The 144,179-nt window shown below is 40.4% G+C and overlaps 2 protein-coding genes and 1 long non-coding RNA gene across 7 annotated transcripts in view; 2 read left to right on the top strand and 1 right to left on the bottom strand.

The window, feature by feature from the left end:
- Positions 1–15,951, bottom strand: part of CTXND1 (cortexin domain containing 1) — a 31,021-nt gene extending 15,070 nt beyond the window's left edge. For both annotated transcript variants that reach the window (XM_027688724.1, XM_027688725.1), the window contains exon 1: positions 15,465–15,951. The gene's annotated coding sequence lies outside the window, so the exon portion shown is untranslated. The remainder of the gene's footprint in view (positions 1–15,464) is intronic.
- A 15,232-nt stretch (positions 15,952–31,183) lies between these two features.
- LOC113969938 lies at positions 31,184–34,631 on the top strand. The gene is made up of 3 exons (XR_003534980.1): positions 31,184–31,293; positions 32,941–33,030; positions 34,528–34,631. It is a non-coding gene; the product is annotated as an uncharacterized LOC113969938 (long non-coding RNA).
- Positions 34,632–43,870: 9,239 nt separating this feature from the next.
- Positions 43,871–143,319, top strand: ARNT2 (aryl hydrocarbon receptor nuclear translocator 2). Of its 4 annotated transcripts, none has more exons than XM_027688295.1 (20): positions 43,871–44,071; positions 69,003–69,114; positions 74,791–74,838; positions 77,917–77,961; positions 80,553–80,766; positions 82,199–82,412; positions 100,859–100,961; positions 102,904–102,969; positions 103,446–103,531; positions 110,638–110,714; positions 112,731–112,865; positions 113,707–113,781; positions 117,865–118,016; positions 123,817–123,889; positions 124,039–124,162; positions 128,175–128,271; positions 130,786–130,924; positions 133,414–133,579; positions 136,129–136,265; positions 138,675–143,319. In XM_027688295.1, the coding sequence occupies exons 1-20, from the start codon at positions 44,041–44,043 to the stop codon at positions 138,771–138,773; spliced, it is 2,193 nt and encodes a 730-aa protein (XP_027544096.1). In that variant the 5' UTR covers positions 43,871–44,040; the 3' UTR covers positions 138,774–143,319. The 4 variants fall into 4 exon arrangements, with proteins under 4 accessions (XP_027544096.1, XP_027544095.1, XP_027544098.1 ...); XM_027688294.1 differs by having other exon boundaries at positions 43,872–44,071; positions 128,172–128,271; XM_027688296.1 differs by lacking the exon at positions 43,871–44,071 and adding an exon at positions 62,816–62,956 and having other exon boundaries at positions 128,172–128,271.
- The last annotated feature ends 860 nt before the right edge of the window (positions 143,320–144,179 follow it).

The following is a 144,179-nucleotide window of genomic DNA, read 5'->3' as shown; positions in this document are numbered from 1 at the left end:
TGGTTTTCCACAACTCAGATAGTATCACTTGGTACTGTCACCTGCCTTTGCCCCACTGACCTCAATTGAGGGCCAATTGCAATATCAGCACCAAAATCCTGCTGTCTCCCATGTGAGCTGGAGGAATCTTTTCCAGTGGTTAATGTAAAGTTCAGCTGCTAGAAAGAAGCAGAGGTTAGTGGTTAGACATGACGAGCTGGGAGTATTGTGCCCAGCTGCTCTTTGTATTTCTTTACCCCAATGCCAAATCTCTGGTATAAAAATCTGTGTTGTTTCACCTCAGTCAAAAGCATTAAGAAACTTCCCCCTTGACAACCCAGAGCAGGTCTGGGAGTAACACAGGGAGACACTTTGAGTGACACTCTGAGACAGCACAGAGTCAGCCACACCAGCAAACTGCAGGGGCTCTGCCAGGAAGGGGAGAGTGATGGATGGTTTGGGATGGAGAGGTGGAAATAATCATTTATCCCAGGTCATCAGGGTGAGGGTAACCATGTCTGGCTCTGTCTTGGTAAATAGTGCATTGAGTTACAGAAGCATGGGGAGATGGGAATTGAGGTTTTCCTCTGTGGGCTCTTCAGGCCTGGGACTCCATCTGTTCTGGGCTTACATTTCGTGTCTCAGAGATGGGGAAAAAATAGGTATTTTCTTTGTAAGATGAGATAGGAAAATCAAGTCTGTTTTCTCTGTCTGTGCATGGAAGATACATAGACAGATGCTCCTAGTATTGGAAAAGTAGTTTTCTGTAGGGTCCTAGAATGAAAACATTATTTATCCTACCCTTGTCTAGAATGAAGGCTTTTGTTCTCCAGCCAGAGAATGAGTGCACTTCTGAAGTGTCTTGAAGTTGGCTGCAGTACAGGTTGCTCAATATTAATTAAAAAAAAATAATAACACCATAATCACCACGGCAATACCAGCCCAGTGTTTTATCCCACCTTTTTAAACGGACTAAATAAATCACTGACTTGATAATTTTCCATGAAGTAGCGTGGCAACCGCTTCAGTTCGCTGGCACTCACGCAGACAGCAGGGTCCTGGCGGAACTTGAACACCCACATTTGAAAAGGCAGCATCTCTGCATTTTGTCTTTTAATTGCAGAGCCTTAAATCACACAGCCCATCTAGCTCTAGGCTCTCTGTCTCAGCTGTATCTTATGTTAACCTGTTGTCAAAGCAAATTTGATTTGCAAATATACAAGAGCCGGGGTGATATTTTAATTTTAGATCACTTATCTGGATGCAATTTTCACATAAGGATTTAAGCACATGCCTGACTTTACATAGGTCCTCGGGGTGGCCCTGAGAATAAAGCACTAGGGACAAGATATATAATTGCATTCAGGTTCCTGAATTCTTGTAGACTTGAATAAGAACAGGGATTCCTAGGAAGGATTCAAGAACCAAACTATTCCTATGCCTCTGACTTTTAACCTAAGTCCAACTAATACTGTCAGATTTAAATTCGTGCCCCAAGTCTGTGCTTGGTTTGCTGGATGGCACCTAGAACAGACTGTACATTGCAGTCTCTGGACTGGATATGGTGCTTCTCCTCCCAGTCTCCACCTCTGTTTTTGAATATCAAGGCAGAAAATTGAAGCATTGCTAATTACAAGTTGGAAGGAACTTTTAAACTCTGAAAATTAATGTGTTTATCTGAAATCCTCCTTGGAATTCAGATTATTTCCTCATATCTCAAGAAAGACTAACCATCTCTTTCCTGTAGGTCAATGTGTATGAATTAATCTAAATCCATGTGACAAATTGTATGAGACTGAGCTGAACAAAAAAATCGTAAATCTATGCTGACCAGGCATATTTTCAAAAAAAAAAGGCTTAAAATAACCTGCTTAGTAAATGAATACAAAGCCTTTGACATCGTAGGTGCTTCAGACTAACATCCACAGAGCTGGTAAAATGGGAGTTTGTCATCCTGACTATTAAATGGAAGAAAGGTCAGAGAAATTAATTAAGCAAATATATAGCAAGCCTGACCTAGCAGTCATTAGAAACTCAAATCAATGGGTATTTGTCTTGCAGAACAAAACCATTACTGCTTACAGTAACATTAAAGAACTGCGGACTTGGATCAAGTAGATAGAAATCTATTTTGGAAGGTTTTTCTTCCTAGCACAGGACCTTTTCAAGAGCATTTAACTGGACTTTTCCATTTTGGAACTGAATGGTGAATTCTATCCCACAATGACCGAGACCACAGCCTCATATAACCCCTTCAGTAGCATTTTCCCTAAACAAGAGCCAGTTTGTCAGCCTCTGACCTTATTACTATGAAAGCCAGAGTTCACATACCAAAAAGAGAACTCCCCAGGATAAACCTTTGGTCAGAGTTGCAACAAGTTCTGTTTTAAGTTTCAAACTCCAGTGATATTAGTAAATGACAAAACCAGCCTTAGCTCCTGAGATGTGCTGAAGTTCATGAATGGCAGCTCTTTCACTGCCAGAACTCAGAAGCTGGAGTTCCACATTCTTATTTGGGAGACATGCAATAAATAATATCAATACCAATGGACTTGCATATGCATTTTCAGCCTTATTTTGCATCTTGGTGAGATGTTGCTGCCAGTTTTGATCATGTAGGATCGTGTCTATGGTGTCTCTGAACCCTTTTCAAGAATGGCAGTCATCTCCAGGCTCCTGAAAGAGCAGAGTATCCTGCTTTTATTGCTCATTCTATCTCAGGCTGCTCTTAGGTCAGTGAATGATTTCTCTGTGTATTTAACAGGACACAACATTGGTAACTGCCATTAGATGTTTGAAGTGCTAATCTTTTAAGAAGAAAAACTATTTAGCTTTCAGATTCATTTGCTTATACCCTAAATGTTGCAGGACTCTAACTGTAGATATAGTTCACCAAATGCTGGATTTGGTGACAATAATGCAATCTGGGAGTGTTTCACTGGAAGCACTGAGCAGTAACTGGGAACAAAACTTCTCCCTGGTTGATGTGGTTCAGCTGTAGATAGATAAGCACTATGTGCTTTGGACATTCCCTTTGCATTCTGCTTCAGTGGTTCCCTTCCTGTTATTTTGATTTATTTTTTTTTTCTGGCATAAACTTAACATAAGACAGTGCTGTGCAAACTTGATAACCTCAAGGAATTATTTGGGACACAGTGATCTAGGCATAATTCTGTCCTCATCTATCCCCATAAACAACAAAGTCCATAAATCACCTTCCATCTGCTTTGGCATGCAGTGGCACTCAGGAAAATGCAATGCAGAGCTCTCCATCATGTAAATGTAGGCTGGGACCCTGTGGCCAGTTAAGTCAGCAACATGAAGGCTTGCTTCCAAACAGCAAGCAGAGAAAACCACAAGAGGAAATCTTGATTCCTCCTTCATTTCTTATTATTATTTTCGTGTATATAAAAAAACCCCAAACAAATCAAATCACACATAACAGTGCACGCACATACTAGAGCATCTATCTATTGATCTGCCTCTACCTTAAAACCATCCTTTTCCTCTTTTGACACCCTCTGAGGCTGGTGAATTTTATGAATCCCAGCTTTTTTGGGGGGGGAGGGTGGAGAGGGGGTGGTGGTGGTGTGGGGTTTTTAAGAGAAAAATCTTTTTAAGGGTTTGACTCTGGATACCTAAGCGATTCTCCATTCTGTCCAGAAAGTTTAAAGTTAAAACTATAATATTTGGCTGTTAATGCAGCAAATTAGGTGAGCAGGGTGTTGTACTGCTGCGATTTGAGCACTTTGGAACCGCTGAGGCATGTTAAAATACTTTGATATCATTTGATGAATAATAAATGTATTTATTATTGCTATGCCACTCAAGCAGGGAAAACAACATCAGCTTGCATGGAAATACATCAGCAACTGCTATGCAGCAAAGAGAAGTTGATTATATACAAATCTTTCCTGTGGCTGGCTTAGAAGTGTTTTCTTGAGTGCCTTTTGCTCATCATTTCTTCCTCTTTGCAAAGGAGAATTGTGGTTTTCCCTCTTTGCATGCACTTGCACTTCCTTGCCTTTTTTACTTCCAGCAACTGGAAACTATTCCTTCATCCTTCTTTTCTGTAACCTGGTGAAAAAGTGCTTTTATTCCTTCACAATTTCCTTTTCTAAACAGCAGTCAGTAAGGACTTTATGGAGCAGCGATTTTCGCAGCACCCTTTCAGTGTCCCTGTAGTTGTTCTGCTGTACAAGCAAATGCAGCGTATTTTGAGAAGGATCAAAATTACTCCAGGTTTTCTGCTCTGTGCTTATGCTAGTGTTTTAAACGTAGCTTCTCAGAAAGTTACTGAGATCTAAAAGTACATAAAAAAGAGATATATGGAATTATCTTCTCCATTTTGATGTGATTGTTATTCATTCAAACATATTCTCACCTGCTAAACGTGTTTTTTTACAAGACCTTTACTAGTTATTTAACACCCTGCTTGCCAATCTGTTTATGGGCTCAATAAGTGACATGTTAATCAAATACAAGTTTATATTAGCCAGAGCTGTGGAGGGAAATAAAGGAAAGTGCTAATACAACCAGAAGAAACTATAAGAATAGAAATCAAAATTTTTGCCAAGAAAGTCTGTTCAGAACTAGAATTCATCCGTTGTACTTAGTTCTTTAAATCAGGGGCAAACTCATTAAGATAATCTTACAAGGAGATTAAATGAAAAAAGAAAAGCAATAGCCCATGTTATATCAGAAAAGTAAAAAAAAATTGTAGTAACTTGATGGTCTTCCTCCTTTTTCCTCTGATATGAGCTGTAGTTAGAACACTGATTTTTTTTATTTCATGATAGTACAAATATGGGAGATCCTGGTTAAGAAAGCTTAATTCTGATTTCACTTATGTTAGTAAGTAGTGGATCAGACCTTGCTTTCCTCATGTTTGGTCTTCTAATATTATTCCTTATTTTAAAATTCTCTTTGATTTGGCTTTCAAGGTAAAGAATATGCTCAACAGCAGCAGTGACATGGCACTAACATGCACTCTGGAGGACTGGCATAGGCATTTGAAGCCTTGTTTGCAGCTGCTCCTGTTTTTTCATCTCTCTTACAGCAGCATTCAGCAAAAATCCATTCTTGTAGACAGAAATGCTTTAATAATGGAGGAAAAACAAAAGTTTAGAATAGAAAGCTGTTGTTTGCTGCTATGAAGTAAGGTGGGAGATTAAATAATAGATCATGCACAGGAAAGGTTGAAAATTAATCTAATCACTCAAAAATGCTGAAGGAACAGCCGGTCTTATTTTCCCCTGCTGGTTACTACTCTGTTTTATGGCTTAAACTGCTCTAAAAAATGCTGACTTTCTCTATGCCATAGAACCTCCAAATATTTCAGAAAAGTGCTATTGGGCAGTTGTGTAATAAAATTAATGTCAGCTTGCAATCATATATCCTGCTGTTGTCCAAAATCCTCTTCTCTCAGGACACCCAATGAATTTAATAGAGCTGGGGAAGAAATTTTTCTTTTCCTGATCAATCTTATCACATTTTCCAGATATTCAATGGGTGGGACACTTTGTTGGATCATATGATGAAGAGAGGAAAGAACAAGGAAAATGTTGTGGTCAAAGAGCTGGGACTCTGGTGGTTTAGAAGAATTCCCTCCAACACAGCACTTTTCTCCCTGAGGAATAGGACACCTTGGTGGTACTGCTCTAACTCCAGAGTAAAGCAATCCTGGTTTTCTTGCAGAAAACAGATTTGAAATAACATATCAACTGTATTTGGTTATTGCCCATGATCTTTGCCCAGAGAAACAGAGATGGCAAAGTCCTTTGAGAGGTTCCCAGGGCTTCTCTGCCTCTTCCTCCCCATTTCTGAGAAGGAGTTACCTGGAGTTATCACCTGTTGTGTGATTTTTCAGCTGAGGTTCTGTAACACCATCTACCTTGCAGTTGAAAAGATGCTTTCAGCTGATGCTGAGCCATTTGAGGAGCTCTATGTGCCTCCAAACAAGGCCACTTGGCCCATCTCAAATCTGGCCACTTCACTAACCCGGACATGCACAGACTCTGTGTCCTCCAGACGTGCCGTTCCTGTGCTTGCCACTGATTAATGTCCAGGATCTCCTTAGAACAGACCTAACCATGGTGTAAACTATTTACTAGTATGAGCAGATGTGACTTGCAAGTGGAGGAAGAAAGAAAGTGTTGAAAGTAACAGGGTTTTTTTTAAAGGAATAAAAAACAGTAGGTGAGGCAGCACAAATTCCCGTAGTTTATTGTTTTTTCTCTCTTTGCAGGGTGACTTGCTCCATTGCCTCCTATTATGTTTACTAATGGGTAGCTTAAATTGTCAGTTAAGCTACCTCTCAATATAGCCAGAGGTTTTAAAGTAGGAACATAAGGAGATTACAGGAACAAATTGTCAGGAGAAAAGAAAGCTAAAGACAACGGTTCTGATCCTTACGCAAATAAGGAAACAAGACTTTCTTTACACAGAGTATCCCATTCTTAGCAAATCCAACAGATAAAATTCTGCTAAAGTGCCAGTGTTATTTCCTCCTCTGATATTAATTTTAAAAAACTGCTGCAGGCATGGATGTTTTGCAGATGCTTGCTTAAGATACAAACATGTAAATAAGAAAATACAATATTTTCCTTGCTGGGAGATGGAAAATCACTTGGAAAATTCTTCTGCGCTGTGTCCAAAATATCAGCAAAGCATTTGTGTACTTCAGTGTCCCAAGGCAATGTTCTGAGTATGATGCCAACCATCATTGATTTTCATTTCGGAATGATTCCTTAGAAAAACTATTTTGGTTTGAACAACCAAAAGAAGGCATGAATTATTCCCTTTCTCAACATTTCCATGTGCTCCTTCTCTGACAACTACCCACATAAAAGCTTTATCTTTGGGGGGTGAGTACTAGGGCATGCAGAAAATCACAGGTTAGTACAAAAATGGTGGAGTGGATTTTTTGGCATGTGTGTGTTTTCTGACAGCCTCTAACACTTCCCCCACCCACACTGGTGGTCACTTAATCCCTACACCTGAGAAGGGTGGGCTTCAAGACCACCACAAGTTCAGCTGGCTCAGTTAGACCTGGGATTACCCCTTTGTGACATTAAAATGTCAATAATGTATGCACCAACCTTGCCAAATCTCTCTCTGTCCTCTGCTTAGAAAGCGTTGACTCCACAAAACCTCCTTTTAGATGCCAAATTCATTTATTTCAACTCCTGTTCTGGAATCGGCTTCCAAACAGACTCCACAGCAGTTTGCTACAGCACTTGTTTCCAGTTGGCCAAGTTTGAAGTGCACTGGGAAGGCTCATGTTTCCTGAAGATGAAAAAGTTTCTCTTTACTTCATTCACCTGAAAAAGTGGCTTTCAAAGCTGTGTTAGAGCTATTTCTAGCAAAGTTCATGTTGATGTGTTTCAGTTATTGCTATCACATAACACATAACTGCAGTGGCCATAACTGCAGATGGGGTAGGGAACTTTTTATTAGCAAATTACTTCCAATATAGTAGGGTTATATTGCCAACACAGCAAGCAACCAAGGTCATGTATCTTTAGAATTTACCTCTTGTCGTCTGAGGCAGAGTAATAGACTGCTTATGAGCTCTCAGTCCATCTCAGAAAACCAAATAAGTTTAAATCACTAAATCCCAGAGTTCATAAAAAAAGCTCAGCCTAGGTTGGTTGCAAATGTGGGTCCCTTACACAGCCAGTCTGTCACATTCAGTTTTAAACTAAATCCTGTGATTTTAACTAAGAAGAAATCAGTGTGGTTCTCTGTTGCCAAACTGCCCAGTGAAGTCTCTGGAGCACATAGAAATGATTTTGAGGGTGGCATGTTTACATACTTTAAATTTGAATCCCTGGGGCCAGGTTGCTATGATAACAATGGTACCTGTGGTGTAGATAAATGGTGAGTCTGATCCTTCATATTTGCAAGTGATGGGAAGGCTGATAAGTTCCACCTACACACGTACAGCATGTCCAGATGTTTGAAACCCAGGGAAGTATCATGGAACAATTTGTTCCATGCCCAGTACATGGATACTTCAGCATTAACCACAAGGAAAAACAAAAAAAAAGAAGCCTAACAGACAGTTGAGGTGTTTTCTTATGAACAGTGTCTGCTTGATTAAATATCACCTGAAAACATAACATCACTTTTAAAGCTAGATCCCAGCGGCAGGGGAAGCAGAAGAAAGCTGTTCTGTTGAGTCAGACAGCAGGTTTTGGTGCAATCTCTGCTGTATTTAATCTGTACTTCCCTTGCCCACGGGCTGGGGCAGAGAGCAGTGCTCCTAAGGTACTATTGCTTCAGGTGTACAAGCTCCAGGAGGGAAGTTCAGAGTATTGAAAACAAAAGAGGAATAGAAAAGCTCTGAGTGTTCTTTGTTTCATGAGAAACTTAGTCTATTCTTTTCATAATGTGGACAAATGCTACAAAAAAATGGTGTTGTTTGTGGGCTCCAGTGGCTCTCAAATCCTTCTCAGTTGCCTGTTTAGTGGGCAGCTGGTGGAAACCCCAAAGATGAACCCTAAGGTTTGTGTACACAACTATATATTAAATGCCCTCTCTGTATTTTACTTTTATTCAACCCCTTACTCTTACAGCCAGTGATGGTTTCTGTATGAATTGTGCTTCTTAACAGCCAGACAGTGTCCTTTTGAATCAGTCATGGTGTCATGGGGTAGTTTTGGAGACAAATACTGATATCAGCCATTCCCTGACTCATTGCTGTGCAAGTCTGCCCAGAAAGCTTGAAATGAAGTGGTGTGTGAATATTCCCCTTCCTGTGGCTGCTGCTGAAATGCTCAGCTGCTTCGTCAAGACAGACAGGTGTATTCAGCTGGGACCCATTCAGGTGACACGCTGCTTTTTCTCTTAGATTAAAGACAATAAATGCTTTAGCACTAAATACAGTTTAAGGAAGCTTCATGTGGATATATGCTTCTTGCATTTTCCTTCCAAATCGTGACTTACTGGGGTTTTTTGGGGGTTTTGCTTCTTTTAGAGAACCTGTTTCATTTGTATGCACTTAGTATTTCTTACCAAAATCTCAGGTTTACAGGGATTATATAAAGTAAATGCTTAAAAAAAACCAAACCCACATACATTCCCTTGCTGCTTTTCTCTACATTTTGAGATCTAAGGATGTCTAAAGGGCTTTTTAAATCAAATCCCAGGCTATAGAGTACTATACAAAACACCCTCCGTAAGCACAGTATTTCTTCATAAGAAAAGTTATTCCATCTACTTAAATTCCATCTGTAACCAGATTTTATTTGTGCCTGTATTATGCTTTCATTTGTCTTCTAACATATTATTTCCTTTGCTCTACACATAATTTAAATCAGAACACTATTAGGAAACAACAGGATGGTACATAAGTTAATTGTCTACAACAATCCCATTATGAATCTTTAATGTATGTGCAAGGACTTGAGCAAATAAAGGCCCTGAGGAGAGCTGGGTGTTTGCACAGTGGGAGCTGCTCACCATGGACAGGGTTTGCAAGGTCACGACCTCCTGCACTTCTTTTTTCCTGCAGCAGAACTTTTGCAAATGCCAAGTGGCTGTAGATTACCAAAAATACTGTCAACATACCTTCCATAGAAGTCTCTTAGGTTCTGATGCAAAGTCAGTGGGAGTCTCCTCATTGCCTTCCACAGATTTGGCATCAACACCCAAAGCAGAAGGCAACTGGAGAAAAACTCCTTTACAGGTGCAATTATGGGTTCTTTTTTTTGTTGTTTTGTTTTTTAACTTCCTATTAGCAACCTGTTCCCCATTCTCCAGGCAATTCTTAAAAGAGTTCATTACTAAGATCTGACAGGAAGCGAAAGCAGGTGTTTTCAAACAGGAGAATCTGCTTCTTCCCAGAAAATACCCATGGTGAACATGGAGATGAGAACTGTAAAGGCTGTAACGGTGTGACAGAGTCTGAATGGGAGAGAATAAAATGCGAGTCATCTTCAGTGTGCTGACCAAATACAGCACATGAAAAGAGCAAGGAGAGATCTTTCTGAATACTTTTGCAGCTGAACAAGGATCGGATCAGCTTTATTTGTGTATTTTCTTTCTGACTGCCTTTTGTTTGCAACTTGCAAAACTGCAGTGATGATATCGTGAACTCAGAGGCAGAATATAATCCAGAAAACACTATTTTCTGGTGGTTTGCTGATGCAGACAGTAGAAAATCTCTCAATTTGTCTTCCTAGGAAACATTTCCACTGGCTGTAAGACACAAAGATGGGCATGTAAAATTGTAAACAAACAACAAAAAAGAAAGCAATGTTTTGTAAAATTGTGATTCTCTATATAGGGGTTATCTAACTTTTAGCCATGTGTGATTTTCATATGCAGTGATGCTTTTGAAGCTCTGGTGAGATTACTGTGCAAGGATATAAAATTCCTTTTTCCAAAATGCTCTTATATGCTTCTAGATGAAATTTTTGAAGCATAAATCCTAAAGAGTCCCCCAAAATAGAAGACAAAATGAATGCAAGGTTTATTTTTTTCACAGTTCAGTCTTTTTGATTTGGTTTATTTGAGCTTCATGACTTTGAGTAGTTATGATTTGTTATTATTTGGACTTCTAATAATGGGAGATGCTTTCCTGACAAATCTTGCTGACAAAAATTGGCTCCTTCTGTGTTGAGAGCTAAGATTTCCTCTTCTTTTCAGTGCCGCTGTTTTTTGAAGTCTTTGATGTGGCTTCTGGTTCTCACCAGGATTTCCAAAAATCACTTCTCTGGAAGTGTTCAAAGCCAGGTTGGATGGAGCTTTGAGCAACCTGGTCTAGTGGAAGGTGACCCTGCATGTGGCAGGAAGGGGCATTAAGGCCCCTTTCATCCCAAACCATTCTGTGATTCTAGGATGGATCTCCTCCTAGCTGAGCGATGTTCAGACTGAGGGTGAATTCTAAACTAAACTGGTGAAAATCCAGAAAAATTCTGCAACATGTGGTGTGTTATGGTTATTTGGTAAGAAGTCATAGATATATTGGTGATGCTGACAAAGGGAGTGGGAACTTGAATTTGAATATGGAAACAAAATCGGATGGTGACATCAGCTACTTTAGACTGGTTTATAATACAAACTGAATGTGTGATGCAGCACATTTTCCAGTAATCATGAAATCAATCAGACAGGGTAGGGAGAGAAATGGGAGGCTTCTCCACCAGATAATTTAAATTTGCTTGAGCGTGGGGTTCTTTACAGCCATCAGCACTGATTGAAAGTCTAAAGTAAAGCTTTGAAGGAAAACCTGTGATTTATGATAAAAAGAAATACGTAATTCTGTGTTTCTAGCAGAAGAAATGTGAGCATCTGTGTTTTCAACAACTTTCTGTCTCATTTCCTCATCTTTCCCTCTGAACAAAGTACCGACTGACACTGGGGATGTGATGTTCTTCCTGTCTAGGAATCCCTCTGGCTGACTACTATGAATTCAGAGTATCCATGGATAGGACCCCCAGGGGTTTTGTCTGCCCAGAGCTGGACAAAATAGATTTGAAACTCAAATGCCAAAATAATGCTGAGAAAAGGTGTGTGTCTCTGCAGCCATTGTTTAAGTACACTCTTGTTTAGTTCACGTTGTTTCCTTTGTATTTGCATTCAAAACGAACGAAAACATTAATAAATGTTCTGTGAACTAACTCCTGAAGATTCAGAGCTGAGCAAATGGCATTTGGAGTTTCTTCTAGATGTTTCAGTGAAAATCAGATATCTGATTTATAGTTTGTTACTGATGATCAAGTTTGTTAGAATACATATTTTCATAGCCTTATTTTAAAGTTCAATGCATTGAATTATTCTCCAAAAAGCCAGATGCCAGAATTCTTGCCTAAAGCTTTAAGAAACAGATACAGGAGGTGGTGGAATTACAAAGCAGTTCTTCTGTGTCTTCTGGAGGTCGACTGCCTTACCAGGTGCACTTTGAAGGTTCCTTGCAAACCATAGAGTGTGATCTTTCTGATTCTGCTCAGTTTTTGGGTGCATATCTACACCTTTCAAGCAACACTTGAAAAAGGCAGGTACGTTGTTTTTTGCTCCTGTTTAAAACAACAGCTCAGGCAGCAGGCTTTAGGAAGTTCTCAATCTTAGTCCTTTAATCCTCCTTGAATACTATCGCACTGCTGCTTTACTCACAGTGGGTTCTGGGGTTTGTGTGGGTGTGGAAAGTGAAGTGAGTCATTGTGGCAAAAGAAATATCCTGAATTGTAGCTATTACAGAGTATTAAGCAATTGCCCTTGGTAAGAAGTGATAGTAGAAAATAATAGCATATTCATTTTGTTGTTAAAAATGGACTGTCTAACCATATATCTGAAAATCTCAATTAAAGTCAATCTTGATGCTCACAGCAGATAAGTATAATGAAGATTCTAAGAGATCTGCTTTCATACATATGAATAAAATAATTACTATGCAGCATATCTAAGTAGTTGGCGCCATCAGAAAGTCTACCCTTGAACAACAAGAAAGGAAGAAAATGTCCTTTATTTTGTAGTCAGAAAGAAAGTCTTGACTATGTATGTGGCACATTTTGCACGTCACTAGCTGTAAGATATATTTCTTTATAAACATGACAGCTCTACTAAGGATGGTACAAATATTCCCTGCTCTTGTACAAACACAGCTAAACTTATCTCTTTGAGAATGTGCCGAATGTCGTATCTTTTAATGTAACACCGTCTGCGCCGCTGGTTCCTGGTGCAACTATGACACACGTTTTCACTGTGCTTTGAAATTATGCAGCGTGTTTATCCACCCACTGTATATTCTTTTATGCAGTTTTGTACGGGAAGTTTTGTCTCTTGTACTTGAATGACACGATGGTGCAGTCGTGTTTCATACTGTCAGGGAATGTTGTCAGTGCTTCTACGCGTCAAAAACTGGTAGAAATACAGTGATGCAAATTAAAGTAGTTGAGGTGACTACAAATGTTAAGCAACTGCTCTTCATTAATTAAATTGACTTGCCACTCATTACTGGCAATGTAGGAAAAAATTAGTAAACTTCCCTCTGTGTGTATCTCTCCGAGGTTGCAATGCAATAAAATGAACTTGACTTCTAAGGAAAAGCTCCTGCCAGTGTTACTTACAGACAAGATGAAGAAGTGAAAATGTTTGTTTACCAATATACTTACTCTAGACTGGGAAATTAGATTTTATTCCTAATGTGCTCCATTTTACATTTGACATGAACAATAATATTTAGCAAATAATTCTGAGGTTCCAGTTCAGGAAACACATTCTGATTAGAGACTCAGAATTGCATGAAGGCATAAAACCAGCCATAATCTTTCTTTTTGTCTGGTGATTCTCATTATAAATCCAATGTTTTTCCAACATCCAACTCTTATTTGCATTTCTTTTCCTCCCCCGCTTTTTTTCCTCAGAGAAAATAATTTGAAAACAGTAGCTTGTCAAATTACTGGAATTAGTTTACCTGAAAATATCTGATGATAATGTCATCAAAACTGTGTGTTCTGAGCATATTCTAGTTACAGGTAAAATCCCTGCTCTTTCCTCATGGCAGATAAACCAACACTAGGTTAATAATGCTCAGTCAGAGATATCTTATAATAAATCCTCCTATGTTCTAAATTCATTACTGGCTTTGCTGGATATCTAGATGGAGAAAACAGGAACAGATGAGACACACCCAGATTGTGAATCTGTGACTGGAAAAACTGCACTAATCCTAGGTTCAGGTCCTTGAAGGAGAGCAACTGTAACACCTACTAAATGCCCATAAACAGTCAGGGAGAAGTTGGGATTGGAGAAAAAAGGAAGAGGGGAGCAGATCAGATTGAGATGTGATTCTCCCTCCTTGTAGATTTGTCCATCTTCAAAGTTGTACAGCTAATGAAGAATAATTATCGCTTATTAATTGCTCATTAGCTTAACAATTGCAACTCAATAGCACTATATGTCACAAGGCTTCTCTTAGGCAAAAAGAAGAAAATTCTCTTGACCGCAGCATCAGAGGAAACAGCTCTTAGCAGCACCTGAGCATCAGTCCCGAGGAGAAAAGACTCCAAGACATGCATGTTGCACAGGAGTGAAAGGGTGCCAGAACTTCCAGGGTACCTCTTGGTATCATTATCTGTGCCTGGGACTCAACACTACACACATCTTCAGCAGCATGTCTGCAAAAACTCTTCCAGCAGAAACTGAACTTCATTTGTCTAATTGCTGAGAATTACCCCTTCAAATATAGTGACACCACAAATTTTGCTCAAAGCTAAAATGACAGATGTATCAGAGGAATTTTTTTTCTTCATTATGTTAAGACTTTCTATAAGTTTCCCAATAGTTTACAATAACTGAATAAACCCCAACTTTTAAACAAGAATTGAGTTGGAAAATCAAAGACTACTTTCATTAGTGCTCCTTTACAGGAGACTGATGGCTATTTTATGTTGACATTTGACTGAACAGCAAGAAAAGGATCCCTAACTTTTGGCAGTTGCATGTTCTGCTCTCTTAAAAATTTAGCATACATTGCCTTAAAGAGTTAAACATGCTTGAAGCCCAAAATGGCAGTGAGGCTCAAGGCAGGCAGTTATCCTAAAGCCAGAGCCTCATAAGTCACCGAGGAAGCTGTATCAAGAAACCAGAGGAGTGAAGCTTGGTATTAGTCCCTAAACAACAGAACAAAAACTCCATGGTTAAATTTGCTTTAAATGCTGCAGTTTCTTCCAAAGGCCTGCAATTACTGCTCAAATGCTAATTTTGCAAACACTTTCAAACTATGTAAAAATCCCTCTTCATATAAACCAAACTTTAAATCATGCTTTCCCTCTCCTACTCAGTACAAACAGAAAGCTGCTGCTGCAGAGTACAGAAACAGAACATCTGAATCTGAAGAAAGCCACAGCTATGCTATGATAAAGTACTGCTTACAAACATTTCTCTACCAAAAAAGCATCTGCAATTTCAGACCACAGTGAACAATTTACCACAAACTAGAAATTAGCCATATGTGCTGAAGTGAAATAAAAGTATTATCCATCACTGAGGCACTCGTGCACATAGTTTCAATGTACAATTTATCATTATCCAAAGGCACAGCCCCTGTAAATCCAGCATTAGAGTACCAGTACAGAAAATAGTTTGCACCCAAGCACAGGAAGCATGCTGCATGATTCAGAGGGAGAACACAAATGTCCGCTGACATTAAGTTATTAAGCACCATCTCTGATCAAACACTGTCAAACATGACTATAGAAAAAACCTACAAAGAGAGCAGTATTAGTTCAGCACAGGACACACAAGCAAGTGCTCCCCTGCAACACCCACACATGCACACAAAGCAAACCATACAGTCCCTGCCACTGCATATTGACTCGATCCCTTCACTTCATTTAAAAACAACAACAACAAAAAATCATGCAGCCCTGACACTGCTCCCGGACTGGAGGTTGTCTCTCTCCCAGCAGAAGCTGCAAGGTTTCAGCTCCTGATTAGCCCAGGGAACCGGTGCCTGCTGCAATATCCCAGTCACTTACTGCATTGCTTTTCAGCGGAGCGAAAGTGGCTGCTCTTCCCGGGCACACATGGCTCGCTCAGCCGGAGGGTTCTCTATTCAGCACAATTCAGCTCCAAAGTCTCTGCATGTGGAGGGGAATTGCCTGTGCTCTGTACTGGGGGTTTCTGGCTGCAGTGGCTGCTCACCCTATCCATTGCCTCTGGTGTATGCTAAGTAAGCAATCCCCTGGGTCTTCATAACGAAAGGATGAAGAGTCACAGCTTTCGAGAGCAGATAAGGTGTTCTGCCGAGAGCCTCTGTGCTTCCATGGCATTTTAAAGGCAAAGGGGCTGGGGATGCTTCATCTTGCTTTACAGTTCTTTATCGAGCAAGTTGTCGTATTCTGTAACTTACAGTCAAATTTGCAGCTGAACTCTAATTTTTTTGTTTCAGAAAGAGCTCAAGTTAGCATTACAAATTCAAGCCAATGCATTTTTTAAATGCTGAGGAGCACTCTTTCAAATGAACTAAATCTTCTGTTTTTCAGAAGTACAAGTGAAGGGGAGGGGTTTCCTAGCTCTGAAACGGACTGTACCAGCCCTGCTGGATACAGTCAAAAAGTAGTAGCCTAAAACTTCACAGATTTAACATCCCAGATTTAACAGGCTCAAAGCATTGCTCTAGTCTTGAAGGAGGGACTGTCACCCTTGTCCACTGTCTGCAGAGTGTCTGACACTGTATGGGGGGTCCTGCCTGCAGACAAGGTAGAAATAATGAGCAGCAATAATAAGGAGGCAGAATGAGCAAGAGTCACAGTGAATAATTTCTCATTAGGGATCCTAATCTTTCACTGCACGGAGGTGTTTGACTCTGTGCCTTTGGGAAGCAGTGGGGGAATTGCACTTGCTTTCCCTGTAACCGGCTGGAGTGAGGTGTAGGACGGGCAGATTTGTGAAGCTGAACTGCCGCCCTCTACCACCCTGACCTTCAAAGGGACTCACAGGAGAAAAGCCCCATTCTGGGGCTGTGCTTACCTGTTCCCCAGGCCTGCTAATGCTGATTGTGCCTAACCATGCATGGCAAGCCTGTGAAAACAAATACATTGCAGTCCTGCGGGCAAAAGTGAGATACTTTCTCCACTTAGGCACCCCCAATGGGTAACACAGCAGTCATTACTAAACATTTCTGAAGAATTAGGTGCTGTGTAAGGTGTCGATTAGGGCCCCCAGGGTTCTTGGGCAGGGGAAATTTTCTCTGCCACTGAAGGTAGCTTTAGACATCATGAGAACAGCAGCAGCCTCGAGTTGGTGAGAGAAGGTTTTACCCCTTTAGCAATGGCTTTGAGCTTCCCCAGTGGCTGATTATCCTTTCAGATAGCACGGGGAAATCCCAGCCACCAAAACAGTGTGGATAATAAATTTTGCAGGACTATTAATTGGATCCTTTAGAAAAAGGGCAGTCAAGGACAGACATCTAGAAAGAGGCCATCATGTCTTTTTTCCTTTGGAAAGTGTTTTATTACCTGGAATTTCTGTACAAATGCAGCTTTCTACAACACCCCTCAGCGTCGTTTGTCCTGTACCTATTGTTTACTGTGCTGTAACTTCTCCCTGTGAAAATGCCAAAGATGCTTAGTCTTCCTGCCTGACAGATGTTACTGGAAAGGTGCTGCTTTGCACTTTCCCAAAAATAACACCTCAGAAGAGAGGGGAAACCAGCACATATTGGTGTCAGTGCCCATGGGTTCCGAAGATTTGTGAAGACATTCCCGTAGTAGAAAAACTGACCTTTTTTTTCTCACCCTTGTGCTCACAACAGTGTTTAGCACCTCAAGGTAACAAATTTGTTGAGTCATAGAAAGTAAGAACCAACAAAGCTGTCTTGAATTTCAAGTTTCTTTTATATAGTAATTATGTATTATGTGCGCATCTTAACTTTTAAAATGCAGACAAGGCACAGTCCCTGTCCCAAGGAGTATCCAGTGAAGTCAGGCAAAATGATGCAGGCATGTAACAACCAGGATTGCCAGGGGATAGCCTTGCTGCAAGCAAAGCAGGAAAACCTGGATGAATTTGGGAGCCGCTGCACTGGTAGCAGAAACAATTAACTCACACTGAAAGATCTCAGCTTTTATAGGACCCTGTAGAAAGGAACTCCAATTCTTCTCTTTATTCCTCCCTCACCCTTTTGGAGTATATTGATCCTTCGAGTAAGTCCATTTACTTTCCTTGGTTGGGGGATAAGCTATAATGGATTTCTTTGAAGTATGAGTTGGACAAAAATAATCAAGTCAACAGCGTAATTAGGTGTGGACCTTTTTAACATTCCAGGAGACACCAGCCCTGGCCATGGGCAGATAAGTAGTTATTCTAACAAGCATAATAATCTCATGTTCTGGAGCTGTGGTGAGGGAAGGATTATAGGTTGCAATGGATCATTTTCCTCTGGTTTTCTGGGCTCCTTGCCTCAGTTCAATAACACAGAAACTCTGCTATGCTAACATATCACTTTACTTTCTGCTGGTTAACAGTATTTTAAACCCTGAAAACAAAGAACCAAGCAACTGATTTACTGGGGAGGAGGCACAAAGGACAACAGCATTGACTCAAAGCCTCTAGGAGACATTTAAAATTTAAAAGCACAGTTGTGCCCTCACCCAAAACCCCCACAAGACCAAAAGAAACCCCAAACTGTCTATGTGGTCATTTCAATAAAAAAATAAATATATTGTAAAATAACTGTCACATTTAAGGAACAGACCAATAAATAGTCTGGGAGTGTGGGGTTGTCAGTTTGTTGTCGTGTGGGGAGGTAACAGTGACTAAGAAATAGTATTGCACAAGATGATTTAACTGAGGAGATTTTCCAAGCCAGCCACAGAGTATATTGTATTCACAAACTGCAATAAAGGAGAATTGAATTTTAACCTTCCTGTTAGAGAAATATAAAGAATTTATAATTGATTCTGGAGGTGTAATATTGAGGAGAGCCATATAGTGCAGAGTGCTTGCCTGTGAGAAAAGTAAACTAGTTCATGTATGAATTTATGTTTATTGTAAATTTATGTATTTATTTGTCATGAATACATAAAGATTTACATAGTAACAATACATCTGTGTCAAGAACAGATTCCATACCCTTAAAAGAATTTGGGAGCATCCTGGGTATGCCTTTACTGAGTTAGTGTCACAGGTTAATTGTGGTTGCATTTAATATTCCTAGAAATAGCCTGGGATAACTTTTGTACAGCAAGATCAAGAGCATGGCCTGCACAGTGGGAAGCTGAGCTGGAGGCCAATGTCTGCAGGAAGATCATGTTGTCACTCCTTTTTCAGGTGGGGAAGAGAAAAATGGGGAGAAAGACACTGAGCAAACGCTTATCATGTCACTCGAGTCATCAGAGGACTCAGAGAGTACAACTTAAGGTTACAAGCCAAGAGTGCTTTGTGCCTCCTTCCAAAGTTAGGCAAAAGATCATCCTTTTTCCTTACTTATTTAAATAAATTATGCAATTCAAATTTGAATTATTCTCTTGCTTCGTCATCTTTCAGCTGACTCTATGGTCAGCTGCTCGCTGCAACTTATAGAAATCAAGGACTAGAAGAAGGACTTCCTTGCTGCACATCATCTCGTGGTGGTAATTAGAGGAAAATAACTATAAAAAATAGACATTTGCACACTGAGTTAGGACAATAATAGTTTGCTTGATGTGTAAGATCATATTTGCATACACACTGAATTAAACTTGTCACAGTTGAACTGTGTTTAATATGTGAGATGGACAGCAATTCATAGCGATACCACTAATGATCTGTATGCTGCTATTCCAGAATAATTTGACCTAAGTTGAATGACAAATGCCTTAATTTTCACCATAAGCATATAACTACAGATGAATAATTTAGGACTCTACTTTAAACACATCTTTACTTATTTCAGATGAATTTTCCTGAATATGCCTACGTAGTCAGACAAAAGTATGGGAGTAATGTTTGTCTCCTCTAGGAGGACATTCTCAAATCTTTCTTAAACTGATTTCATTCTATTCCATTTGAGATATTACAGTTTGTGAAGATGAGGAGAAAAAGGAACTGAGTATTTAGTCAGCAAAGCATCTAATTTGAATTAGAGACGTGCTTTCTAATTTAATGGGACGCTTAACTATGGGGATCAATATCTGAATTAGCTTATGTTTTTCTCTTAAATTAGCAGATTGCATAGTCTTCTATAATCTGTTTCATCTTTTTTTCTTGAGTTTCTCTTGGTGCTCTTACTTTTATTGACATGCTACAAATAAAATGTGTTATTTAATTCACAACTTTTCATCCATAATATTTTCCAGTTTATGAGTTCAACTTTACTTTCCTTACCCTTTCCAAATGGTTGTTATGTCTCAGATCAAGAATGAAAGGAAATCCTCCTGTCACAGGGGAAAATCCAGGTATGTCCCCACTTTAAAACTGAAAGTGGGATCATGGAATTTGAACTTGGTCTAACAGAATATTTAAGATCAATTTACAAAAATTGTAGTCCCTGTGCCCAAAAATGCATTAGACCCTTCAGAGTTGATGAGAAGGCAAGCCCAGCCCTAAAAAAACCCTTGAGTTTGGCAAAGGCATGTGCTCTGAGGGGATGTGGGAAGCTACAGTTTTGTATTTCAGGATGAGGGGAAGAAGAGCAAAGTGTTCCTGAGGAAAGCAGATGATGTGAAGGGAAAGGCATGCAGACAGCCCCGACTGTCCATGAGATCAGAGAATGTCTTTTCTCCAAACACATTTTGCATTTGGATCATGCCAATGAAATTTTTGGGCAACTGACTGATATTAAATTCTGGCTTTTGTGTTCATTTTGGAGGTGGTTTTGACTTGAAAAGAGATAATCATAGGCTGAAGGGTAGTTTATGTGGGGCAGTTTTGACTTTGACGACATGGGGGTGAGAACTTGAGGTGGTCGTGGCAAGAGACTGGAGCTACTGAGAGCCCTGAACAGCAGCTGAGGAGAGGGGTGTGGGAAGACAGTGGTTTAGCTGCCTCTTGGACATACTGAAGAAAAAGCAAAGTGAGACCTGGAGACTACGAACAAACCCCAGTCCCAGCTATCCCAGACTGTACCGGGAGAGAGGCTGGGAATTCACAGCCCTGATACAGGTTATGAGATGAAGCCAGGACAGGCGACTGGTCTCTTAGTGCTCTTCTGTGATGGTTATTTATTGAGCAGCAGTGAGAGATAATGAAGTTCCTTTCCCATTTGAACATTGTTAATTCTACCCATCAAACCTCCTTTGGTATTGAAAATTTAGAGGAATAAAACAAATTATTTTTATGTAGCCAGTTCCCAAAAGCCTCCAAGAGAATGAAAGTTGAACGAGATCTTCTGAGAAATATTTTTTTCTCTTTCTCCTGTGTCTTTGGGGAAATGTGTGATCTGACGAGCTTCTTATCTGTGCATCTTTATTCTTATTCTCTTCAGGGCTAAAGTCAAACACTCAAAAGGCTGGGTCAAAAGAATTGCAGTAGTGGAGAAAGCGATCTGGCTGAAAATGAAGGATTTAGCAAAATGGGTCTTTTATGCAGCCAGTTTCTACAAAGAGAAAGGCAAGTGCTGTGCCTGTGCTGTCCCATTACTGTTCTCCTGACTTAATTTAGTCGGGAGCTGGGATGAGAAAGGAATTTGGCTCTGTGGGTCCATAATGCTCTCCAAGGCTGTCTGACATGGGTAGCTGTGGTCTTGTTCAAGTAATGCTTTAAAGAATCTACTAAGAAATGTTTAGAAGCGACACCTGTGAGTTATTTTTGTAGCCCAGAGTTGCTCCAGGAAAGAAATGGATTGGTCCCTGTCTTTATGGTTTGCCTGTGATGGGGCTGTGAGACTGAGCAGAGAGTTAACAAGCCCTCCTGACAGCAGGGAGATCTTGTTACTTCTCAGAAACTGTGCTCAGTCTCTCGGTGGAACTGAGTCAAAATGAGTGTGGTTCCTACTCTTGGAGGTTGGTGACCTGGGACTTACGCGAAGTTACAGTGATGGAAAGGACTCGTCTGTCATTTCAGATGATGTCTGAGGGCAGACCCAGACTATTAGAATTTCTTTCAACACATGAATTTTAGCTTATTAGCTAATGTCTGGATACCTCAGGTGGTTAATAGTTGGGTGTGAATCTGCTCTTAATGCTTTGTATTAAGCAACAACTTAAAACTTGTGAATTAAGATGTCTAGGGGACAAAACTAAATCAAAAAATAATTACAGCAAGTTAGGCCTTCTTAAGAGATGGGAACACTCTCCAACAAAAAATAGGTTATTAAAGGATGGATCGTAAGACTCTGGGTAATAGGATCATACATTACAGCAGGGTCCCTTCAAGTGTTTGCCATTGTGCATGGCATGTATCCCTTGGAACAGCATGCAGGTAAAATATGCATCATATCTGGAATGTGTAAGTAATAAATGAGGAATAACAGCTATGAACGATCTCATTCAGCTGGGTGTAATTTTCAGATTATGTTGTTGTTACTCAGCATCACAAGACATTTATGACTGGGAGAACCGAAATGAAAATATGGACTTGGAACAAAAAACGGTTCATCATGCCAAATTAAAGTAATTGGGTTTTTTTTGTTTTGTTTTGGTTTTGTTTTTTTTATTAGAGAGCAAGTCATGCATTCCTGCCGTGGATGCTTTGGGGTTTCTGTGCAGGAAATAGGCATCTTGCTGCAGTTCAGAGAGCTGCAGGGAAAATATCTTCAAAGAACATAAACCTTCCAGTGTGTCCTGTTGCCAAAGGGAATATATATAGGCATGTTGAGTTGAGAAATGGTCTGAAAACATCTCAAAACCCCCCCTAAAAGTCAGACTGTTGCTCCCTTTATCTCAGCATGAAGTGGGGAAGAAAAGAATTATTTGCTAGGGTATGGATTAAGAAAAGGTTGAAAATGTGTGAGAGATGTTACGATTCCCTTTTGTACATAGATAACATTCCTTCAGAAGTGGTGAGAATGTGACATTAGTCATATAAATTGATGTCTATTGGAAAATGTTCTTCTGTCTCCATTCAAAACTACCCTCAAAAAAGATTTGTGTTCATGTTTTTTACACACCTGGTCTTCATCACAAGGGAGAAGAAATTCCCACCTGCACACAGTCCCCTCCTGAGGTTTGATTGATGTTTAGGAGCAAACACTGTATAAATGATAACCAGTCCTCAAGACCCCAGATTTCCTTTGCTGATGTAAAAAGCATACCTAGGTTTCAAATGGAGAAATCATAACCCCCAAACTGACTGGTTGTTTTGGAATTGCCCTTTCTGGAGGGGCAACGAAGCCAGGAACTGGCCTTGAGTCAGTGAGCTGAGAGGTGAAGGGCCTTGGGTGGGACATGTCTGTTTTGCTGTCATAGTCCCGTTCCTTCTGTAGAGCACATTTTGGCCCTATGAAAGGCAGCTCTTGCATGCTTAAAATTTTTTTCATGAGACAAAATAATTTTCCAGGCTTACCCTCTGTGATTTCCAAGGAGTGCTGTAAAAGAGTATGCCAAGCCCAATTTAGACAAGAACTATGATCTCTGAGGTTTTCTAGCTGATGTGCTTGGTAAGATGATAGTTAAATTGCACCTGTGGGCTTATTATCCAGCCACACCACAGACCTCACTGTGAGCCTGAGATGAAGCTGCATGAGTAGGATTTTTATTTCACTCTTGTACCTGTTATATATTAGTCCATTCTATAAGTCAGTGCTTGATTTGGCACAGATGATCAGCTCTGATTAGAGCTGCAGATGTAGAGGGAAGAGCAAAGTTACCCCTAGATCTTGATTTATCTACTACATGTATCTTCTTATAAAACATTATGGCCTTAAAAATTACCAGGCAGTGTAGGGAAAAGCTGCATTAAGATATGAGTTTTCTGAGAGATGCAGCTCATGCTTTAGGACTTCACTCATTGCACTGTCATAGCAAACGATGCAAGAAAACTTTCAGTTACTAGTTCAAATAAAATCAGCTCAGCTTGGTGACAAAATAAATCAACCTCAGGCCTCGGGCATATGATGAACAACAATTCCAGTTGAGACCTCCATTTCTTTCTGATGAGACTGTCAAACATTATTAAAAAATCATGAACACAATTTTTTTCTGTAAACAAAGAACACTTCATTATAATATCTGCCAGCTGATCTTCTATGCCCAGCATATATCAGCAATGAAAATTAAATGCCTTTCCTTGAAAAATAAAATAGAAGGTGGAAGTAACTGAATGTAGGGGGTTTTTTACATACACGGAAGGTCCTGGTTACATAGCCTGTACATTTATTCTGCTGCAAGCATCTTTTTTAATCAAAATAAATCTCTATTTCTCAGCTGTTAAGGCAAAAAGCTCTACTCCAGTAAAACTGAGCTCAATTATAACAGTTCATTACAGCAAACAAAAAGCTCAGTTCCCTAGAGAAGTATAACATTAAGAATGACGAGTTGTTTGCTGTTTTATTACCAAGTGTCTGTGAATGGCTCAGTACTGAACAAATTTCTTTTAATTTTTGCTCATATTAGGATTATCTGTCCTTTACTAAAATAGATTTTAGATCTCTGCCACAAATTGAAAGACCAGCAAACAATCCTTCTAGATCTCAGCCTTGTTATTGTAACACAGTGTCTTCTAGGGTTTTGAGCTTTTGGGTTTTTTCGTGACCTGCAACTTCTTTTGACATTTGAAAATATAATCAGCATTTGTTATTTATTTAGTGCTGCTAAATATTTCAATATAAGGAAAATAGAGGAAAAACACTGAGCCCTATCTCAGTTGAGTGTGAGAGTGTAGCCAACCCAATGCGACTGACGGAAATTTTCATGGAAATCCCTTTGCAGACTTTCTCATTCACTATTCAGCTAAAAAGGGAATCAGTTTGTTCTGACATTTTCTGAAGAGCCTTTCACACCAATAATAACAACTTTTCTTTCTTTCTGTTACTCATCCCACATTGATGGATTTTTTTCATCAACTGCCAGGGGAAAAGGGAATTAATTCCTCTCAATGAGTCCCACTGTCTGGGATAATCCGAAGACATAGGACTGACTTTTCCTCAAGGGTATCCCAAAATCTGTTTCCACATCCTATCCCAAATGTTGCTCAAGGGAAAGCCTTCAAAGGCTGGAAGAAGACTTTTCCCTGCCATAGCATCAGTGCACAAATATGGTCCTGAAGCTCTGTAAGTGCTGTAGTTCTCATCCACATCTTTTGTATCAAGAGAGCCACATTTCATTCCTTCTGCCACAGGACAGCCACACTTCATTCCTCCTACTGCTGCCGTGCTCACACGTTCACACCGTCTCTCGCACTCACCCACTCACTCTTCAGTGGATTAACAATGACATTCTTCTTGGAAAGAATGTGTTCTCCAGAAGCTCATAACTGCAATGTGTGGCTGTTTATAAATACCAGCATGTTGAATGGTTTTCCTGCACTGCAAAGGAACATTTCCTAATTCTGCAATGGGATACTGCGTTTTATCCAGCAGTTGGATGTTTTGTCTGGGTGGATTTTGTAGTGGCTCCAAAAGTTTCTTACAAAGTACCACAAAAACTCCTGCTGTTGCAATTCCATCTCAATGCTAAATCAGAAGAAAACAAACAGTTTTCTGCTCACACCCTTGCACCAAGTATGAGGAGAGCCCCAGACATTAGTGGAAGTTGACTCCAGATGGATCCAGGCTACTTTAGGAGGGCCTTCTCTCAGTGTGTCACCTTCTTAGCAGCAACTGGGGACACAGGCATATTCAAGGTTGCAAAAGACATAAAAGATTTTAATACAGTGTTATGTGGACCTGAACAGAATAGAATTGATGACAGTTGTTCTAGCCCTATCTCCCCCTTTGTTCCCACTGCAGCTTTCTGTAGCTCTGTGTCCTAAGTGTTCAACATCCAACTTTGCTGTTGGTACATGACAGCTGCTAAATCTGACATGCACACTGATAAAAGCTAAATTTTCCCAGAAAACTGGAAATGCATTTGTGAGTTATTTTTCCTCTTCCAGGTACTTACGCTTATTTTCTTAGGTTTTAAGTGTATGTCATTTTAACTGTAAGTAGCAGAAGTGTGGAATTAGGCAAAGAAGTAAGATGCGGTGTTTTCTGTTTTCAGTGCATTGCTCTACCCACAAATAGTATATTTTAGGAAGTCTTGAAAAATATTTTTCCATTTTTTTGCTAGAAGGGTTTTCTTTTATTCAGTTCCCACCATTTTTTAAAAGGAATCAAAAAAAGTAAGAAACCTCGGGCTATAGTGGAAAAATATTCTTAGTGCAAAATGGTTTATAAAAAGAAATGGTATGAAAATATGAGTTGGAGGGGACAAGAAAAGAAAGGTAACTAGAAAATATTAAACAAAGGGACAATTTTAGCAAGTGAATATACCAGGCATGAAAGCTCTGGCTGCTAGGAATTTTTGGAAGGAAGATACTTGTTTATACAATACCTCAGGACAACTCACCTACTCCCTCACCTCTCTATTCATATGAATAGCTGAGAAGACCTATGAAGGAAAGCAAATTCAAGAGCTGGACACACTGTGGCACAGAAGCCTTTACCACCACTGATCTAACCCATAAATTTGGGAATTGTTAGTATAATGTTCTAGATAACTGATCTTAACTCCTGTGGTTTGGAGAACCAGGGGAATTAAGTGTACTGCTTTCATGAAGAGTTTATATGCTTCAGCCTGTGCATGTGAAGATTATTTATAGAGTTAAGTCCAAGTAAGCTGTTTAGTCTGGGAGAAGATGGAAACCAATGGGCAACAGAACAGTGATCAAGACATGATACCTGGGGTAAACAACTTCAAGGGAGTTAAAATAACAATAACTCAATAATCAGTTGGGAAAATGTTATTTTCCAGGCCCCGGGCAGTTACACAGCTGACTTGCCAAGTCTGAGAGCCTGGAGATCAAAAAGAATATGAATCTTAAAAGGACTGCGTTGGAACAAGAAAGGAGGGAGTGGGCTGTGAGCAACTGCCTGGGGATGAGAGGAAGACTCTGAAAAAGGAAGGGAATGCAGCCGAGCCCAAAGATGGAGATAACTGAACAGACTGGGAAAATGTGGGTTGAAACTCAGCCCTGCACAGGGCTTATTTCAGCAGCAGGTGGAAGTAAGTCCTGGTGCACCTGAGCATATTGTAACTAGAAATATCTGATTACCATAAGGATTTGCACTGATAATCAGTCTTCTGATAGACTTGGGTTTTCAGTGGATGAGGAAGAGGGCAAACTAAAACTGCATTTTGGAGCTGATATTCTCTTATAGTTTGGAATTCACCCTTTTCTGTGCTAATATTTCCCTGCATTAGCCAGACTGTACTTTCTACGCAGTGGAGGAATTTCTTGTCAGCTCTACTTAAAAGGATCTGCAGAGTACTAATATCTTTGTTCAGCAAGTAATGTTCATCACGTGCTTACCAGCTGCAGTAATAGCTGGTGTTTCTGTCCATTATTGGCTGGTGGAAAAAGAAAAGTCTTCAAGATATGCTTAAATTCTAAATGAAATAATATATTTCATTCAAATTGTCTGGTAAGTAAGTGCCTTTAGGTTAAACTTGCCTGAAAAACACATTATGTTTGAACATGATTGTGACATACTTTGTTTTCCCTTCCATTTTTTCCTCTTTTTCTTTCTTTCTTTCCTCTAACACTGCTTCTGAGCCATACAGGCTAAGACAAGCCATACTCAGCCCTTTGGTAAATTGTGATCATCCACATGCAGCACTTCTCTGCAGTCAACATCACGTCTCCAAACTCATCTCCTGGCAATTATATTCAAAACCAGGAAGGTTTTATACTGAAAACAGAAGCTTGTTGAGACAACAGCATGTAAGTACAAGCACTGTCTATGTGGGATGAGAGTTTATGTTTGGAATGACTCTTTTCTCTTTGAAGCCTTGAAAACCTTAATAAATATTTTGGAAGCTGTTTCTCTGACTGGGGTTTGTTTGAGATTTTTTTGAAATCTCATCATGCCTGCCTCCCACCCCATCCCACAGATCTGTGTTGTCTATCTGCTATGGCTCGTCAGCTGAAGGCTCCACGGAGCAAGGACTGTCATTATCTTTGTGTTTCAGTGAGCTGGCCACCACATGCTACAGAAATATTTGCTATAAAACAATAACAGCAGCTCATCCAAGTGGCATTCACCTAAGTACTGAATTATTGCTTTTGAATTTGGAATTTCTTGTTCAGATCTTCAGGAAAATACTACTTTTTCTGAGAGGAAATCCCTCTGCAGTACCAGAGCCATAGCCCACAGCAGAACAGGGACCATTAGATAGTGATTTCCATGTTGGAGTATGTGCAGTTGGAAAACAAAACCCTAAATATGTTTCTATCCAGTTTGCTGTGCAGCAGCCCACAGACCTTATGGTGTAGCTGGGTCCATTCCCTCTCTCCTCAATAAAATGGATGTTGTGTTACAGGCACACACCTGCCCCAGTTTGTGCCAACGTGGGCTCAATGTCCAGGTCCACCCACGGACTAATGTTAGCACAGAGCATTGAGCAATGCAGGAGCTTGGGTTTTTCCATCTCTGCAGAGAACTAGCTTAATGTACCCATTGAAGATAAAGCTGTGCTGCTCAGGGCAGCAGGGGATTATAAAGTCTATCAGAAATACTATGCCACAGAGTTTTCAGAGTGATGTATTATCCTTGTTCATCTGCCTCCTCGAAATTAACATCCACCTGAGCAACTCTCTGCATCTTGGCTAAAGGCCAACCATGTTCTCAGCCCAAGGCAGGGAAAAGGAAGGCTCAGGACTGCTCCCAAGAAACTGCCATCACAATGGAGGCACTGACAGCCTCCTGAAACCCATGGGAAGGCCAGGTCTTAAATCGTCACAGATTTACAGCTTTGATTTGTTACTCACCAGGATCCTTGCTGGAAGAAACATGTGGACCTGGAAAAAGTGAGTCTTGAAGGGTGACTTAAAAAAAAGATGATGTTAGTGGTTCTGGCTCTGCATGGTACTCAGAGAGAGCCTACTCTGACCCCCTGCCCAGTGTGCTCAGTGAGTGGGTAGGGCTGGGAGTCGCTCATGAGTGTGGGATTTTAATATTCAAATGCCCTGAACCAGCCATAAACCTCAGTGACTTTTCCTCACGAATAAAGACATTTGTGTAGGGGCTGCAGACATGGAAACAGTGTCTTTTGCAGCACCAGTGGATGTCAGTTCAGGGGTGTGAGAACTGGGAGCAGCATGTCTGTTTTCAGGGAAGTTCACTGTGTTCTATGAATAGTTATTTTCAGGCTTTCTGCTGCAATTTTGCTTTGTCTCCATCTACAGCTCTTGACTGTTTCCCATGAATTCCGTTGCTTTTTTCCTACTCTTATTCAGCATAACAGGAGCAAGCATTGTGTTTGGTTTTCAAATGTAACGAATTGTTTGAACTCACCACCTTCTCCCTTGGGAAAAAAGGGATTACAAATAAATAAAGAAACATTTTGAATTATCAAAAGTCCTCAGCATCTCTGACTGATGTCATTTGGAGTCTTCCCATTGACACTGATGTCAGTTATAGCTGGATAAAGGACAGGAAGTTATGAATAATGGTTAAATATTTTTTTTTAAATCTGTGCCTTGTTGAAAAGTGACATAGAACATGGGAGACAGAGATAAGGGTTAAATAAATATCTGAATAGATAAATCAATGGTAATATGCTTAAATAGGAAGGATGAGTTATCAGGAACTTCATAACAGCTTGCTGAAAGTATTTAAGACTCTCAATCCACTTGTAAATGTAATTTCAAATTTTGACAAGAGGAACAATGTTGTCTATTGCCAAGAGACAGTACAGGAGTAGGATCAGGATGTTTCTTTCACAGTACCTCACTGAACATAGCACCTTGATAGGTATGAAACAAAAATCTCTTCATTTTGATCTATAATTTTACTGCAGGATAGAGGGAAGGTTATCCTAGCTCCAATAAAATTCTAAAATACCTTTTTACACAGCTATCCAATACTACTCACACTCACTGAACATTAGGGTAAAATTGTATTTGCTCTGTCTTCTGACAGCCACTCTCAAAGAACGTACTCACAGAAAGAAATCATTTTTATCCACTTACACCATTTTGACAATCTGGTTCCCTGTTTTATCCCCAAATTGTTCTAATGTGATCCATAGGATACAAATGCAGTGTCTCTGTCTCTGTCCTTGCATTTTCTTCTTCCAGCACATATTCCAGTAATCTTGTGTCATAAATAAATAAATCCAACAATGTATATTATTACCTCTCACTGTTCTGTGTCTGCTATCCAACATTACTTCATAACCCACTGAGTTTATTAGGGGATTTTTAGAAGGCATTTCTGGAAATGCTGGTCAAATGTAATTCTACTGAACTAAAGAAAATATTTTTTGACTTTGTGCTGTTCTGTGTCACAGCCAAATTCATGTCTGGGTACACATTATTTCTTACTTTTGCCAGATAAGATAGTGATACAACAATACCACTGTCTCTGCATTCCTCATATTTAGGGACCACTGGTTCAGCAAGCTCTTACTAACATGCTATTAGTTGTCTCTAAGAAACATATCAGAAGTGAGATAACCATTGCCAGGATTCGCTTTTGTGGATCTTAAACTCTTTTTCATTACAAATATGATTAGTGATTAGTCAGAAATCTTTATTACTGTATTTACCTTCGCATCTTAGGGGGTTCATCTGCCTCTCAGATTTCCTATTTCCATCCAAGTGATGGTTTCCCTCATATGAATTGGTTTTGAGATGTTCTGTAGATCCAAAGTTAAGATTCTTATTTGTCTAGATGGTATTAAATAATTTTTTTTCTGCAGAGAAACTGGATTCATGGACTGCAGTTACTGAAAAATTATTATTGACAATAAACTAATCTAGATCTTATTTCTTACATCAGTCTGTTACTCATAAATGGAGCAGACTCAGAGGAAAATTAATTACATTGTCCTAAGCTCTGCAACTACGTTGACAGACATGGTCTTCCTTCGTTAACTTAGAGGTAAGAGGGGCAACTCCATCCCTCTCTGCTGCTCTGCCTCTGTGACCTGGACTCTGTGAAGCTGAAGGTTACTTGTATCAGTCAGACTTTGAAGCCCAAATGTCTTCCTAGCTGCAAGCAGTGTCTTTAATGGAAATGAAGAATACAAAATGCAAGTCTTGATAGGTAGAATGCAGCACATTTAGCAGCCAAATATACTGTGGGTGTTAATGGTGTCAGAACAGAGATGCAAAATTATTGAAGCAAATAAGCTTAATAGTTAAGGTACATTATGCTTTTTTAAATGTTTTGTTCAGTTTTGGTGCTTTTTCTGTGGCTCATTCAGCACAAGTCTTGTGCACTATCTAGAGTTGCTCTCTTGGTGATTTAAATGATATTCAGTGCCTCTCATTTTACTGCTCATTAATACTCATTCCTTGCAATGAGAAGGTCTCACATCTGCACACTTCTTTACACCTCTCCCACTAATGAGCACTTGCTCATTATGCAAGAACTGCAGAATTCCATTCAATACTAACATGAGGTAGAGAAGATGCTTTAAGATGTGCAATGTGAGATCTTCATAGTTGTAAAACTTTTTTAATAAGAGTAATCTTAAATGGCAAGGTTTTTTACATGGTGCGTCAGTTCCGTATCTTGCCTGTTCTTTGCTTCCTCTTGACTTAAAGCTTTGCAAGTACTCAAGCACCATGTTGACAGTAAAAAACTGATGTCATAGGTATCTGTGAGACAATTTGGTTCTCTCAGAACTCCTGGAGGTCCAAAGCAACTGATCCTGCAGACCTACTTGTTCACATGACTGAGGGATTTGGAGCTTAGTGCTTCTAGGAACTCCATTTCCATCCTGCTGCTGTCCACAGGTGAGTGTGAACTCTGGGAGAGCCATACCCCAGCCTGTCATGCTGCAGCTTGGCATTTCATCCTTACATTTTATTTTTAATGAAAATATTTCAGGGCATGTGATCCTGCAAGCACTTGCATTAACCTGCTTTAAAACTGGTCTATGAAGTCTTCTTAATAAGTCCTTTAAAATGACCAATCTAAGCAATTTTCTGCATCCCATTTCTTCTACTTCAGCACTTACACCTCGTATTCAGAGTAATACCTCGAGTCCAGTGCTCAGCTGACAGTCCAACCCACACAATGAAAGCAGAATCTGGGCATTCATCTACATCTGTGTGACATCTGTATAATTTAAATAACCTCCCACGACCCTTGTGTGAATGCCAGTGTTCATGTAATTACTGGCAAAAATTATCTTGCCCATAAACCGGGTGAACTGTGTATAAATCCTTGATGCCAGGGAGTAGGATTCTGAAATGTGAGTTATATACAGAAGGAATATAAAATGCAGAAGAAATTACTCTTGCCAGAAAAAAGATTGATTCACTGAGTTCTATTTAGCTTTTAATTTATAACAAACTTGCCTAATCTCAGTTTCTGTAGCTTCTGTTAAAATATTAAATAACATTATATCAAGTACATCCCCTGTGACATTAAAGGGAATGGAAAGCTTAGGCACACATTAATTGCATTCCAAAATGTGGCCTAGACCTTAATAAACCTAATTTAAAGAACCTTAGAACAATGACATTTATGCTTTAATTAGAGAAAAGAAAAGCTGGGCCACACACTTTTAAACAAACAATTTTTCTTGTGGGACTCGGCCTTTCTGACAAGGTGCACATTTCCCCGCACTGTGCCACACATCAGTCTTCTTCCACAGGCAAAATTGGCTTCCTGGAGATGTAAATTTCCAAACCAAAACACAAGAATGAAAAGCATTATGAGAACCAAGCAGACAGTATAGGCAGCCTTAAAACAAGGCTTTCTCAAAAACCAACTGGACTTTCCCAGGAAAATGAAGTAATTTATTTCTCTTTAAGGAGAACACATTAAAATAACCAGATACGTTCCAAACCCAACAACAACAGTTTAAGATGAAAAATGTTATTTTAATGATCCCTATCACTCTGGTATTCTAATCACAGCACATACGTTTAAAATGGAAAACATCCAAATCTGCAAAGAAACAATTGACATGAGATAAAAACCCCTTTCAAAATCAGATAGATTAATAGGTCTAATTTATTTTAAAGGTATTCACAAACTGTTATAAAAAACAGATTGGTCATAAGACTCTAAGTTGTTACCATATGCATCTCACAGATTCTGTGTTATGTTCCTTATGCTGGCAAACTGACTAATGATTTCAAGACTGTTCCCCAGACAAGAACATGACAATTTGTGTGCTCTGCATTAAAGCACTTTGTGCTCTGCAGCAGAATGAAACATAAATTTTTGTGGAAGAATTTAGATGTTCTTTCACAATCTGGTCTGGTAAAAAGGAAATTGTGTAGCAGCTTAATATATATTTAAAACTGACAATCTCACTGCATGCAGATGAATGATGTAATATGTAAATACTGCACTTGTATTTACTTTCATTTTGCTTTTTTAATCTTTTAATGCTGTAGTCACAATCTCGGTATTTCATTATCTTGCAGGTTTTCATAGAAGACCGTTTGGCTGTTGTTTTTCTGCAATTTGACAGAGTTTGGAGGCACTTGGGACCATCAGATAAGCAGAGCAGCCAGGTAGACTTGTTGAAAATATCAGCAATTTAATTATTTACTCTGAAACCTAGTGACACTAATTAAAAATGTCAGTATTGTCAACAGTTCAATAACATTTTCAATGAAAAGCATGGGTATTTGGAAATACAGCAAAAATATTATTTTTAAAAAGCTAGTAATAAAATAAGTTTGCAGTTTCTTAGGGAATTCTAATATCTCTAGGACTTTCTTCGGTATCAGTTTAAAACCCCTAACTTTTGGGTGGAGGGCTGGTGTGGCAACAATGCATTGAAGCCCAGAAAGCTGTGATGACTTGCTTCATTTAATAGGACAGAAGTATTATATTCTGACTTTTGCAATTTATCCTATTTTGATTTCTGTACTAAAGTATTATTATAATATATTGCAAAAGGCTAAGCCAGATACATGAGGATGGTTGACAAAACTCGATTTTTTTTCTGGTTGAAATTAATGATTTTGATATGCCTGAAACAAAATTTGTAAGTAAATAATGCTTCCAGCTTTTTTTCCAAAATCATTTTTTGGGAAAAACCCAACCAACCAACCAAACAAAAAAAAACCCCAAAACCCCACAGTCCAAACTCTGATGAAACTGCAGATTCTGGAAAAAGTTGTTTCATTCGAGAAATGTCATCAACCTCTATCTCGGGGCTCATTCAGGCAATTTAATGCACCCAAAGCTAACACTTGCAATCAAGAAGGACTAGCGATACATTTTTAAAAGGGAAATTCATTTTGGAAAACACTAGAATTGTAACACTGCAGGAAGTCTGTGGCATCAGGCCAAGTACTTGATATTAGCTGTTAATTGGAACTCAAATTCTTACTCCTTTTTGTGGATGAAAAGTGATGAACCCAGGGCAGCTCTAAGCAGGACTGGATGCTACAGGAATCCCTTAAAACCGTTGCTATAAATGGTTACACCTCATTAGCAAGAGGCTCATGTCTAATGTCCAAATCCTGGTAGAACAGAAAGTCAGAGTTCATTTATCTTAGACTTTAACAGCCCCGAGCATTAGCAGAAAGTCCAGGTGGGTAGAGGACATGTTCCTGTGCTCCTCTGAACAAAAATGATGATGCTGATGAGCTTTGCAATGGACGTCAGGTGATCTGGGAGTGAATCTCCAGCCCCATGTGATCCCGTGATGAGGCAAAGACATGAATTCACTGAGTATCATTTCTTCTTCCTGGCAGTGAAGACAGGAATAAATGAGCAGTTACCGCTGAGTTCTTCTCCTCTATTTAAATCTTGAGACTTGCCCCGCAGCATCACACTTGAGAATTTAAAAACACTGAATCACACCATTTAATTGTGGGTACTTAAACCTCCATTTGACTGCGGCAGAGTTTTGGTTTTGAAGATACAATACAGAAAACCAGAAAATTCAGAGTTAATCTGTACATAAAAATATGGGGTAAATATAGCATGAGCACCAGAGAAATCATTGGTATTTTAAGAAATTCTTTTTCTTCCCTGTTACCACTATGCTGTCGTAGCACAACTCAGCAGAGTTGGCCTGGCATGTGCGGCTGTGTGTTCCAAGTGATGGTTAGATGATTAGTAATTCAACATGACCTTGAATTCCATCACCCTCAGACTGGTAATCACACAGCTTATGTCTATTTTGCTATTGCTTTGGGCAGGAGAAGATAGAAGGATTTGCCTTCTTTGTGAATAGTTGAGCAGCAGGGGCTAATCTGACTCCATATGGTATTAATAGAACTTCACCTTTTTTATTTTATTTTTTTTTATACTATTCGAATAATGTCCAAGAACAGCACTTGATATTAGTCATGGTAGTATGAAAACATTGTGTCAATATTTTTTCCACGAAAAATACTGTGAGAGAAGATGCATTTTGCAGCTGCTACTCTTTGGGATACATTCCTACTATTCACTCACCTGTGCTTAGGGGTAAGGCAGCAAGAAGTAAAACAAATACCTCAAACACATACTGAAGAATATGTTCAATGGGAATAAGAATAATAAACTGTTCTAACTTGGGAAAGCACAGAGTACTCAATCCTATTTTTCATGACTGTTGGTCATTTCAAGATGAGATTCTCAATGGCCTGGTTTGCTCAGGCCTTTTGAAGATCCTAAATTTAGTGGGGTGGCTGAGGGTAAATAGGGGGATGCAGAACTTACCCAATCCACATTTTGGCACTGGAGAGTGTCAAAACTGTGTACACATTTCTCATTTCCAGACCGTGACCGTTCCAGAGGTGACTCTACCCACATGATCCAGCTTTCAGGCAGCTGGATCATGACGAGGAAAACTTGCTGTTCTCTATGGAAATCATCTGTTTCAGGCAACAGAAGCAGCAGAGGAAACATTAGACTGATGCTGAGCATGATTAAAGGCAAATTTAGACAAGGATCAGCTGTGTCCAGCACCACTGCAGGAAGCACTGCTGGAAGTAGTTTCCTGTGATCCCATATTGTTACTTATGCTCTGACTTAACCACATTTCATGCAGCTCCTGACTGTACTTGCTCAGTGCTCTGGTCTGTCTCCATCACGCACAGTCACTGCCATAGACAGTTGGGATGTAATTGTAACATGGGGGAAAACGTGTAGCCTTGTCCAGACAGATACAACTGCACAGCCTTGACATCCTCCCTCCTTGGGGTTGGGAATCAGCATAATCTCTGTGGTCCTCTATAGCCTCAGAGCACCAAGGGCATTTCTCAAAAATCCTGTTCTCAGATTTTGCCTCCCATCACCGTTCAATACTCTAATTGATAGATGGTAACTTTGAGGTGAAGCACAACGTGCTCAGAATGGGAAATACCTGACAAAACCTGTAAACATCACATTACAAAAAGATAACTCAGGCTCTGAAGAATCAGTCACCAACCCACATTTCTCCTTTAGGTCTCTCTGGCTTTGTTTGTCTTTCTGCCTCACACAGAATAAAATACAGCACAAAAGAAGCAGTATGAAAAGACAGTGTCCTGCTTACACCCCACCAACAAAGCTTTTAAGGTATTTACTTTCCGAGTCAGCTGTGAGTATGTTGTCCTGGAGTGAATTCCATGGACTCAGGAAAAAAAGTTGCTCTGGAGTGGCAGTCAGTAAGTGGCTCTTCCAGAAGTGCAAACTGGTGCACAAGACAAACAGCAGAAGCCCAACATATCATCCCAGCCCTCATCAAATTCCATTTTGCAATATGGTGACAATTGTGAAACAGCTAACTCCTTTTTGTTCATGTTTTCTTAGACAAAGATGAGTAGGAAAAGGAAGATGGTGGTTTTCCAGCTTCCAAACCCCCACAATTCATTTGCCTAATATTGTCTGGGAGTCTTATCTTCAACAAAACTGTGCATGTGAAACATTCAGACACAGTGAACTGAGATTAGATGAGCAGAGTAAAAATGCATTTCAGTCTCTGGATATCCAGGATATTTTGTAACAAATTTCCAAATCACACACTGTAGGCATTGCTATTCCACAGTCTTTTTTTGTAAGCATTCATCTCAGCTGCCTTGCAGTGCTATTTGCACTATACCATTACCTCCTACCCCAAAAGATGCAACTACCAAACAGGAATCTGTGTGCCAGCTCCATCACTCCACTATTTAAAATCCTGACACTCAGCCTTCTGTTTGAGGGGATCAATACATGATCTGGCCTGGATGGATAGAAATTAATTGATGTGACATTTCACAATTAATTCAGAACACTGGGCTAATGCTAAGAGTGGTTTAAATGATGCAGATGAAATGTTCTACTGCATGAATTCCCCCAGCAGCAGTTTGCTGGAAGCTGCAAGAGTACACCAGAGGGAAGTATAACTCAGTATTTGCCTTGTCTTTACCTTCCTTCCTCAATCATTGCAGAGTTAGTGGACATTGTCAGACACAAAATGCTCAGCCAGGTGGATCTTTGGACTGATTAGTTGTTATGTGTTGGCAACTGTTTTTAATATAAGTATACTACTACACTTTTTTATATGTTAGCAGATATGGTAAAAGAATTTTATTATATTTGAGGTGATCTGGAAGAATGGATAAGAAAGAAAAATTATCTATGGCTATATATTAATCTGTTCAAGATGGTTGTTCCTTCTTTGTTAATACAAATGTGAGAACCATAAAGCATATGGTAAGGGATGGTCCATCAATTTTAAAGCACACTTTTGCTAATGTAGAAATAAATTATGATGCATTCCATAATTCAGGGATTAGATTTCTGAACATAATTAAGCATGTACTGCTTGGTCTTTGAGACACGGGTACATGTGTTCAGTTTGTCTATTTCAGAAATAAAATCAAGTAGGAATATTTTGTGCAAGCTCTTTAAATAAAAGGGTCTGCTGAGAATTTGCATAACATCTTACTCGTGAAACGTAAAATGTCTCATAAATCATAATTCAATTTATAAGACAATTAAATGCATGTGTTTCTGTTCTCTTTTATGGTTCTTGGAAATTGTTATCTGGCATAGCTGGAGAAAGAGAGGCTAAAGAAAGCAGAGAAGAATTAGAATAGAATTAGCATTAGAACAGAGGGCAAATATCAGACAGTGACTTCCTTACATATTTGTTTTTTCTAGCTGTCCTGTGCTCAACTGAAATAGCACAGCATATTTCAAATTCCTCATAATTTCTTATTTTCCTTAGGACACAGATTGCCTCCTATGTCTCATGGGATTCAGATGGTTTTGTTGCAATTAACTGTGAGACATTTTCTGCCATTTTAGTCTCTGTAGCTTACGATACTCAGTAAATCTCTCTGATAAGATAAAGAAAACTCTGTAAAGGGGAGAGAATGTTGTTTATGAAACTTATCAAAGTACTCCTCGTAAATTCCCACTGCAAACAAGGCAAAGGCCTCCCTCAAGTTGGCAGCAGTATTTTTATAATATGCCATGTTCTTAAAGTATGTTTTTCAAACTGCATTGCCATAAATGTAAACGTGTCCTGGTCCTATTCTATGTTTTATTGGGCGCCCGAACATATCAATCTTTTGTTGATTATGAATAGATCAATTCTAGAAATATTGTAAAACTAGAAATCATGAACCGAGAAATTAAATACTTTTGTCAAGATGTGAGGGGTGGATGTTGTATTACTTGAATCTTTATATTTTATTACATTCATAGACTTTGTAATAGAGCAGATGGGGCAGCAGGAATCTGGGAAATCAGCAGTTTGGTCTCACGCTGAGCAGTGAGTGGAAAAGGCCCTTTTCCCTGCAAAAGACGAGCTTGGGTTTTACTGTTCATTTTTACTAAACTGACTAATCTTTTACTCCAGCTACTATTATAGGACTAGTGAGTTGTGGGGATGCCACACAGTGGCAAGATTTTAACAAAAAGTCTTCACCTTGCTGGAGCTACTTGTGATGTGCATGTTTGTTTCAGCAGAATTTAGCTCAGGACCTTATTTCTGAAGGTGGAAAGGGATAAATATGTTCAGGACTCTCTACTGACTTGGAACTCCATTCCTACTTCTTCAACCCAACAGGTCTCATTCGCTTCATGCTTTAAATAATAATATTCTGACCAAAATAGACCACAAACACATCCCTTCAAAAGAAAAAGCTCTTGGTTAAAAATAAGATATATTGCATTTGGGAAAAAAAAGACTTGACTTGCATAGTTCTTGGTGTCAGTTTGCTGATTCAGGCCCCAGTGCTATTTCTGGGATCTGTCTTTTTTTTCATGTCTTGGGTTTGTGTAAGTAGACCAGTATTGTTTATAGCGTTTCGGTTTTTTACCCATTTGCTTCACGGAATGATTTCAGGGATATAATTAGGTATGCACTGTGAAAACTATATTCCCAGATGCCCTGTGGTCAGTTCTACCTGAGATAACCACCAACAGCCTCTATCAGCTTAATGATGTCTACTGTTGGCAGTACTTCTGTCAGAGAGCGAGGTTAATATCAGGAAATAAAATAAAATCTGCTTAGTAAACATTGTGAAGAAAACAGGTTATGTGTTAATGTGCTTGCACTAGCTATTCCTCTCTTAGGCTTTATAATCAAGTTTCAATGTTTAAATTTTGGTTGTTAATACGTGGTTAAATTTATACAAACTTTGAAGCAGCTTGAAATGTTAGAGCTGAAGTTAAGAGATAAAAGGTGTCTGTCAGGTGTTTGGCTCCCAGTCCAGACTTCTGCTAGCATAGGAACACTTGTCTGATCTCGGTTACATTTCTTAGGTAACAGACATCTGCCACAGACATTTCACCTTTAGAAGGGTTTCTGTAACACTCAATGTCATTTTCCCTACAGGAAAACCACTACAGAATTTAACAGCAGTAGCTATAGAGAACATCATAGAAATTACATTTCTATACCTCCAGGACCGAATAGAGATTAATATAACTTACACATTCCTATGAAGGTCTTTTATAGCATTTTATAGGAAGAATACAATTTTCTCTTAAATTATATGGGATAGTTTAAAGAACAAGGTTGTAATTTCCTTAACAAATGCTTTTAAGACCTTCCTATGATAGTTCACGTTTTAAATTTTATCATTTTCTCTATAGCTTATTTAGGCAAGTGTGGTCACCCATATGTGACGAAACAAATTAAAAAGGGCACATAATGTTCCAGTTCCAAGTACTTGGGTGGATGGGGTTGCTTAATATACATATATCATATTCTTCCAAAGTATCAAAGACTTTTGGATGAATTGAATGCAATATATTAACTCAATTACAATGGAAACACAGATCAAAGAATGTAGCTGGGAGGTCTTATTAAAGTATGAGACTTTATTAAAATGTCACTGGTTTTGATTATACTGTATTAAAGTGTCTGAAATTTCACTTCATATCCCCAGAAAAGAAAATTATACTGTAGGGGAACTGTAGGTTCAAGGTTTCAAAACTTGTTTTTCAATGTTGCTATTAGACTTGTATTGGTAAAAAACACCAAAGATCTTTTTTAACCATTTTTGACACTGAAGATATGATCTCATTTGCTTCAATTTATTGCCCTTTTCTTTTGTGATTTTTGTTTCTGGACTTTACTCATTCACATCCATCTTGGAAAGACTTCAGTTTTTCAAAGGAAAAAATAACACCTCTCTCTATGCTTCCTCTATTAAAAAATATTAGAAATTATTCATTCATGGCATGGGATGAACACATGGAAAGGTACCATGTCCAAGTTTTCCAACTGGCAGGGCAGTGCTGAGCTTTCAAAGGAAAGGCATTAATGGAGAGCATTTTCAGTGAGCTGCAGTGCTCAACTGATCTATTTGTGCTTCTGAAGCAAACACGCAGAATACACATGTATGCTGAGCACTGCTATCAGTGGTAATAGCCCTCTAAATTGGAAACAATCATTGTAAAGACATCTAACAGACGTTCTCTGGTACATAATAACAAGATTGAGATAAAAATCACTTTTCTTAATTCGTTTACTTTCCTGTTGCTACACATCATGTCAACACTTGTTTGTAATTATATTAAAATGGTGACGCACCTCCTGTTGTGAGGCAGGAACAGTGTAAAGTTTGCATATTGCTGTCTTGCATATCCATCCTATTTTGTGCTTGGTATTGATACAGCACTGTTCAGTCTCTCTGCAAGCACAAAGGTAAAGTCCAGCACTGTCCCTGCTTTTGTTGTGAGGAGCCCCATTCCACAGGAATTAGGCTTTACACGTACATAGCTTGGCATGAACTTGGAGAAACATGAATTCAGCAACTAAACTGATTTCCTGCTTTACTCTGCACATGTTCTTTGCATTACACTGAAAGTAAAACACAGAGCATGCATTTCCACCATGATTAGAACATGATTTTAAGAGCAGTGATGGTTTCTCTCTCCAGTGACCGACGTTACAGATCTCACCAGAGGTATGGAGAGGCTCGGGACGAGATAACAAGGAAGCAGTTTATTACAGATAAACAGAGAATAATTCCATTACATTTATGGATTGTTTCAGGGATTCTGAAAGACTCTGCTAATACTGCCTATTAAGATAGAGAAGATGGGGAGGAGAAAAAATCAATTTGTTTCTTAATCTATTTAAGTGAACAAAGAATTGCGAGTGAAACTGAACAGAGAGAGTCAACAAAGCTCACAGCAAACAAAAAAGAAAAGAAGCTTTATTTTTGCATAATTATGTCTGAACCACAGTAGATTTGACAGAACCTGTTCCATGCTAAGCCCTAAGGTCTTATTTAGGCGGAGCACATCATCAAATACCCTGGCTGTAATGTGCTCTTTCTGGGGTAATCTAATATCTCATGGGATATCACGCATGGGGACAGCACAGGCAGTTGAATGGTTTTGTTGGTTTATATTCAGTCATTGTAGGACTTATCCCATATGTTTGTTGAAAGCTATGATAGCACACTGTCAGATCTGGTTTTTTTTGGGGGGGGGATGGCTTCCTTATCTCTAAAAGAGAAATGAAATAAGAAATATTAGTGCTTTTCTGGCAAGAGAGAGATAAGGTTTAACCCCTGAATACTTGTAAATGCCTTCAGAGGACACTTCAGAAGTGCCTAATGCTATAAGTTATGGTTTTATAAGGTCTTTTACTATCATTATAGTGTTAGGGGTTTGATCCTTTAACCTTTATGCATGTATGTAACTTGACATAATGGAGGCTCATTGAAAAGCTTTCATGAGCAGCACTAGCCATGCAATCTGAACACCAGATTTGATAGGAACCTAAAGGAATTGAGCTCTGACCCTGCACCAGGGTAAGTCACTCCAAATGTTGCTTTGTTCAAATCACAAGGTTTTATCTGAATGGAAATAGCTGTATTTACAAAATTGCTGATATTAACACAGTCTTCCTGTATTAGCAGGGCAAATGCCTTAAGATAAGAATTAAGATTGCCTGCTGAGCATCCAAAACTCTACAGCATCAGGAGGCACTAAAGCAGTAAGTTGCTCAGAAAAACAGCTCCACATCTGATAGACAAAAGCACAATAAATCAAAGATAAAGTAAACTTTCTAGATAACCAGGAGCATTTAACGCTGTTCTGATTAAACTCCTCTACAGGAAATCAGTAAACACAGCCTCCATGCTTTCCCCATTTTTCTGCCAATTTGCATCTTAATGGATAAACTGGTTCAGGTTACTCATTCAGCAAAGCAAGGGATTGATTTGCAACTTTTCATTTTGAGTGCTCCCATCAACTACTGCAGGGCTGTTCAGGGCAACTGAGCACAGCCATGGGCAGGCATTTAAAGATTAACAGGCCTTTGTGGCATTCCGGGGAGATGACAAAGCCATCAAAATTCATTAATTTTTTTCCAGTATTGAACACACGCTGCACGTGACCGCTACAGTTATTACACCAGTGGCTTTTCAGAAATCTTGTGGTTTAAATCTGTGATACTGATTTTTTTTTCCCCTTAAAGACCTGAGTTATGAGATTATGAGAAAAATCTCTAATTCCATTGGAAGTGTATTTTTTGTCCTTGTGTTTGCAATGGAAAGGCTTGAAACATGAGCCGAGTTACAAAGGCTCAGTTGTTCAGTCGTGCTACTTAGCATGAATGTGAGTGCAGTGTGAGGCAAACTAAGGTTTTTAGAGGAATATGATACAATTCATATGCTCCACCTGGAGGGGCATAGAAGGTCTCTGAACTCCTGGATATTTTTTCAAAGAACTCCAAGAGTTATTACACTTTCCTCTGTAATTCCAGGAAATTAGTATTATTAAGAAAGAACTAAGATGCTTCTGTACAACACTGTCCATTTGAAGCACCAAGTCCTCCACCTCAAAGTCAGAGGTACTGTAACATGTAGATAACACCAGAGCTACTCTTTTCCCCCAAAAGATCTTTATCTAGGGCTTGACCAAGCTGCACACCATGTCAGCACATGTGATCCTGAGGAACCACAGAAATGGCTCTCCTGAAACCCAAGTGGTCAGTGTTGGAAGCGTATGGACTCATAGGGCTCTGTTCCCCTTCCACCTCTCAGAGAACATTGCCACCTCAGGGGTGAAGGGATGTCATTGGGGACAGCAGGGATGGCAGTAACATTGTCCAACAGCTTCCCTTCTTCACCCCTTAAGTGGGTAAGCTCTACCACAATCACTACCCCTCAGTTTTGGGGGCAGCAGGTACAGCCCAAGATTCCCCCTTGGTTTTGGGGGTGGTGGACAGCACCCCTACCTTCTACCTGTTCAGAGGGTGATGGACAGCACCTCACAGCTTGCCTTGGGTTTGGGGGCAGCAGGCAGCACCTCAACCTTTCCCCTCAGTTTTGGAGGTGATGGACAGCCCCTCAAACACTTCCCCTTGGTTTTGGGCGCAGTAGGCAGCACCCCAACCTTCCACCTCTGCTTAGAGGGTGATGGGCAGCACTCACAGCTCGCCTTGGTTTCGGGGTGGCGGGCAGCACCCCAGCCTTCCCCTTCAGTTTCAGAAGTGATGGACAGCACTCCAAGCACCCTCCTTGGTTTTAGAGGTTATGGGCAGTACCCCGACCTTCACTCTCAGTTTCAGAGGTGATGGAGAGCACACCAACCTTTCCCCTCAGTTTCAGAGGTGATGGACAGCACCCCACAGCCCCCCCTGCTTTCGGGGGCGTTGGGCACCCCCCCGCCCTTCCCTTCACTTTAGGGTGGTGGGCAGCTTTCCCCGCCCCGCGCCCTCACCGCCGCCACCGGCGGCCCCTCCCTCGCGGGAGTTCGCGCCCCGGGGGACGCGGGTTCGAGCCCCGCCGGGGCTGGGGCTGTTGCGGGGCCGGGGCCGGGTCGCTCTGGCCGGTTCTCGCGGGGGGTCCCGGGCGGGCACCCGCGGCCCGCGGGCCCAGCGCACATGTGCGGCCGCCCGGCACATGCTCACTGAGCGCGGCGCATGAGCAGAGGCGGCGCGGGGCCATCGGACATCTTGGGCCGCCCCGCTCGGAGCGCGGAGCGGGACCCGGGGCGGGAGGAGCAGCCGCCGCCCCCGCGCCGCCCGGCCCGCCCGCCCCGCCGCCTTCCCCCTCCCGCGCCTCCCCCCCGCCCCCCCGGGCTGCTCAGAGCATCCCTCCGCCCCTCTTGCATTTGTGTTAATTCTTCTCAGAGACAAGATGGCAACGCCGGCGGCGGTAAACCCTCCCGGTGAGTAGCTGCCGCCTCGCCCCCCAAGTGGCACAACACGCCCCCGCCGCAGGCTCCCACCCGCCCGGCTCGGCGCGGCCCCGCAGCCCTCGGGCCGGGCGGTCCCCGCCGCTCCTCCCGCCGCCCCCGCTGCGGAAGAGCCGGGCCAGGAGCCCCCCGGAGCCGGGAGCCCTGGGCGGGTTCCTCGGGAATGAACAGTTTCGCATAAGCATCGCGGGCACAGGGGAGCAGAGGAGCGGGGTCGGGCAGCGGGGGCACCGCGCAGACCTGCGCCTGCCCCGGTACGAGGGACAGGTTTATTGTCGGGCGTGCGAAGCCAAAACAGGGTGTTGAAACTGACCAAGGGCACCTCGGCGTGTGCCATGTGTTTATTTGTTTCCCAAAGGATCCAGTAAATATTTTGTCTTGGTACTACAGTTACTAAGAGAAGAAACTTACAAAAAATTTTCCCTTCTATTTTTTGCGTGAGGGAAGACGTTCCCTGGCGTTTCGTTACGTGTCTGTGAGATGCAACATCTATTTTGTTGGGTACTTGATGAAATAAAGTGAGTTTGGATGAAATTACATATTTGGATGAAACGACATATTTTGGAGATGTACCTGGGTCAACTTAGTGTGAATCAACAGGTGTCTGACACGAAAAATAAGTGAGACAAGGGATCCTGCACTGGGCTCAGTACTAATGAGAAGTGTTATCAAAGGTCGATTCCTGTTTTACTTGTTTTAGTACGTGCTTGCATTGTGTCACTTTTTGGAGAGCCAGGTTCAGTTCTGACAATTAAGGGCTTGCTTGAGTAAATGCCAACTAATGTGTAAAGCCTGTTCATTAGATTAAATCCTTCTGTAGTTGGTAGTGTAGCTGTCATGCTGAAAGTAAATATTGTGATATAAACAATTAATTTGGTTCAGTAAGTGCCAATAAAGCAGGAACTGATATTTGTCAATCAGATTAAGTTTTAATGTCAGAATTCTTCATATTAAATAAAAATCAATATTTAATGGAAGGTTATTAAATTAATATTATTTAGTTTCCAGGATACCATGTTGCACATGATAACGGAGAGTTTCACAGGGTGCACTCGCAGCTACAATTCAGTGAGTGGTGTTGCAGACATAGGAGGATACAAACAGCCTTTTTTGACATGGGTTTGGTTTGCCATTCTCCCATCTGCTCCTCTGAGCTACACACTGAAGGAACAGCCCTGACTGCTTAGAGGTCAGTGCTGAAACTGCTGAATTATAGCAGAGCCCGGTGCCCCTTTTGCACCAGCCCTCTCCTCTTTCTGTTTCTACCTGCCTGCAGCTAAAGCCACAGAAAGATGTGGTTGCAGGAGGTACAGTGTGCATGGATTGCTTAGGGTCGGAGTAGGGCTTTACCATTGTTGTCCTGTGACCACTTTGGGAAATGAGAGAGCATTATGGGATTATGGAAGAGACTTTAAAAAAAAAAAAAGGGAAAAGAACAGCCAAGTGTGTTGTCTGTGTGCATCTCTGTGCATCTGATATGTGGAAAGTTGACTTGCAGTGTGGTCCTCAAACTCTCTGAAGCACAGATTGATGGTCTGCCGGAAGGATAAGGAAATGTGTTGGTTTCCTGAAGTGAACCAACATCTTCTGCAAGGCTGAGGTTACAGAGCATCATTTCACTCCTCGTCTGGGTGTTGGAATAGATCTGAGCTGAAAGACAAACTCGCTGGCTGTTAATGATCCTCCCACCGTTTCTGTGTGTGAGCGTTGTCAGACGCAGCTGTGCATGGACAAAGTCAAAATGAGGGGTTTTTGGGCTGTGAGGAGAGGAGACCTTTGATCTGTAGCGTAGTGCTGCATTTGCTCTACCACGGACAGCAGAAGACAGAGCTGTGTGAAATACCTTGATTTGTGCTGTGATTTTTTTAAGTCATAATTTGTTGCTTCTGCTATTTTTTTGGCTTAACTGCAAAGTGGTGCAGAGAAACAGTCAAAATCTGTAGTGAAATTATTTTAATCCTGCTATTTTCTCTTGGGGACAGATTCTCAGCTGAAGAACCATGAAAGTAGCCCTGTTAGTGGTAGTGAAGCTGTGCTGCCTTGTGCCAGTTGACTTTCTGATCCGCAGTGTTAGGGGAGCACAATAGAGAGATTAACTTGTTAAGCATCTTTAATGATGATTAGAAATTACAATATGATTAAATTTTTATTAAGCAATTGTCTGGGGTTCTAATAACAGTGATAATTTAGGCAGGACATTAACTTGCAGCTACCACAATACAAATACATGTGATTTTAGTCATATTCTAGGCAGTGGAATGGGGATTAGCCGAGACAGAAAAGCTGGGTGTTCTGTAACTCTGGGGCATCTTTCAGTGTGGGATCTCTTGGTTCAGAACTGTGCACTGCTCTGCAATAGCATCTTCTCTCACACATTAGATGCAGATTTATCCATTTTCCCACTGTTCTTTTTTTCAATGGCGAGTTTGAGTTGGAGAAGTTCATGGGAGTGGGGGCAGTTGGCAGCCTCTCCAGGCTGGGGCTCATGGGAACTGCAGTGTCAGGGACTGAAGTGTGGTGGAGGTCACACCACCTCTCTGGACTTCCTGGGCTGTGTTACATCTAAACTTTTTTGGTGAAGGTGTTTGTCCATAGCTGCAGCTGGACATTGCACTGACAAAAGTGGGGGCTCTGCGAGATAGGCTTCTTCCTCTTCCTGCATGCTTAGCTTTGGGAACAGATCTGGTTAGAAGTATTTTGTTCGTTTGTCGTAATCTGGATGACTAACTGGAGTGTGAAACACAATACAGGTGTGTGGGAAGCTCATCTGCATTGGCACAAAGCATCAGAGTTAATTTATTTCCTCCTGAAATAAGATTGGCATATTAAATGAGATTTAAGAACAAAAAAATTGTGGAGGTGTAACAAGCATTTCATAAATTATTGCTTGCAGCAAAGTAACTTAGTGCCATGTCTGTTTTAAATGTGTGTATTTTTGGAATGCAACCTTTGTCCATAACTGTTGCTACTTTGGGGTCAAACTTTGGTTAACTTGTGTGCAGTACGTGATGAGGTGGTTCATGTATTAGCTAAGTTGGGTTGAAAACATAAAACTCTTAATGAATGTAGGATTTTCTTTTCCTGAGACATTGCTTGGTCTTGGGTAATGAGTTCCAGTCTGGCTCAGTCCAATGTGTGAGCAGCAACTTTCTGCTGTGGTCAGGTGATGTGAAATGAACTGTTTGTATCCTTTCAGTTCTTCCTGGTGAGGTATCCCTCTGGATTGCCAAAATGCCACAAATTCAAAAGTCAAGTTAGGAGAAATCATGAGATTTTTGAGTTGATCTATAGTTACCTTAGAGGGAAGATCCCTTAGGATGCATTTTTGGCTATGTTTTAAGATTTTGTGAATCCTTAGGGGTATATTCTTATATTTAATTGAAAAAAACCCCAAACCTGGGTTGTTCACATAATATCTAAAGCTCCTTTTAACGGTTTCTTTTTAAGCAGAGAGCCCAGAATCCAAAGGGTGTGGAGAACAACGTGTCCTCAAAAAGGCATCTACTAGAGATTGTCTTGAGGTGGTGAGACATGAGAAAAAAGAGTTGCTGGGGCTTAAGAGATGATTATTACAACCACAGCAGCTCACGAGGGGTACTTCTAGCCAATGGCTAATTCAAGAGATGAAAAAATTGGGGTTGTAACTTGAAGAAAGATGATTAAATAAGCTCCCTTTACTTTGAGTTTGTAATTTTATGTCATATCAGTGAAAGCTTGTAACTCAGCCCTGCATCTGAGCTCTTGTTCTAGGCAAGTGCACTGGGTTCTGGGAGTTGGTTTTGGTTTGTATGTATTTGTTCGACTTGGGAGTTTAGTGGAGATAAATCATTCTCCTGTTTCAGCTGAACATTCTGAGAACCAAATAATTTGTTACCCAGTTTTACATTTGCACTCAAGTTACTGAGATATTAAGTGCTGTGGATGAATTTTCTTGATGCTGCCCATTCCATATTCCCATAAGGAAGTGGCTTTCTGAAGCTGACAATCTGGCCATTCTCCAGCTTTCACTCAGCTTTGAAATTCATCCTTAAAAAAAAAGGATCTGCTTCAGTGTATTAGATTTTGAATTGTCTGTTCAACTCATAGCCCAAAAGTTCTTGTGTTTTATTGTTGCAGTTCTGCCCTTCATTCCAATGCAGCCTATCAGTAAACCAGGAAATCATTTTCACAGCATCCTGGGAAGTAAATGGAGTGTTCTAGTGATGGAGGTTATAATGAGTTCTGATGTTTCTGGGATGCAAAAAAGCAGTCTTCATTCTAAGATAAAGTTGAAAAAAAAGGTCTCAAAAATAGAACACTCAGTAGCTAATGGGAGGTTTACATTGCAGATCTTTTTGTTCTCTTGTTTTCATAGGTTTTTTTTGCTGCAGAATTGGTCCATAATTCAGTCAAACTATGAGGTGCTAGGGCCTCTTGAATTGTTCTATGATAATGTTTTGTCCTTCAGGACTGTGTACTGAACATAAACTGGCACTGATAAAACCTCTTTTTTTAATAATTCTAATATATAGGTATAACAAAAGATTTCATTATGGGATATCTCTTCTGTCACAGAGTAGTTATTTAAAATTTGCATAAGTAGCTTGTGGTTAGTTCCAAATGTTTTTTCCAAGTAGAATAATGTTTCCCCATGCCTCTAATAAAAACGCAAAATAAAAGAGATATTGCTGATTTCTGTAATACCATATGGTGTTGCTGATTTTTCTTACCAGTAAGGAAAATTGCAACAGAGATTAGGTAGCAAAGGGGGAAAAAAAAAGGCTTTTCAAAGCAGGCAAAATAACTCTGTTGATGTAGTGATTATTGTTATTAAGAGGACAGAAATGGGGCTGTCATTATGAAGATGTATTCAGAGATTATGCTTAAATGGTTGTGAAGATCAGATATGTGTGTCGTTTAGAGCAATTTTGGGGGGCTTACTGCTTCATAACTGACAAGCAAGAATGGAAAGTGCGTTAATTCAGTGCTACCTGCAGAAATTATAATGTTATTAAAACATGCAGTAGAAAAGGGAAAGAGGGGTCTTTGAGTTTAAGAGATGGGAATTTAGATCTTGGGTCTTGTTGTAGATCTGTGGCAGATTTTCCAGTCTATCTATAGCAAAGTGTGTTTGGCTGGCCAGCAGTGTCTAGAGATGGATGAATCAGCTCAGGATGAGCTGTTCTGTCTGGCCAGCTCTGTGGAGTGCAGAGATGCTGCCTTGGATGCAGAAGTGTGCACACACCAACACAAGCTACAGTCTTTTCTGACTGTAAGAGTGTTCTCAGTAAAGGGTATGTGGGAAAGAAATCTGGAAAGACAGAGGTGCCTCTTTTCTATTCTGCAACATAATTTGTGCAAAAACTTAGATTTGCTGGACGACACAGGCAAAAAAATTGACATTCCAGAAATCGTGGGTGGGCGCTTGCTGTACAAACCATTGGTACAGTTTACTTCTTGCTAACAGTATTTTCTTTGTTCAGCTGTAAAGCATTTCCTGTCACCCCATCTGTATCAATCATTCTGTCAAGTGAGGAAAAGAAAAATTTTGTGAGGCTGCCTTTGTACATTTTAGTTACCTTCTGATTATAATCCGAATAAGATAGATGCACATTGTTAGCAAAGCAAAAACTTAAAAAAAATAATAATTCTTTGCCTTCCACTGTTTAAAAAAAAAATACATGTGAAAATAATGGATTGAATAAAGCCACATGGACCAAATATCCACTTTTTGGCTGCTCCAGAAAGAACTACTTTGTCACAAAATGTTACAGGATTCCAGCAAAATCTGGCCTTTAAAGTGCAGATATTACGTGGTTTGAAACTGCAAGGAGAAACAGAATTTTTTAATGAGGGCTGGTTCAAACTTTAGTTTGGGTAGTCAGAATTTCAAATGGATCTCAGTTTTATTGTTTACATGGATTAATGTCTGTAGTCATGCGATCAGCAATGAATTAGAAGCTGTTTTCAAGATAGATGTAATTTCCATTTTTTTGTACCCAAAGCACGCTGGTCTTCCTTGAGCAAAGCCATCTGCGCAGGGAGAAAGAGAAATCCTTTGTTTTGGATACTCTACATATCGATGAATGTTTCTAAACTTTCTGCATCCTCTCCTTTTTGTCAGCTTTTTTTCCCATTTTGCCTGTCTTTAGTATTTCTGTCCTACAGTTTCAACACTTAGGTGCCTCTACCTTTTTCACAGCTCCTGTAAGTACCATATTTTCTCTGTGGAGCTGTGCTGAGCTTTGTATTGACTTCTCAGTTAGCGTTGTTTAAATGTAAATGAATCCTGGCATTCTACTGGTGCTACTCCCAAGTCTTTCAACAGCTTATAAATTCAGATTCCATTCTGTAGGGAGCATCTGAAGTTCCCCTCAGAGAAAAGTGGTACTTTTCTGTTGTAAGTAGCAACTGTGCTGCCTTCTGTGTAACCCAGCAGGTACTGTAAGGTATAATCAGTTGGCTCAAATTAAGAGCCTCTATTAGCTTGCATCTGCCCTAGATGTGTATGTGTTGCTGTTTTGTTCAAGGACAGCTCATAATATTAATTTCAAATGCTTAGATTTGAGCTGCTGCAGGTTTTTCTCATCTGAATGTCAACTGCGTGTGACAAATAGAATAATATAAAATAATTATAATTTTTTTCACTAATCAACCAAAAGGGGTGTTGAATTGTTTAATTACTGGCTTTGCCAGCATGCAGATGGAAAGGCTTTTCAGGTAAGTTGCTCCTACAAAATGCCTGAAATGGATAGTAATTAACAACTGGCTCTTCATTGGTATGTTAATTATGCTGCCATTTGTCCTGGTGCCTGTCGTTCTTTAAATGTTCAGTTACACTGAACTGAAGCGTTCACTTCCTGGCAAACACAGAATGTATCAGAACAGTTTGACTCTCAGATATATGCAAATATTTTATGGGAAGAGGCATGCCAGTAAATCACTGAGCTGCGAAGAACAAAAACACTGCATATTTGTATTCTTCGGAGGTAAAAGCAAAACCTGTTTCTGAGGAACATGCAGGCCTGATTTTGAAAAATGGTATCTAGTACTTTCCCAATAACAATCCAGAACACAATTCCATGCAAGTAGGTCATTTTAGGGGCTTGTTACTGCTGGCTCTTTCTATTAGTAAAGGTAGGTGGACAGCTGGGTGCTGTTAAATGCCCTCGAAATGCATATACTTTAAAACTGCAATATCTGGAATGAAAAATCAAACTGGAATAGAAATACTTTTAAGACTTGGAATAAAACTGATTATTTTGAATGCAAGGAGAATTAAAGTAACTTCTTGTAAATAGATCACAGTCTCAAATGTTATTTAACTTAGAGTTTAATTCTTTAGAGAATGCAGATTGTCTTCTGTTTTGGACAGTACTTTGCAAAGTGCATCCCCAATCTCCATGTACTACTGCAATAAATAACAGGCTGCGTCTGATATGCCTCCAAGTCATTCAGTAATGTCCTGGAGAGGGGCAGGCTGCTGAAGTTATGTGGCTGACCAGCATGTGAGTATGAGTCTAGTTAGTATTTTAATTTGCTAAGCTGCCAGATGCAAAGTGGTTAATCTGCCCAAGGCACGGTGACCCTCAGCAGGTGACAGAAGTCAACCCCTGAAATGAGGTGCTGATTGTAACAGTAGCTGTGGGAAGTGGATTATAGTAATAAAATTAGCTATAAAAATGGCACTAGCTACTGTGTGTCACTGCCCTCTGAGTCATGCTTCATCTTTTAAATGGACAAAAAATGTTGCTGTTGGTTCTGCAGAGCCAACATGGGCATGGGTGAGCTGGATTTCCATTGTGTTGCGTCCAGTGGAGTTGCTAGCAAAGTTCCCAGCTCAGTTTTGAGTTCAGCTTTAAAGACGTAAAGTGCTGTTAGCTAGAAAAGCTTGGTTTGAAATGCTAAATTCTGATGTTTGCAGCCACTGAGAGGCAGCTCATTTAGCATCAGTCTGTGGAGGCTTCCCTGTGAGAGAATTTGGGCAAAGAGAGGCCAGTCTGATGACTACTCCCGTGAGTCATGTTCATGTAATAGTGTTTGGGGACACCAATGGTTTCCTCAGATTTAATTTTATTTTTTTAAAGCATTTTTAAGAGATCCCCTGGCCTTCTGCATATCACTGGCTCACCCTGAAAATGCTCTGCACCTTCTGTAATGTATAGTGATTTGACCAGTAAAAAACAAGGCTCTATAATGAAATCTTCCCTTTATTTTAATGAGATTTTCAGTGGCCTTAGAAATACAATGTCAAATTATTGGAACTATGTAAAGAATTAAGGATTTTTGGGGATAAAGTTTCCTCTGCTAATTTTTTTTTGTTTTCATAGGCAATGTTTCTGGTTTATGGGAAAAAAAGAAAAGAAAAAATAAGTGTAATTTGCTGTGCAATCAGGTTTGTGGGAACAGCAATTGCATCTTAGTTGCAGTGTATTTTTGCTTACTAGTGAAAGTTTGAAGTATGCATTTTCATTGTTGAAATTAAAGTAAACGAACCATTGCTAAGAAAAATACAGGAGTATTTTCAAACTCTTTTGTGAGGACTGGAAAGTAAGAATCCTTCCTGACTGCATGAGGATGTTAAAAAGGTGCACTCAAGTCCTAATAATAATTCATCAGGTCCTTTCTTGCAGACAACTTAGCAGACCAGAGTTTCAGTGAAAATAACTTTGGGAGTATTCAGCCCTTCACTGGCTGTGAAGCACAGTTCATGTGGCAGAGGTATCTGTCTGTTTGCACTGCAGGAGGATTGATGCCTCCTGCCCCCACTGGGTGCTGACCATCCATGATCCTGAGCAGGCGTGAGGTGTTGAGGGCGTGTTCTGTTCTGGCTCTGCAATCATAGCAGGGATCTCCAGGGAAGGGGACAGGGGACTGCTGGAATTAAGAATCTCTTAACTGAACGTTAACCATCTTTCCTGAGTGCCACGTGTTGAGGCCTACAGAGTCCAAACTTCCCAGTTCCAAAACACCTTAAAATGTGTAATGTCTCTGGCATCTCTGAGTTAAGGTTGGTCCAAGTGGAGCTATTGTGCTGGAACTGGATTCTCATTAAGAACAAAACATTCTAGATCAGACTTGTGCTACATGGAACTGCTGTCCAAAAATATCCCATTACAGACATTTTAGAGTTAAGTATAAAATTTCCATTATGGATACTAACAGAATAAAACAACAATGGAGAATTTTCTTCCCTCTTTGTTGATGGTAGTCACTGTGAAGTACTTGGGTATATACGAGTCTTTGGGTTCCTTGTAGTTTATTCAAGCTTGAGACTTGGATACTGAATGATCACAGCTGTTGGGTTGTTTTTCTTCTAAGTTAAATCTGAGTGTTTCTGGACTTTCTGTACTCTCTGATGTCTTCTCAATAAACCAAATAAACCTCTGCCTTTCTGAGATACAGTAGTCTTGCTTAAATATATGTTGATACTCTTTCATCTTCAGACAAGCTAACATCATACGTTTCCTGACTCAAGACTTAATCTTACTTTTTTTAATGGTCCTCCTTTCTGCTCCAGAACCCTTTGGTTCTGAACTGTAAATGGGACTGAGGCTTATAATGGCCTTTAACATTTTAGTGTAAGCTGCCAGTGCCAGTATCTTTGCTCTTCCCTTTTGTTACTTGTATTTCTCTCTCCAGGTTCCATGCATGTTTTAAAAAAAGAAGGCATGTAGATATATAAATAATGTTTGAGGTTAGGCAGCTGTAAGATGGCACTGTAAATGAAATCTTAGCACTGGTGTACAAGAGCTCAATTAAAAGATGGGTGTTTTACTTGTTGGCATTTTGGTTGAGTAGAATCAGTTGGAGATGTGTGAGTGGGTGGAAAGAACATTAACGTGAAGTTCATGCTGAATTATGTTTTGCTTGAGGAAAACTATTCATTAGTCTCATAGCTGGCACATGCCTCTTTATTCCTTCTCTAAAGTAGTATCTGACGGCTTTGATGAAAAGGTTGATATGACATTGAGGAATTGGTTCTGCCTCATCTACTGATGATGTGCGAAAGCCTTTCTGCCCTTGGCAGAACTGAACAAGCCACAGGCACGGTGCCAGTCCTCACTTTGCTCTAGGAAGGGCATACATGTGGTAAATGGTTCAGGGTGTGAGGAGTCTTGGCTCTCTCTCTTACCTGTGGAGGTTAATGACATTGTATCCGAGTTCAGCTCCAGAGCTTGTTGTGTCCCCACCTAAGCCCCTCCATTGCTACTGGTTTTTCAAGATGGTCTTAAGGACAAAATATTCTTTCATCATTGCTAAATTTAAAATGAAATTATTATGAATAAGAATTTCAAAGACCAGTAAATTGTTGCTGTGCAGGGAAATTCTTGGCTGTTACAAACTGGCTGCATGTCTCCTGTGTGTCACTGGCTGTCCCGTGTCTGAGAACTGAGCAGGGAAAGAAGGCAGGCTGGTGGTACAGGCACAGGACAGGGCTCAGGTTTACTACAGATTTCCTCCTGAACCTCTGACAAGTAACATTTACATACCACAGTTAAGTCATGTGATTTTTGCTTCCATTTCTCTTACCTCCAGTTTGCATGTTCTGTTTATAAGACTCTGTATTCTGGGATGCTTTTTTCATTTGTGTCCGTTATAAAATGACATATTTGCGGGAGAGTGTGAAGTGCCCATCCTGGAGCAAGCAGAGAATATTTTCTTTTTTATTGTGATGTCCTAATTGATAATGTTGTAATAATAGACTTTTATTGCAACCACATTTATGTTGGATTAGCAGAATTTTTTTCTCCCTTTGGGAAGGAGCAGAGGTAAAAAAACAGAATATGTAGCTTCTTTCTCACTGGAAACAGCAGTTATTATTTATTCCAGGCACATGAATAACCATCAATTTGTATTTTCTTTACAGAGTAGATGTGATATTTGGATAGTGTGGTTCTTAAGTGCCTTAGCAGAATATACACATGATGGATAGTTATTTCAGTAACTAGCAACGATCCACCTGGCTTTAAAGTATTAATACAGGTTTTACAACTTATTTCTTGTTGTCTTGACTTATGGTTGTTTTTGACACTTAATTTGCCTTTGAAAACGCATTAGTTTGTTCTCATTCAGTTACTGTTTGTATTAAGATTGAGAGCAAAATGTACATTGCTTCATACACCAAAGAAAGGATCAAACTATATGAAAAATACAGTTGCACTGAGTTCAAATTCTGATATAGTTTTCGAGTCTTTATTGTGTGTTTGCAAGTTGAATTTGAAAGTAGGAAAATGCATTATATGGGGGTATTTGGTTAGTGGGTTAACTCAAACTGCTCTTTAATTCAAGTCAATGAGCTGTCACTGGAAGTAAATACATTTCCAGAAATCAAATCATGATTCTTTCTAATGTTGAAATATAAATCATAAAGTATTTGTAGTGATTTCTTGGTAAGCGCATTTGGCTGCCACTGGTTGTTTGCTTTGTTGTGCAGGGTCCCCTGTAGTAGCTGGAACCTGCTCGCCCAGTTTGGAATTCAGACTAATCTTGTGTGTCCTGTGTACTTGTCTGGGCTGCTCTTCAGTCAGCAAATAGCAAAGCAAAAACCTTAGTTTGGTCAATATTTACAGACAAATAATAAGCTTGTTTTTTAACAAACATCCAGTTTGTTTACAGTGAGGCTTTTTTCAGTATCATTCTTCACTTCTGTATTTGATATATCCACAGAACTGTCTGTATACTTTTGGGAGCAAGTGGCTTGTAATGGATGTCAAATCATGTTTAATATGGGTATGGTGACATGGAAAAATAATGCTTTGTTGTTTTATGCTTTCTTTGTTTAGTAGTTCACTGGTAGAACATCCAGTGAATTCTTGTATTCTGTAATTCTGAAAAAGCAGTAAGAACCTGGCTATTACTGATTGCTTATTGGAAGTCTAGCAGAGCCTACCTGGAAACAGCATTTTCTCTCTTATTTTAAGATTGGTAATTTTAGAAAGCAAAGTATAAAATTCAGTATTGTAAAAGCTATTCAGGAAATAGCTCTATGAAGAAGTTAATCATTAAAAACATTTCGAAAATTCATGAGAGATTTTTGGGTGTGTAGTAATCCTGAAGTAACACTAAGAAATCTTAGAGTTATGCAGCAGAGCATAGCATTTTGTATTTTCTATATGTCATAACGATGAACTGTGCTATTTGGAGCATTTTTGTGGGAATAAAAAATTCTAGAATTTAATGGGGAAAAAGAAGGCGAATACAGCTACATTTGAGTATTCAAAAGCCTGTGAGATTTTGTTTTTTGTTGTTGTTGTTGTTTGTTTGTTTGTTTTGGTTTGGTTTTTGTTGTTGTTGTTGTTATTTGCAGATATGGAAGATATAATTATGTGAAATGACCCAAAAGGCAAAATGTTCTAAAAAGCATTTAGTGAAGGGGCAGTGAAAGGCAGGAAAATCACTAAGACTTCAATTGTAATTTTGTTTGTTTGCAGAAAAATTCACAGTTTGGGAATCTCATCTGCAAAGATGAAGGTAGCTGCTAATATGGGTTGGGATATCAGTTAAGACTTCAGAAGAAGTTCTGAAGGTTGTCCTTGGCAGGAGGTTAAACTGAACACATCCAGATCACTGAGAGGTGCCAGATGAGCATTATGGGAAGACTGGGCTACTCCTTTCGAGGTTCAGTTTGATTTGAATTGAAATTTTCTTATCCACAGCCTTTTTCCCAGGGTCTGAAAGCTGGACTATAGTGTTTCATAAACTGGGCCTGGGATTTGGAGAAGTGATGGCTTGGAGTAATAGATTACACAAACAGCCTGTTCACTTGTACATCTTATTTGAGTCATATAAGGTTTTTGAACCTTGTTGCTACTATGGGAAAGTGAGGTTGGCTGTTTTCTCCCATCTTTAGGGAAAAAAAAAATAAAAGAAATGTTAATCAGAAAATCTCCTTTGACCTACTGGAAGTTCAGTCAGGGATAAAATGAACTGAATATTTACTATGTTCAGGCTGGGTTTTTGAAATGGAATTAAGTGTGAGTTTTTTTCCCCTGCAATTTTTAGACAAAGAATGCTACCTTAGAAAGTGTGAGGAAAGGAAAAAAATGCTAAACCACACCCTATTTTTAGAATGTGTTTTGTGATGGATAGTTATTTTCTTTTTAAGGTATTTCACATAAATATTCTTATTCTTAGTAATAAATTGGGATATGGAAACACCTAAAAGGCCCATTAATTATTGTAACATCAAATAAGCATCATTTGCTTGTTGATCAAGCAGAACTGAAGTCATTAGTGCTATCAATAGAATGCTGTTTAATGAAAACAATAGCATTCTGATTACCTAACAGTGCCCAAGGACACTGTAAATATACTGATAATTAAGTATTTGGTGATGCAAGTTGCTGTTCTGAATGAAATTTAAAATTAACATACCCTTCTGAGGCACTCTTAAAAATCTTTGTAACAAATAACGAAGGCATTTGAAGGACATGAGTAAGTAATTTTCAATGAGTAATTTAAATCAGAGTGGTTTGCATTTTACGTCTTTGCTGTTTGGCCATATTTTTCCTGAGCTTTCTGGAGCTGATGGAGAGTGAATGTCTTGGTTTCTGTGGGTGAACCACAAAGGCCTCAGGTCTTTGACCCCAGCTTGGTCAGTGGCTTGCAGGGCAGCTGGTGGGTCACCACCACAGCAGTGGTGGTGGGTTTGGTGTGATGCAGTTTGACAGTCACCACTTCCTCAGAAATAGGATGTGCAGATCTTTCATGGTCTTCCTTAACAGCCCCTCCATGACTTGGCTCACTAAGGTGACAACCAGAGAAGATTCCTCCTGCTCTGTTGTATTAAGCAGGTCAGGTGCGACCACTTCTGTCTCGGTCTGGCCTCTTGGATTTTCAGATTTTTAAATTTAGGATAAATTTTATGAATACTTGGAGCTGTGAACTAAGACAATGTTTTCTCAATGAAAATCGATTGAGCCAAGTCATGGAATGAATTCATTCACAAAAACATCTCTGCTCATTGTTTCAGAAATATCTTGTCAAAGTTCTTCCAGTGTGAACCAAAAGTTATAAATACTGCCTTGAATGCTCATGAAATCCCCTCACTTCTACTGTAGTTAACAGAAAATATGGACAAGTGATGTTGGCAATGACTTTCACGCGAATTTTGTGCATTTCTGGGTAGAGAGAAAAAGTAAAATTGTTGAGAGAAGACATTGGATTCTTTGGAAGGTTAGGCTGCCCCTGATCTGCATTTGGTTAAGATCTGCTTTGGTCAGTGTTGTAGACAGATTTATTACCAATTAGCTTTATTTCTGTGCATATTTATAGCTATTAAGTTTTATGTAGTTATTAGGACTTTAAAGCACTGTCGTCTTGTTATGATGTAAACTAGAGAACTACAATATTGATCTTGGTGGTTTTTCTCTTGTGTAAGTATTTTAATAGCAGTTTCAAAACAATTTCCATAAATTAGTAGTGGAACTTGTACATGAACAAAATAGATTTGTGATCAAGCACTGATACTGTTTGAAATCCAAACCAGCTTCTATTGCTGGAAAATAGTTGCTAGATAGATAGTAAAAAGCCAGACTTCTTGATAGAAAATCTTAGAAATGTTATTTTAAAGTAAATAGTTTGAATATGAATGAATAAAAATGAAAGCTTTAATGATGTTGTAGTGCAGATAAACTATCAAGCAGTTACTATTATTTTTATTTATTTATCATAAAACAGTTGCATTAAACTTTATAAAAGGAAATTCGCTTGCAAACATTTTTGACTTATATTTTGAATTATATAATGGAGAGGAAAAAAGATGAGTTTGGAGAAGGACAGATAGTGATGGTATAAAACAAATAATAAGTGATCTAGAGCAAGGGCATACTATGGAAAAATGCTTGATTTGATTGCTAATAAAATAAATTATAGGGGTAATTGGCTAATTTCTTATATTTGTAGAAGAAACACACTTAAGAAATATTCATATCCACTGCTCATGATGTAAAAATGTGCTGTCCTGTGCTAAAAGTAAAAATTTTCAAGCCCAGCTTGTCTTTTCCAGCGCTGGCCAAAAGCAGGTGCTTGAAGGAGTGTAAAATCAGAAGCAGCATGTGTGGTGTTTCCCTTGGGTACCATCCCACCCTCCAGCCATGTGTGACTCAGAGGCTTCTTGAGACAGGCATGACATTTGATTTGTAGAGCTCAGTGAATTCCCTTTCCACAATTTTGGACAGGCTCTACTAAAACCCATATAATTTTCTAGCATCCTCAAGTTCCCATTGCAAGGAGTTTGGGGCATCCAAAGATAGTCATGGCTGGTCAGGAAGGCTTGGCAAAAATAGTAAGGGTGTGGAAGATATAAAAGGTGACAAGGGAGAAGTTGTGGGACAGTCTCACAGTAGCTGAAACAGTTTTATGTTGCCCTTGAGGAGTGGACTGGGTTGGGGTGACTCCAAAGAGGGGACAAGCAATGCAGTGGGAGAAGGAATCTAGGTTTACTCTTCTGTTTTATCTGTGTAGTCATGAGGGTGGCCAACAAGGGATGTGACATTGTGCAAGGCAGGAAATGAGGAGTGGTTGGATGAGAGGGTTTATCTCTCTGTATAGACAGAAGTCCAATCTCAGTAAATCTTAGGAATGCAGAGGCAGATGTGACAGAACATGCCCATAACTGAAATCAAAATAAAGCTGATGGTACAGTGGTGTGGGTTATTTTTTTTTAACTTGCACTTGAACAACTTGAGAGTTATCCAGTACACTCTTTGTGTGTTTACTGAGCAGCACGCATTTTACCAGGACCTTTTAACAACTAGTGATAATCTTGTGGGGCAGGGCCATGGTGCAAGTGTTTTGCCTAATTCAGTATTATTATGCCTGGCTTTAGTGTAGCTTCAGCTGGTCTTGCAGCTTCCACTTTACCTCCTGAAGTTTTACTGGATGAAATACAGCAAGTGTTTGTTTCAAAAAGGGAAAAAATTGTCCTGTACATGAATTTCTAATTGAATGCCAACTAAAACAATCTAAATGAAACAGACTTGTTAAATTAAGAATTAATGGACTGAGTGTGATCTGTCTCTGAGAAACTTGAAAGAAAGTCACTGCAGTTTATTATTTTTTCCTGGTGTTTGTTTGCTCAGGCTGGGCGTGTGCTTTCACAGTTTGTGTGAGTTCATTAATGGGTCAGCTTTGGGCACTTCTGCATAACAGAACAGCCATATATGCTGTTTGCTTGGTCTGATGCTAAGTAAAAAGTATGGAAAATAACATTGAATGTTACCTTCTGTTTCTTGCACACAACTTATAATTATGCAGTTATTTTTGGCAAATACAAAATGTCAGAGAAGGAGAGAGAATCACCATTCATTTCAAATGGAAATGATGCATAGTTTAGGGAGCTTTGTTTTTTGGTAATTTACTTACTACTTTTGCCATGTGTCAGTAATATCAACCAAAATAATGTCAATGAAACCAGGGCAAATTAATGGAGAAGACAATTAAGTGTAGAATTATGTTTTATCAGTGCATGATCATGTGTATAATGGCCGAAGACTGTCAGGTTCACATTCAGACACCTCAAATGGTCTGGCTGCTGTTGACTACAGTTTTATTGTGACCCTTCATGTAAGGACCTGCCTCCCTTCTTTTAATAATGTTTCCATCAATCCTGAAACAGCCTTTCAAATCCAGATTTTCATCCTCTCTGCAAACCGGCCTTTTAAAGTTGCTGCCCTACTTCCCTGCGCAATTTGCATGTTCAGTTTCCCACTTGTGACTATTTATACCTGAGACACTTGCCAAGTGCTGGAGGCTCAGGTTGTGTTTTCAATGTGAGTCTACCCCAGGTCCTTGGAGTTGTTTCTAGCTCACTCTTCTCTCATGCATTTCCAGACCTTGGTTGTAGAAGTGCTTTTCTTCTAATGCATCGGCCCATTGTAATCGCGGTCCAGACCTGGGCACTGTTCTGTTTGTCACTTCTGCAGTGAGAAAGATTGTCAAATTTTAGAGGCAGGCCAGGTGCTTAAGTTCAGGTGCATCTTCGAGTTCCTTCTGCAGTGAAGGTACAAGCCTTGTTTTAATTCTGAGAGGGCTTATTGTTTTCCAAGACTAGAGACATGCTTTCAGGACAGGAGCCATTTAAGCCTCTTCTTTAACCTTTCCTCCTTGTTTTGAATTCCAGCAACCTCTTTTGAGGGCGATGGTCACAATTTGGCAGGACTTGTCAGCAGTTGGATGTATTGGCTTATTAGAGGGAGTACAAGGAATAGTTCACCTCAGTCAGAGGCTGAATAGGTCAAGAAGAGATAACAAGGAATTATGAATAAGAAGTGGAAAATTAGCCAGGGAAAAATTCAGGGTCATAGGTGCCATGCCATATGTCAGGAAGATAGGAGGAATGACAAAGCAGCTACCCTTTCCCTTCTTCCCAACCTAACTTTAGGTAGCAAAGTGCATTTTCTGTCTGTGCCTCAAGTTTAATTTTTAGTCTATAACATTCCCTGCAGTAGGGGCAGAAGTGGGACTCCAGGTCTTCTTCTGGATCATGCTAAAGGCCATCCTGAGTTTATTCAGTTGCATATGGGTTGTTGTTGGTCATGCAGGCAGTGAGCATGGATGTGGTCCCCACCCTTTTCTTATGCCCTGATATCTGTGGAAATTGTTGTGCCTTGACCACAGGATAGATATTAGATATGGATGGATGGAATTACCAGACATGACTGGAATAAACAGGGTGATTAACATGAAAATAGGAAATAAGAATATTTTCGAAGTAGCATTCAAAATCACATTGTACTGTATGAAATAATTTTTTTGTTTAAAGAATCATAAGATTAACATTTTTACAACTGGGTTTTTGGGTACCATGGTTTCTGCATGTCTAGTTTTGAATTCTTCAGAGGACTCTGATTTTCAGTGTCAGCTGCTCATCCTGCAGAGATCTGTCTTGCATTGTCCCTCAAGATGAACACTTGAAGCAAGAATCCCTCTAAAGCAGACCAAATCCCTCTTAGTCAAGGTCTATTTCTAATTCTGTGTCTGCATCCCACCTCCTTTTGCACATCCTTGTGGTGGTGTTGAACTACAGGGCACGCAAAAATGTCTGGATTGTACTGAGATCCCAGGGCTCCACGAATGGGTTGTGTGAATACAGCAGTTGGGTATGGAGGCACCATAGAGTATTTTGCCTCTTTGGCTTCTAATCCTGCTCTCCCGGTCTACTGATCGGGCATATGGTAAATATCTCTTAGATTTGTCACTAACTCTGACATCTCCTCCAGAGTCACAGCAGAAAAGGCAGTGAGCAAAGATGACTGGATTTGGCATCTGGAACACCAGTTAGATCACTCTCTTGAATTGCTGGTCCCTGTCTCTGCTGAACAGCCCCTCAACTGAACAGCTTCATTGCATCATCTCTCCCCCTGCACGTATGCTTAACATTCACCTGTGATGCAGACGGATGATAAAGCTCTGATTTTAATTTTAAAAAAGGGAACGTTTCTCTAGTAACGTTCTAGTAACTAACCATATGCCCTAGTTTTTCTTCAAGATCAGGGGTGAGCCCCCACACGGACCCCAAAATGCAGGACATCGTGGTGGAGGGGGAAGTTTTTAATTAATTAGGGTTTATATATTATTCATAAAAGCCCTTCCTATCTTAGTAGCTGTTTCCAGAACCTAAATGGTTAAAGTAGAAAATGTTAGTAATTTTGCTGCAAATAAATTGATCAGTATGCAAGACGGTTGTCACCGGCTGAATCATGGTCCACAGTTAAGGTAAACAGATCTGTGATGACATTTTCTGAGCAGAATACCAATGCTGCTACATTTCTTCCCAGAGGTTTCTGACTCTTCTTATATGCGGATAAAATTTCTCTCCTAGAAGGTTTTGTTCACGGGAGAGAAATAGCATCTTTGTAAGAATCTTCCTTAAAGGTGGGATTTCTTATATTTTGTGATTTATTTGTAATCGTGATTCTGTTGAGAGCATGGAAAGGAATGTTTTTGCTTTTCTGCATATCCTGTCTGTACAGTAGATCTTTTTGATGTGGAGTCTATTTTAAGTGTCTGGCAATGGAATGCAAGTAAAACAGTATTTAACGGAGTTATCAGGAACAATGAAAATGTTTTATTTTTTATATTCTTTGAGAGTGAGCTCTGTTTTATAATCTCTATAGTTAACACATAAAAGCAATGACTAAATATACAGCTAGATTTCTAGCATTAGTGTTTCTGTGAAATATTTTTCACTACATGATGGCTTCGTATTTTAATTGGCATATTCTAAAGTAAGAGATACGATAAATTTTATTCTTAAATGTCTCTGTGCTAGGCAGAAAATCCCCTTTGCAATTGACTGCAATCAAAACCTTTTAGCTGAGATGCATCCAACTCCCGTATGACTTCAGGGTAATGAAAAATACAGTTTCCAAAGAAGTTTTTGAAATCTGCTTTCTCAGAATATTTAAAAGAATATTTTAAAATCTCTGTGTACGATGCTGTTGATGGGAGAGGGCATGTTCATAATTCTGTGTTTAGGCTTAGATCCACATTTACTTGGAGGTGATTGACATCTCAGTCATTCTATGGATTAGTGGCTGGAAATCTGTCGCATTTGTATTGATAAAAGCAGAATCTCCTTCGTTCAGTCAGATGCTGGTATCTGACTTTAATCCCATTTATTACAGTAGATGCTGAAGGATAAAAGAGCCCTGTGGAGAGCATGCTCAGTAATAGCAAACCTGGAACTGGTCGTTAAAGTCAATGTCAGGGATTCAAAGTCTCTTGGAGTTGGCAGAACCATTTCTCCAGTAGACTTTGGATTTAAACCCGGCCCTGTCCGTGTCCGGTGTTTGTAGGCAAGGAGAGTATAGCTTGGGTGCTCAAGTTGCTGAAAATAGTGTAGTTAATAGGACCTTTTGTAAGATGGACTTAGAAAGTCTTGTCATGCACAGCGTCTGGTTGTATTTCAAAGCTGCACAGCAAGATGCATGGCCGTGATTTCTGGAGAGAAGCAGAGCAGGGACCATCGGCCCTGGAGCTCTGTGGTGCAGACTGTGAAGACACCTGGCCAAGGAGCTGAACTTCTCTGGGGGATGTCTCAGCACGTCACAACATTTGTGTCAGAGACAAGTTAAGGCTGCATTTCAGGTGGTGGATCTGGAGTGGGGTTCAAGATTTAAAGTTTGGCCTTAAGAGCCATGGTTTAATAGTTCTCTGCCTGAGAACTCCAGGTTCATCCTGGCGTATTGGACTGTCCAGTAATTCTTGCTGTGATTGTGGTTCTCGTGCACTTTCACAGTATCCTTGTGCAGCATTTAGCTTGCTCTTTGTGTTTTGCTTTGTGAAGAGCACAGTAGCTGTTTCTTTTGCAGATTTGTATAACAGAGTTTGAGATGAACATGGATTTTATTGGGAATAAACCCCTATGTTTTATCCCTGTATTTTTAATGTGCATCTGCAGATTGTTTTTCATTTCAAAAAAATCCCTGATTATTTTGGAGGTGACTTACATGTGGCACTGGAGAAAAGTGTAATATCCAAACTTGGAGTGTTCAGCAGTGAAATTAATTCTGGACAGAAATGGAGGGACTAATTCTGCTGCTTTTACATTGAGCACTGACATTGTCCCTGGATTAATGAGGCCCCTCAGGGATCCCCAAGATGAACATAAGTATTAGGGGCAGGATCAGACCTGCTTCCAGACATGACAGTGGTAAGACAAGAGGTGTAAGATGTCATCTAACTGGAAGAATTGTGAGTGAAGATCACTGAAGATTGTGAATGTTGTGTTGGGTTTTGTTTTAATAGCATTTCTTTGGCAGATCTCTAGGTAACTCTGTAACCTTCAGAATTAAATATTGTATACATTTTTTTCAGCAAAAAAGTAACTTTTATTTGATGCTAAGGAACATCTTTTAAGTAAATTTATTCAGAACACTGCCTTGATGCTTGCAGATGATTTTCATGAATGTTCAGCTTGACCTTGTTTTACTTTCTGAGAATTATATCCTTATGCTCATGTTTTAATTTTGAGTAAAGTAAGCAACACTTGCTTTATTTCTATTGGAAGAAAGAAGGTCCACTCTTGGAACGTTCAATCTCAAAAAGAGAACAGCTTGTTTCATAACTTTTGTTGCAGCTGAAACATTTCTGTGAACATCAGTGTTAACATGTGTCTGGATGTGGGTTTGCTTATATGAGCCTGGATTGTTGACCAAGCATGTCCTTTTATATATATATATATATATATATCAATAACCAACTTGACACCCTTCTGCAGTGCTGTACTTTTATACTAGTTTATGCTCCAACAGAGTAACTGGGACTGCCCTCAGTTTATGTTGATGTAACTTCACACAATTGCAGGTTACTCTTATGATTTTTTATGTTGGGTTTTTTTTAGCTCTGTGTCCAATGCACACACTACACCTTTTCTTTGTTTTGTTTATGGTAATAGGCTCCCTGGAATGCCTCTCTACTACAGTATTTCTGTCTGAGACTCCCATTTATGGGTGTCTTTTTAATCTCTCTTGTTTTCTTTCCTGAGCATCCACAGACAGGTAACTTCTCAGGTGCTTGGTCAGAGAAGCAGCTGATGGTTCCATCAGATTTTGCATCTGGCCCTGCCTTCCCAGGTTGACCCTCATTTCTGAGATAATATGTCAAAGTTTCTACTTTTCTCACCAACTGTACTTTATAAATGTAAAAATACCATCTTGTCTTATTTATATGCTTGTGAACGAGTAGACATGAAAGTAATTTTGGAAGCAGTTCATATCCATTCCTTTGTCTCCCCAGTTCTTGCAGCCTTCAGCAGAGAACTGGTCCTTTTGTGAGCCAAGTTTTTACAGCCAGAATCGATTGCTTACATTTCTGCGCAACCACCCAACTTCAGTAGGGCTTCCAACACCCTGTTGGCTGCAGCTGAGCACTTGGTCATGTTGTCATCTGTGTTCCTGAAGTCCTCCTGTGGTGCTCTGGTGTCACTGTACGCCAAGCCTGTGTGTGAGGTGCTTCACTGCTGCTCTGGCTGCCCTCGCTGGGGCAGGTCAGGTTCAGGTTGTTCCCTGCTCTGTGCTGCTGTTGCTCTTGGAGTTGCTTTCTTTGCTGTGTTTGCTGCCTGGCTTGAAAGAGACCCAGCCCTCTTGGTTTCTCCATCTGCAGAGCTCTGATTCTGTTGTATAAGGGAAGAAATTTTGGAAAGTGACTGCATTTCTTAGCAGTGTATGTCCATCCTCGATGGTCTCAGGAAAGCTGCAATAGATGACAGAAGGGCTGGTGTCTCTTTGACATGGAAACTCTAAAAGTGTCTTACAAACTGATGTATGTGCAGGTTTGTCATACCTTCAGACTGTTGTATAATGGAAAGTCTTGTGATTTGAAGGGCCTGAACCTTTCCTTCCTCTTATCTGAGCTTTCGTGTGGATTAGTGAGAGTGGATCCCCTGTTTAATTTTTTTTCTCATGCTTATATTTGGGAAATGGAAGTTTTTGAAGACCTCTTTTTAGAGCAGTCAGCACTATGAGCTTGGTTTCATTCTCTTGGGACTGTGAAGATGTACGTGAAGGCTCTTTGGTGTAAAGAAGTTACTTTTGGTATTGTACTGTTTTCGATGTGCCATTCTATAGACTCAAGATACTTATATAGTAACTCTTTGGCTTATACCCTTTTACACAGATGATCTGTTTGTTGCAGAGTTTTCTTGCAGGTGTTTTTGGACAGTGACATAACTGAGCCTCTGGTTTGGTCGTTTGACCATTCCTTTAACCTTTTGTTTTTTCTTTTTCCTTATACGCAGTTTCCGTTTGTCCTTCCTACTTGAAACCTGCTAGCTACCCTTGCCTCTTTTATCTTCATACATGAAAGGCTGAATGTAAGAGCAGAAAAGCGACTCATTCTGCCTATCCCCAACTACTCAAACTGCACAATGATCAAAACGTGTCTGTCTGAGTCTCCCCAAGTTGTCAGTGGTGAGAACAAGTGCCCTATAGAAAGAGGTTTGCTCAACCTGTTTTGGATGTACCTCCAAGCATGGGATGTGTATGGGAGTGCAAGGGGGCTTTGTTTCCTTTTTAGTGATCTGTAAAGTTGCCTTAAATAATTAACTTTGGCTTTCGGACTTTTAAGAGTAGATTAATCCAACCCTTGGCCTGTTTTTTCATCATCTTTGTTTTAGATTGAGGAAGATGAGGTTACAAGAATTTCTCATCACAGTAACAAAAACAATATTGTTTTTACTCTCTAAAAATACTGCTCAGAGATGATGTGAAATTGTTTTACAACTACTGCTTTAAAAAAATCTGATCTCCTTGATTATCTATACTGAAATGTGTTTCTGAGTGACAGGGACACTTTGTAGGTAGATTTATTATGGTTTTTACCATCTGCTTTAATAAATGAGCAAGCAGAGCATTTCAAAATGACCTTCATTCTGTCCATGAAATGTGAGTTTGAATGTTCTGAATGAATTATGGGCATTAGACTGCTAAGGGTACTTATTCTGGAAATAGTGATTTACTGTTGTTTGGATGCTCATGCTTTTATTTGTATGGAAATATGCTAATGTCCATTAATGTTGTGTTTCCACATAGCTGCAGCTTTAGCCACAGTGGGACTTTCTGTGGTGTGGGGTTGTAGGCAGAGATCTCATTGTTTGGCCTTGTAGACTTTGTTAAAAAATATTGGTCTGTTGCTTTTTAGTTGAAGAGGAGTTAATAAAAGTAAATGTACTAGAAGAAATTCATGAAATCAGTGAACAGATAAAATGTTATTATTTGAAATGCATAATATTGCATAATGGATGTATATAAAGTATGGCAGAGATGGAAGTGCTCTCCAGACATAATGAAAGAACATGGATTCCTGTTTCCATAATTGAAGTTATTTTGTACTTATCTGTTGGGAAAAAAAATAGCAGGATTTTTTAACAGATTTGCTTTCCATTAGTAATTATATTTAGCTGTAGCTCCAGATAACTTGCCAAGATTTTTTAAAAAGAAAAGTTGGAAGGAAGATGCATTTTCTTTCAAGATAATTAAATGTTTTGACTGTAGATTTTACCTCCAGAGTGAATAAAGTATATCTGCATTTAAAAGTTATAATTGCTCATATAGTTTATAAGAGTTACACAGAGGAAAAACATGCATAATCCATGGGATAGAAGGAAAGGTCATAAATGTGTTATATTCCACTTTTCTTTTTTGAAGTGTAATGATCTGTTATTAATAGGTTTTATAAATACTTGCCATTAGTGGTATGAAAACCGTTGCATAAGGTGAGCTCTTGCTGTTTCTCAGATCAAAGTTTAGAGTTTTGAGGAGCCCATTAACCTGTGGCTATACCTTGAGCACTGTCAGAGGGATGAATATCAGCCTGGATTTTGGGCTCGGTTTTGCTCTGCAGGACACCACACAGAAGTGCAGGAAACCTTCAAGCTCTGCTAAGTTCAGTCTGGTCCTCTAATGCCTCCAGAACATAAATAATAAAAAACAGTGTCATCTGATAATTCATCTCTACTCTAAACTCTTGACCTCTCTGGCAAACTGAGAAGGTGGGTTTTTTTATTTTTCTTGAGACCCTGGTACCACAATCTACAGCTTTATTTGTCTTGGGAATTCAGCTCTGCATTTCTGTACAGGGCACTTTAACTGTTGCAAAAAGGTTGTTGGCCTTTATCTGACAGCCCCTTGGAGACATAAAATGAGAACCAGTAGGTCACTTGAAATATAGAGGTACCTACCTGTGATTGTCTCCCAGGCACTGGTAATGGCTATTGACACAACTGGGCTTCTTGTAAGGGAGCTGTAAATCTGCTGGGTTTTGGGTAGGAGAGCTTTATTTTTCCTTTAGAAATAAAAAGGAAAACTTCCTCTGTTTATTTTGGAAAGGACCTTTATCTAATGTTGTCACAACAGGTTTCTCCTTGAAGGTAATGGATTAAAGGATTTCCCCCACCTCTTTCCCTACCTCTGCTTTACAGAAATGGCATCAGATATTCCTGGCTCGGTGGCCTTGCCAGTGGCTCCAATGGCAAGTGGACAAGTGAGGATGGCAGGATCCATGCCTTCCAGAGGGGGAAAGCGTCGCTCTGGGTAAGCCATTTCTTTTTTTTTTTTGAGGTCTGGAACTGGAAATTACTGGTATTGTAAAACTCAAAATGTACCTGTATGTATGTGTACATTTAGTATGTAATGTTTTATGTATCTAATTACATTATGACATTAGTCACTGATGTTTTGTTTTTCTCTTCGATATATCTGCTCCTCCTGCAAGATCAAACATGCTGCTGTGTGGCTTCTTGTTTTGCTTGTTTCAAAAGACTTTCAGGTTTGGCAAAGCATCCAGAAATGGAGCTTAGATCCTGTGACTCTTGTAGATGTAATGAATGCATATTGCCTACATCTGCTTAATCCCAAAATGATTTATCATGTGAATAAAAGCAGCAAGATTGCACATGCAGACTTATCCAACTTCACCTGAAGGTTGCACTTGGAGTCTCTTAAATGGAGGCCTGTTTAAAGATGTTTTCTTTATAGTTCCAGGTACAGAAATACCATGAACAGTCCCCCTTCACAAATCGTGGATTATGATAATCTGGGTCTCTCTGGAAGTGCAGCACAGTCTGCTGCTGGGAGAAGGGCCTGAAGCAAATTCAGCCCTTACACAAGCGTGGGGGCTCTGCTAAAGAAGAAGGAGAACCTGGGGAACTTCAGACATTGATGTGATACAGGGATGGTTTTTCCACATCAGATTGCTCTGTGGCAACTCACAGTAATCCCATGTGTTAGAAGAAAAGTGTAGCAAGAGCTTCAGAAGAGTGGAAAACTCCTCTCTAGTATTACAGTAAACCCCCATTTTTATCAGTGGTTGATCACATATAATAATGGTCTTTAGGTGATGCTTTCTCAGAGATCCCTGATCTGAGACTGCCTTCAGAAGAGATTGATTAGTCTTATATTTGGTCCTGAATAAGACAATGGTAGGGCTTAACAGGGTTGATAGTGTGAGTAAAACCTTCAATGAAGGGCACCTAAGGAAAAGACATTATTCCTTGTGAGGCTGCTCTAGGGATTGTTTGCCAAGGTACGTTGCCAGTTTTAGGCGTCTGCTCAAGTAACAGTGCTGGAGTCTCAATCTTGGAGTGAATTAACAAGGGAGAAGGTGGACTGTGCCTCCAAAGGGGAGCCAGGTTGGTGTGACATGAACACTCTGGCTGTTGTTCCGAGGCAGATTCCTTTGAACAGAACAATTTAGAGATGTGCTGGCACTGAGTGTCCTTCTTTTGCTGAGCTAGCTGTATGAAACTGGTCTGAGAGACTCCTGAATCTGTCTTTGACAGGCATCACATTTTTATTTTCAAGCTGCTGAACGGAAAAACCTTTTTAAACTTGCACTCAAAAGAGAAAACAAAGCATTAACATATTTTCATTGCTACCTAACATAGATAAGCTTTTGTACTTTTGAGTTGCAGGATATTTGATCTCTTTTTTGATCATAAACCATGTCAACTGTGAGTACCAGTTTGCAATTTACTGTTGCCAAGGATTGGTGCTGCTGACTGTGAAATATTCTGATTATATTAAGTACTGACTTGATATTAATTAAAATGCTTTAACCGTTGTGTTTTAAGTATTGTCATCTATTTGTGAGAAGGTGGAGTGAGGGGAGGGTGAGAGGAACATAAAATCAAATTATTTTAAATGTATTTAACATGCAAATTCAGTGAGTCAGTATAGATTTGCTTTTATACCCAGATGGTGGTATTTCATCTGTGCACCACAGCTCTGAACTAATAGCCCTTCTCCAAGCCTGAGCTGAGGGTGCATTTTTTTTTTCTTTATGCTCAGTGTGTGTGTATTCAGACCTTGAGGGAAAGAATGCCTGCTGTGTCTGATTCCTCCAAGCCTGTCTTTGAACAAAGTTGCAACTAACACTTGGTCCTTTCATTACTGTCCTGGCGATACATCTTTGTACACCTAAATCCTTGGGCATTTTAGAAATGAATGCTTTGTGTCAGACATAAAGGAACGGAGCTGGTGTACACAGCCAGCTTTCCCAGTTTTGGTTATCTCTGAAAATTGTTTCTTTTCTCATAATTGCTGAGGCAAGCTGGCAGAATAATTGCTGTATGGACTTGAATGTAGATCAGTTTAAACTCATTGGCTACCCAGAAGGTTTCTCTGCCGTGTAGACATTTGGCTTCATTGACAGCTTGGAAAAATATTTTTCCTTTCTATAAATTACACCAACTGCTTTATGGAAAAGAGTGACAGCATAAGATAATGCATTGCAGTGGTCAATGACTACCTTAGATTAATGCATCCTCAGTTCTTTATTTAATGTGTTTTTAATTTAGGCTTTGCTGTATTAAAGAATAAGGGGCTCTTTCACCTTCCTGGCTTGTCTGTACTTGGGCAGGGAGGGTTAGGGGTTTTTTTGATTATTTGGTTTCAGTTGCATTGGTTTTGTTCTGGTCTTTTCTTTGACCCAGAACTATTAAGATCTGGGGAGGAAGAGACCTCAGCCCACCATTGTAACCCCACAATAGTTTACTGAACAAAAGGCTGTAGTACAGATCCCCATCTGCCTCTGAGCTGCATCTGCTCCTGGCCATTCCTGCCTGTCCCCTTCCTACACTGTATAATCATGGCAAGCATCTTTTGATGTTTCCTGGGAATTTTACATAGTAATTTTGTTGCAGTCTTGAAATTCTCTTCTATCTCAATTTTTTAACCTGTGCAGGTCTACCTTGTTGTAGAGTTTTAGGGTTTTTTTGTATGAAAATAATTGAGAATAATTACATTTTTAAAAATGTTTTTATCACTGTATTTATGGTACCCACACCTTTTAAGGAAAATACATTTTAATAAGTACCTCATACATCAGGCCTTTTCACGATTGATGTGAACAGTATGAAAGAGGAAAACAAGATTTATGCCGTCTCTTCAAAACAAAAGAGCATAGTGCAGCTCTTTTTAAAGCCTCTTTTTAATGGGAATTTTAAATGAAGATAAAAGATAGTCTTTCTGAATCTTCTGAAATGATGTCATTTGTCTTCTGGGAGGCTGCTTCTACTGTTTTGCTAATGTGCAGTATATCCTATCTAAACAGAAGATCTTATCTGTCAGGGTATGAGGAGGTTGATGGAATATTATTTTTACGTGTTCTGCTGTGTTCTGCTAAAGGTTACAACTGATTCACTGTCTTCCCCTCTGCCTCACTGTAAACCAGACACGGTGGATCAAGCAGGACATTGGAATCAATGACTTTATACCTGAGATTTTTTTTTTTAATGTTTCAAAAGGGTTTTTTCATTTTGCACAGTGAAATGTGAAATTAGGAAATGTGTTTATTAACAAAGACGAGACAAAGATACATTTTGCTGTTGCATTTTTACAAGTATTGATAATTTTAATGAACTTTATGTTCAATATCTGGAGTTTTTTTATAATATTGCATTTGGAATAAAGTCAAGGGTTTTGAGTAGTTTAACAGGGCAAAGGCATTATTTAAAGATTTAGGGTACAGACTGATAGTACACCCTAAGCACTCAGGTTATGCCATGATGAGCCCATTGTCAATGTGGGAGTTGTTACCTATGATATTAACCCATCTAAGGTGAGAAGCTGATATCCAACCATCTTGATAAATAGGTGTGTTAGTCCCCCTTACTCCTTCAGAGGTGGGGACACAGTGTGGGCAGCAGGATCAAGCCTTTAACTGTCATCAGCTTCTCTGTAGTTCTCTGCATTGTATTCCAGAAATCATAATCAAGACTAAATGCAGTAGAGCTAATTTCTGATTTTGGGGGGAAATCCACTCAGCTGGAGTATTTGGCTGGAAGCTTAGAAAATCATAGAATCATATCTACCAAGGCATGAGATCTCAGTGTACTGGAGAGGAAGCAAAAGAGTTAAAAAATTCATCTGTCCCATATTAAAGCAGTGTCTTATAAAATCCCTGAAGAAAGGCTTTCCCCCATAGGTGTATATTTTTTCTGCAGCCCTTTCCCCCTGGTTTGAAACTGGAGGTTTCTCTCAGTTGTGTTTCAGTGAAGGACGTGCTGGATGTGATGCTTTTGTGAGAGGTTTTGGGTGGAGCCAGCCCAGTGCTGGTCAGATGTGCCCTCCACTTCTGGACCAGCAGTTCTCCTGTAACACTGACTTTCACATTTTCAGTGTGGGTAGAAACACTGCAATTAGAATAACTTAGAAGTTTGTTCTGGAGTGTCACCTGCAGGCACATTATTATATGTGGGGAAGAAGCAGGTAGGTAAGAGGAGACTTTTGGCTAGACAATAATATGTAAATGTTAAATTGCTGGGAGTATTGTCTGTGGTCAAAGGGGAATTCAGGCTGCTGGTGTCAGCACTGAAGGGCACGTTTGGGGTGACAGCAGCAGCTGGGTCCTGGCTTAGCTGCAGCCCCATGACATGGGCGAGGGCACTGGCCACTGGAGGTTGGTGGCGTTCTGCACAAGGCAGCTGAAAGGTCACGGACTTTGGGACTGGATTTGGTGGCAATTAGGTGAGCAGAGATGTAATTTATAATGAAAATGATGATTGCATCAAAGTTAAGCAAGTTAAATACACAGCTTTTCTTAAGACTCTTTGGGGAAAATGGTTTTCCCTCTGCTTCCTCCAGAAATGAATAATCACTGTAACCATCTGGAAAATATTATTGTGACTTTCCTAATATTGTGTCCAATTCCTGTGATGATTTGCTGCCCTTGTCCCAGTTGTATGGAGGTTGCTGTGACTCAGACACATCTTTTATGGGCCAGTCTGTCTTGGTTATCAGAGTTAGGAAATGAGGCAGTACTGCCTAACTGGCACTTGTACTTCTCTATGCTGATGTAGTTCTAGAGAGTGTTTTTACATCATTGTTACCGCACCCTAAACATAGAAATCTCAACTTGTAATTGGTAGAAATTCTTTTAATACCGAGATAAATGTCATTGTCACTTTGCAGGGATTTTGCCTTTAATAGGACTTATATGTGTTGTTAATATGAGGAGTGTTACATATGTAATCTGTAATTGTATGAAGTTTTATTACAATGAAATGTTAGAAAGCCTACAGTGTCAAAGAAATCTGACAAAGTTGTTTGCAAAACAGATCTATGATTTTCTATCTACACAAATTAAAGTGACTAATCAAGATCTGTATATCATACTAATGTATTTTCTTACTAAAATAAATACACTAATACAATAATTGTATGTGGTAATTTTATATCAGCTTGGTTCTTACTCTAAATTAGTGGCAGAGTCACCACATTGTAAGTGGGATATATGTATTTGACCATCTCCTTTTAAAGTATTAAAATGTATAAAATGCTTTGGAAATTATACTATTGCTTAGCTTTGTAGTGGCTTAATATCAGTGGGAAGGAAACAATCACACTGCCTAACATAGGAAACTAATTTAGATGTCTAATTTAGGAAGTTAATCTTCCCAGTCATTCTGCGTGAGAAGTGAAGAAAGAGGTTCCTGCTTTTTGTGGCTCCTTGGAGAAGCCAAACTGGAGGACTGGGATTTGGCCCAAGGAAGAGCTCGTCTCTTCTGCTGACTTAAGGAGGAGGTCTGGGACATAAGTCAGCACATGAGCTACTTCTAGGTCTGGAGAATATGAGCAAGACTGGAATCTGCAGTTGTTAACACCTCTAGTCAAAACAGAAAGCAAACAAGTTTGAGAACCACTGGCTTGAATGTTCATGGCCCCATTGCCTACATCTTGATTACTGATTTGGAAATCTTGCTTTCACAGAATGGACTTCGATGATGAAGATGGGGAGGGGCCCAGCAAATTTTCAAGGTGAGCATTTACGAAGAGTCAGCCAAATCCCTGACTTCTCTCAGTGAAGAAAGACAACTGTCTCACTACTGATGTTTTAAAGTCAATATGAATATGGCTGAAGAACTTGCCAACAACTTGACCCAAATTCTAGTTACTGTTTTTATCAGCTTCCTCTGCAAATTAGGCATCTTGGTAGAAATCTACCTAATGTAGTTATTGGCTTATAAAGCTGACAGTGTGTGTGTCATAATTTCACTCTGCAGCTATGTCAAATGAAAAAATTTGTGATTTTTAGCTTATTATTTCAACTGCTGTAGATATACTTTGGCTGTTTGACATTGCTGAAGTTGTCTTTCTGCCACTGAAAGTGGAATTCTATTTCTAATTTATTTCAGATGTTAACTGCTTGTTAAGACAATTTGACAGATCCTAGAGGTGGATTGAGTTTTTTTAAGATTAGTGAGCTTTACATAATGTACCATTAGGCGTAACTGAATAGTAAAAATTGACAAAATAAATGTTAATTAACGTGGAATATTCGAAGCTAGAAATAAACAGTAAAGCATCATTGTCATTTTCTCACTTTTCCTTTTCATTTCTGGTCACACTGTTTGCGTTTTTTCATCAGAAACCAAGCAGCTGCAGCGAGGGGTGTAGACACTTTGAGGCTTGTGGGTGACTGCTGATTATCCAAATTGTAATTGCAGCTCTCTAGCAGCAGCCATGTTGAAACACAACTGTCACTGTAGAGTTTAACAGATCTTCCTAGTCAGTCTGAAAGATAAGTGTGCTGAAGATACTGTATCAGAATTTACTGGACAAGACCAGCAGCACCCATGTTGAGCTGATGTCATTTACAGAAAGGCTACTCCAGTCCTTGCTGTTAAAACTGGTGATGTGAGGGCTTAGTCCTAATATTTGCCAGAAGACACATGTTGAGGGAACAAGATTTTTGATGAATGGGACCTGATTTGTGCCTGCATAAGCTTCGGGGTTTCTAGGCACACTGGTACACGTGTTGGTCTTTCTCCATCCTGGCTTCAGGTTTTCAAAGTTTGCTGGTGGGTTGAGCCAATAGTTCCACTAGTTTTATTGGAGAGGTATGCTGTGATGTGCTTAGACTCAGTTGATTTTAGATGTCAGATCAAAATCTGGTATTTAAATCTGAACTGCTCTACAGACCTCAGATTGTCTCTTTTTAGAGAGTACAGAAAAACAATGCAGAGACAACCCACAGCTATGTTCAGACATCCTCTTCTAGCTGTGCTCTCTCTCTCTTTATGACTTTTCCCTTCTCCAGGGTGCTCACATGACTGATTCCTAGCTTATCTCAGTCAAAACTATTTGGTCAGCAAAGAACTACTGTTTAAATGTTTAAGCTAACCCAGCTGGCTTTGACTGAAGTGCCTGAAGGAGCATGTGTGCAGAAAGGTCAGCTGGGAGACTGGAAGTAAAAAAGCAGTAGTTGGAGGCAATAACATCTTCAGCCCAGTTAGGCAGAGAAGGATGAGCAGAAAAGCCTCAGGCTTGTAGGAGCACAGGAGTAGTGGTGTAGTACAGTACTCCACCTGAGTTAACACACTTTGCTTCTCAGGGACTGCCAGGTCAGCTCAGGTATCTCTGCATGGCATCTCATCCTCACATGGAGCTGTGTGCATGTGCTTCCCACATAGTGGCATGTAGCCATTCCTCATGGAATCTGTCTTTTTGTTGGAAATTTTTAGTCTCAGTCTGTTCTCTGGCCACAGTCAAGGGGAATAAAGTGGCATTTTCACTTGAATGTTTTGAGGGTGCTGGTGTTAAACACAACATAAAGACAGCTCAAGTCTTGCTTAAGCTTTGTCTTTAGTGTTTGAGTCTTAATGAGGAAGGAAAATATGAAACTTCATGAGGAACTTTGTTTTAATTTGAGAAGAAAAAAAGAAAAAGTTCGTTATTAGTTTTTTAGACGAGAAAAACATGCTTATTTAGTCTGTATTTCTTTTTTTAGCTAATACATGGGACCTTCATATGCTGTCTGTTGTAATAAATTACATCATTTTGGAAAGGTGTAATTCTAATACAAAATCTCACTTAAATATTCTTGAGCAGTAATACCCTTACTTTTAGAAAAGACATTACCTTATTTTTGTATTTTCCAAAACCTAAATTTTCTGTTTTGGAACAAGCAATTTGGTTTCTTCAAATGTAAGAGCTTTTTCAAACAGATGTGTCTTTTTGTAACTGTGCTAACAAAATCTAATTTCAAATGATTGGAATGTTTTTTAGGAAAGGGAAAGAGGAGCAGTATGTAATTTTTTGCTGAAATGTCACATTGCTGCCTGTCTTTGGGACAATGGTTCAGAAACAGTGAAGCTTTGGTCTCACAGGGCAAAAGTCCCATTGGTTTGGATTTCCTCCATAAAAGTGCTGCCAATACACTGCACATACCTGGCTGGGCATCCAACTTCTGTTGATTTGTGTAGGAACGAAGTACCTGTTTACTTCTAGGGATTTAAGCCAGTTTAAATTTCACTTCTATTTACCCAGCAGTTTCACCTGCCTGCCTAACTTTTGCTGGTCTCCACAACAGCCAGTACAGTGTCTGTACCTCCAAAACTTTTTCCTGAAGGCGTCCTTACATAACACATCGCACTTCAGCCGAGTCTCTGCCCTCCCGTGTTATCTGTAGACCATCAGTGCCCTCTGCTGAATGGAGTGAGCTGTGGTTGCAAGCAGGAACAGAGACAGCTCGTTCACTTCCAACACAGCAATGAATATTTCATGGGCTGCTGTCGATAAAAGCTCACTGGTGTTTTCTGTAATGGTGCTGGTTGTCAAGTTTCCCAAGCAATCAGTGTATGTCAAAGTGTTTGCATAAATCCACTGAAACATGTCTTCTACTTTTTTAAATATACAAGTGAAGCTTTTTAATCGGCATGGCTTGGAAGTATCATCAGGCTCTGTGTTTTCTTTGCTGTATCATTCTCATTCCCTTGTTTTTCTTGCTGTTATTTGTAATAGTTTGCAGTTGTGAACCTCTTTGCTTTCTGCTGTGTGTTGACTATAATGCAACGTGTGACCCTTGTTGACTGACGTACTATTTCTTGTTTCTAGGTATGATGGTGATCAAATCTCTGGTGATAAGGAAAAGTTTGCAAGGTAGGCGTGTCCCGTAGAGCTCTTCTGCTGAGAGAAAAGAGGGGGATGTTCGTGTCCAAAAAATGTCAGTATGTGTCCCTTAGCTTAGAGAGCTGGTTATTTTGTTTTAGGTGGGACGATGATCAAAGGACTGCTGACACAGGTAGGAAAAAGGGAAGTCAAATACGGTTTGCCCCCATTTTTACTTTATATGATGCCATTCTGACTGATCAAAAGTCAGAATGGATGGCAGATCTAAAAGTGCTTGAAATCAGAAATACAAACCCTAAGTGGTTTTGAATCACCTCCTCAGTATCCCAGAATTTAACGTCTCTCCAGAATTTCCATATAAAAACAAAGGTAGAAATGACAGAATTAGGACATCATTCTGTATACATGTTTATGAATGCCAGGGTTCCTAGGACACACACTTTCGGAAGAGGACCACAGCTCCTCTTTTTCTTTTAAGGATTTAAATTTTAACAAGTTTCAGGAAAGTGTTGAGGTTTTTGTTTGCTTGAACATTTTCACGGCCAGTAGATTAACATGCTATTACTTTTTAGCTTTTATGATCATAAATGAAATGGACTGTTGGGATATTCTTTTCTTCTCGGGAAGTTTTGCAGTCTCTTTGTTTACTCTGTGTAATGGTTGTTTTCATAGTTCAGGAGTATTAAAATACTTTAGTGGCAGACAATGTCATATGTATTTACAAATGTAAAATGTATGTTGAATATGTCTGTTCTTTGTCTCTCTTTCTTGATCACCGCTTCTGCGAAAATGCTGAACTTAGAGCAAGCTTTCATCATGTAAAAATGCTTTTTTTCTTCCCCTTGTCCACATTTACCTGCATGTATAAGCTGACATGTACACAGGTGTGCTGTATGTACATGTGCACTGTCACACAAGCTACTCTGCTCATGTGTGTGTATATGATCCAACTTCAACATCTGTGCAGGCCCACACAAAGGCTGTTTATCAGCCAGGTGAAATGAAAGGTTCACAATCACAGTGTAATAGATAGTGACCTCAGGCAAGGCTTGGCTGTGATTGACTGAGCAGCCAGGGGCTGTCATTGCAGGCACCCACAGCTGGGTCTCCCGAGTATCAGACAGTAAGCACGGGCATCAGTAGGAGTGATAACTCTGCATGTAGCCCCAACAAGGGGTATTTCTGGAGACAGTGCCTCATGCATGTAACACCTGTATGCAGGGGCAGGATACACATTGTAAAGCAGGCCAAGCCCATGCATTCCTCTGTTTCAGAAAGCAGCATGCAACAACTCAGATTATTTCCTGCATTTTAAGAAAAGGCTTCATTCTTCAAAGAAGCCAAAAAGTGTGCCAAGCCTGTCTTCTGCTTTCATGATCAGTCTTCATAGCAGTCAGCTCTAAAGAACGTTCCAGGTTTTTTTAATGTTGTGTTATCACATCAGTCAGTGCTGGTTGGACTCTCCAAGTGATCACCTCTCACGTCTTGTTGGATCAGCCAGCGATCCCACAAGAATATGCCATGCTCAGCTCATTGAAATGAGTGGAAGATGCTGCTTTGACAACTGAAGCATCATCTACCTGTTGTGTACTTGTATTTAGCTGCCACCTGACAGGTACAGTATAAGAAGAATAAGTGCAAGGCACTGAAGCATTCTAGGTCCACTTGGACCATTTCAGATATATTGGTGTGATTCCTTAAGAGTGATCAAACTATGGTGATTTCCAGAAGGGGAAAACTGAACTCCCAGGTCTTTGTTTCTGAAAGATTTTGGTGGCTGTCCATTTTGAGAATTCTCAAATTTGACTCACCACCTCAGTCATATGTTCCCTCTAAAGGATGAGAACACTGGAGCTCAGCCCAATCTGGGCAGCATCAAGTACTGTCATTGTTATTTCCCTGCTGTGCTGGATTGTTTTTGAACATAAATTCCAGTCTATGTCTGACAAGCCAGATGTTTACTTGCTGTCTTTCATACTCATTTTATTTATTTATTGGGATTTTTTTTCATGTGTACTGTTATGCCGTATATAGTCCCAGTGCTGCAGTCTGATCCTGCAGTCATGTAGTTACTCCCTGCAGGGATGTGGGATGTTCCAAAGAGCATTTCAGGACTAGAGATCTGTGTATCATTGAATGGTTTTTTTTTTTATAAGTCAGCACTGACACTGCTGACCCGATCCAGCTGTTAGTGAGAGGTTTCCTCTAAAAGACACCTTTTATAAGCAGATCCAACATCTTGAGCAAGGACTGGAAGCTGAGAGATGCATCTCAGCAAATTTGGGAGTTTGGCTGATGTCAGTTCCTCATATCTTTCTACTTCATTTTTGTCTTTAAGCCAAAGGAGATTAAGCTGGTTAAGAGATTAAGGTCACAAGCCAATAATTAGAAATATGGGTTCTTTTCACAGCTATGAACAAATCATATTTGTCTGTCTGTGGCCTGGATTTTCTGTCTGTAAACTGGGGGGATAATAGTGGTTTGCTTTGTAAAGGACTTTGCTCTCCTGGGGTGCAAACAGCAAAAGAAGTACCAAGAATCATGATTAGTTACCTCCAATTTGAATTCTTACACTGCTCATGTCTCCTTTCTGTTGGTTTGGTGTTTCTTTAAATGTTCAGGGAGAATCATAGTGAAATCGAGAGGCGCAGGAGAAATAAGATGACCCAGTACATCACCGAGCTGTCTGATATGGTGCCCACCTGCAGCGCCTTGGCTCGTAAGCCCGACAAGCTGACAATTCTTCGGATGGCTGTTTCACACATGAAATCAATGAGGGGCACTGGAAACAAATCTACTGATGGAGCTTACAAGCCTTCATTTCTTACAGAACAGGTAGAATTTCTACAAATGTCTGTTTTCTCTGGTGTGAATACAGTCAGTTTTTTGTGACCGTTTGGACTTGATCTTAACTCTGTGACAGATCTTCCTCTTTGAAGAAGCAAACTGGCGTTCTTACCATTGAGGTCTGTCTGAAAAACAAGGCACTTGCTGCCTCTCAGAAAGGAATTTTCACCGCCAGGTCTGAGTTCTTCCCATCCTAACAAAGATTCTCTAAAATAATTAAAAAATGAGTCTGGAAAGACCTGTCTGTTCCTCTGGGGGTTAGAGGAAGGTTAAAAACATTGTTTAGTCTTAATAGTGAAATTCCCAGCAGCTGAACTGGGCAGAGATGAATCCCATCTGTACTGGCTGAGGTACTTCCTTGGTTGTATTTTTGATGGAAGAAGGAAGATGCGCCCAGTGCTTGAAGGAAAACTGTGTTTAACTGAGTGCATTTGAAATTCCTGCCACCTCTATTGTTTTTGAAGTCCTATGGGTGTAATGTGCATTTTTGTGGGCTGAAACGATTTAAGCACTTACACATGTAAGTTATGGCCAGAGGCAATGCTTCTTTTTATTAGAGAGACAGCAGCTGCTGCTGACCTCTCAGTTCTCATGTCTCTAGTTATTCTGGCTTTCCTGAGGTGTGTTTCTGGAGGGACTGTGCCTCCAAGTGGGTTCAGGGCTCTGGGTGCTGCATCTCTGGTGGATGTGTGGGTGTCTCAGGACAGAATCACCCAGGATGATGAGCAAAGGACCATGTAAAGAAAAGGACAAAGACAGGGTTGCTTCAGACCCTTTGGATCTCTGAGGCTTAATATGCACAGACTGGAAAATGAAAGCAAGAAGTGGTACAACCTTCTTGTATTGTGGCTCAGGCCCCCTAATGGAAGAGGAAGCTGGGGATTCCTTCTTTGTTCCCATTGCACTTTCTTTCTTTTATCCAGTGACTGTTTAATTTACAAATGGAGCCCATCCTGAGAAGGGCCAGGGGAAACCAAACTAGAAAGTCTTGTTGGTTTCTTTCCAATTAAGTTATTCAGGACATTTAATTAAGGAATGAATTTGCTATATGAGTTACAGCTGTTAATTTCTTCTGTTTGTACTCTGAAATATCTTTTTTTTTTTGATATGTATATAATGTTAGATGCCTATCATGCAATATGCAGTGAGTATTAGTTGCTTGATTTTCCTAAAGTACACCAGATGATCACCAGATGAAAGGCAATAAAGGAAAACAAAGTGTTGTTTGTTACTAAGATCGACAGTTTATGCCTTGCTACGAGTTTGGTTGTGTTTTTACATCAGCACTACAGTGCAAATTTCTCTCTAGGTTTTGATCAGCTAATAAGATCGCAAGAAAACAATGTTCTTTGACAGGGACAGATGTTTTATTTAATTCCCTTTTCATGCTGGCATTCTAATCAAATCCTTTCTTTGGAAGGAACTGAAACATCTTATCCTGGAGGCTGCAGATGGGTTCCTGTTTGTAGTTGCAGCTGAGACGGGGAGAGTGATCTACGTATCAGATTCTGTGACTCCTGTGCTGAACCAGCCTCAGTCTGAGTGGTTTGGCAGCACTTTGTATGAGCAGGTTCACCCAGATGACGTGGAAAAGCTGCGAGAGCAACTGTGTACATCTGAAAACTCAATGACAGGTCAGATACGTGTGATGTGTGGTTCTGTGTGTTATGGATCCCTGCAGAGTTTTTCCTGACATTCAGAATACCTGGTTTAAAAATCTGGTAAAAATGAAATTCAGCAAGTTTAAGCTGTTTTCTTGCAGGTAGTGCAGTAATATGTCTTCTTTTGTGTGACTACATTTTGCTCCCTTTTTGTTTGACTTCAGTCAAACCACCTTCACATAGGTCTGCATTCAGATTTCTGGTTTGGAATCTGGATTGTTCTCAGGCTTGGTCTGGAAATCTAGGTTGTTTTCATTTTATGAACTTGTGACTTCTTTACAAATACATGTTTCTTTAGGGCAGTGTTTGATTTGAAATCAAAAATCATACTTTAGACTTTTCCATTTTTGTAAAAGTTTCTTGTGGTTTGCTAACTGGGGAAAAAATCCAACGTTTGGCAACTGAAAATGCAGTGGATTTTAAATGGGAGGCTTGCTCCTATAGCAGTGGAGTAAGTTAGCTGTAAGTTGATTACCTATCATGTTGCACATAAAACTAAACCATATTCATATGTCCACTATAACTCTGGCTTTTACATCATGCTCAAAGCTGCCAGTAGGAAACTACCTCGTTTTTAATAGGACATGTGTATGTTATAGCTATGAGAATTAGCTAAATCCTGGTTTAACTCAAACTTGGAAAGGAGGGAACCCAACTTCTCCTTTTATTATCCACATATTATGTTTATAGCGAAAGGAAAAAATCTAGGGGATAATATTTAACAAAATCCTGATCCATGCAAAAGTCACATATTTTCTCTTTGCTTTAGTAGTTAAGAATTCTGACCTGGTTTGCTGGAAGTTTTGTTGTGTTTCATAACTCAAAGAACAGTGATCCACTTTTGAGTGAACCTGCACACTGTTTACAGCTTCCATGTCAAAACGGTGCCAAATTCATGATTTCCTGTGGTTTGAATGTGATGTGGTTTTGGCAGAACTTTCATGTATTCACATTGTAAGCTCAAAGCAAAATTCTGTGGTGAAAATCCAGATGGATCAAAACCAAGTGAACAGTTAGGGAAACCTGTGCAGGGCAAGTTTCGTACCACGAGACTTGCAAAGGAGCACAACCTCTGGTTTTTTTCTGTAGCCTGTAATACATCTTAGTGTACATACCATCTTCCTCCAAGAAGCCTCATTGAAGTCATGTTTTGACTTCCAAAAGTGCTGAGTTATGGGACTTAACCTGCTCAAACTAGAGCAGGACTAGACAGATGCAGAGCACTTCTGAAAACCCAACTCTGTATTTTTCCAGCCTTAGCTATGTGCTTTTCTTTTACACTAAATTCATCTGTAGCCAGTGGAAAGAGATCAATAGTATTTATAGAGCTAAATCTTTTCCCTGCCTGAGTCTTTTGGAGTTGTCAGATTGACACAGGAGACCTATAAATCTGGTGTACACGGACAGCTGAACATTTTCCCAGTGTCAGGAAAGCAGGGTTGCCTGTTTAACTTTTTGAGTAGTTCTGTTTTAAAGATGTGGCTGGTGAAGTACACCAGCTATACTAGTAGTTCTGTCAGTCTGTGGAGCATATAGATAAACAGAAAGCTCTAGATTTATTATATTAAACTTGTATTTCCTTAATTCCATAAGGTACCATTAAGTAAGAGAAGCAGTCTTCTGTAAGGGCTGTCAGTCCAGCCTCTGTTTGTTTATAAACAGCATGCAGCAGGACTTCAGCACTTAACTCTTGCTCCTTTGAGATACCTTTCTGGGAGAAAGGTGATTCTAGAGTGCATTCAGTTGCACTTTTCTTCTTGTAACACAGATCATACTGAGAGCAGCTGCTTTGTAACAGGTACTAACTGAAGTATTGCGCTGACCTGAAATAATGTGTGCCTTAGAGACATTTTAAAAGAAGTCAAGTAGGCAAATGCACTTCCTTTAAGTCAGTGTTTATTAAACCATTTAGGCAGCCCCCAAGTTTCCCTGGGCTTTTCAAAGTCATGTTTCATGCAGAACAAAGGGCAATGCAGAGTTTGAAAGAGATGGAAACCACTAGCCAGTCAGCTGCATTTGACGTTTTTCCTGCTCAAAATTCACTTCAGGCAGCAGGAAAATCCTCATCTTTTAGTGACCTCTGGCTGTGGAGGACAGGATCTGCTTAGGGAAAAGATTTTCAAATGGAAGTGTAACAATATGTCATTATTTTTAATTTTGCTCTCTTCCTCATCTTCTCAGGGTCCATTTTCTCAACCCTGTAACCTTCTCCTTCAGCCCTTGATCTGGGGAAGCAGTGACAGCATCTTGACAAAGGAGAAACTTCACATGCCTTGCAGCAGATTGGAGCAGTGTCCTTTGGTTATATTTGTCTTGTTACAAGTGCTGATCATTAGTGCTGTATTGCTGGGATTTTCCCAGCACCTCTTAGCAATCCTGCTACCCAGAGAAGCCACTGCAGACCCTGAGGACTTGGGAGGCTGCCACTGCCAAAGGGGAGCGACAGAGAACAAGTCTGTGGAGGAAGGAGGCTCCTGCTCACATTTCTGCCCCCAGGAGTAAGACTGGGACTGGGGCTGTGCTCACATGAGCATTTCTTTGGCAGTCACACAGCTTATGCAATCCTCACCTCATCTCACCCTCTCCCTTGGCATCTGTGTGGTACTACAATGAGTCACATCAAGGGGCTGGCCCAGCTGAAAGCTAAACCAAGCTAAAAACCCTTGGTTTTGGTAGAGACAGCTCTCTGGCCCACCTTATCATGGGGGTTCTTGAATTCTGAAGAGTGCTAACACCAAGGAGAAGTGGGAAGTGAATAGTTAAGGATAAGGAGAAGACAGGACTTCAGGAGTCATAAAAATTTATGTCAGATTGAAGTGGCTGTTTAACTATGGCCTCAACCACATAGTGTGTTTGGGGACTTAATTGCTTGCTCTTTTTTAAACTCTTAGGATCATGGGGAAGGATGCATAGTTTCTATTTCATTTTATGCCCTTGGAGATTTTATTCCCTGGAAATGGAACAATTGACTGCTTGTTTGTTGTATGTTAATTGCTAACACATTGTAGCAACAGGAAAGCTGAACTGTGAAGTGTATGCAAGGTTTGAAATGCTCTAGAAAAAAGAGCAGCTGAGGCTTGATGATAGCAACAAATAGTACTCCCAAAAAGTCTTTACATGCGTCATGTGCCTGATTAATCAGAATGGGGCAGATATGCAAAGTGATAATTCATTTTTCCTCTTTGTTCTTGGAAATACACAGATGGCAAAACAAATGACTTTAAATATGGATGAAGATCAGATCCCACAGGAGGATCCATTAGCAAAGACCTCTTTACCCTTAGGATGCACTGATGGAACTTGGTAGATGTTGGGTTCAGATGCAGGCTCAGTCCCGGTGCAAGTGAAAGCCTCTAAACAGACATGAAATCTCTAATTGGTGCACAGAAGAGACAGAACTTAGATTGAAGTGCAGAGAAACAACGCTTTTGAGGAATTCCTCTGCTACATTTACTTGTAAAAAAATGTCTGAGCAAGTATTGTAGTAGACTGTCCTGTTAAAATACAGTGTTCCAGAGCACTTTGCAAGACTGATTTCTACAAATCTAGTTCTCCATAAGCAGTTAATGAAAGAGTAGAGTGATGAATATAGACATCTTTGTATGGTTGCCTGGAAATACTCCCAAGTGATTCTCTGATATGTCTGAGATGTGCTTGTCAAGGCTGTGAGATCCCTGTTCTTGCACCCATCATCTCCAGTGGTGCAAATGGGAAACACCCAAGTTTGTTACCTTCAACTCTGAGGTTATCTTCAATTCTGAGCTCCAGGCAGGACAGCATGTAGAAATCGAGCTATAACATCTGCCTTCAGCCTCACTCTCTATGCTAGGGCAAGGCAGGGAGCAGCATATGCGTGGCACAAAGCCGCCTCAGGACATCTGGGTTCAGGAGGTGTCCTTGCAAACTGCTTCAGCTGAACAGTTAAGAGGTGCTGAAAGTGTGGACCCATGACTGCAAGAAAATTGTTAGAACCAGAACTTTTACAGCTTTCATTTTCAACTGATTTAAAGATGACTAAGTCACTTCACTTGCTAGCTGAAAAAGATTAATTGAGGTTACTTCTGGACAGAACTTGTATGCCAAGTTTAGTCTTGGCATGATCTTTTATTGCCATATGTTATAAGTGCAAAAAAGTAGAACTTTATGATGGAAATGGTGACTGACCACAGAAAAAAATGAGCTGATAGGTACCTTTTGAGAAGAAAAGAGCATTTTATGACAATTTGCTGTGGTTTGTGTATGTTATGAAAACATCACTCCATGTTATACAAGCAGAGATTTGGATTGGGGAACCTGTCTTGCAGAACCTTCAAATAATGTGTTGTCTTGCAGTGATGATTTCACCACATGCAGTTTTCTGTCCAGCTGCAAAGCTCTGTTACCAAGCAGTTTGTAGACACAGCCACAAAATGCAGATGTTGTAGATAGAGTCAAATTGTCTGTAAAAATGAGAAAAATGATGTTCAACTTGAAAGAGGGCAGCGCCAGAGACCAGTAGCTCACCAGTGGAGAAGCAAAGTAAAGCTTTCCACAGCACTGAACAGATGGGAAGTGCTCAACAAATGGTAGATAACTACGTGAAAGAGAAGATTAGGGATAACTTCTCTCTACAACAGATACTCTTCCTGAAAATCGGCACATGATTTTTATGCTGTGAGCTGCCTTATACTCCCATGTCAGTTTTCCAACTCTGATTTCTGCATGATCTTTCTTAGAAGAGAGGGGGTGGTTCTCATATTGACAGCCAGCCAAGTGAATGCAAATGTGATTTGAACTCTGACTTTCCATGAATTATTTAGAACTCCAGCTGATACAGAGAAGAGCTGGATGAGACTCCTATTTGGCTTCACATGTAAAATTCTCAAAAGAAATTCGAAGACCGACTTGAGGCATGACCAGAAACTCAGCCCTGGCAAATATAATTCTGTCATGCCTTAAATGTCATCATCAGTAACAGTAAAACTCATGTCTAATGGAAAAGTAATATATTATCAAAACAATTAATGGGGTGACTTCTGCACTATATTAGCAAGCCACATTATTAGCTTCTCCACATCCACTTAAAAGTTGGATCAGCCTATTTATTAAAAAAAAAATGGTAAAAAAGTCTATTCTGTTGTAGGCTTTTGTGCCAAAAATTTTATACCAATAATATATTGTCAGAAGCTCTGTCTTCCCTGTGTCTTTTGTAGACGTTAAGATACTTGTCAAAGATTGATGCTTTTCTACCCAGAGCTCTTAACGCTCCTTGAAAAAAATGAAGGAAAAAAAACCAAACTCTTTTTTCAGAGAAGTGTGTCCTTGCTGAGACAGTCAACGAAACAAGGAGCTGTCATAAAGCTCCTTTGGGACTTTGTTCTCTAGCCTTTGGTTCTGAAGAGCACATTTGTCAGAGGTTTATGCATCAGAAAGGTACTCTGCGTGTAAAGGGCGGTTTCAACTGACAGCACTTGATTTCTTTATTATTGTTTTTACTTCTGTCTGTGAGCTCTTTTAAGTACATGAACCCTAAAGAACCATCTGCCTCTGAAACGTGCCCAGCCCAGCAGCTTAGGAAGTAAGAGAACAAAGAATTAAAACCAGATCTCAGTATTTTCAATTTTACCATCTTAGCACAGGATGACTGACCCAGTAAGACAGTTGCCTTCTGGGCAGGTAGGGAATGAGTTGTATAATATTTTGTTTATAGAGAGATTAATAGCTACTTGTGCTTTGTATCCCAGGATAAAACAATGGTTCCTCTTAATGGAATGTCCATGAAGCAGCACAACCTGTAGGATGAAGATGAACAGACATCCAGTAAACAACATGGAGCAAAGCTGGTGGGATGGGGAGGAGAGAAAGTTTCCATAGACGTGATATGAGATGTCCTGAATTCTTTTATGTCTCTGCAGAACTGTCTGAGACTTGACTCAATATTTTATGGGATTTTCCACCTACCCACACACACGGACCCACATGGCCCCCATTTTATTCCTTAGGAGAGTGGAGGCTGGAGACAGCTGTGCCAGGATCATTGCACCTGCAGTGGAAGGGAATAGAGATTTTGGAAAACAGAAGCTTCAACACTGTAGTTGCCCTGAAAAAAAGAGGGAACAATTCCTGAAACATACTGCCATGTATAGAATATATAGAAGTAATTGTGAACAGAATATTTCAAGTTTCGGTCTGTTTTTACTGTAGAAAAAGCCAGTTTTGGCAAGGCATCTTTTAAGTGTGAAATCTTGGAAGAGATTTGGCTTGTTGTTGACAGCTGCCAAATCATCATGTGATACCTGTTTTTCAGTAAAGTTATTGTGGTCCCACTGGCATTGCGGAGAGTGAAGAGGATGTTTCAGAGGTGAGACTTTCTACACACACCAGCCCGTTGCTGTGCTATTGTTCCAAAGCAAAAAATCTGCCCACATTTTTGTGGACTGTTTGTTCCCATAGCAGGAAAGTCACAGTGCCAGCCACATATGGCCTTTGAACTTGGGCAGTGCCAAGCATAGGAGTTCGTGGATTTTCAGCTTTAGTCTGTTCATCTGACAGGTTTCTTAAATGTAGAATGGAGGAAATGAATGTTCTGCTTCCTCAATCCCCATTCTGTTTGCAAGGAAATGAATTAGTGCAGTAAGTACTTAGGAGCAGAAACAGGGAACCTGTGACTGTACAGCATCTTAAGAGTGTCATTCCTGCCCTGTCACACACTAGACAATATTGCAGAAATAAGAAAAACCCAGTCTGCTCTCAAAAAATTGGTACTTTCAAATGGTCTTATTTTAAATGTATGGTACATTTAATCTCTCAAACATTCCAAGAGAATTTTGTTTTCCTTTGGTCTCTAGGACTGTTTCTGGAGGGAAAAAAAATCCCAAATGTTGGGAGAAGCCAGCTATGTGTAAAACAGTTCAAAAAGCAACTCCTACACAAACACAGTGACCCAGTAGTATCCCGGCTGCTGACACATTCCATTTGGGTGGAAAGTGCTGGAAGGAAAACCAGTGATAATAAGTTGCATTTTTTTAAAATTACTTTGGTAATTATGATGGTGATTTAAAGAGGTCAGTACATGCTTTTACCAAAATAAGGAAGCAGTTTTAGCCTTGTACTCTGAGGCAAACTTATTACACCTGATTAGCATTAGGGAATGCTTTTAGGGTGAATTTTCAGGTGTTTGGACATACATGTGCAAGTGGGTTTTGCGGTCGCTGTTTCTTTCAGTCTTCAGTTTCTCACTTGGAAACTGCCACGTACTTTGGTCTGTTGTCACAGATGTTGGACTGGATCATTTTCAGTTGCTGGGTTTCAAGGGTGGTGGGTACTTTTTTAATGTTCAATATTTATTCAACCTGCTCTGTTTAGTTAAACACGATGAGATATGTGAAGCTGATGATATTTTTTTTAACCCCTTTGAAAAATGCCAGTGTTTTACAAATACTCGACCAACTTCTTTGGTTAACACATCGCCAACAAAGCAGTCCAAGTGTGCCTCTTGGAAAGTTTTGGCACTGGCCCTTGCAACCCTCTGTAAATCTTAGGTGTTTCTCTTCTTTGATGGCAACTCCACAGATGCTGGGAGGGTGCAGTATTAGCCTTAACATCTGCCCTGTGGAGCAGGAGCTTTTCCTTTAGCCTCATCTGAATGTTGTGTTGTCTCAATGAAGTTAATACGATGCACTAAAATATTTTATTATTACGTGATGAGTTGTAGCAACAGCCTGGGGAGGCACAGGGAGGAGGAGTGCCTCGTGTGTGTGGTAGTATTCCACCCACTTGCTTCAAAAGGGGAATAATTGTTTTACCCCACGCTGCTGTCATCTCTCTGTCCTTACCTGAGGCTCAACTGTTTCATAATACTGAGAGAGCAGAGGCACGAATTCCACAGTCTTTGATCCTTCCCTGGCTTTCCACCAGCCTGTTGAGACCACAGCACTCACTTGCTCCTCACTGATACCCTGCACGGAGCTGCAGGGAGGGAAAAGCCTCCTGTGTGGCAGCACATAACCAGAGTGGGAACGTGGCCCACTGGCAGTTTTCTGTGGTTTGATCTGTTTTGTTGTAGCGCCTTAAATCTGAACTTGTCATCAAACACTCTTCTTCGTATTTTCATAGTGTGGAGACTTTTGCATGTGATTTCTAAGTGTCTCGAGTCTTCAGAAAGAGAATTAAAACTTACAATGATGTTTTGCCTCACAAACCTTATTTTAATTGAGCTGGAGAAGTAGCCTGTAAAAACAGCCAGACAACATCCTTGGGCCTTTTTCTTCTCTCTCTCTTTCCCTCTCATGTGTTTAAATTTCATTCTGTCCACAGCAAAACATCTTACAAAGTCATCTTGTGGTCATGATTTATTTCCTCTAATGGACTATTCCGTGGTGTGTCACCACAGCCAGATTTCAGAACCAGACAATACTAGTGTTTACTAATAAGCATAAATCCCAGTTATTTGAGTTTGATAATGAAGTACAAATAATACGGAATGCCAGGAGCTGAAGCTTTTTTGGCAGAAGGGTTTTTCAGTAAAGCTTCCTACTGAGCATTCAAGTGAAACAAATAGGTTAATTTAAAAGCTACTTACAACCTTTATATATTGATTTATTATGCAGCTGTGAATGGCAAAAGAATCAATTACGTATTTCAGTGTTATTTTGGATAGCTGTCCTGTCCTGGGAGTATCTGCTGATGGTGCTTTGGAGTTTCTGGGGTTTTACATCCTTTTTCTAGTTACAGAAAGTCTGACTGTCTTTTGAGGAGCCATTTGTATCTTGGATCACAGGCAGGCCTTTGTATGATAGTTTTCTCCAGCTCAGTCTTTCCTCCAAAGACATCTGATATGGTGTTTGTAACAGAAGTGCTACCCCAGCTGCCCAGCTCATTGAACCACGAGCTTTGTCGTGTGTATTTGTTTAAGGACTGAGCCTGAAAGTACCTGCAAAGATCAGAGTGTGGCTGTCAGGGCTTGTATGAACCTATAGCACAATAAAGCTGCTGCTGCTGCTAAGGTTTAAATGAACTATGCAAAGATGAAAAAAGAAAGGATCATTGCCCCATTTTACAGGTAGGGAACTGGAAACAGAGATAGATGCTGTGTGTTTATGTCTAGGGAGAGCTTACATATATATGGGCTTCTATAAACTATTTTCATTAGTACACTGAATGTTTCCCATACATAAGGTAACCATTCTCGAGAGTTCAAAATACATTTAGTTCTTAAAATGTTTTATGGGTTGGTTTTTTGGTTGTTTTTTTTGGTGTTATAACTTAACTTTCAACATATGCTTTGAATTATTTGCTTGCTTTTTCAATGTCCAGTTTTTCCAGGTCCATCAGCATGCATGTGATCTGTAACACTATCCCTTCAGATAGTCCCTTAAAATTAACTCAATAGCAAGGCTCAAAAGAGCACATAGTTTCCTTTTTAATTTAATTAAAATGATGCATATTTGCCCAGCACTGTGGAGAATGACATGATGCAGACTGGTTAGTCAAACATGAAGGCAGGCACAGCAGAGACCTTTTGGTCTTGTGAGCTTTTATAATAACAAGTTGTATTAAGCAAACAGCTGTGTAACATGAGGGGTTTCTTATTGAGAAACAAGAGGGGGTGAGAAAGCTTTTCAATTCTCCCTTTGTGGGTCAGTGTCTCCAGTTGGTAAGTAGGGGATAGACAGATATTTAAAAATAGCTGCATTTCTATTGCATTACTAGTTCTTTTATTTTTTTTTAACTTTGCTGTTGATTGGATCAACTCTTCATTCTATTGTAAGAATGTCATAACTTGACTCTAATGCTTATACAACGCCTTTTGCAATTAGATGATGTAAACCTTAACATATTTAGAGAGGTTCAAATAATCCCCCTGAGAAGCTAGACTAGTGAGGAGACTGAGCTTTGATGGTTTATATTTATAATCATGGAATAGTTTTGGTTGGAAAGACCTTAAGGATCATTTAGTTCCAACCTCCTTGCTGTGGGCAGGAACATCTTCCACTAGACCAGGTTGCTCAAATCTCTATCCAGCCTGGCCTTGAACACTTCCAGGGACGGGATGTCTGCCCCAGGATGGGACAACCTGTGCCAGTGTTTCACCACCCTCATAGTAAAGAATTTCTTTCTTATATCTAATCTAGACCTGCCCTCCTTCAGCTTAAAAATGTTCCACCTTATCCTTTCACTCCATGCTCTTGTAAAAAGTCTCTCTCCATCTATCTGGTAGGATCTCTTTAGATACTGGAAGGGGCTCTAAGGTGCCCCTGAGGCTTCTCTTCTCCAGAGTGAACAACCCCAACTCTCTCAGCCTGTCTCCATAGCAGAATTGTTTCTGCCCTCTGGTCATTTTTGTGGCCTCCTCTGCACTTGCTCCCACAGGTCCATGTCGTTCTTGTGTTGGAGTCCCCAGAACTGGACGCAGCACTCCCAAATGGGGTCTCAGGAGAATGGAGTAGAGGGGGAGAATCCCCTCCCTTGACCTGCTGGCCACTCTGCCTTGGATGCAGCCCAGGACACGTCTGCTTTTCTGGGCTGTGAGTGCACGTGGCCGAGTCAAGTTGAGCTTGTAAACCAGCCCCTCAGGTTCTCCTCAGTGCTGCTCTCAATCCACTCTCCTCCCAGTCTGTGTTTGGGATTGCCCCCACCCAGGTGCAATTGCACTTGGCCTTGTCAACTTAATGAGGTTTGCCTGGGCCCACATCTCAAGCCTGTCAAGGGCCCTGTGGATGGCATCCCTTCAATTTTTTCATGAGTGCAGAAGGAAAAGTGAGAAACAGAGAGCACATCCTGCTTCTAGATAGCATTGTGACAGTGGAGTGTTTGATTCAAGTGAAATTTCTTTTCCTTATTTGGGCTAATTTGTTTCAGGTTCTATACTGATATATCGCTGTATATAAAGAAAGATAAATAAGATGCCCAGCCTATAGTCTTCTTTTTAAAGCATAAATTTAAGCTGATTATGCCCTGATAATTATATAGTTGTTGTGAAATTTACACGGACTTTCTAAAAATCAGTGTACATTATATTATTGAGTATTTTTATCTACAGCTACAGTGTGTTGAGAACTCATGAGCTTGGACCCTGTTTGTAGCTGCACCTCTGCTGCTGACTGACCACAGACAGGAGAAATCATTCCTTGGGGCTTCAGTGTCCTCATCTTTCAAATAAAACTGAAAGTGTAGAAGTCCCCTGAAAGTTGCTGTAATGTCTGCCAACAGCAAATATGTGCCCAGAGCCAGTTATTTATTTTGTATACTGATACATTTATTTATCAGTGTACTAGCAGTGCTTTGCAATGTGGTGCTATGTGCAATGGGGTGGGGCTGTGGTGCTGCCTCCTGCTGCAGGACAAAACAAGCACATGAGAGCAGGGAATCCCCAGCCTGGGCAGTCTCATAAGCTTTGGGTGGAAGGCACTGCCAGCTTTGGAGCAAGATCAGCTGCATTTTATCCCTGCCATCCTGCAAGCTTCTTGTTTGGTGTGTGTGCAGTATAACGACAGCTGGGAAGTCCTGTGTGGTCCCTGATGTTGTTCCAGGCTGTGTGAAGCTGACTGATTTTACAGTTGTACTGTATTCTCAAGGAATATTAGTATAACAATGTCCCCATGGCTTTGTTCTTCTGGAGAAGTTGAGCCAGGACACAAAATCCTGTATGGCAGAGGAGAGAGGTATAAATGTCTTGCTGTACAGCAGGCTCGTAGGGTTCAGTCCAATGTGGGTAGGTCCCATCCTTTCTGTACAATCAGACCAGCTGGAAGCAAGAGAGGGAAGTCTGCATGGGAAGACCTTGTTCCCATCGTCAGTGCTACATCCCTCAAAGTCCTACTGGCCTTGAAAGATCTGATAGGATCATGATTTTGATATCAGGAAAGATTTAAATTGCATGAACCATCTCCACATAATAGGAACACATCCACTGTTGTTTTCATCCCTCTCCCCTCACCTTGTGCCATGTCCTGACTTCCCCATAAACCAGGGATTGGAGTTGTGATTGTGGTCTGTAAAGGCTGTGATACCAGTAAGTGGTGACTTGTGCTACCAGACACCTTCCAGGCAGAACCCAGGAGCTCCTGCACCACAGGGGAGACAGTCTGGAGAACAGACCCTTTCCACATGTGAATTAAAACTGTACGTACATGAATCCAAAGTGTGAAAGAGCAGAGCCTGCTGCCTGTTCCAAGCCCATCTGCTCTGCATCATCCCAATCCCTGGCCACAGTCCCACGTTGTGGTGCTGTGTCTGGTGCTGGGGAAGGAGTGTTGTGGGGAGTGCCAGTGTCTGCACGCTGGGCTTGTTTGTGAACGAGATGAGCATCACGAGTTAGCAAATTTGTCCAGGGAAAACAACCTCATCAGGCTCTTAATTTCAAGAACTGTGCATTCTTCGTGGCCTCTCAATGCGTTTTAAATGTTCAAGAATTGGTGTCTTTTTTGTCAGAGATTTAAAAGACCATTAACTAATCAGCAAATATGAAGGAGTGGCGTTACAATAAACAACAGGTTTTGGGTGGGCATTGCCTGTGGGATCTGCGCTGTAACCTTGATGTAATCAAGAGAGTCCCGCTGTAAAATCAGTGCTGGTTGTAGGTGCACAGGGTAACTGGTGCCAATAATGTGGTTCTGCCCTTAGTCTGTAATTTTAAGTTAGGATGGTCTTAAGCTCATCTGTTGTTTTGAGTGTTCAGACTGTTTCTATTCCTCATGTGTTTGTTTTCTTTTCAATGAGGGGGCAGAGACATGCACTTTTTATTGGTACAGTTTTGTTAGTGTTGTGTTGTTTGGTGGATTCACTCCACATATGTGCTGGTGTGATGCTGAATGGATGCTCTTTTTTCCTGTTTACAGAGGATACTCGCATGGCCTGCAGCCTATTTCCGAGCTCTGGCAGTTGCTCTCAGTCTCACCAACCCTCCAGTAAATACCTTGATATTTGTAGGGCGGGGACGGGCTTTCAGGACAGAGACTGTGTACTCCAGTCTGTATGTGTGTGGTAGATAGGTCTTTGCATTTATGAGCGTTGCCTTTATGTAAATAATAAACCCCAAAATGCTGAAAGAAAGACTGCCCATGGTTCTTTTGGTGTTTTGGGTTTTTTAATGTGTATATTGTCTTATTTGTATATTGTAAACTTCTTCTAGTTTATGTAAATGTGAGTTCCTGAAAGTTGTTTGCGTTGCAATTGTGATTCTTAATGTATTCTTATATCATCATCTATAACATTTTAAATTGGGATCCACAGGGTGGATATATACTTATTAAACTTAATAGAGCTTAAAGCACTTGCTGAGCTGCATTGAACATGAGATAAAGTTGTATCCTTACAGTTTTAAGGCTGTACATTTGTAAAGATTTTTGGTTTATTGTTGAATTAATGCAGAATAATCGCTCTGTCATAAGCTTATCAAGAGTAATTTAACATAAGTTGATCAAATGTAGGCTATTTAATCTTATTGCAGACATTTTCTTCATGTATTCATAATATCTCTGTTGCTTTCAAGAGGGACTCTGTCAGCTGAGCACCTCAGTCAGTGTAGAGCTGAATGTTCAGCTCTAGTCAGTGCACAGATGTGAACTGATAAATGAAAGCTTAAAAAAGTTTCACCTTGTTTTCTTGAACTTGATTGTTTGTCCCAAGCAGTGACCTGTATCTTGATTCTCTACAAACTGTTTTAGTTGAGAACAGTCATTTTTCAGCTGATCTTTGCCACTAATTTATAAAGACTTAATGTACTAATAGAACATCACCATAGAAGTCCTTTGTTGTCTGACCCTTCAGTTTGAGGGTGAGCTTGCATTTGAAGCTGTGTTCAGAAGCAACAGTACCTTGACCATTGCTTTATTTTTAATTATTTCCTCTTGTTTTCCTGCATCCCTGTCTTGCTTTTTCCGGTTTTATAGTAAGATAAAGATGTTTTTAGTTTTCATAAGGATTTTTGGGTTCAGTATTCCTGTGTTCTGTTTGTCTTCCTTGAGCAACCTGTGGAGTATTTTTGATGAGCACAAAGTCATCTTTTGTTATCTTGTCCAAACCAAACTTAGTTTATCCTTTATTTTATTTTGACTGGAAAGAAATATGTGGACAATCTGGTGACTGAGAAGAATTATGAAATATCTAACTTGTTCTTTGTAAGGCAAGACATTATCATCTAGAGAATGAGATTTGCTGGGTTGCTGAATATATTGAGGGCAAGGTGAGACTCCATATATTCATTCAGACTGTTTCCTTATCAGGTCCAAGATTCCGTGCAGGACAGCAGTCCATGTACTCATGAGTTAGAGGGAAATGGAAAATTGTATCTTGTACTTTGCCAATAGTATTTTTGTGCACGAGGCCAAAGCAAATTTCATCCCATCTCTGTAACTGGGTGTTTCCATGCTGCAAACTGGCTGTGAGCACCATATGCCTGTTTTTAGAGGCAGTCATTTCAATTTGCACTGAAATTTTTGCAGAAGAATGTCCTTATGTAGCAACCCTTCCTTCTGGTTACAGATTGAAGGATTCTTAGAACTAGAACTCCAGCAGAGAAAGCATTTGTGATGGAATTAGGTGTTGAAGTTTATGGGAAGTTTTGAATCCACCAAAAAAAAAGAGAAAGAAATGAAAAAAGTAACAAAGGACAGACTGTGTTTGATTACGAGGCTATAAACCTTAGCATGCGGTGCATAAATGCGGAGTAACAAATTTTCTAACAGGCTGGTGCTATTGTGTAAAAGTGGATTTGAGCCAAACTCCCAGATTTGAAACCCCATGAACTTCAGTAGGCCCAGGCCAATCCTTGGCTTAGGTTCATCTCAAACATTGGAAGCACAGAAAACGTGTTTGAACATTCACAGTCGCAATTGGAGGTCCAAAAGGGGAAGGTTTGTGCCTAATCCGGTCACTGTTTGCACACGCAAGGGACATATCAGTGCCAATGTGAACATTTGTCCCCCTGACCATCATGAGAGTGGTTTTAGAGCATCTTTGAAAACACCCTGCAGGGAATGTTTCTGGCATGTATCCTCATTCCTTGAATCTGCTACCAACTTACCTCTTTAGGGGGAAGAGTTTTATATGGCTTCTCTAATTTTATCCAAATAATTAATCACTTGCTCATTGTCCTCACCTCTGTGGTCCCCTCTGACAGCCCTTTCCTGTCACGACAGCTGACATCAGGTTCCTGGATCACACAGCAGGTTCCTGCTCTGAGGACAACTGGTTTTATTACAGGTTGAAGCAACACTGCCTTCTGGATGGGAGCTGTAGTGGGGAGATTTCAACAAATTATCAATTATACCCAGACCAACCGTAGAGATTTATGTGCTGGTTTTACAAGCATTGTGCTCATTTGTTTGCTTTCTCCTTTGCAGCCGAGCAAACTCTGGTTTCCTCCAAGTTGTGCAGCTGCTGTAAGTGGCAATAAGACAGCAGTGTCAGTCACAGCAGTGCTCCTGCACTTTGCTGTATCCCACAGTTGTGTCTGGAGCTGGAGAGGAGAAAAGTTTAACGTGAAAATGAACTACATGCAATTACCAGTTAATGGGGAAGCTCATAAGGGGTCCAGCTGGTGGTGGCACTGGGATGTTAAACTCTTCTACTGAAGAAACTAGAAGAAATTAAAAAAATACACGCATGCACTGTTCAGTTAACAGAAGTTGTCAGAGCATCCTGGAATATTTCTTATTAATAAGAACATAATTGTGAACTTTAACATCAGATGCACTTCATGTGCATCCTGTGGAGAAACTTAAATGAGCATTTATCATGGAGGATGCAGGAACACAGAGATAAGAATATTTTATGGTTCTGTGACAGAGCTATCATCAGGGCATGCCACCTCCTTGAACTGAGCTGCCTGTGTGACGCTGAGATGCGATTTATGCTGTTTTGCTTTACTTAGTCTGTTGATCTGTAATTCTCTTTTTGATACAATTTTATCATAAGTTTCTAGTACCAGATGAGACACAAACTGCTTTCTCTTTGTCAAAATCTGCAGTATATTGTTAAAGCTCTGCAAGGTTAACACATGCATGATGGACTATTGAAACAAGCTGCTGAGAGAGCTTTGTCGTAATATCTGTACACCAAACATTTCTCTGACTCATACTCCCACATACCCCCTGCAGTGATTTTGTAAGTCAGGGCAAAATTTAGACTTCTGTTTGTTATCTGGTACATATTTCTAAGACATTGCCAAACAAAAAGCTAAATTTAAAAACTCTGTCTTTTGTTGTTGGGGGTTCCACACATGCCAAAGGAACATGTGTCAGCAATTCTAGACTTAGTGGCCACGTAATTGTGAAGCATCCTTTTTGATTTTTTTAGTAGATGTTCTTGGATGATAGAACCAGAGAAATTCCTGTTAGCTGTTTGAGTTACATTTACTGTCACTGCTTTTTGATTAATATTAGTGTCTCTTCAAGAATTTATATTGGAATGGAAAAAAAAGTTCACAGAAAACAACTTTTGTTTATGTGTATGACAAACTTATTGTGTCCAAAGAGAAAAATGCTTTCACTGATTTGATTTGACTGGCATGCTTACATGGACAGCCATTGGGTCCTGCACATGTGTTCTATCTTCTTTTGCTTTGTCATGTATTGCCCTCACTTGTGAATCAGTTTGCCTTCTGCCTGATGATACTTTATTTTTCTAAATTGTGTGATTATTTGAGGGGATGGGGAAATAGACTGTGGCTTTGACTATACAAAATAAGACAGAGAGACAGACTTCAATGCAGGGAAAGGAAGTGTGTTTGAACTTCAGATCCATCCTAAATCATAGGGTCAACATAACTGAGCTGGGAAATATGGTGGTATGATTTCATCCCATCTCACACCTGAATTATAGACCACTACTGATATACAGCACAGTGCTCTGAATTGAAGCATCTTTAGGAATTGTTCCCAGACTTGTTAACTTCTTAACTGTCCAAGATACACCTTGGAGACACACCAAATGACCTGTTGACAAGGATGGCTTTCCTCCAGACGGAGTTATCTGGAGTATACTTTAAGAGTAAAATGCTGCTGCCTAGTTCTTTAGCTAAAACTTTAATCTTTAAACTATTACATAATTATTTTATTCTCATTCATGGATGGAAGTAAATATTTAAGGGTAAAGTAATTCTGAAATTGGTGTTTGGCAGTAGTTATTTCATAACTTAATTTTTGGACAGAGACTTTTAATTCAGTCTGTTGAGGAGACTGAATGTATTCTGCATGATTTCTACAGTACAGACAGAGTATGGTATCTTACATTGCTGTAAACTTGGCTAGTTATATCACAGTAAAGACTTAGGCTTATGTAGTTTGTTATTGAAAGATACCCACCTTAAGCATGTAGGTTTGCTCATGGCCTGATGTCGTCAGCACTGGTGGCTGTCATTTAATTGCCCAGCAGCTGTTGCACTGCATTTCTCTTGCCCACTGTCACTTTTGTGGCTGCCTCCAGCCTTGTAGCATCATGGACCTGGGCCAGTGATTCATTTCTAGTCTGTGCAAGATTTTATACTCATCTGTTATTTGTTATCAACTGCACTGTAGATGCAGAAGTCCATTTTGTTAGATCTTTGGTGATAAACAGAAGGATTCTAGGTGATAACTAGTACCCTGCAGTCACAGATCTGAACCTATCTGTAATAACCACTGCCTTCTGTTTTGAATGAAAAAATTAATTTGTTACCCCCTGTTTTTTACTAAAGACCTCCTCCAACTTACCATAGGAGTGCCAGCTCAGTGGTCCCTCTTGACGACTTGGTAGCTGTCTGCACTTTTCAGTGCTGTGCCTCTGGTGTGTGATTCTGAGGTTTGTAGTCAGCAGGGTCTGGACATGGACCTTGCATGGACTCGTGTGTCTGTTTGGTGAGTCAGATCCTCTCACTGGTCCAGCTGAAAATTAACTTCAAAAATACTCTGACTTGTCAGGTTTTCATCAACTATGAAAGGGCCCTGCCACAAGTGATGTATCTCGTTATCCAGGAGAAAAGTTTGGTCTTATGTGCTTCTCACCATCACGACAGCTCTGGCTGTGTGAGGTGGTGCTTTGGTGGGAGCTTCTGGATAGGCACAAGCACAGGGAAAGAGAGCAGCTGTCAGGGGAACGATACAAGTCGCTTTCTCCACAGTTCTGGTAAAGAGTGGAGCGAATCAAGTCAAAAGCTATGCCTGCTGTCATTGTCTTGTCTGCCTCCAGACATTTGACTCTGCCTTGGAAGTTGGTCTTGGGCCAACCAAGAGAAGAGCCGTCACTGTTGTGACTCAGAGTCAGCCTTGCTGAAATGGTTAGTTAAGCCAGCACATAACTGATCCTCCCCTCTGAGACCAGGATCAAGACTTTTTGTTGGTATTTTTTTCCCCTAACTGGGCTAATGGCATTCAGCTTATGAACTTCTTGTTATCTTAGTTTCTAGTAAATGGAATTAAATTTATGCACTGAACACCAGTTGCTCTCCCTGGCATTTCTAGGACGAATCCTGGACTTGAAGACTGGAACAGTAAAGAAAGAGGGTCAGCAGTCCTCAATGAGAATGTGCATGGGATCCAGGCGCTCTTTCATTTGCAGGATGAGGTATGCATTTACCTTGGATTCCATGATGGTTCCAGTCCTGCCTCGGATTAGACTTCAGACCTTACTTAAAAGCCAAAGCTGTAATGACACTCCCATGAAGCATTTCTTGAATGCTTGCTTTTGGAATTGGAGGAAAACTGAAACCTGTCTTCCTTTACAATTAATGACAAAACAGCACCTTGTTTGTGTGTTGTAGTTATTCTTATCAGTGTGGGGTTTAGGATGCTTTTTTCAGAGAACTTCATGACCACTTCACCCCTGGAATGTTAGCCATTGTCTCTTCCAGTTAAGTTGTTTGAATCAATACTTTAGGAACAAAGCTTTCGCAAGAGTAATGGAAGCCCAACTCTGTGTATTTTTTCAGCAAACCAATAATATTAAAAGAATCTTGAAGATAAACAGGAATTCAGTTGCAAACTTGCCAGCTATGTAGGAATTAACCTAAGCCTGGTATGAATTACCAGATGTCAGCTGGCTGATACTAGATAAATGAGTAATTGTTAGAGGGTTTTTAATTTGCAATGTTCCAACCCCTCCTGCAATGCTTGGGCTTCTTTAAAGATATTTGCCTGCCCAGTGCTTTTCATCGGGGCTCATGAGGACTTCTGTTGTTTTAGGTGCTAACAGGCTAAAATGCCCGTTGCTATTGCAATAAATTTCTGTCTGTGTGGTTAAGAGGGGAAAGTACATAATTGCATCTGCTGAAAACAGCAAATGCAAAATTTGTCAGAGAGCGAAAAGCACAAAGCAAAATATTTGACATATTAAAGTACAGATACCTATACTTTGGTTTTTTGGTGAATTTTCTTCATTATGTGAGGAGACCGAATGTCTGGCTCTTAGGTGTCATTGTAAGGTGTTTATACACTTTATGCTTGCAAGATCAGACTTCACAGATAGAACACCTAGAGCACTTTTTCCTCCTTAACTGGGAGGAAAGAAATTCAGTTAGGAAGAGCTGGGAACTTTGCTGTTTCTTCCTCCAAGCTGCACACACTGATGGTGTTAGGAGGACTTTTTTGTACACAGAAAACCAGGCCTAATGTCCTGTTTGCAGTTGTTCCCCAGCTTTCAAAACAATTCACATTGCAGTTATTTCCTAGCACCCTGTTTCTGTAAACTCCAGTGCACCAGAGTGATTGTACACGTGCCAGTAGCCCCATTGTTTTCTAATTCTAAATCTTATTTTAATTGTTCATTCCTTCTCCTTGGCAATGACTGAAAAGAAAAAAAAAAGGGAATTAAAAAATACCTTCTGGGAAGGATGAACCTCAAATAATGTGAACTTTCCTTGTGATTGCTTCTTTCATTGTTGTTATTCCTTTTCCCTTTGAAAATGAACTGCATTTACCCTTCAAACTATTTACTCAGCTTCAAATGGATTTTTGAAATTATACGCTTAGGCATGGTTAGAAATATCACAAAATACACGTGAATAAGCGTTAAAGTTTCTTGACAGTGTACATAGTTTGATCTTGCAAACATTAGTTTAATATCTGTTGACATTGTAGCTGGGGTATGGCAGTCAAAATGCTCTGTCCAGGGGAACTACTGGAAAACTGAGATTGGTTTGTGTGGATATTTGGTGTCCTGACTTATGTTCTTCTCCAGCTTTCACCCTGGCTTTGTGGTATTTTGGAGAGTGTGTATTCTTTAGCCACCTTTGGAATATCAATTTCAAATAGTTTTTAGGTTGAGGGACTGCAGAAGGGAATCTTTTTCTAGTCTCTTCTCTAAAATAGAGAAAATATTTGTAGCACACCTAAAAAGCTCAGCCTGCGGAAGCAGCACATTCTAAGAAAACATGAATCTGCAACTTTTTGTCAGAAATAAGTATCCATTATTGTCTACTTATATATGCTAATAAAGATCTGAAAGTGCATTTTCATCATGTATATTTATATTTATATTTGAGTCCTATAAACTATTAATTTACTTTTAGGTGTGGAAATGCTCCTCTGGATCATTTACCTCTGAACAGAATAACCACCATGAGAAAAAGATACAGGTACTCTTATTTATTTTACCACAAACTAGTTAGTTGCCATTAGCTCAGTGGCAAATGGGATTGCTCGTGCTCTCTCCAGGAGTGCTGCCTGAACAAACACCTGCATTAGCACACAGCATAAAACAGCCCTGGGGCTGGGGAGAGGAGAGCTCACCACTAAATTCAGCTGTGCTGGAGTCACTGGGCCTTTTTGCAGACAAAATCTTTTTGCACATGCCACTCAAATTCTTTGTCTTAACCAGCTCCATCTCTGAATTAAGCTTCAGTATCTTTCTTGGGAGAAATATTATGCAAGACAGGTAAAGCTTGAATAGCAACTTAACGGAGCTGACAGTGCACAGAACTCTAGGTTGACACTTGGTTGTTTCCAACGTAACTTACAAATACCAGTAAGTCATTAACTGTCATAGTTTAAAAGCACAAAGCTATTCTGCATGTCAGTCAACATGATATTTTTGTGTTTCATGTTCATTTAGGAATGGCCTTGGCCCAGTGAAAGAAGGAGAAGCACAGTATGCTGTTGTCCATTGCACTGGCTATATCAAGGCGTGGCCACCAGCAGGTGAGTGTCTCTCATGGAAGGTGATGTGCACCACACTGTCATTGACAGCTGAAAACCTGGCTCAGCTTTCTTTGCTTCTAGAAAAACAGGGTGAGTTTTAGTGGGGTCACCGATTAAAGCTCATCTTGAGAAGCTCTTGATAACAAGAAATCAGTTGTTGTTATTTACTCAGGGCATCCCCGTTTTTCCCTTCTCAATTTCATTGGCCCAGAGCAACTGTAGGAATTGTCAGTAATGCAGGATTCCAGCAGCTGAGAACAAAAGTTTTCAACCTCATAAACCAACATAAAAATGGTCTGATTTGAAGAAGGTGGATGCAAAGCATGTGTACGTCTAGAAAACACCAGCTAATACTTTACATTTAAGTACTGAATTGCAAGCACCTGTGTATGAAAATGTGTAATTCCAGTTTAGGCACATGGGTCTTCACAGTGATGATGTTACTTGAGAATGTTCAGTATTTGTGATAAATTCTGGTTTGAGGCTGTTTTCTTGGGAATAAGTCTTGGCATATTGCTTTGAACTACAGAGAAAAACATTTACCTACTGGAACTCAGTATTACATATGGGAGTATTTACCTTTGAAAAATTCAAAGAGGAGACAGAGGAGCTCATCCAGACATGGTTATGAGCAGGGTTATTTGACCTTGGCGTTTGCAGGAGTTGTAGAGGCTGTTTGCAATGTGACAGTGCTGCTGGCATGAATCAAACCAGGAGCTGTCCTGCCCTTTTGCGGTCGTGTACCACAGCCATAAATCACATTTATCCAGAGATGATGAGTGCTGAGAGGTGGTTTGTACCAAGTCTGTGCACTGGGGTGCAAACACCAGCATGCAGATGTGAATTTCTTGTTGGATTTCTGCTGAATTGCAGTTTGGGAAGCAGAGGAAAACTTCCCCTCCTGTTGCTAATGGGATTTAATAGGAGTGAAAATATTCCAGTTTCACTTCTATCTCAAGAGTGAGAGCACTGTGGTGCTCTGAAAGTGGCAGGTTTTTTCTGTTTTGTTTTCTTCCACAAAGAAATTAACTTTTCTGTTGGTAATTCCAAACATAATTGAATTCAACCGTGAGATACAGGATGTCTCTTCAGGAATGTGCAGGTCAAATAAGATTTCTTTCAGCTCCTTGCTTAGCTTGAATGAGAAGCTTGCTGCATGTTATGGGATGTTTAAAGAGATCTAACACTTCAGGGGTGTATGTTGCTAGTGCAGAGCTGCAGATGCATGAACGTGCACTAGGTTATGACGTTGGCAGTGTGTGCCCTTCAGCCACCATTTCTGCAGGACAGCAGGTGTGCAGTGCAGGAGCATGGGATTAAAAGGACCTTCTGGATCTTTGAGTGCCCAGTGGCCAGGTATCAATCACATTGTAAGTTCCAGTTTACGTTAGTGAGATGTTTTCCCTGTCTCCAACTCTTCCAAAACCTCACTGCTTTCCCATGCCTAACAATCTCTTTAATTTTCAGTCCTCGTTATTTTATGGGAAGCTTTTATTTCACTGAAGGTCAAGTGGGAGTTTTCCTGCCTTGTGTCTCTGTCTCTCTCCAGTGTTCTGGTGCATTTCCAGAAGGAGATCATATCCTGACAGCCTGGACTTAGCACAGATAATCCAGCCCACTTCTACTCTCCATTCTCACAATGCATTCTCTTTATCCTTGTGACTTTTCTCTGCACTTGTTTGTTTTTTCACTTCCCAAAATGCAGGTCACTGGCACTATACACTCTTGTTTCAGATGAGATTGTAGTGGTGTATAATGCAAACAATATCTCCTGTCTTGACTGACAGTGTATGACACAGCATCCTTCTCTTCTGTGTAGTGCATCCTGCTGGCATCCTCAGTCACCTGATATATGTACCAGCCTGCCTTTTCCTCAGTTGTCAGCTGCAGATCTTCTTGCTTTGAATTGTGTGATGTTTCAATTAGTAATACCAAGTTCCATCCCATTTCTGTTGCTGTAGCTTATGACTGTTATTAGTCCCCAAGTGCATGCTTATGCATTTAGTAATGTTGGATTTCAGCCCATTTCTATTACTCCACTCCTCAAAGTCACATGGTGCTCCCTTATGATATCCCAGTGCTCCTCCACAATGTTAATTTCTCCAAGCTATAGCACAATCCTAAGGGATGTTTTCGATTTTGATGGCCTTGTGTGGAATTTCAGTGGTCTTTTATGTTACCATCCAAATTTTTACTCATATTAGTCATGACTGAGTGCCTTTTTCAGGGCACATAGTGCTGAAAATTGGGGCCTTTTTCCTGAGTGTTTATTTGCCCTCCCAGTCTTCTCTGCTTTGTGCTGGTGATTGTCATGCATTCATTGACTTTCAGAGTTGAGTGGGAATATCCATGGGCTGAATTTTTCCCCTATATTTTAGGTAAATAAGTGGTAACATGCTGCATTTCTTCTCTTTTCCTGTGGTAATTCTGAAGTGTATAATCTGCAAAGCAAATGAAATAACTGCAGCAGTAATGGAATTTGCTAAGGCCTTTCTACCCTGTAATAAAATTATATTTGTTCAAATCAGAGAGCAGCAAGCCCTGGGCTTTGCATCATCTCTGGATTCTTTGAAATAAATGGGCTTGTGCTAAATCACAGCTGTTTAAAAATTCATCTGTGGAAAAGACAATTTTCATTTATTTTTCAATTGCCAAGTGGGCACTCTAATATAAACTCCAGATCCTTTTCTCTCAAAGCATGCAGTGTGGCATGTGCATTATATAGGTAACATACAACACAAAACATACTTTCAAAAACAAAATAACAAATATTTAGCAAATGCACTTAATCTGTATGTAACCTCTTTTGTTTAGCACTTGTTATTTTCCCTTTCTGAGTTGAATTGCATACACTGAATATAACAGAATCAGTGGTGATACAGAAATATCAAGAACTGCTCTGTGATCATTATTAGTGTGACAGACTATCAGGTTTGACAGTGTTGCTGCAGTGAGGAGTCTATGCAAATCTGTGAAGTAATCTGGGTACTTCAAATAGGCAAAAAAGAGTAAACTACAGACAGCTGGCACCAGTATGGTGGCATATTTTAAGGACTGGGTTTGTTGTGTTATGGCTCAGGTCTGTGGTCAGCATGAAAACATTTTGCACATCTTGCCTGCCTTTGTGGTTTTTCTCACTTTTATGGAGCAGCAAAGCTCAGGTAGTTGCAGACTGCCTTTAGCCCCTTTTTCACTGAGAAATGGAAGAGAAAACACAGGAAGCATCATGCCTCATCCTCTGTTCAGGCTATGTTTGTTAATGTCCATTCATTTTCCTCCACGGTGCCTGAAAGAGAAGGGTAAAACTAAGATCAAGTGCAAAACCCAGCATATGATACCTACACGCTTATATTGGGTAAATTTTGTGTGGAAGTCAAAGGAAAAAAGAGTCAGGTAATCCAGATGGACATTCCAACCAGTTATGTTGCATGTGAGATTGAACAGTGAGAGTGTAGAGTTGGGTTATTTTGAACGAGGTAGGAGGATCACTGGTTTGGAACTGGGTAAGCACCAATTCCAGCCTTTGACCCTTTGTTCCCAGCAAAGCAGCACAGCTAGAACTTGTGATCCTTAGCCTAGACAGTACTTCAAATTCATAACCAGTCACAAAACTGAGAAATGCTGGCCTTCTCTTGATTATTCCATCTTCAACTTAGGCAAGATTTGCTTTTCTTCTGTGTTTTTTCCCCTTTGAACATCTCATTCCTGGAAGGAAATGAATCTTCTGTGGTCCATATGATATTTTCCTAATAGGTTGTTTTTTCATGCCATAACAATTGATGGAAAATATTTGGTGTAGAGAGAATATACAGTCTGTCAGGATGTTGGTTGTTTTCTGTAAATCAAAGCCAGGACCAGCAGAAAAGCACATAGTGAAGAAAAGGCTTAGATAGATACTTATTTCAAAAGCTTTCAATAAAAAGTCCCAGAATAATGTCAAATTCAGATAATGTTGAAATCTTTTTTTTCTCTTTAGTTAAAAAAGAAACATTTTAGTCTTCCAAGTCAGACTTACGGTAACGTCTTAACCACAGCATGCCGAAGCTGTTAGGTTATTTTTAAAGTTTTGGCCAGAATCTGGACATTTGTGCAAAGTACTCCCTTCTTCCAATACAAAACAAAGTAGTTGCCTGAATATTCCTTGCAGTGCCATCATTTTCAAGGCTTTATTTATTTTATTAAAGAAAGAAGAATTTAGTTTTTATTGGGATTTTCCACAAGATTTTTTTCCTTGGTATGCCATAAACATGCACAGCTTTTCTTTTTATGAAAGCCTTTTTCCATTGTTGTGCATGGGAGATAAAGTCACACAGTGCAGTTCCATCCCCAAGCAAGTAACCATCAGAAATGGTTCTGATGGAGACAGGCATTAGCAGGGGATTGGTAATGATCTCTGGACACTTAGCTTACATCTTTCTAAAGACTCGTAAATCATTTAGTTTTTAGTGTAGTGAAATAAAACCACAAGTCCACTAACGCTGTTCTGTGTCTCACAGAGAATATGGGGCAGAAGGGTAGAGAAAAAAAGGCAGAAGATGAAGCTATTCTGGTGTTAGAGCCAAGTGGAAGCTCATTGGGAAAACTGAAAAGTTCCTTATGTCCACACAAACACAAGCCATTACCCTGTGGGAAACTGTTTGCTGGCATAAAGGACATTTGGAAATTAAATATAACCTCTGACGGCACCGCATTCTATTTGTGATGCTCAGTTGCAGGCTTAGCTTTGCAAATTGTTGATATTAACTCGAGCAAGCACAGCACTGTGTTTATTATTCAAGAGGAGCGTATATTTGGTGTTGAGAAATAAAGTCTCTTGCGGGGTTATGCATAAAGAATGTGAGTAACTAATGTATGTTTATGTTGTTGATGTCCCCTAAAGATCAGTTTCATGGCTGCATTCCTCCAAGGTCTTACTTTTTTTAGAGATAATGATGGTACTTGGCGGTGTCCAGGAGCAAAATTACATTATGTGAAGAGCTGGACAAAGTGGTATTAAGTGCAGTGCACATATCTTTATTTACCTGTCCATATTGGAGTATGTTCAATAAGAAGTGTGCTAAAGCAAAAGGAAATTTCTTCTACAAATGCATCCTCCCATATAAGCACAGGCACAGTTGAATCTTTGGAACTACCAGCAGAAGAGTAAAGAAAATAATTTCCCTCTATGAAATGCTGCCAGTAATGGCACCTACATTGCAAAGGAGCACACAATCATTTTGTCATATTTTTCTCTAGGCACTTCAGGGAAGGGTTAGCGGTCCCCTGGATCATGTATTGATTAATTCCAGGCAGATTGGTTTTTATTCATAGAGTGTCTTGTGGGATAACCCAACTAATACATTTTCCAATGTGTTATACAGACCAAATGTAATCCACCTTGGGGAGGAAAAAAAAAAGGGTGAAAATTATAACAACAGCCTCCCTTTGTCAACAGAGTGACGTCAAAAATAATGTTTCTTAGCTAGGTTTAATTTTGGAGATTGTTTATGTTGCTTTGAGTTTATTTGAGTTTATTCCGGCAATAGCAAGCATGGACCAAGTTCCTAAAAATGAAAGCATTGTTGAAAGCTGCAGAAAAAAAAGATTATGCAAAGTGGAAGCCATCCAGCTGTATCTTTGCTGTCCTTTGCAATACTCTGAGCCACTAAGGAAATGATTGAGAAAGCTTTTGAAGTCAAGGGAAAATACTTTAAATTTGTCCTTCTCAAATGAAAAACTCTGTTTAAAAGGGATCTTTTGGTAAAGGTTATCCAACTGCAGTGCCTGGAGTTATTTCCTTGAAACAGCTCTTGTTAGAAGGGACAATAATGCTCCTCTGTAAAACTCTTGAGATCCCTCCATAAAATCCTAGTTATCAATCAGGGGCTGCAAATGAAGCTGTGCCCCCCAGATTCTGAAATTAATTGCAGAACAAGTTTGAATATATATACAAAAACATGAGGGGTTTTCTTTCATACACTGTGTATTTTATTTTATTTATAGATCAATGAGGACCAAAAAATACCTGTAAAGTGCTATTTGGAAGCTGATTGTCAGATAAAATTCAACTATTTTGATACAAAATAACTTCCTTAGAGATGACTTCATTTGGCAGCATTTATAGTCATTTTTCAGAGGTGTCATTTAAGAAAATGGTGTGTTGTCATCCTCTGCACAGTCCAAAGACTGACTTACATTGGGAATTATAAATTTAGAGAATAAATTGGCTGTTGTTTTGTAATTGATAGCTGCTTTGCAATTAATTTCATTAATGCTTGTAAGTGCCTCTTAAATGATTCACTGCCTGTTGTGACTGATTTATTTGAAAAGCCTTGTGAAAGAGTTTACAAATCACTTAAAATAAGTCAGTGGTTCACTCTTAGAAGTTGTTTTTTCAAGTGCTTTATAGGAAATTGGTATCTCAAAACTGGAGTTGGGAAATAACCTTAACTAAAGGCTTAGCCAACAAGCAAGTAAACAGTGTTAATCGGGATGTTCCTATTTCTGAAACACTGAGATGGAAAATAGTACACATGTATGTTTTGAAATTACTCCTGTGTTTATAACAGTTACTCCTGTTACACAACTGAAGCAAGGACTGTTAGCAAAGCATCCGCATTTTTTGTCTTTCAGCGTAACGACCCAGATTTAGTCCATTATAGAAAAAAGTAATACCAGCTGTTAAATATGAGCATAAAATTAGTGATTAATTTAGGCTGTACCTTGTTTATAAGGCTCATTATAATATATTATTCACAAAGGAAACTGAACATAGTGTGCATTCACTGACCGTTTAAGTGACCCCATGGTTCCAGTAACATGCTGCAGAGCCGTACTCATGGAAATCTTACTGTCCATCTCACTGTATAATGGAATTTTAGTATCTGCTTTGTCTTCAGCAGCCAGAATTGCTGCCGTGGGTCCTGTGTATGCATGTGAGGTATGTAGGATTGAGCATAACTGAGATCATCTGATCTGAACCCAGAAATAATGACTGAATCCTGGAGAAGAAAATAAAGGTATTTTTTGTGATTCAGAGCATCTAGAACAATATAGAACCAGGTCAGCAGCATCTATGTTTATCCTAATTTCCTAATTGTAACAGTATTTATTATCATTTACCCTAGGAATGACTATACCAGAAGAAGATGCTGATGTTGGACAAGGTAGTAAATATTGCCTTGTGGCAATAGGAAGGCTTCAGGTAATGGCAGTCTTTCCTTATACAAACTATTTCTGAAAGCATGACCGCTGTTTTGGTTTAGTTGTAAAAGATTTGTGCAATGTTTTGATACTGGACTATAAATTCTAACATGCCTCCAATATATAAAGTGCCTTGATGTCTGTGTGCAGTCAGCCACTTTCAACAGAGCAAAATGAAACTAATTTTGGTGCATGTGTGTACTGAGTCCACTAAGAACAGCAAAGATACTCCTGAAGATGAGTGTGTACAGATCTGCCATTCTTTAGGGTGTGTAGGGCTGGGATATTGTAGACAGTGAGAAACGTGGCTCTACAGGTGCTGCAGATGGTGGGTTGAAGTGGCTCCCAAAGCCAGTGATATGCTCCCTGCCATTTTTCCATTCATTCTCTCTCTCTCTGGCTAATCAGCTACTTCAAAAACTGTGATTGCAGGAGGTATTCTGAAAATGGCAAAGATAAGGTAGTCAAGAGGCACTTCAGAAATCACAGCTTTATTCTCTGTGTGTGTTGTGTTGTGCATTCAAATGAGATCTCAGCCGAAGGAACTGGGAGAATAAAATTTTACTTCCTTTTTGTCCAGACAGTTGCAATTGTTGTAGTGTATTTTCTTCCTTTTTTCATTGCTGACAAGAGCTCAGAGCAGCCGTGGTGAATCTCCATCACCGCGGCAGGGAGGCTAATTTTTATCTTCCTGGTCTGGGAATTCTGCCATGGGGGAACATGTCTGAGCCTCTTGCATGATCTCCTGCACTCATTGCCATCTGCTGGGATGGTATCACTCCTTCAGGGGAGAGGTAGAATGACCTTTCATTACAGCACGGGTGCCAAACCCATCTTACCTGAGGTGAACAGCCTGCCAATGTGAGCACTTCTGTAGAGTGGGTCTCCATTGCCATGGCAGAGCTACAGAAGTATTGCAGGATGGTTTTTAGGTTAATCATGCTTTCATAATCAAGAGTAATATATTCCACTAACAGAGAGAAGGAAGTTATGGGGATTCATATGTTACAGCTGCCAAAGGAAGATGATTTCCAAGAAAATCACATTAATAATGTATGGAGTGTCAAAGCATCTGTTCTGTCTGAAGAGCCATCAGGGTATGTGAGGGAGGGCAAGAGGAGGCTCTGTGGGTGGGTTAAATCACAGAGGAGTCAAGGTGCTTAAAAACTCTGTTAAAAACTCTGTTAAATTTTGTTCTCTAACAGCAAATTGAAATCTTGCGTACAGTTAACTGGCTAATCAGCTTCAAGACAGCAAAAAAAAAAGATTTTGCTCATTTTGCATTGGGACCTTGTTAGCAGAGATAGCTCTGAAAGTTGTAATAAAACTGATGGTCTCATTTGTAGCCCCAGTAGGATAGAATGGATATGAAATGGCCTGATTGCACAGATTTCATGCAGAGAGCTGGAAATGCATCGTTCTCTCTGGTGAGATTTGAGGTACATTTAGAGGACTGTGTTTTTTCATTATGAGTAGGCACTTGCTGGCCTAACATCCCCTGCCTCAGCCTCTGGAGGACTTTGTTCAGATTCTGTGGTGTTTTGAGTCAGGTTCACATCACCTGAAATATGGGTGCTTAGTCTGCACAATCCTGTTGGATATGTCTACAGATAGTGTGTTGGCTTCTTCTAGAGACTGACCTTCCTATCCTAAAACAGGACGACTGCATTGTCCTCTGAACGTCTGTCATTCTTGGTTGACAGAGATAGGAACCAAGATGCCTAATGTGCTGCAGAGTGAGATGAATCCAGCTGGACTTATATCCTTACTATATCCCTCCTTCTTGGGAATTTCTGATGTATTTGTTTTTCTGCTGTGCTGTTAAGTATAGATGAGTGTCGTGGGATGAGGTATTTGGTCTGCAAACTAGACTAAAGGATGTTCTGTGTCATTTATCTGCTGTTGTTTTATGTACGACTTCCTTCAGTAGTGAGGAGTGTGCCAACAGATTCTGTTCTTTAGTTACATAACCAAATTTGACTCGAGGTGACTGTTGTGTGGACTTCCTTGGTCCTAGGTAACCAGCTCTCCAGTGTGCATGGACATGAATGGGATGTCAGTCCCCACGGAGTTCTTGTCTAGGCACAACTCTGACGGAGTCATCACCTTTGTCGACCCAAGGTGCATCAGCGTCATTGGCTACCAGCCCCAGGTCTGTGACCACTGGGAAGGTGGAGAATGGTTGGAGCTAATGAAGAAAATTCCATTTGCAAACATGAAATCTTTGTAGCTGATAATTCGTACATCGTGCATTAAATGCTTTTCATTTTTCTTTGCTGTCCATGCCTCTGTAAAATTTTGTTTTCCCCTTTGGTATATGGGATATCTTTTTATACCTTTAGATCTCATTGGAATTCTAACAGCAAAATGCTCTAAACCTTGCACAGCTTTACAGTGAAGACATTTCTGTGATAGAAAGTTAACAGTGCTTGGAGAGAGTTTTAATCCTGTAGACCTTTGCTTCTGCCAATCTATTGAACAGTAAGCAAACATCATTTATGGCATATATTTTCCTTTAGGCTTACATCTGCTCCTCTGAACAGGAGGCTAGTACAGAACTGAGCAGAATAGTAAATGAACTCCTGACTACCACAACTCTCCCTCAGATAACTCCCAACAGTTGCAATTTAGAGGCAAAAATAATTTCTTGTTCATTTGTTTTTCAATTTATTTTGATTTTAGATAGCCTTATAATAACTATTTTTACAAAAATTAGTGCCATAAAATGAGCTGTAGGAGAGAATGTCAGTATCTTCAAGGCACCATTCCACAGTTATTAAAAAAGCACTTCAAAATTTTTTGTACATACATATATCTGTGCAACAGTACAAATATAACGTAGGACATGATGCCTGCAAACCTTGTTTGTGTGATTCATCCCCGATTAACTGACTAGTCACATTAAGGGTGGTAGACCTGGATTACTTGCACATCTGCTCATGGATTCGTGTTGTGGTTTGGTGTTTTTTACACAGGTTTATGTTTTGTTCTAGGATCTTCTGGGGAAAGATATTCTAGAATTCTGCCATCCTGAAGATCAAAGCCATTTGCGAGAGAGTTTCCAACAGGTGCTGTGTCCTGCTCCTTTTGTTCCACAATTCATTATTTTTGGTACTATTTTGATTACAGAAGTAGCTCTTATTTTTAGCATGTCAAGGTATTCTGTTATGCAGGAGGAGTGTCAAGATACAAAACAATTTGTTGGTCAGTTTAGAAATTGCTTAAGCTGCATACTAAATGGTAGTTTATTATGCAGTGTGTGTTGATAGTATTTTCAGAAATAAGTCATCTAGTTATATATTTTGTTTTATTCTTGCAAAAAATTGTTTGCTGCACAGGGTGGGCTGCTTTGGAGATGCCTGTGTAGATCCCTCTATGATAAGTGGTAACCAAAAGTGTTTACATTCCAAGATGGGTTGTTGATATGGAAGTAGTTACACCCCTCTGTGATGCTGGACTGTTTTTAACTTAGTTCTCTGCTAGCATAGGTGACATGCTTCTTCAGGTACTTTAATGGGCTTACACCACTTTACATCAACAGGTAATTTTGCCCTTTTTTCTGTTAGAAATTGAAGTGTGGAGGCAAGTAACAAAAAAAATACAACATATAGAAAAAGTTAATAATTTGGATTAGTTCTTACCATGGGCCACAATTACATCAGCTTTATCAATGGCATCTATTCCATTGTAGAGCTTTTCTGTTTCAGATTGGTCTGGGCCATGCAGGAGCAGTGCTTTCCCCAAGCTGCTCTGCTTGTTGCTGGGCTTTTCAGTGCCTTTGCTGCAGCACTAGAACACACAGCACAGGATTTAACTGATTACTGAGGCTCAGTTATCTAAGTGGTTCCAGATTTTCTGACAACAGACTTATAGCTCATCCAAGTTTTGTTGGTCCATCTCATTTTGGATGCTGATATGTATTTTCAGCTGTGAAACATGGATATGAAATGACTTTAAATAATTCGCATAACCAGCTATGTGTTCAGGCATGGCATGAAAGAAGAGCTTGAAGAGCCTCTCTGGGGAAAACAGCTAAATTCTGTTCAGTGTTCCTAGAAGAGATTGTGAAACTGAAGTTATAGTCTCTACAGAAGCTTTGGAGATAGTGTAAGATATCAGTACTCCTGAGCTAATTCTCACCATCCCCTCCTTCAAGCAGGGGCTACCAGCCCAGTGGCTCACTGAGTGAGCATTGTGCATCCACTTCAGTGTCCCTTGCACAGACTGAGTTCAAATAGCAGCTGAAGGCTTTTTAAATTCAAGATGTTGGATCACAGGCAGAAGCCTGTCAGAGCTCAATGCTTGAAATAAGTCACCACACCCAGACATCTTCTCTGCCCCACCTTGGTTGGGGGTATGATGCTTCGGCTGAATCCGCCTGAGGGGTACCTGTCACCAGGAGTCAGGTCCTGCTCTCCCTCTTCTCTCCTTCCTTCCTGCTGCCCTGCTGCTGGCACAGATGGACTTGCTGGGTAGGCTGAGGGACTGATTGCTTTTGCATGGAACCAGCTTTCAGCTGGTTCAGCTCCCTGAACTGGTGCCCGATCGCATCAGCAGCGCAGGAGCAGTGAGAACACATACGCTGTTTTTCACTGGTGCCCAAATGATTGATTCCACTAATCTATCCAAGAGACAGTGACAGAGAGCTGCTGGAAAATAACACACCAAACATCCGTCTCCACTGAATCCATCCAGTGATTGCCTGGGGCTCAGCAGGGCTGACTAACTAACATTGAGTTAATGACTTGGTCCTCACTGTTCACTGGGAGGGAGATCAGGCCTTGGGGGGTGGGCAGAGTGTCCCTGAACTCATTTGCTGGGGACTTCCCCGTCACTGTTAGGCATGTGCATAAGTGATTTGCTGGATCATGGACCTACATGATTTGCTTAAGGTCATAAAAAAAGACAGCAGGAAAAAATGCAATTAGAAGTGAAAGCTCCTGTTCACTCAATCTGTGTCCAATCTATGAAAATATTGTGCTGTTTCTTTAGTGGGCGATTCCTTTTGGGGTATATTTTTGTTCAGTACAGTAGCAGTGTGATTAGGGCTGTTACTCCAGTCATGCAATAAAAGACTGAAGTAAGCAGTTAGGCTTTGCACCAGGTGGTTTTTATTTTGAAAGAATGTAAGAAAGTAAAGATTAAACATTAGCCTTGAAATTTTTTGTGCTATTTTGTTTGTATGCACTGTTTTAAGACAGTTCAGAATTTTCCCACCAGCACTCTCTGTACATTATGTATTATTACAGAATTAGTGTTTGCTTAATCGAGACTTCAGGACAATAGATCACTGCAGTTTGTTTTATTATTGTTTCTTTGGCCTTAGAAATATCTTAATTAAAAGGTAACTGTGATTTCAAATAAACTCCTTTCTTTTTTTTTTTTTTTTTTGCTAAAACCCTCTATAAACTTGACACTTCTAATTTGCTGACAGTATCAGAACCAGGTTGGTGCATAACAGAGGAGGAAGGCAGGGTTTTGCAATTTTTGGTCAATTGCCAGTATCTATCTCAGAGCTTTTACTTCCTTGGGAAGATAAATTCATTCATCAGGGTGGGAAAAATCAGGCCAAAATAAGATAGTCTCAAGGCCAAGACCAACAAATAGTATCAAAGGGTCCAGAACACAGCTATTGGATACCCAGTAGGTTACTATTGGGATTGCACACTTTTATACCAGCTCTGTGGCTTTTACCCTGGGTGTGGTGGTAGAAAATTGCTGATAAAAGAATGTCGCTCAGTGAACTCAAACTACAAAAGCATTAAAAAAAACCCAGTAAAACCAACCAAGCATTTACTTCAGTATGATTTTGAACTTTCCCGGGCTTTGCTAAATCTTTTTGTGTCTTCTATTTGCACTCTTCCCATTTAGTCCTATATCCAGTTGATTAATTTGAAGTGCAAACCTCTGAAAAAACAGGGTTGGAGCATTTTTCTTAATCCAGTTTCTTGTCAATAAAGACAGAAGGTAAATAGTGGGATTTCTACTTTTAGAAAATACAGGCTGCAGATAGCTAATAAAAAGTAAATTCCAGGTGTTAAGGATTAAGAATCCACAGAAAGATGTAATATTTATTTGCAGTAGACCTTCCCTTTCCTTCCTTGAGGCATTTCTGAGATAGCTTGGTGGAAAAGCAATAAAATATAAACAGAGATAGTCCAGGAAAGTGCCAGCTGAATGACTTAAAACCATGAAAATTTTCTTCTGGCTTAAACCAAGATTGTTGGATGACACATGAAATGCGGTTACAGGGCCAGTGTGTGAGGATTGCTTTGAGTGTACTGGAGTTGGCAGCTTCTTAATTCTAACTTGGTGCCCAACTGTTGACTTGAACAAAACTTCAGCTACCAAACCCAGGATTTGAATTGCTTGTTGCCAGACATCTGAATTCTTAGTTACAAACAAATAGACTGTCCATACAAAGATTTTGCTCTCTTGTTTTCATTAATACTGTTAGAATGGACAGTTGCTTATCAGTGGTCTTTCCATTTAAACACTGGATTGCTCTTTTTTTCTTCTGAAAGCCCGAAGAAAGTGTTTGTTGTTAGCACTTTGCCATCCTAGAGAGTCTTCTAGTGTGTTTGGTGGGGAGGAACCAACGCCTTATAGTTTCTAAAAATACCCCATTGTGTTTAAGCATTTTGATGCTGATGTGTGATTTGGTATATCACATGTATGAATTGCATAGCTAGGTATCCAAGCAGAAAAGCAGACAGTCAATGGTCAAAATGGCTTTTCTTGTGGTCTTTTGTATTAGCTGCAGTAATTGGTTTATGGTTTACCTGTAATCATTTAAAAGATCCTCAGTTTGGTTTCTGTCACTCTCTCGATAAGTGCTTCACATTAAACATTCTTAAAGTTTCCCTGTTGGGATAGCAGCACGACCTGAATGATTGTCCTGAATCTGTATTCTTTTTCTAAGCAGTCTAGAAAATGGCATTTTATATGACAAAGTGTGAGGATTTCATTCTGAAGGAAAAAGCTGCAAACACAAATAGGGTTTTGCTTATTCTCTGCACCTGCAAATTTCTCTGATCTGTCCTTGGCTTTCTGTAATTCAAGTTTAAAACATACCAGTTGCTGCTGTTTACTATTCATTTGCACAGCAGGTAGTGATCTCCTTTTATTAACCTTTCCAAATGGCTTTGCAGGTGGTGAAACTGAAAGGTCAAGTCCTGTCTGTGATGTATCGTTTTCGTACCAAAAACCGGGAGTGGATGCTGATCAGAACCAGCAGCTTCACGTTTCAGAATCCTTATTCTGATGAGATTGAATACATCATCTGCACCAACACTAACGTAAAGTATGTGCCTTTCCAGGTGCTCGTGTACATGGTTTTGAAAGAATTGTTAGCGTTACTTTTTGCTGTAAAGCAGATTTTGAATTTTTGGTAGCCTGTTTCTAGCTACCTTTGTTTCTGTATAACAGTAAGTCCGTAACAGGGTTTTTCTGCATCATGAGATCTCACAGTGTAGCTGTTTCTCTGTGTCATTATCCTGAGATGCTTCCAGGGCCTGGTTGCACTGGGGGGAAAACGTCACTTATCTGTTATGTCATTAGACAAACCCATTGATCTCGGTCCAGGCTGCCTTAAACTAGCACAGAGCTTCCAGCAGTAGGCCAGCTGTCCTGATACTGGAGGAAGGTTAGCCTGATTCCTAAGCCAAAAGAAAATTCTGTGTCCATGTTCATTGTGATCATATCATTCTGTAGTCCTGGCATCTTCTGCTTGAGCTGTGTCTACTCTTATGACATAATGAAGCTGGGAAAATTATTTCCTAGTAGACTTGAGTGAGGAGGGTTCCTGGTATTCAGTTTAGGTCTGTGGAATATCCCCAAACATGGGAACAATCCAATCCGTATCTTAAAATGGAAATGAAATCATCCTGTCTTTGCATTACTATTTTCGAAAATCTGTCATTTGGCTTCTTAGGAGGAAGTCACCCTCGGAGTATGATGGAGGTTCATCACTGTGGACTGAGCAGAGATGCTTTTAGAGCCTCCTGAGTTCTCAGCCAGTAACTGCAGAAGTTAATCTGGTCTCGGTTGCTTTGTAGTGTGGGAATTTTTTTAATAAATGTTTCTTCTTTCCAGTATGAATTTAATGTATTCCTAAAACTCAATCTGCTTCTGGTCTGACCAGAGATTTTTTTGCCAAGTTTTTAGCTGTGAGGAAATTACTGATTTTAAGATCTCAGCCTGTTAAACTGTATATCTGAAGTGCTGAACAAGCAGTCTGCTAGTGGAGGTGTCTGCTGATTGCTTCACAGCAAAACCAAACCCCTGGGGCTTTGGCATTTGAGCTTGGAAAGCTAGTGAATGCCTCTGGGTGTTCCTTGTCCTGCTCCTTTGGACATGGCTCATACCTGGACTGAAAGGGCTGTGCATTCACTTACATAAAACCCAGCATCACAATTGTTTTGCTCATTTTTTTTCCTCTGCATACCCGAAAAGTTGGGCTTAAACAACTGCATAGTTAAGTTCATTGAAAACAGGAAGATGTGTCTTGAAAAGACAGCTAAATATCTCCCTGTCTGCAGTGTGCATCAAAAGAGATATTTCTACTTTTCTGCTGTCCCGTAATACTTTTCCAAGTAATTTGTATGTGCAAAAACAGGCCTGCAAAGTAAAAAAACGACTTCTGAGATTTGTCCCGGGCTGGCTTAATTGTGCTTTGTTCCCAAGAGGCCACAGATGAAAAAGTGGGGCTGGAGACTTATGCTGTGTTGACTCTGGGAATGCTTTTTTCTGAGCCTGCACTGCACTGTTCAGCTTGGCACCACAGCACTCACTGTGAGGAATAGCACAGTGCCAGCTCCTGGCTCTGGTTCCATCTCTCTTGCTAGGTTTGAATAACAACCCAGAAATGCTGACCTAATATGGAAGTTGCCTGCTGCTACTTAGACAGAGGATGTTCCCTCTTTCCTGTCATGTTGAAAATGTTCTGAAATGGGCAAGATACATCCCATTATATGTCTGCTTTTGAACAGTAGAAAGAATGCATTATTCAAACTGCTTTTGTTTTTCCCCCCCGTTCTCTCCCAGTTCTCAGACAGATTTCCAAAGAGAACTTACTGTAAAATACTGATGTTCCTGCCTGTATCTGGTTTTATTTTCTTTTATTTTCACATTTGGGGTCATGTTTTGACTTATGATTTCCTAGCTGCCTTGGGGAGTTGTACGTCACGGGCACTGGTGATTTCCGCCTTCTCACTAAGCTCCTACTGGGACTTGTGGTTTGACCCCATGTGCGTGGCCATCCCTACATGTCACTGGAAGTATCAGATGCTCTGGGTCCAGCAAGGTGCTTCCCATGCAGACCAAGAAGGGCTGCCTGCCTCTGCCCAACTTAAGGCAGTTCTACACAGAGATACATTTTGATTTGCCTATCACTGTGATAACCTAGGCAGCTCCATAAAATACAGGTTTGAAGCAGTTATAAATTCAGCATGAAATTGTAGAGACAATATAGCTGAAAGATCTAGGTTTAAATCAGTTGGTCAGTGAACAGCATTTTTGCAAAAGACTGTAGAGGGCAGTGGTGGTTCCAGTTGTGGAGGGATTAATTGATTTTTACTTTTATTTGTTGGCTTGGTTTGGTTGTTTTGTTTCTTCTTTTTTTCTCCTTGTTTTTAATAAAGATACTCCTTTGAAGCTTCAAATACTCAACCTTCCAAACTTGGTTTTGGTACAGAAGGATAAGGAAACATTAGGTTCAAATGTTCACTTAGTTCCTTGCAAAAAAAGAAAAGAAAACTTCTCTCAGTTTCACTTGGGTGTAGGCATCCAAGAGAAACTTCCTGGAGAATTGGAGCATTTAACGTTTTGCATTTGTGCTGTGTTCGGCTGAAAAGAGAAGTCCCCCATTTGACCACGTCTTCCTGTGTAGTTGGGACTGTTTGATTTCCAAAGAGAAATAATAATTATGATCAGCGTTTATTTAATATACAGATAGAGCAGTGTTTGAATGAAATAATGTCATGGTGAGCGATTATGTAATATATTTTATATATTTATATGTATATATCTCTCTCAAAATAAAGAAGAGACATATTTTTCTGACCTTCATATAAATTCTGATGTTTCATTTTTGTAAACCTCAAAATCACACACTGTGTGAATTTATGAATCCTGTGAGTGAATTTACGAATCCTTGAGTCCTGAGTCTCAAGACCTTCTGTCTCGGAGTGAGCTGGCACAGGTCCCTGCTGGAGGCAGCCTGCTGGATGAAACAGCCTGCATTTTGTGGGAGAGATGCTTTCTGTTTCGGATTCTCTGGGCCAAACTATAGAGCTCAGCTATTCTGATAAAAATCCAGCCTGTGGTAGTGGTGGTAGAGACTTACTTTCTCATGATCTTGTGCCATCTGCGGGCTCCCTGGTCCTGGTGTTGGACAGACCCTTTCACTGGGGTAAGTTGATGCTGTAGGCTAGAAGAGGGAGATACTGAGAATTTCTGAAAGAGGATTTTGCAACAGTAGCCCCAAGGCTTTTACTACTCCACTTTTGTCCCAGCCAGATACAGGAAGCACTGGTGCCTCTGTTACATAAGAAGAGCTTGGTAAGGATACAGTAGCATTGTTTTTTTCCCACCGTAGAAACTGTTAACTTTAAAGTTTTTTAGTTATTGTGATGCCTGGAAAGGGAACTGGTGACTTCAGTGTTCATAAAAATTAACTCATCAGAAATCCTCTCCAATGACAAAAGAGCTTTCACAGCATCTTCGCTTTTCCTCCACATACTTTTACTGAAGTAAATTTGAATTAACTATCAAGGCCTTTAGATTCACTGAACCATTCCTTGTTCAAGCCAAGGGCTTTCCCAGTTTCATACTGAACATGTAGGTGAGCCAGGAGTTCCTGCAGTACAGACAGAACCCTCTGTTGACCACCTCACTTGCTGTGCTGGGTATCCTGTAGAGCCAGGAAGTTTCTTTCATTTACTCCTGGAACCTGTGAAACTGAAATTGAAACCAGGGACAGTTTGGGATTTGGTTTCAAAGTGAGAAGACACTTTGCATTTTGCCCAAACTGGTGCTAATTCCTTGTTTATGTATCATTTTCACTGTCCAGCACTTGGGTGACTGAAGAGACCTGCCTGTGTTGGCTGTTCAGTCAAAAGGGTGGTGAGATGGCAGGGTCTGAAGCGGCCACCACAGCAGTGCTCAGCTCTCCCTGGTCAGCTGCTCCAGGAACTGCTGCACAGATTCTTCAGGTTTCAAGCATCATTTAAACTATTTATGCTGTAGAAGCCAACAACAGCAGAAGATGCTAACCTGGCTTTGCATTTCAGTCTTAATTAAGTACAGCATAGCTTGCACAGAGTTCAGTAAAGATACACACAACTGTTTGGTTTTTATAGGAAATGGATTTGGGAGGTTGTTCCCAAGTTCAGTGCTGTTAACATGATGTGATGTTTATATTGTACTGCAGCTTAATGAGTATTAGAGATGAAAGATAGAGAAGGGCAAAGGAGCACTAGATTTGAGAAGTGCCTACAAAACAAATGACTAGTAAGTGTGCTGTTTTGTTTGGCTCATTTGTACGTATAGGGCTGAATCAAGAAAACATGCTTTATAAGGAACAGAGGAGACCTAATGTGCTGTTTATTGACACACGAACCAAGTTGGTGGTAATAAAAACAAATGAAACAGTGTAATTAGCTTTCACGTTAACAACAGGATTTAATGGGTGTTTATTGTCCACAGGGTGGTATTTAGAAACTTCCCCATAGATTCCCCATGATTAAATTACCTCCCATAGTTCTGTTGGAAAAGTATGCGTTTTATGCTTGTGAACAAAGAATGTCTTTGCATTCCAGAGGTAATTTTTAGGAATTTTCTGTTGGCTAAAATAATATGGAAAATCCATGGCTCCCTAATGACCTGGAAGACTGCTTTTTTTTGCATGTCGCTCCTAGGACAAAAATGATTCCTTGTTTTATGTGTTCTCACACCCCAAGGCTTGCAGAAGGCTTTTTGCCATCACCTCCGATCTGCTGTTTGTTGCAGGTCACAGATTTTTGTCCAGTTTGCCATGGAACCTCGAGCTGAGCAAAGCGTCTTCTGGAAAAGCATCAAGGGATGGAAAAATCTGTTACTTAGTTCAGTAGCTTGTTTGAGTGATTTCACACATTCCCATCAGTTTGTGCCTAATTTGTCATTTGCCTTTGTCTGCCAGTTTTTCTCTCAGCCCCTTGACATTTGAATCTATCTAGTTCAAAATTTAAAGGAAGATTTGGATGAACATCTAAAATTTAAGCATGTAGCTAAATATGTATCCCAATTGTCTGGAGTTTCAAATCCATGATCTTGCTGTTTTGTAAAATCTCATCTATTCCCACCTGTCCCATTATTGTGTCTCCTTGGGGAAGACCCACCTAGTGTGTAATTCCAGTCTGTTGGGTGATTTTTTCCTTCAGAAAGAGGCCAGAAACAGAAACTGTGAGCACTGTCAAGTATCATTTGCAAGTATCAAATCCAAGCATTTTGTCAATTCAACTCCAATCTTATCCTAATCTGAGCTTTAGCATAATTTGGGGGGTTTATCTTCTTTGCCAACTGAGCAAAGAGCCCAGCAGAGATAAGTGTGCTACCAGTGCCAGAGGTAATCTTGTTCATTGGGACCAAGCAACAGAAAGCAACTGTTAGTGGAAGGCACAAAACATTTGGATAACTTTGCAGCTCTGAGGTGTTTTGTCATTAGAGAAGCATCTTCCTTGAGACCTGCAATGCCAGCAAGCGTTCTGTTGGACTCGGGAGGATCAGAGAAGGGGTCTGGTGTATTCATCATTAACATGAGAAAGATGATGAATTAAGAATAGCGAATTCTAAAAGTCTTTATAAGGAGGTTGTGTTCCATCCTCCATTACTTACCCACCTACACTTCTGTGCTATCACAGCAAAATTCTTCCTATGCTCTGTTGCATTCCTGTGGTGGAGGCTTTCTGAACGAGAAAGCTGTAAAAACAGATGAATCTCACAGGAAAGGATTTACTAAATCACCTGAGAGACATTTCACTGGGAGTGTAAAACAGGAGACCGTGACTGTTCCTTTTTGTATCTTAGCTGGGTTTTGTAACAAAGTCATTTTGTCTCCCTTGCAGACAACTTCAGCAACAGCAAGCAGAACTTGAAGTACATCAAAGAGATGGGCTGTCATCCTATGACTTATCTCAGGTGAAATTCTCAGGTTTTTGTGCCTCTGATCATTTAAAATGTAAAGCAATGGCAGATTTCAGCAAAACTAAAAGTACGTTGTGACTGTCCCTGAATTGTTTTTGTCAAATACAGTGGAGGGAATTACCTTCCTCTGTGTATCTCAACAGGTGCCTGTTCCAAGTATACCACCTAATGTTCATGAGGGTGGAAAGTCTGTGGAAAAGCCTGATGCTATCTTCTCCCAAGAGAGAGATCCTAGATTTGCCGAGATGTTTGCTGGAATAACTACTTGTAAGTGAATGTCTCTGGTGTTTAATTTTTAATACTATGTTAAGCTTGGTTACATGATGTGGAGCACAGCTTCAAAAGAATGAAAAGAAACTACATTGTGGCAGAGAAATTTGTAAGCAGCAGCAGTCTTGGGGGACATTTCGTGGCGTTTGCATTTAGTTGGTGTTTCCCCTAAAAATGATAGGAATAAATTCAGGGAGGGAAGGACAGCTTTTATCACCAGAGCTACCTGGTTTTGCTTCCCTTTTCACTTCATAGGAACACCTTGAACACTGTTCATAGATATTAAACATACTGAGCAGATCTTGCCATTTCTAAGTCTGTATTTTCTTTCTTTGGCAGCCAGTGTGAGTTCACCTCTCTAAATAGGGATGGATTAAGAAAGTTGCCATATAGTCTTAAGATAGACCTGCAGTTTTTTTGTCAAATCACCAGCTTTTGCAGTGATGCTTTCAGAAGCATATACCTTGAAGTGTAATAATATACTTGTTCTCTGGTCAGTTGAGGCATCTCCAGTCATGTTACCTGTTGAAGAGTCCTTGCTCTCTTTTCCACAACTTTTAAACTTGTTGGCAAGTTCTTCTAAGAGTGATAGGAGTCTCGGGAACAGTAGGTTTTTCTATATTTCTTGAAAATTACTGTGAGGACAGAGTCCTTACTGAGTGCTCTCACCAAAGGATTTCCCAGCCCTGTTCTAAGAGGTAACAGCCAACCTGCCAGTGGGAGAGATGTACCTGACTCAAACTAGCCCAGCCTGTGCTGCCTGTTGCCCTGACAGACAGAAGTCATCGAGAAGACTGGCAGCTGAAGGGGTCATCTGAAATATATCTGTAGGAAACCAGGCTCATTAATTCCACTACTTGTGGAAGAACTCATTGGTTGTTTATTGTTCTTAACTGTCCTCACTGAAAAAGAGAAATTTTTACATTTGTTTTAAATAAATCACTGTGCAAGTGTCACGCAGTGCACAGAGGAAACGACCCACAGGGTTTGACTCCAGGGGTGCTGGGAGATGACCTCACTGTGTTGGTTTCTTATGTCTGCCTTGGCCTTTTCAAATGGAGAAGGCATTGTAACTGCAGGATAGACTTGATACTCTGTCCTCCTGTTGTTAGGACTTCTCTGTTATTCCTGTTCATCCTTGTCTGTCTACTCTAACAGTGAAGTCAACAGCTGAGGCCATAAAAGGGGTCCATTAGAAGGTAGCAAGACTCCAACCCTAAACACCAGAATATGTTTTTCCAAGCAAGAACATACTGCTTTGTGGCTGCCTTGTTGGCTCTTTTTCAGGCAGCTCTCAACTGTTTGTGAGGAGGGGTTAGGGTTAAGGGTGTAGCAAGCTGTGAAGTATCTGGGAGGTTATATTCTTGGAAATGCCATTTCTCTTTTCATTCTTATCAATTTACGGGCTGTGCTTTTTTTGGGACATTCTCCCTGTCTGAATTTCTCATGGAAGCTGTGATCAAGGTCTCCTCTGAATGATAAAAGATGGTTCACAGTTAGAGATGAGATACCCTGTCCAAAACCAATATTGACAAGCCTGCGTGCTGCCTGCAAGACATTTGCATTATGTTGATACCCGATCTCTTTCTCTGCTACGTTCTGTAAAAACATGGGTTGACACAGGGAGATTGCTGCTATTATTGCATGTAGTGGCCACACATCATTAGAAAACCAAAAGTTGGGAGAGGAAGCCTGGCTTTACTGATTCATGCAAGGGCTTTGAAGCCCAGGATGGTGCAGTTTTTAGAGATATTCATTCTAGAAGCAGAAACACTGGTTCTACTGGGAGATGGGCCATCATTGACCAGTACAGCGGTGGAGTTTAGAGAGGAACAGGTAAAACACACACAAAAAAGAGTTTTCAGTGCTGTACCAAAGGTGAGAGCAGAGAATTGTGTGTAAAGTCCTGAGTAGGAATACAGCTGGGAGAGATGTGGGCCAGATTCAGAGGCTAAAGAGCATTCAGGGTAACTCAGGAAGGAGAATTAGCTGCTGTGATTAGTCCCCTTTGTCTTGGCCTCATCCTGTGGCACAGACCCTGGTAGCTGCCATGGCAACTCTGCTCCACTTGAGGAATTCCAGTTCATTTAGGGCACTCTCAATTTTGCTGGTCAGTTGTTCTCAAATATCTAAAGTACCCACAGGATTTTGGCTCAGTCTCTTCCAACCCTGAGAGTTTGGTGTCCCTGCAAAGAGTGACCTTAGAAAATGGGACATCTCATGCAAGAATGACATTGCTACATAAAAAGGAAAAATCATCTGCCCTTCTCAGAGAGATCTTGAGCCATTCTCAATTTTTCCTGCTACATACACAACATTCTCTAGATCTTGTCCCCATTTCTCCCTGTTTTTTTTATATGAGAGTGTAGGTTTACAGTCCAAACTCAATGACTGTGCTGGGTAATATGTAGCTGGCAAGGAATTTTTACAAATTTCTAGATTCAAAAGGAAAAGCAATGGCAGCTTTCATCGGTGGCATGCACACTCCCTCTCCAAGACTCCTGTGAGGTAATTTGAGGTGACTTTTTTCCTTGGGAAGGAAAGCTGGTGTGTGTTGGAGGCCTTTGGTGAGTCACACTCAGAAGGTCTCTAAACTAAACTAAAAAATACTTCTGTTACTTGTGAATTGACTGGGCCTTTTGTCCAGGACAGCATCTTGTGAAATGAGTGGGAATCTGAAAGGATCGAAGGGGAAAATGAGGAGGCAGACTTGATTCCTAGGCCTGTCAGGTGTGTAGCAACAAATGGTTGCAAAACCATCAGCGAGTTGCAGGGTGTTTTGTGCTTGGAGGGAAGGCTAAGAAAGTGAATAAAGGATGGTGGAGCAGACCTGGAAATTATTTTAAGAAAAGCAGTAGTAGTGAGATTTCCCTGGGCTTTGGAATAATCCAGTGCCAGCTAATTAAATTAAGGGACCAAATGGTGCTGTTCACCCAACCTCGTTTCATTCAATTAGAGATTGATCTCCAGTTGCCACATTAAGAGTAGACTATAAAAGTTAATGGCATCTTCTTTTGTGTGTTATTCACTACACTGATTTGTCTCACATCCCACTGGGATTCTTGCATCCTATTTCATGGCCCCCTCAAGCCACATATGGGACAGCAAAATCCTTGAGAGACCAGTGTTTTGCCTTGCTGCGGCTCAGGTGTGCAAGTCTTGTGGCACTCAGACACCTGTGAGACTGAGATGCAGGTGGGGGCTGCAGGATCACCCAGTTTCTCAGGTGGTCAGCCTGAGATGTGCCACCAGGCTGCCTGGGAGGTGGCTGCTCCTCTCCAGCTATCCCAGGGGAAGCAGATTGTCACCTGGTCAGGAAAGGGGCTCTTTGGCACCGTTCCTTGGGTTGTTTAACCCAGCAGGGTGGGGGCTCTCAGCTGCTACCTCAGTGCAAGCAGCCTGTGGTAACAGCAGTGGCCCTGGAGGGCTTTTCCTGGTGCCAGAAATGTACCCTCACCTGAGGCCACTCCCAGGTAGCCCCAGAGGTGCACATGCATCAAACCTTCTTCAGACCATGTTTCATGTGACATTCCTCCATCCCCCTGAGCATCTTTCTTCCAGAAAACCTTTGTTCCCCTTCCAGTCTGTAGCTGGGACCTGTGCACCCCTCACTCCCCACCTCAGCCAGAGCTGTGCTCTGTCTCACGTTCCTGCTCCTGCCTGCGTGGTCAGGAGCAGCTTCCAGCTTCCAGTGGGTCGGGGCTGTGTGGCCAGAGGGCACGTCCCAGTGCTGTGTTCCAGGCAAACAATGGCATTAATGAGGTATGGCCTGTGAGGAGGGTATGAAGGAGACACAAACCAGCTGTGCCTCTGGTTTCACACTGAATTGTCATACAGCCCTTTTGTGTCATTCCTAATGTGTTCCCTGGGGCTTCTTCATAAAGCTTTAAGAAGGAAAGAAAACTCCCTGCTGCCTATACACATTGCAATTGTCTTTAAATAATTTTTCCTTCATTTTCTCATCCCCTGAATTAATTTTTTTCTGTGATTTGCTTTTCTTTTGTAGCAGATAAAAAAATGATGGCCTCGGCATCCACAGCAGGAAACCAGCAGCTTTACTCACAGGGAAGCCCATTTCAGCCAGGACACTCGGGAAAGACTTTCAGGTACTTAGTCCAGATCCTGAATGTATCAGTTTCTGTCTGAGAGTGGGGGACTGCTCCCCTTCGATCTAGTGGAAAAAATACCAACCTAAGGGTGTTCTTTATGTGAATGAATTTAGCTTTGTCTACACTTCCCTGCTACGTGGTGTCTCAGCACTTAAACTGGGTTTACAAGCTGAGGTGATTTGGGTATCTCAGAATTATTGGCTGTAAGTAGATACCTTTTGCTGTGATCATGTAATTGGAAAAAAGCTAAGAAGCAACAACAAATGCTGAAGGGAAATAAATCTGAGAGGTGGTGGAGCAGGCTCAGAAATCTGAGGAATATTCAGCCAAGGTGGGGAGGTGCAAAGATTTGTTTTGCACTCACAGCTGTCAGTACTCCTGCAGCCTGCCTTGAAGGGCATCAATGTGGATACCTTTCCAAAGGGAACAGAGGGATGCTGCATCCACAGTCCCAGGTCAGGACTGGGACACAGGCATGAATAGTTTTCTAAGGCAGCTCCCAAATACACATAAGATGGCAGTCTGGCATTTTCCGAGGCATTTTTGAGTTATTCTGTGTGTCTGTCATTTCCAGTCACTTTCTGAGAGTGTGATAACAGTGATGGTATTTACCTTAGTGCCTTTTGGTATCGCTCTGGGATTGTCATACTGGAGTTTCATTCTCCTATTCAGACAAACCAAGGTTGTGGAAGTGAAGGAACAGCCATTCAGAGCCTGTCAGTTCCAGGAACTGGAAAACATTTGCAAATGCTGATTTTATTTAAACCAATGTATTCTTAAAGTTGTAATTGCTAATAATCTCAGTTGGGAGAAATAAAATTCCCGTGCGTGTGTTTTCCAAATTAAAATCAAGAATAACTTGGGGGGATATGACAGTAAATTAAAATGTCTTTTAGTTGGATATTGTATATTACCGGATAAGACTTGCCATCTTGGGGTTTGGCATGCGTTTTGTTTGTTTCTTTTGTTAATTCCTGATGTTTAACTATTGCTTTTTTCCTACTACTGTTCTGTTACATCTTACATCAAGCAGTGGCTTGCACTTCTGCCAGCATTTCCACCCTCAATGAACTGTCCTCCTTGAATAATCTCCAGCCTGGCCCATTCAGTTACTGAGCCTGGGCAGCCTCTGGGCACTATTTTGCAGAATCCTGTTTTCAAAGTACATATTCCAGATACAATCCAAGCTCTTTAGATGATGGGACTTGCCAGTCCAGCTGAGAAGGCAGTAGGGCCAGCCCTCCCCAGCAGCTGCTCTGTGCTTCAGCTAGGTTTAGATGGACTTTCTGATCTACGTTTCCCTCTTTGGAATCTCTGTGATAGTAAAAAATAAAAATTAAAAAAAAAAATAGAAAAACTCTATAAAGAATTTCTAAACACACACTTTGCTTTTAGGCAGCTTAAGAAAGCCAGAATAACAACGGCCATATTCAAATGCCTGACACGTTTTGGTTACACTCTGGGAGGGATTCTGTCAGCCTTTTCCAAGGATTCTGATTCCAGCTTTCTCTCTGCTCAGTCCTGTTTACTTCTTTTCCCAATCTGCTCCGTTCTTTCTCTGTAAGATTGTGAAAATAAACAATAGGGAAGGGATTGGAGAAAAGAACAAACTGTTTCAGTTGATGCACAAAAGTGGTTTTGTATGGTGTGTCTTCATTTATATTCATTTATATAGGACATGTAAAGTATTAAATGTTTTTGTATATAAAAGCCCATTCACAATGTGTAGTTGTGTAGATTCAGTTGCTCAAGACTTCCATGAAAGTAAAATTAGGAAGTGTAACAGTCCTTCATAGAATTTTATTTATAATTAGGAATTTCTGGGTATTTCTCTGTAGTGAAATTCAGTAATTAGGGAACAGCTAATGTATAAACAAGTTCCTTTGGAAATACTTTATTATTCCAAAGTTATTACATTAGTTTAACTTCCTGTCTTGATTATTCTTTCACCTGGGTATGTAACTGCATGCTCTTCTTTAGCATCAATTAGCAAAAAAAAGGAGTTAAAAGCCTAACTTTTAATATATAACCCATATTTCTTCATTTCCCAGGCAGGAAACAAATGAAGAAGTACTTATAAGTGTTGTCTTTTGTGCCTATCTTCATTTAGAGTGGCATTTAAGCAAATGCTTAAATACTGTTGACTTCAAGCACAAATTTACAATGAAGTACCTGCTTGAATACTCTCTGCAAGGAGATTTTTTAATGTGTTAAATGGTAAACTAGTATGGGGCTAAGTGTTTATGCACTGTGTGTGAGAACAATTTTATTCTTAGAAACCCTTTCAAAGAGATTAATGAAGTCTAATTAAAAATAATTTTGCCCACTGTGTCTATTTGAACTGACATTTTAGAATACCAGTGTGTTTCATAGTTTTGTGATGGTTTCAAGTAATTTTTTATCAAGACAGATTGAATAATTCATTTTATCGTTACTGTCAGCATTTTCATATCTGGAATACAGGTTGTGCATTGAGAATATACCCTACAAATGAGGTTTCTGTTCCCTTAGTTCGTCTGTGGTACATGTGCCTGGTGTGAACGACATCCAGTCTTCCTCATCAACAGGCCAGAACCTGACACAGATATCTCGCCAGCTGAACCAGAGTCAGGTGGCCTGGACAGGAAACCGGCCACCATTCCCGGGACAGGTATTGATTTAAAGTGCTTTATTTTCACGGTCATTAAAGATTTGCAATCTCTCTGCTTTTTACAAAAGAATTAGTAAAGCTCATTTATAACGTGAATGTTATTAGTTTGTGGTTGGAGAGGAATCAGTACCTCGCTTCTGTTCCTTGGCAGGTTGTTATAATCTGAGACAGCTGCCCTGGGTGTAACTGCACTGGGTGTTGTGCTGACCTAAAGCCCAGGAAGGTCTTTGTCCTGCATTTGTTCTGTATGTGCACTGGATGAAGTAAAAGAGGACAGATCTTCTGGTTTAGTATTAAGCCTGTGAATTAAATCTTTCTGGGACCAGGACCTTGCACCCAGCAATGTTACCCACAGTTATCAGGGTCGACAGAAGGAGCACATACAAATCCAGGCGTGAATTCAGGGCAGAGGCTGCTCAGCCTGTTGCCCTTCCATTAGCACTGCCCAGTGTAGCTCACACTGTGTCGTGTGCTGGAGGAAACAGCACATACCTCCATCAGATGCCTTGTGCTTGTCAATGTTAGCCCAGAAATCACTTCCTGTTCTGTGTAACAATTAAAAAAAAACCTGTTTGAAACTCTGTTAGAAGACAGATAATATGAAATGGTCAAGTTTGATCTTAATAATGCTGCTCTTAATCACTCTTGACTTCCCATTGTTTGGTAGGCTGGAATGGCATGTTGGGGTGGGCACTAAGTAACTTTTCAGCAACTGAATTGTTTCCACATCAATCTCTGATTCTTCCCAGCCCTCAGTGTGCCATGATTATCTGTCACACCTGGTTAAGGAAATCCTGTCATAACATTAACTTGTTTTTTTAAATGATATGGAGGGTGCTGAAAATGGCTAAAAGAAATTACTCATCCCTCCTACTGCACAAATTCTGTTCAAGTCAGTGGAATTTGTGTGTGATTATAAGGAAATTGGAATTCATTTATCCATCTTAAATAAAGTAAAATAGAGTTAAGCTTTGCAGAAGTGACATGACATGCTCTCGCTGCCATTGTGGAAACCTTTAGAAATGTGCAATTTCTTGGCTTGGAACTGAACTGAAGACTTAATAGCATCTTCCTCATGTTATGTGCCTGTTGGGATCTGTTTTAGTCCCTCAGCTTCCCTGCATTTTTCCAAAAATCATAGAATCATTAAGTTTGGAAAAGACTTCTATGATCATCAAGACCAACCATTAACCCAGCTCTGCCAATTCCACCTCTAAACCATGTCCCCAAGTGCCACATCTACACATCTTTTAAACACCTCCAGGGATTGTGACTCAACCTCTTCCTTGGGCAGCGTCTTCCTGTCCCTGACAACCCTTTTGGTGAAGATATTTTTCCTGCTGATAAATGATGGAAAGTGGCCCAGTGAGCACTTCTGCCAACTCCCTCAGTCCCCTTGAGTGGATCCCATCCAGCCCCATACACGAGACACACTTGTGTGTGTCTGAGTGCTGTAGCAGGTCACTGACTTTTTCCCCTTGGATTGTGGGGCTTCATTCTGTTCCCTGTCCCTGTCTTCCAGGCAGGAATAGCTTCACTTTTGTGCATTGGTTGCCAGTAACAGTGCACATCATTAGAGGCATCCAGAGATGTAGTCACCTTTAATTTCTGTTTGTGAAATTGCTTAGCCAGTGAGTTTTTTGTGGGACTGCTGCACTTGTTCATATTGTGGGAAATAGTTTATAAGCAGATTCTGTCTGTAGCACTAAACATTGTTGTAGCACGTGACTTTGGATGAGACACTTCACCCCTTTAGTCTCTGTACATGTTGTTTGTGTCTCAAAGCAGCCTCCAGTATTTAATAATTTGTGTAACATTCTTGGGGATCCTATGATGAAGCCACTGTGTAGGTGAAATGACATCAAGCTGGTTTGTAGTACCCTTGCATTACCTCAGCTGCCCAGTGAAAGTAGTGTTAGACTGTTTCTTCCCATCTCCCAAGGCTGGTGATTCACCCTCCCAAGCCTTTTACAAGGCAAAATTACTGCTGCCTGTATTTCATAGGCAGGGAGAGAAGGGAGCTCATTAGCTTTGAAACTTCTTTGGCCATTTACTACCAAGCACTGGAGACTCTGGTCATCTGAGAACTGGGTGTATTCTACAAGATGTTCAGATAACTGTGATTTTACTGTGGCACTGCAAAATCAATACACCTGGAAAATAAAGGTGAATTCTTTATACATGTTCAGTTTGAGATTCATCTTTGTAATAGAAGTGAAGGATATCCTGGTTTTCCAAATAGCTCTGACACAGAGTACATGTGAGTTAATCAGCAGGAGAGCTGTAAGTGTTGGTTTACAGTCTGTTGTGTTCCTTCTGCAGCAGTAAGCTGGCTTTGACAGAAATGAAATATGGCTGAGACAGGAAAAACGTGCCTGTTCACATCTACAGAGTTTACTTAGTCTTTGCTTTATGTTGTTAAAAAGTGATTCTGCTGTGCTGTTCCTCAACAATAAAACTTGTCCTTTTTTTTACCCTTCGTTCCTCAGCAAATTCCATCTCAGTCTGGCAAGGCTCAGTCATCTCCCTTTGGGATTGGAACAAGTCACACCTACCCAGCTGATCCATCGTCATACAGCCCCCTTTCCAGCCCAGCCACCTCTTCTCCAAGTGGGAATGCCTACTCCAGCTTGGCAAACCGAAGTGCAGGGTTTGGTAAGTTTTAAATGATCTAACACAGAAATGCACATAAAAATGAAACTCTCCAGTATTAACTTCATTAAAAATCCTCCAACCTGTTCTTTTGATGGGTCAGTTGGGAAGCCCAGATGATGAGAGCGTTTTGCTTTCATCTACTGAGTACAGGGAACAAAGCTGACCTGTTTCTTCCACGCTGCATCTGCTCTACATCCAACACACTTCAGATTATTGTGGCATTTTATGGCATGAGGGAAGTTTTCTTATTTTTCCCCAGTAAATGCTGTCATAAAAGAATCAGAAGTTGCTTACATTACTAGTACAAATCCTCCCTGATTGTGGTCAGCAGGTTCAGTTTCTTTTCACTTCTCAGGAGAACACTTAAGTGGCACAAATTTGTGTTCTGTTCATTTTTCATCTTTTCTGACTGCATGGCAGCGTCCTCTTGCACAGAGGTGGTGTGTTGGAGTTTGGCTGGAAACAGGATTTATTTTGTACTGCTACTAACTTAATCAGAGTAGGTGCCATGTTTTGCAATGGTTTTCTTTTCCTATTACATGGTAATTTAATGGCTTTCAGACCATGACCCAGTGCAGAATAATATTCAAGAGTAAAAAATACAGTGAATCCATCCATGATAAACACACGTGAATTCCGTGAGAAATGTCACTGGCTGGTAATAATGTGCAATTCCAAAAAGCATAGGTAGCAGTGAGCTAATGTGTGCCATTTTTCCCTTGTCCCTTGGGAACAGAGCTGGTGCAGCCCCGTTGCAGACCCGTGCCTAGAAAAAGTGCATTGAAAGGGAGCTCTTCCCACAGAGCTTATTTCTGCCTCCATTTCCATTTCCACCAGGCATTGTACATTTGTTTATGAGACAGGCTTGTATTTCAGGCCTAAGCTACTTGGCAAGAACCCTTTCACCTAATGAGAAACATCTCCTGACCTACATCAGCTTGGATGCTATTAATAACAGCCTTCACGGAGACGAATGGCTTCGACCGCCGGCTGGCTGTAACTGCTCTGCTGAAAAGAAGCATCATTTGCTTCACTGAGTTAATTTCAGTGTATTGTTCTGAGGGAAAAAAAAACAACCACCAAACTTGCAGTCTTTCTTTTAAAGGGTAACTTGGATGAATTTTATTTTGGCCCTTAAAATGGCTGCAGGGTTTCTGAGTCAGCTGAATTACTGGTTGTGGTAATGTCAGTAAGGGAAGAGCTGTAATCATCTACTTCTGATGTGATAGAAATACATCACTGCAGCCTGTTTACTTTCCTGTAAAATGTTCCCTTTATCTGTGTTGCATGGCTTAGCTGGTAGCCAAAAGGACTGGACTGAGCAGGTGTTTCTATATTTTCTGATGCCATGACTGTGAGTAGGGGCTGATTTGACATGACTGAGTCTGGTTATCAAAGACTTGTCATAGCACATGTGTGGAAGTTTGGCACAGGAAACTTGGCACCCTTGGCAGAGGACAATGATGATCAGGAAGAAGCAGATATACACAGCTTGATTCTCTACAGTGAGAGGGAAACAGGCAAAAATACTTGGAGTAGTTATATAGAAAAACATTTTTTTTAAGAAAAAGAAGAAAAATGTTTGGAGGAAAAACATAAGCCTAGTGGCAAGCTTTCTAAAGTGCTAATTCTTAGAAGGACATACTGTAAATAACGGAAGGAAAATTATCCAGAAATATTACACTACAGTGCCAGTCTCTAGAAATACAGGGTAAAATGAGTTCAGCTTAAGTGTGCTCTGTGACTGTACTCGTGAAAAATGTATGTGTAACAGGTAACCAACATGTGTTTTTTCTGGTAGACTATCCAGAAGAAATTAAATCTCCCTGAAATCATCATTTTAAGTGTATTTACTATAAAGCCTTGCTGTTTGTGTTACTCTGTGAAATGTAAATGGCCTCAGACTTTTAAGAAACTATCACCGTAGGAACAGGATGATAATTTGCTGTAAACGGTGTGTTAAATAAATCATTTTGCATCTTTAATGTTGGATAGTCCAACAAACAACACTGCATTCAATGCAGTAATGCTTGCATTTAATACTGTGAGGCTGTTGTGTGTTGATCTCACTGTTTCTACATCTGCTTGAGAAATCTTACATCTGCTTACATGCTTCTTAGATGGGTAGGAAACTGTGCACCCACTGCTGTGCAACAATTCAGAGAATTGAAGAGAGAGAGCATTCAGATGGTGCAGTTTGGTTTTTAAGTGAAATGGCAAATACTCCTTATAGCGATTAAAAAATGTTGGGGGGATGCTTGAAAATTGTCTTCCCATGCCTGGCTTGTGGTGTCACTGTGCATTCTGCTGTGGGCAGTTCACCTGCCAGGTTGTGCAGCCATGGCCCTGAGCTTTGCTCCTGGGTTGGCCCCTGCCCTGCAGTCAGGGCTGAAACTCCCTTTCGCTTCCACCCCACAGGGCTGGTGTCCCTTGGGATCTTTTCTCTAGGACTTATTTGCAAACCTAGGCACTGATGGATGATGCCTCAAAGGAGGCAGGTGTTTTGGAGGAGCTGCTGTCTGACTTGTGCCCTTTCTCCCCCCATCCAGCCGAAGGTGGCCAGAGCAGCGGCCAGTTCCAGGGGAGACCTTCTGAAGTCTGGTCGCAGTGGCAGAGCCAACACCACAACCAGCAGAGCAGCGACCAGCACTCGCACCCGCAGCCCAGCCAGACCGAGGTGTTCCAGGTGAGGAGAGTTCAGCGAGCCCAGAGTCCCTCTGACAGCCTCTCACTGCTGAGTTCAGAGCCGTGGCCCTCGAGGGTCAGGATGCAGCAGGGCTTGGGGCAGTTCCCTCCTGCTGGGTGCTGCTCTAGGTCTGCACTGCTGTTGAGCTACTGAGCTGGTTTTGTTTCCTGCCGCAGAACAGCATCTTTGCTGATTTAAAATGCTATTTCCCCATCTCTTTGCACTCTGCACTTAGGGCTCATGTCTTTTGCAAAGAACCCAAGGAATATTCCCAGGTATAGTGTCTCTCTTATCCTGGTTCTGGCCTCTAACATCTCAGTCAAGTCCAATTAGACATCAGTGTGTTTGTCTTTGATAGTTCAAGCAGGAAAGGAGTCTGATACTGTGTAGAAGATAGTGACCGATAATTTTTTAAGGTTAAACCCAGTCAGATATCAGATAGGTGGTAAACAATCCTCTTCAACTATCTAATTTTGTAATACTACCTGTAATTTTGAGCCTTCACTACAGGTGGAGTAGGACATGATAAGTTAACTAATACCATCACTGTCCTTGTATAACTGGTTTTAAATTAGATCAAGAAGACTGTTTCCAAGAAAACAATGCAGATAAATGCAGGAAAGACAGTTCAAGCCCCAAGCAAGGTTTAGAAGTGGGGCACCTCATTATCTTTTAGAAAGTAAATTCACCTGCAAGACCAGGCTCGTGCACAGTTGCTTGCAGGAACGCTGCAGAAGAGATGTTAGCATGGAAATACTCCTGTGTGAATGAACCATTGCTTCACACAGAAACAAATAACAGCACTACTTCTGGAATAATTACCTGTCTGCATGCTTTAAGCCCATGACCCAGGCAAGATTAATCTGCTGCATCTCTTTGTGTTAGCGAAGTTTAATCACTTTGCAAGTACTTTAACCCAAAAGAATATTCAGATTCCGCTGGAATCCAGTGACAGCATAGTTTGATGGCCAACAGAGACACTGGGCTCCAAGCAGGGTCTTGCTTGTCTCTCAGGCAAGTGCTGTGTCCCAATAAAATTTTCAATAAATTAGTGGGAAGAAGACCAGAGGAGAAAAGGAGAGCTGGGCTCACCTGCAGACCTCTTGGAGGTGAGCGTGCATTTGGAGGGAATTAGGATAATAACTGAGTGTGATGAGAAACTTGGATGAACTCAGTTCAGAGGCCTCCAAGAAGCTGCTTGGATTGTTTGTGCCCAAAGCCAGCCTTGGGTTAGCTGGACATAACGAGAGAGGCAGACTTGAGAGGGGACCCTGCTGGATCTGTACCTGAGGAGAAGTCGTCCTAGAGGCCCCAGCAGCAGAAATGCCTTCAGAGATGGAAATGTAAACTGATGAGGGCATCTACAACTTCCCTTTGGCTGGGAGAGAATGTGGGAAAACATTAAATAAGTGCAAGTTTTGGTCAGAAAAGGAAGGCCCTCCCTGGCAGCTCAGACACTGCCAGTTGTGTTCACAACCACATCATAGGGATACTATGAAGACCTCAGATGGATTTTAATCAGTCTTTATTTTGGGGTGACTTCCAAGTACGCAGCAGTTCTCTGAGTTATTCTTTCACAGAGCAGATCCTGTGAGATTTCTTGTTTGTTTTTTTGGTTTTGTTTTATTGTGAGGATAATGAGCCATCCCTGGCAAGACTTGGCTTTGCAGTAAGAGCTTATTATTGTAAGGGCTGACAGGAAAAGCAAGCATAAACTCTGGTTTTCCCAGCAAGGGATATCTTTTCCCTGTGGCTTCGATCTCCGGCTGAGAGGAAAGGTTGAGTATTTTTTGAAGCCTCCTGCAGAGACCTCACTTGGCTCAAGACACGTGGGAGCAATTACCATGAAATCCCATTTCTCCTGAGAAGTTCCTGCTTTTTCCTCTGCTTCTGTACAGTCATGAAGGCTGCTTGGGCATCCTGTGAGCTGGGGTGGGTGTCCAGTCTTTACTGTTCTGCAGAGCACTAATATGTTCGCTCAGAGAGTGCTGAGGAGGAGACCCTGCCCAAACCCACCCTTATACAACAGGAGCTTGAGCCTGTGAGGTGTTTCATACTTCCCATGTAGTGAAACCAGAGAGTTTGCCTCTCTCCATGTGTAGCTACCCATTCCAAGGGGAGCTCTTCCAGTCTGGAAGGAGTAAGAGGCAGCTCAAGTGTGCCTCATTCAGAGGAGCAATCCAAAACTTCTGCGCTGCGTAAGTCCCACCTCTTGCTCAGAAACACTCCAGCAAACCATAAGTAGCACATAAACCTTAGCCCGGCCCCCTGCACAAGTCTGGTTTTCACCTTATTTATCTAAACCTGGCCTTTTCTGGCTTTACACTGAAAAGATGAACAGGAAACAGTTTGTGTCTGGATAATGTGTTAGCAAGTGACACTTCACTTTGATTTTTCCTTATCGTGCAGGACATGCTGCCGATGCCGGGGGATCCGACGCAGGGCACTGGCAATTACAACATTGAAGATTTTGCTGACCTGGGCATGTTTCCACCATTTTCTGAGTAGCTTGCAAAGCAGAAATGGAAGTTCTTCTCCAAGGCCATTTCAGTGTAATTTTGGCGCTGCTTTTTCTGTGTTGCATTTCTGTAGAAGCTACTAAACCAGAAGACACGTTTCTCATGTTTCAGATAGTGGTGTAGGGCTTGCTCTCTCCTCCTTGGGGTGCATCAGTGCCGACAGAGGAGCTCCAGCACTTGTTAGTGTTCATTGACAGCTCCATTTTTTTTTAATTTTATTGTCATCTACCTCAGAGATGAAAAACTTTGCTTGATTTAAAAAAAAATCTCTGAGTCTTAAATATCTGAATGTGAATGATACCTAATATTTCCTTTGAATGGTAATTTTTAAATAGATAACAAAATAACAAAGACTAACAGAGAAAAGGTAAGGTCATGTCTCGTTACAGTGCCTACCGCTCGATTTCGATGCCTTGCTTTAAGCTTAAGTTTCTGAAAGCAGACACAATATTCTGTTTTCTTTGATTCTTGTAGTTTTTAGGTCACTTTAAATGTTGAGATTAAGCAACATAATGTAGGCCTCTCTCACCAGAAGGTTCAGCTCTGCCTTTTCTAACTTAAACTTGAATGTGTGTACATTTTGGTACTTTATGTATATCTTGTGCTGTATGAAGTGATTTCCTGTACTGGTTTCTTTTGCCTTTACAAAGGGTCCATTCTGGAGTGTACTGAAGAGTTTGATGATGTATGTGACAGATTTGAATATCGTGAGAATCTCCATCACTTCACATAGGTGTTCTTACTTTTAATTCAGGTGGTTCTCTGTTCAGAACAAACATTTACTTACATAAGCTATTAGTCTGGTTTTGCACTGAATTGAGGCCTATAACCTTGTACATTTCTCACTGGCTGCTTTAATTTCTATTGTTCTTGCTTTCTCAAAAAAATTGCCTCGTAAAAAATGACTGTAAACACATCGATATTGCATTTTCTATATTAGCTGCATTTCCTTTCTGTGAAGTACTTTTTTATACTGTGAAACCTCACATTTTAACAGTGCAGGGTGGTGGCCTGTTACTAGGAAATCATTCAAGCTCATTTGCTGCAAGCAGTGAGATGGTTTTGTAGTGTATAATTTTTTTAGAGTGAGTTGGTAATAGATATCGATTGGACTATTGTCCACTGCGTACACAGTGATAACTTGAATTTTTGCTTGGATTCCCAAGCAATTGCTTCTGTTAAACCCTTTTAACCCTATTATGTTAAATATGGGATTTTCAGCTTACCAAGTATGTTGAGGACTCTTGACTACTCTGAATGCCATATGCTTTTCTGCAGAGGTAAGTTAATCATCTTCCTCTTTGATGAGTCGCCTACCATATGTCTTCATCAGAGATGTGGTAGGAAGTTTTTTTATTCAGTATTTCATATGCATGATGAGTTACAAAGGTTGGATTGTAAGGTTGGAATTTTTATCCGGATCATTTCTTCTGGAATGGGAGGAGAAGGAATCGCTCACGAGGACAAGAAACCCCAAGTTCCCACGTGCAGGTTGTTCACGACCTCTGAGGTTGGGCAGTGGTAGCCAGCCTTTGCAGAGGAGGAAGGGGACAGCTTCCCTCAGCTTTTGCATATTCAAGGGCCATCAGGGACCTTGAAACAGCAACCCCAGGGCACAGTCCCATCCAGAAGATCTCAGTGTGTGCAGTAATTCTTAGACCTCACAGCACGAAGCTCTTCCTTCTCGTAGCCCCTCTTGAATTCTGGGGTGCCTCTGACAGAGGGCACAGTGCACATCACCACAGTCCATCCTGTCGGGATTCTGTCCTGGGAAGCAGGCAGGCCCTGCCCTACAGCCCACTCTGGCCATGCAGGTTTTGGGCTGTGAGCATGGCCCAGGGACACAGCTGTCACAGTTGGCTATGTGGTGGTGTGCCCATCTGACACTGCTTTCCCAGCCTTCTCCGAGATCAGCATGAAGGTTTCATATCCAGTCCTTCCTACTATTTCTTTCACTAAATCTGGGACCAATCTCTAACCCTATGAGCAAGTGGGGTTAGGGACTCCTTTTGGTGGAAATTTTTGTATATCTCTAGATGCAGTACTTCAGAGGCCTCAGATCTCCTGGTCTGTGCCTGCCTCACCAAATCACACTGAGAACAAACAAAAAACCTCATATCTCTTCTCTCCCAGAGATCAGGAAAACACCTTTTTAGGTGAGCAAGCCATGCTCTTACGCACTATTCTTTTAAATACATGGATGTTTATTCTCTCAGAGCCATCTCCCTTTTCCCTCGTGCTGCTGGGATCAGTGAGTGCTCATGGAATTGGACAGGCAAAGCTCTGCTGCCCCAGAGTGAAATTCAGTGATGTCTGTAAGAGGTGCCTGGATGCTGTGCTGGCTGAGCGAGGCACTCAGTGCCTGTACAGGGACTTGAAAGGGGCTGATCACGAGGGAGGGAGCAGTAGGTGAGCAGTTTGTGTCCCTGCACAGAAGATGCTTGACATGATAAATGTACTTTCTTATAAAATTCTTAAAAAATATTTCTCCCCAAAGTGAAAAAATACTGGAAAAAATGCTGTTCCTCTGTCTTATTTTACCCAACAAACTGCTTTAAGTATGTTTGTAATTTACATTACTTCCTGGATTCAATTTAAAAATGGGGTTTTTAAAGTAATTTTCTTTCTCCTGACCTCAGCAATGGTAACTTCCTCAGTGTATCATGGTTTTTATACTACTGGAGAAGGCTTCTCATGTACAGAATTTGGTTGTGCAGTTAGAAGTGCACTGTTAGCAGAATTTCAAGCACATCTCTTTTTTTGTTGTTGTTTTTAAATACAGTATTATTTTTTTTTAAATCAGTATACCTGAGGGATCAGAGCATGGACTGCTTCTTACCTTGTGGACTACTCCTGCCTTTCTGGTTGGGAAAGGCAAGGGCTACTCTGTTAAGGGCAGTCTGGACAGTGCCAGGTTTGGGGTCTCCCCGTGAGCCACTATCACCCCCCGTTTCTGTTGTGCCATCCCGAGCCGGTGCTTTATTCTTGGCATCTCCACCCTTCCTCCCCTCCCGTTCCTGGCCATCCCATCTCTGCAGTGCTCTCCCAGCCTGTGTGGGAGGCACTGGGTTGCCATTCCCGAGCCAGCGAGGAGGGAGCAATTAATGAGCTTAAAGAGTTTGGCAACTTTGTGCTTCTGACCAAGCAAACGATCAAAGTCGAGCCTTTGCTGCCGCCGGGCACCTGCGCTGCCCTCCCTCCACCCTCTCGTGTCCGTGGCTTGCTCCTCTCCCACAGCCACGCCCCAGGTCTTGTGGCTGACAAAGCTGTGTAGCCTTGGCTGTGCTGTATCTTTTTGTCACGTGTTTGGTTACTAAAGCAAACTTACTTATATCCTATAGCTGAAGTTATAAGGTGCATTGGGAATGCTGATGTTTCTATTACGTGCCGTCGGTGTAGCTTTGCTGGCACTCTGGCTTCCAGTTTCCAGAATTTCACAGGTGGTGGATTTCTTGTTTCTTCTGTGTTTTTTAAGCTGGAAATAAAGCCGTGATTTCTGATCAAACTGTTGCAAACACAGTGTTTCTTGAAACTGAATCTTTTGGGGTTTAAACTAAGGGAGCAAGAAACTGCACATAGTGATGGTCTGGGTGAGTTATTTCAAGGAGCAGACATGTAGACTGAGAAGATTTTAGCTAGAAAAATATTTATATTCATTTATTCAGACAAGAAATCCTGTTTAACAAGAGGGATTCCATCACATTACTTGTGCAAGTGCTACTGGCAGTACCTACAGTGATGCTTTAACCAGATAGTTCCATTTGTAGCTTTGTTGCCTTTTCTTTTCTTTCGAAGTACAGTATGAAACTGTAAATACTTCTTGCAGAACTGCCTTTTTAACTCTTAATTACTTTTGGCACAGTGTTAAATAGTGTTGGATTTACCCAATTGCTATGACATATATTTTTATACATAGGTGTACTCTTTTTTCGAGAATAATACAGCCATTTTGTCATTAATGCCTTATTGGTGTCATACTGCTGTTGCTCTTTGTTTGCAAGGTATCGAGTGGACTAATTTCTAGTTCAGATATTTTCACTTTTCCTGGCAGTGCTCAAGTTTGGCTTCAGGTGATTTTTGCCAGAGTCCCATTTTTCACAGTTGTTAACTGTGAGAAGAAGAAGAGAATGTGGGCTTGAGTTTGTTGCTGTTAATGGAGCAGAGAAAAGGTGATGGCATCTAATTGTCTTTAAAAGGTCAGTCTTTTCCAGAGTGCATTTCATGAAACTGATGACTGTGGGCACTGATTACTTTGTGTAGATTAATGGTATTAAAAAAAAAAAAAAAAAAGGAAAGAAAAGAAAGAAAAAGAAAACAACTCCAAAAATGGGCTTCTGCCATTGTTAGTCACTTGGTTACATATCTGTTTAAACTCTTCATATTGATGTGAAATTGTGCTGTGGATAAAGTGTATTTTGTACTTCTGAATGTTCTATATTTATGACTAACAAGTACAGAATCAGTTGTGTGTATGTATAACTAATAACTGCCTTTTTAAATTTCATTAAAATAAAAATGTCATGAGCTGTTGTTAATTCCTGTCTTTCTGTAAATAAGTAAGATATACTGTTGGGAATTGTCAAATAAGAAGTAACCCTGAATTATAAGATTCATGCCAGAAATCAGAAGATGAAGCATTGATGTTTGTCTTTGAAATCTCCTCCTGCACTTTGTGGTTGGGGACAGGATGTTCCCCTTTTATCTGTCTTGTAAAGGCTGTCCAGAGGGAGCAAGAGAGGAACGATAGTTTGAGAGCTCAACTGCTAAAAGAAGTTCCAGAAAAACATTAATTCACAGCCTGTTTTGCTGAGGTGTGTGAATCGGTGTCTGTATTGTACGGGGTTTCATTAGAGCACAATTGATTTAGAGTTAATTCATGGTCTGTGGCAATATTTATTCACTCCCTGGGGTGGTGTCACAGTGGTTTCCTTGTCCACCTTTTGGTCCCATTGTTCAAAGTTGAAAAATACTTGTATCCTTCCCACAACCATTCTGGTGACCTTTTCAGCCTTTCTTATGTAAGGCGCATTTGCCTTTCACTGTGGTTCTTCATTGCATTTATACTGTTTCTTTGCCAACTTGATAGCTTGTGAGCGGGATTTACCTTTCTAGTAAATCCAAAAAGTTGATGACTGGACCATGGCAGGAGCTGAAGATGCTGTGCCCCAGGGCCTGTGTTCCTGATGTGTGGTAGGTGGTGTTTTCACAGCTCATACTCCATTTTCAGGGCTCTGCTTGTGGAGAATGGCCCTGATGGAAACTGGGGCACTCAGATGGACTTAGTCGTACTCAGCCACCAGCCCCCCCTGCTCTGTCAGGCTCTGCTCGCTACTTGCTTGTGCCAAAGACAGAGGTTGGTCCATGAAAATGTGCCATTCGAGCTGTTTTGCTGTGA

The sequence above is a fragment of the Neopelma chrysocephalum genome, unplaced genomic scaffold (assembly GCF_003984885.1).
Source record: "Neopelma chrysocephalum unplaced genomic scaffold, ASM398488v2 Primary Assembly neopelma1_75, whole genome shotgun sequence".
Taxonomy (NCBI): Eukaryota; Metazoa; Chordata; class Aves; order Passeriformes; family Pipridae; genus Neopelma; species Neopelma chrysocephalum.
Note: the sequence above shows the minus strand (reverse complement) of the source record. Positions and strands in the feature narration are given on the sequence as shown.

Coding starts and splice junctions, on each gene's coding strand:
- ARNT2 (XM_027688294.1), top strand. CDS start 44,041: ATGGCAACGCCGGCGGCGGTAAACCCTCCCG. Junction 118,017..123,816: donor TGCACCAACACTAACGTAAA/GTATGTGCCTTT, acceptor TCTCCCTTGCAG/ACAACTTCAGCAACAGCAAG. Junction 124,163..128,171: donor GTTTGCTGGAATAACTACTT/GTAAGTGAATGT, acceptor TTTCTTTTGTAG/CAGATAAAAAAATGATGGCC.